General features: G+C 33.8%; 12 protein-coding genes, 1 long non-coding RNA gene, 2 other non-coding genes and 1 pseudogene across 20 annotated transcripts; 9 read left to right on the forward strand and 7 right to left on the reverse strand.

Moving 5' to 3' along the window:
- Positions 1-3022: 3022 nt before the first annotated feature.
- On the forward strand, positions 3023-3856 carry LOC148192012 (uncharacterized). Its single transcript, XM_088099987.1, has one exon. The coding sequence runs from the start codon at positions 3023-3025 to the stop codon at positions 3854-3856; it is 834 nt and encodes a 277-aa protein (XP_087956113.1).
- A 4932-nt stretch (positions 3857-8788) lies between these two features.
- LOC124824409 (succinate dehydrogenase [ubiquinone] flavoprotein subunit, mitochondrial) lies at positions 8789-16725 on the forward strand. Its single transcript, XM_047296836.2, has 16 exons — positions 8789-9060; positions 9257-9424; positions 10074-10161; positions 10371-10517; positions 10609-10749; positions 10985-11070; positions 11158-11250; positions 11344-11407; positions 11532-11675; positions 11947-12134; positions 12722-12896; positions 12979-13149; positions 13257-13326; positions 13403-13523; positions 13604-13641; positions 16389-16725. Exons 1-16 carry the CDS (start codon positions 8962-8964, stop codon positions 16489-16491), a joined length of 1896 nt encoding a protein of 631 aa, XP_047152792.1. The 5' UTR covers positions 8789-8961; the 3' UTR covers positions 16492-16725.
- Positions 16726-18167: 1442 nt separating this feature from the next.
- LOC124824408 (late embryogenesis abundant protein) lies at positions 18168-19086 on the reverse strand. The gene is made up of 3 exons (XM_047296835.2): positions 18826-19086; positions 18489-18616; positions 18168-18389 (listed from the first exon to the last, which is right to left on the reverse strand). Exons 1-3 carry the CDS (start codon positions 18999-19001, stop codon positions 18316-18318), a joined length of 378 nt encoding a protein of 125 aa, XP_047152791.1. The 5' UTR covers positions 19002-19086; the 3' UTR covers positions 18168-18315.
- A 9675-nt stretch (positions 19087-28761) lies between these two features.
- On the forward strand, positions 28762-29786 carry LOC124824407 (uncharacterized). The gene is made up of 2 exons (XR_007027716.2): positions 28762-29139; positions 29227-29786. It is a non-coding gene; the product is annotated as an uncharacterized LOC124824407 (long non-coding RNA).
- A 12780-nt stretch (positions 29787-42566) lies between these two features.
- Positions 42567-46221, reverse strand: LOC124824406 (MIP18 family protein (DUF59)). Its single transcript, XM_088101058.1, has 5 exons — positions 46020-46221; positions 45806-45909; positions 45624-45723; positions 43428-43473; positions 42567-43072 (listed from the first exon to the last, which is right to left on the reverse strand). Exons 1-5 carry the CDS (start codon positions 46122-46124, stop codon positions 42972-42974), a joined length of 456 nt encoding a protein of 151 aa, XP_087957184.1. The 5' UTR covers positions 46125-46221; the 3' UTR covers positions 42567-42971.
- A 1336-nt stretch (positions 46222-47557) lies between these two features.
- On the forward strand, positions 47558-47631 carry TRNAI-UAU (transfer RNA isoleucine (anticodon UAU)). Its single transcript has one exon. It is a non-coding gene; the product is annotated as a tRNA-Ile (tRNA).
- Positions 47632-49571: 1940 nt separating this feature from the next.
- EMB2754 (Vacuolar sorting protein 39) lies at positions 49572-58667 on the forward strand. The gene is made up of 12 exons (XM_047296832.2): positions 49572-50043; positions 50126-50337; positions 50720-50851; positions 50930-51073; positions 51207-51319; positions 52268-52694; positions 55519-55842; positions 56400-56621; positions 56769-57011; positions 57184-57630; positions 57798-57896; positions 58154-58667. Exons 1-12 carry the CDS (start codon positions 49641-49643, stop codon positions 58355-58357), a joined length of 2970 nt encoding a protein of 989 aa, XP_047152788.1. The 5' UTR covers positions 49572-49640; the 3' UTR covers positions 58358-58667.
- A 1479-nt stretch (positions 58668-60146) lies between these two features.
- Positions 60147-60218, forward strand: TRNAQ-CUG (transfer RNA glutamine (anticodon CUG)). Its single transcript has one exon. It is a non-coding gene; the product is annotated as a tRNA-Gln (tRNA).
- Positions 60219-62768: 2550 nt separating this feature from the next.
- LOC124824403 (protein RADIALIS-like 1 pseudogene) lies at positions 62769-63278 on the forward strand (annotated as a pseudogene).
- Positions 63279-64362: 1084 nt separating this feature from the next.
- LOC124824404 (uncharacterized) lies at positions 64363-67744 on the reverse strand. Of its 3 annotated transcripts, none has more exons than XR_015782712.1 (4): positions 67587-67730; positions 65515-65627; positions 64777-64974; positions 64363-64682 (listed from the first exon to the last, which is right to left on the reverse strand). XR_015782712.1 is itself a non-coding variant. In XM_088101027.1 (4 exons), exons 1-4 carry the CDS (start codon positions 67673-67675, stop codon positions 64593-64595), a joined length of 408 nt encoding a protein of 135 aa, XP_087957153.1. In that variant the 5' UTR covers positions 67676-67728; the 3' UTR covers positions 64363-64592. The 3 variants fall into 3 exon arrangements, 1 of the variants encoding a protein (XP_087957153.1); XM_088101027.1 differs by having other exon boundaries at positions 65597-65627; positions 67587-67728; XR_007027714.2 differs by lacking the exon at positions 65515-65627 and having other exon boundaries at positions 67587-67744.
- A 770-nt stretch (positions 67745-68514) lies between these two features.
- Positions 68515-70799, reverse strand: TTN5 (ADP-ribosylation factor family protein). Its single transcript, XM_047296830.2, has 5 exons — positions 70614-70799; positions 70416-70526; positions 70144-70306; positions 69548-69628; positions 68515-69234 (listed from the first exon to the last, which is right to left on the reverse strand). Exons 1-5 carry the CDS (start codon positions 70676-70678, stop codon positions 69097-69099), a joined length of 558 nt encoding a protein of 185 aa, XP_047152786.1. The 5' UTR covers positions 70679-70799; the 3' UTR covers positions 68515-69096.
- A 1619-nt stretch (positions 70800-72418) lies between these two features.
- Positions 72419-82271, reverse strand: LOC124824400 (nucleolar protein). 2 transcript variants are annotated; one of them, XM_088101067.1, is made up of 27 exons: positions 82014-82271; positions 81769-81930; positions 81468-81633; positions 81269-81385; positions 81045-81175; positions 80793-80943; positions 80180-80247; positions 79558-79656; positions 79343-79458; positions 77945-78119; positions 77739-77849; positions 77568-77646; positions 77287-77430; positions 77080-77193; positions 76730-76851; positions 76565-76647; positions 76360-76484; positions 76055-76175; positions 75839-75976; positions 74722-74818; positions 74514-74639; positions 74085-74177; positions 73881-73986; positions 73392-73534; positions 73226-73315; positions 73023-73138; positions 72419-72894 (listed from the first exon to the last, which is right to left on the reverse strand). In XM_088101067.1, the coding sequence occupies exons 1-27, from the start codon at positions 82170-82172 to the stop codon at positions 72837-72839; spliced, it is 3210 nt and encodes a 1069-aa protein (XP_087957193.1). In that variant the 5' UTR covers positions 82173-82271; the 3' UTR covers positions 72419-72836. The 2 variants fall into 2 exon arrangements, with proteins under 2 accessions (XP_087957193.1, XP_047152784.1); XM_047296828.2 differs by having other exon boundaries at positions 72419-73138; positions 82014-82270.
- Positions 82272-93287: 11016 nt separating this feature from the next.
- LOC124824398 (GATA transcription factor 18-like) lies at positions 93288-95259 on the reverse strand. Its single transcript, XM_047296826.2, has 2 exons — positions 94074-95259; positions 93288-93871 (listed from the first exon to the last, which is right to left on the reverse strand). Exons 1-2 carry the CDS (start codon positions 94476-94478, stop codon positions 93578-93580), a joined length of 699 nt encoding a protein of 232 aa, XP_047152782.1. The 5' UTR covers positions 94479-95259; the 3' UTR covers positions 93288-93577.
- Positions 95260-119399: 24140 nt separating this feature from the next.
- Positions 119400-130230, forward strand: LOC124824467 (uncharacterized). The gene is made up of 4 exons (XM_047296900.2): positions 119400-120183; positions 129134-129223; positions 129310-129377; positions 129826-130230. Exons 1-4 carry the CDS (start codon positions 119557-119559, stop codon positions 129962-129964), a joined length of 924 nt encoding a protein of 307 aa, XP_047152856.1. The 5' UTR covers positions 119400-119556; the 3' UTR covers positions 129965-130230.
- Positions 130231-136878: 6648 nt separating this feature from the next.
- On the forward strand, positions 136879-139327 carry LOC124824468 (zinc-finger homeodomain protein 7-like). Its single transcript, XM_047296901.2, has one exon. The coding sequence runs from the start codon at positions 138018-138020 to the stop codon at positions 139056-139058; it is 1041 nt and encodes a 346-aa protein (XP_047152857.2). The 5' UTR covers positions 136879-138017; the 3' UTR covers positions 139059-139327.
- Positions 139328-141017: 1690 nt separating this feature from the next.
- LOC148192013 (Late embryogenesis abundant (LEA) protein) lies at positions 141018-143629 on the reverse strand. 3 transcript variants are annotated; one of them, XM_088100907.1, is made up of 4 exons: positions 143368-143629; positions 142767-142876; positions 142018-142662; positions 141018-141362 (listed from the first exon to the last, which is right to left on the reverse strand). In XM_088100907.1, exons 1-3 carry the CDS (start codon positions 143562-143564, stop codon positions 142025-142027), a joined length of 945 nt encoding a protein of 314 aa, XP_087957033.1. In that variant the 5' UTR covers positions 143565-143629; the 3' UTR covers positions 141018-141362; positions 142018-142024. The 3 variants fall into 3 exon arrangements, with proteins under 3 accessions (XP_087957033.1, XP_087957032.1, XP_087957031.1); XM_088100906.1 differs by lacking the exon at positions 141018-141362 and adding an exon at positions 141392-141849; XM_088100905.1 differs by lacking the exon at positions 141018-141362 and having other exon boundaries at positions 141911-142662.
- Between the last annotated feature and the right edge of the window lie 550 nt (positions 143630-144179).

Below are 144179 nucleotides of genomic sequence, written 5' to 3' on the forward strand. Positions count from 1 at the left end.
CAAAATATAATAAAATACCAAAAAAACATTCCTTGAAGATATTTTTCATATCCATAAGTATTTTTCATAATACTTGTAACGCTAGTTATAATTTTTAACGGATAATTTAACAATACATCTTTAAATTATTCAAAACATAATCTTTACAAAAATTCAACTTTTACTTTTACTTGCAAGTCTTTTATCTTTATTATGTATGATCAACTTGACGTGTAAAATAATTTGTTTTCATATAACATTAGGAATTATACAATCATCACAGTCATATGCACAATCAAACAAGGGTGAGCAACCTAAAATTTATCATAGCATACTGTCATTAAACACACTTACCATATATAATTCAAACATACATCATTCAAATTCATACACACAATTATTCTAATGCCATCAATTTAATTTCATTATTATGTCTTTCATGTTCCCATATCATACAGTCACTTTGATCGTTCCCATAGTCACTTTGGTCGCTCACAGAGTCATCTTGATTGTTTCCATAAGCATCTATGGTATACCGTGCTTAAGTCTAAAGCCTTGTTAACAAACTATTTTTTACCTGCTTCCATAAACCTTACATACCATGCTTAAGCCCAAATGATAGCAATCTCTTAGCTAGGTTGGGCCAAATATAGAAATATGATATGAAGATGGTCCCTTGAAGATATATGGTCTGGAAATGTAGTGGATCATCAAGGATAAGGCTGAAAATGCGAAAGCTATGCTGTTTGTAAGGCTAGAAGCTCACGACCATATAGTGGTTAAATGGTGGTGTTTGAAGGCTCTAAGAGAGGTTAGGCCAACTCAAAGAGGAAGGCGACTAGAGGGACTTCATGGGTTGCTCTAGTCTTGATCTTAAGATCAGTAGTATGGCCACAAAATGGACAACATAAATTTTCTCAAAATCCAAAATGATTGCAAGAGAGCATACACTTCTATATATAGGCAAGAGTGTCTCCTAGAAACCCCAAAAGCATTATTTCCCACATTTGCACTCATTAACAAAAAACGAGTCCTTCTAAGGAGTTGACAAGTGTTCACAAATCCTTTCCAATGAGGGAAGGACATGTGGCCACTCATAAAACACAATCTTATCTATTCCTAGAGTGTCATGCAATCACTAGTAAAGCTAAATCCTCTCCAATGGAAACATAACATATGACACATACTTTTCACATGGTTTGGATGTCTAGCTTAAGGAAAACCCTTATACTAATTAGGCATTAATATTAGCCTTAAACAAGCCTACCTACTTCGTTGAAATACATGGTCTAAAGAAACCTACACTACTTGACCAAAATACATGGCTTACAAAAACTATTTTCTTTAAGAATAAGGAAAATATTTGTAGATTTTACCTAACTCGTAGTCATATCAATAAGCAATGACTGTTTGGTTTTAACCTCCCAACAAAATGGTGATCAATTAAAGTCTATGATAAATCGTGGTTTTGATATTCATACATTACCTTTAGTACTCATCCTTCCCCAATATAAATTGGTATGTCTCTCAATTTAAAAGGATAATTGCATTTTCTTATGCTGGATATACTATGTTGACCATCATTTTTGTATTTCGTGTACTTTCCACAATTTTAACATCATAACAATGCATACGTTTTCTCCCAAATTGACCACCATTGGTTTTCTAAGATCTTATAATGACAACAACAAAACCAAGATAAAAAGCAATCTCCCAAATCTATTGAATTAACTAGTCATATGTGAGAAATTTTTTATTAGTAGTACAATTATTTGTGTAATCTCCATCACATTTCATTTATAAAAAAGAGAAATCTGACATGAAATTGGTATTTACTTGTGATTTCATAAAACTTAAAGGACAATTTTTCATATTATATATAAAGACTTTCACCACCTACAACATAACATTAACATAGAATACCTCATTTGTTCAATCATAATTACTGAAAATCAATAAATTTGTAAAACAAAACAAGTAAAATAAATTTTTAAAAAAACCAGTATCGAATTTCAAATTCTGGTAGTATCCTTAACTGGATTTCAAAAATTTGGTAATATCATTAACCAAATTCCAAATTTCAAAGTCCAGTGAGTTCCTAAACTTAGAATCTAGCGAAATTTTTAATTGGATTTCGAAATCTAATGAGTTCCTAAAACATATTTCTAAATTCGGTGAATTTCTTGATCAAAATTTAAATTCCACCTTACGAATTTTTAAATCTAGTAAATACTTTTATAAGTCAAATTTTGAAATTCAGATGTAAAATATAATAAAAATAAATACCAAATATGACATTCTAAATAAAATATAAGTGAAAAGAATGAAGTGAATAGTGTATCTCTTTCAAAGATGAACAATATTGGGAATAAATATTCACTACTGTCAACAAAAGACAGTAGTCTTGTTATTTACAGTTATTTGTTTGTTACAGTTTGTTTTTAGTTTTGGGTTTACAGAAGCTCTATAAATAGAGCTTCTCTGTTTCCGTTTCCAACACAACACACAGAGAATGTAATATTTTCAGAAACACCAAAATAATACAAGGAAGAGTTTTTCTTACCTCTCTCATTGTCGCCTCCATTTTCGTCTTCATCATCACCTCGAACAGCGGCCTCCTTCGTCGCCTGATCGCTCCTGAACAGCACCCGAGGTGAAGCTTCTCGACGCCTTGCTCTCTCTTCTCCCTCAGATTTCTCGTGGTGTGTTTCTGCCACGCTGGAAGTCACAATGCTTGGAAAATACCAAGCTGCATTGGACTGGGCCACACACACTGGTTTAAGTGTACAGTGTTGGGCCGTTTGTAAAATGGTATCAGAGCAGGTCTAGTACCTGCTCTGCTTCCGTTGGCTCTGATCTTGGCATCCTTACTCTTCTTGGTATCTTCTTGGTATCTTCTTGGACTGGTTCTTCCACCATGGAACAGATGGATCAATTTTCCAATCCATCCAGCCCCTATTATCTACATCCAGGTGAGAATCCTGGCCTCACACTGGTTACTCAGACTTTGAATGACAGCAACTACTCCTCTTGGAGCAGAAGTATGAGGAGAGCCTTGCTCTCTAAAAATAAGATAAAATTCATTGATGGGTCTATAAAGAAACCCCAGAAGAATGACCCTTTGTTTGACGTATGGGAGAGATGCAATGTGATGATTTTGTCTTGGATAACAAAGACTCTATCACCACAGATTGCAGAAAGTGTCATATACATTGAAGAAGCCAAAGAATTGTGGGATGAACTGAAAGAAAGATTTTCCAAGGGTGACTACTTCAAGATTTCTGATTTACTTCAAGAAATACATTCCATTAGGCAAGGAGAGAGAGGAGTTAGCCAGTTCTTTACTGATCTAAAGATTCTATGGGAAGAGTTGGAGTCTTTAAGACCCATACCCACTTGTACATGCAAAGTTCCATGTAGCTGTGATCTGTCACGTGTCTCCTTGAAGTATAGAGAAATGGAGCATGTGATGTGCTTTTTAAAAGGGTTAAATGATTCTTACAATACTATTAAAACACAGATCCTTCTCATGGAACCCCTCCCAAATATTAACCGGGTTTTCTCACTCATTATGCAACAAGAGAGACAGGAAAAACACAACTCTGCAGATACAAAACTCCTGGCAAATGTGACTGACAAAAACAGTCAGTGGAAAGGCCAAGGAAGGGGTTCTGGATTTCGTGGCCAAGGAAGGGGAAGAGGTAGAAATCCTAACTATGGTAAACAGTGCTCATACTGTAACAAAATGAACCACACTATAGATGAGTGCTACTCTAAGCACGGATACCCTCCTTGGTACAAAAAGGGTGACAACAATCAAGATAAAAAGGCTGACTGGAATTCTGTAAATGCATGCATAAACAACACTGAAACATAGGGGACTCCAAGCACACAACAGACTGCTAATGGTACTGCTAATAGCAATATTTTCAACTCTTTTACAGCAGAACAGATGCAGAAACTTCTCCGAATCATGGATAAAATTGATGAGCCTGCCCACAAAGTCAATCAAGTTCAAAGGAATGACACTGAAAATAGAGAAGGTAATCTTTCCTGGATAATAGACACTGGGGCCACAGACCATGTGACCCATGATAGGACAAACTTTGTCACTTTCTTTAAAATTAAACCTATCTCTGTTAAATTACCAAACAATACTGCCCTCACTGCTGAGCATGCAGGAACAGTACAGTTCTCAAAAGATTTTATCATCTTTAATGTTCTTTATATTCCTGAATTCTGTTTCAACTTGATTTCTGTCCAAAGTCTTATTAAAGATTTGGACTGCAGCCTAACCTTTACTTCTAAGACTTGTCAGATAAAGGAGAACCATACTTTGAAGATGATTGGATATGCTAACTCTTGGAAGGGACTCTATTACCTACAAGCTTTTCCTAAACCTGACCAGAGATACATTGCTAATACTGCTTTCTCTTTTAAGAACACTGATGTAAATTTGTGGCATTGTAGGCTAGGCCACCCTGGAGACAGGGTTACAAAACAGATTTGTGAGAATTTTCCTTATGTTAAAATTGACACTAACATTGTTTGTGATACCTGCCACTTTGCTAAACAACGAAAGTTACCCTTTTCTAAGAGTGTTACTGTCACTGTTGAATCCTTTGAAATTGTGCACTGTGATATATGGGGCCCTCTTAGTACCATTTCTGTTCATGGTCATAGGTATTTTCTTACCATAGTAGATGCCTATAGTAGGCACACATGGGTTTTCCTAATGAACAATAAAGGGCAAACTAGAGATTTATTACAAAACTTTGTTGTTAAGATTAAAAATCAGTTTAACAAGACAATCAAAACCATCAGATCTGATAATGGTCCTGAATTTAGTTGTGTAGATTTTTATAACTTGCATGGAATCAATCATCAGAAAAGTTGTGTTGAAACACCTGAACAAAATTCTGTTGTTGAAAGAAAACATCAACACATACTAAATGTCACCCGTGGTCTCATTTTCCAAGCTAATATCCCTAATGCCTACTGGTCCTATGCTATTGGTCATGCTGTTTATCTCATAAATAGGCTGCCTACCATCACTCTTAACAACAAAACTCCCCATGACCTTCTCTACAATCTACCCCCCACATATTTAAACCTCAAAACTTTTGGCTGTTTGTGTTTTGCATCTACTCTTACCAACAATAGAAGCAAACTTGACCCTAGAGCTAGAAAAGGAGTCTTCCCATGGTACAAAAATGGTATTAAAGGCTATATTGTGCTTGACATCAATACAAAGGAACTCCTCATAAGCAGAAATGTCATCTTCCATGAAGATGTTTTTCCATACAGAAATCTGCAGGTAAGCAGGGAAGACTGTCATACTGAAAAGGACAGGGCTAATACTCTCATTGATCTTCTAAAGGATCCCTATACCACTGATGCTGACAGACACACAGGGTCAGATATCACTGATCCAGAAGAGGTCCAACTGCCCTCTGATGATGAAGGCAGCAGCAACAATACAGAAAACAGCCAAGAAAGTCAGAGATGTAGAAGATCTGACAGACCCAGAAAGACCCCTGAGTATTTGAAGGATTATGTTCATCAGGTTAACCATTCCTTGACTGACAAGAATTCCTTTAAAACTCCATATCCAATTTCTGATCTCTTGTGCTGTGACAATTTTTCAGACAAACATTTAAGATACACTATGGCTGTCACTGGAAATAAGGAACCCAAATCCTACAGTGAGGCCAAAGGCATGAATGAATGGGTAGAAGCAATGCAGAGAGAAATCAAAGCCCTGCAAGACAATGACACTTGGGTTTTGACTTCACTACCTCCAGGAAAAACTGCTATAGGCTGTAAATGGGTGTACAAAACAAAATACAAAAGTGATGGAAGCATTGAAAGGTATAAAGCCCGTTTGGTGGCAAAAGGATACACGCAGCAGGAGGGCATAGACTACCTTGACACTTTCTCTCCTGTGGCTAAACTTACCACAGTACGGCTACTTATTGCTCTAGCTGCCTCAAACAACTGGTTCCTACACCAACTAGACGTTGACAATGCTTTTCTACATGGAGATCTTAATGAGGAAGTCTATATGGAGACACCCCCAGGTTTGAATGTCTCAAATAAGGGACAGGTTTGCAAACTAATTAAGTCATTATACGGTTTAAAGCAGGCCAGCAGACAATGGTTTGAAAAACTTTCTACTTTCCTTATAGATGCTAATTACACCCAATCCAAATCTGATCATTCATTATTCATTAGAAAAACACCTACAAGTTTCACTGCTCTACTTGTATATGTTGATGATATTGTGCTAGCAGGAAACTCCATGGTGGAAATCAATCACATAAAGAGGCTTCTACACAACAAGTTTCGAATAAAGAATCTTGGAGAGCTCAAATACTTCCTAGGAATGGAAGTGGCCAGATCTAAAAAGGGGATCCACCTATGTCAAAGAAAATATGCTTTGGACATACTGGAAGAAACAGGAATGTTGGGGTGCAAACCTTCATCTACTCCCTTCCTAAGTGATACAAGTTCACTATACAAGCCCAACAACTACCTGGATGACCCAGGACCTTACAGAAGGCTAATAGGGAAGTTGCTATATCTCACAAATACCAGACCCGATTTATGTTTTCCAATTAATCTGCTTAGTCAATTCGTACATTCACCTACTGATCACCACTATCGTGCTATACAGCACATTCTCAGGTATATAAAGTCCAAACCATCTGAGGGATTGTTTTTTGCTGCTGATTCTCCTATGCAGCTAAAAGCTTTTAGCGATTCAGACTGGGCAACATGCCCTGACACGAGAAGATCCACAACTGGTTTCTGTGTCTTCCTTGGATCTTCCCTCATCTCCTGGAAGTCTAAGAAGCAGAGGACCGTCTCTAGATCCTCCACTGAAGCTGAATATAGAGCCCTTGCAGCCACTGTATGTGAGATACAGTGGCTGAGTTATCTCCTAAAGGACCTTCAGATTGAAGAGACAGGAATCCCAGCCTTGTACTGCGACAACAAGTCTGCAAGGCACATAGCTCATAACCAGAGCTTTCACGAACGGACTAAACATATTGAACTTGACTGCCATGTCGTCCGTGAGAAAATCCAGGAGCGCCTTCTAAATCTTCTTCCCGTGCGATCTGACGAGCAGCTGGCCGATATCTTCACCAAGTTTCCTCACCGCGTCAGATTCAGGACTATTGTTCCCAAGCTTGGACTGATGACAATACATCGTCCAGCTTGAGGGGAGGCTATTGGGAATAAATATTCACTACTGTCAACAAAAGACAGTAGTCTTGTTATTTACAGTTATTTGTTTGTTACAGTTTGTTTTTAGTTTTGGGTTTACAGAAGCTCTATAAATAGAGCTTCTCTGTTTCCGTTTCCAACACAACACACAGAGAATGTAATATTTTCAGAAACACCAAAATAATACAAGGAAGAGTTTTTCTTACCTCTCTCATTGTCGCCTCCATTTTCGTCTTCATCATCACCTCGAACAGCGGCCTCCTTCGTCGCCGGATCGCTCCTGAACAGCACCCGAGGTGAAGCTTCTCGACGCCTTGCTCTCTCTTCTCCCTCAGATTTCTCGTGGTGTGTTTCTGCCACGCTGGAAGTCACAATGCTTGGAAAATACCAAGCTGCATTGGACTGGGCCACACACACTGGTTTAAGTGTACAGTGTTGGGCCGTTTGTAAAAAACAAAAATGAAAAAAAAAATTCTATCAAAAATGAATAAAAATAAAGGAAGAAACACAACGTTTTTCAAGAAGAAGAAGAAAGTTGGAGTTGAAGAAGAGAGAAAACACCGTTCTAGTTGCTTCTGAAAATGAAAGTAACTTAGAAATGCGAGAACCAATAAATATAATACCTTTTACAGTAATATTTTATATATATCGGGAAGGGATATATTTAGCATCACACTAAAATTTGGAGCTACAGAAAGAAAAAATGGGGTGCAGCAAGAAAGCCCCAGGGAAACCCTTACGTTTTTTTGTATCGGGTTTGAGCCTATTTGTTATATTTGGGCCTAAGTTTAGAAGCACCAAGTTCTGTTCACAGATTCTTATCGCTATAAGTTTGGAGTATGAAAAGGTTATTTTAAGCAATCGTAACTATAGTATGATGTTAATTTTAAGACTTACAAAATTAGGTTAAATATTTCTTTAACAAGTGAATTTCTGTGTAGACTATTTAATATGTATTTTTTAAAATAAACATATCGATTAAGAAGAAATCATGCAGTTGTGAATTAGGTTTAAAATTAATAGATGAAAAACATTTAATTCATCTTAAAATTATTTTTAATTATTAAAATTTCATTAAATGCTTTTTTATAGTGTATATATAATAACCACGGTTAATATTCTTTCATATTATTTTTTTTACTAGGAATACAATATAATTGTCATATAATTATCCCCAAAAAGGATATTTCCACACACAAGTGTTTTTTACCCATGCAAACACACAACAAATGTTTGTTTTTTTTCTAACTTAAAATTATTTTAAATTAATTTTAGAATTATGTTTAAGTTTACAATGGACACTTTATACTATGATATGTTTTATAATTATTGATCATTTCAAGCAATTAAAAATAAAATAAAAAATACCTAAAGAAATAAAAGCTTAAGAAAATCTCCCAAAGAGTAATAAGATTGATTATCGTTAAAAAAGCACTTGTTTTTTAAAAACTGAGCTATAAATCCTAGTTATAATACAAAGTTTAGCGTTGGCAGTAAAATCATAGTGTAATGATGTAATTACCATTTAATTACCGCTTAATGAAATCCAATTTAATATCTCCGAGGTAGTGTGTGCACCACGTGTTCGCCATTGAAGCGTCGTTCACTTTCTCTTTGTGACGGCGTGAGAAACGAAAGCAGAGAAAAGAAGTGTAAGGTGGGAGGCACACGCACAAAAAGAGAGTCGGAATCTCCAGTATTCAATCGGAGACAACACCAACTCAGCCGGAAGAAGTAGAGTGCGCGGCGGAAATGTGGCGGTGCATCGCACGGGGGCTTCGTGGGGCTGCTTCTACCACCAGATCCACCTCTGATCACCCTCTCGGATCTCACCTTTCTAGATTCTTCTCCGTATGAGAGACTCTCTCTTTCTTGCCGATCTTACCATTTTTCGTTTATTCTTTAACTCCGTGCATACTCAATCACTTCGCCTGTTCTTTTACTCCAATTTATTTCCTTTCATTTTTACCTTCTGTATCTCTTTGACTGGATCTTTTACACGCGGATGATGTTTCACTGAACCTGAATCCTTTTTCGTGATGTGCAGAGTGGGGTTAACTCCTCGTATACCGTGGTGGATCATACTTATGATGCTGTTGTCGTTGGTGCGGGTGGCGCGGGATTGAGAGCTGCTATTGGACTTTCAGAACATGGATTCAAGACTGCTTGTATCACCAAGCTCTTCCCCACTCGTTCACACACGGTTGCTGCTCAGGTATGAGGGCATTGCTAACACCTTTTTCTCTTGTTTATTAGTTGTACTGGTATTGTTACTATTTGTTCTGCGGTTTTCGTTATTGGGTCTTTTGGCTGACTTCAGTGTAAGTAGTATCCATGTGAAAAGTTCTCCCACTGAAGTGTATTTATGAAAAAAAAAATGAATGGCTGTACGTGGGCTATTGGCTGATGATTTCAACTAGTTGAGAGTGACTGTAGCTTCCTTTGGTTGTGATGTCAATTGTAGGTATGTCTCGTGATGTAACTTGTAGTTGTCCCCTAACTATAGTCTTGGGTCACTTTGATACCGTTACCGCTTCCCTTCTTCATAATTCATTCTCCTTGTGTTTAGTTTTATTTGCTATTCATTGCAATTTAAACTTGGTAATATAATATGTTGTTTTGTTCGTTTCAATGATGGATGATGATTTAACTATTCCTCTGCCGTTGTGTGCTTTTAAAGAAACATTTTGAGGATGTCCCCCTCTCATCTTGTTCTTGTGTGCTTGTATAGTTAGTTACAAATCATGACATAAGAAGTATTGGGTGATGCACCAAAGTATATTTTGTCGAAACTATCGTCATATCAAGCCCCCCCACCCGAATATACTGGCAATACTAATTTGTGAGAATAAAATTCTGTACAGGGTGGTATAAATGCTGCTTTGGGAAACATGACAGAAGATGACTGGAGGTGGCACATGTATGACACTGTCAAGGGAAGTGATTGGCTAGGTATAAACTAACTCGATCTTTGAAATTTTACATCCCGTGTGCCAAAAACATTTATAAATTACATTTGCCTCAAAATCGGTCTAACTCTAATGAATAAGATAAAGTCCCTTGCCTGTTTACCTAAATGTGAAAATAAAATCGACATTTTCCTATTTAATAGTATGATTTTCCCCTTGTTTCTTAATTAATGCAAGCTCTATGGCCAACAGGTGATCAGGATGCCATACAGTATATGTGCAGAGAAGCACCAAAAGCAGTCATCGAGCTAGAGAACTATGGTTTACCATTTTCCCGAACTGAGGATGGAAAAATATATCAGCGTGCATTTGGTGGTCAAAGCTTGAACTATGGAAAAGGTATTTCGAGAATTTATTGTAGACTGTCAGCCTTTTTTTTTTCTTTTGAGAAGAGACTTGATAGTGGTATCCTTCTGTTGCTATGATACAGGAGGTCAAGCATACCGCTGTGCATGTGCTGCTGATCGAACTGGGCATGCTTTATTGCACACTCTCTATGGTCAAGCAATGAGACATAATACCCAGTTTTTTGTGGAATATTTTGCATTGGATCTTTTAATGAATAATGATGGTAAGTTTGTAGAAACAACTTGCTTTCACTTAGTTTGCAACCAATTCATCTAACAAGATCTTAGCATTCATTGGCCTTGATGAGCAAATTTCCCATGTACTTCGCATTACTTGTTTACTGACTGTAATTATGTTATCTATTTCAATTGTAGTTGCTTTATATAACTAGTATTCAATGGTGGGGGAGAATTGTATGTTGATAATAAAGTTAACTAATTTCTATATTGGATCTGTAGGCACTTGCCAGGGAGTAATTGCCTTGAATATGGAGGATGGAACACTACATCGTTTCCAAGCAGCCTCAACAATTTTGGCCACAGGGGTAACATAGCCTTCTTATGTTAGACAGTACTTAATTTTTTTTTAATTCACTTATGAAGGATAGGTGAGATCTTCTATTATGCTTCAGGGTTATGGTAGAGCATACTTTTCTGCAACCTCAGCACACACATGTACTGGAGATGGCAATGCCATGGTTGCACGTGCTGGGATCCCTCTTGAGGTGTGTTTCTCTTTTGGGTTGCTTTTCCATATTAATTTGATGTCTTTTGGCATTATTCTTTTCTCATTCGAATGCTTATCATAAATTCTGCAGGATTTGGAGTTTGTACAATTTCACCCAACTGGTATATATGGAGCAGGTTGCCTTATAACAGAAGGTCTGCAGTTCAAGTTTTATTTGCTACTTGTTCTTGCTTTTGTTTTTACTTTACAAGCACCTTGTCCAATGAAATTGGAATGCAATGTTTTTCATTTTCTGATTTTAATTTTTTGATCTTTTAGGCTCTCGTGGTGAAGGTGGAATTCTCAGGAACAGTGAGGGTGAGCGATTTATGGAACGATATGCCCCTACTGCAAAGGATCTTGCATCAAGAGATGTAGTTTCAAGATCAATGACAATGGAGATTAGGGAAGGTCGTGGTGTAGGTATGCTGGCTTATACTGAAATATCCATGTCTTCATACAAAAGTTTATATTAACATATACAAAGTTTGGTTGCTATTACTTCTTAGGCTTAAGGAAAATGAGTGGTAAAGATGTATAACTTTTATGTCAAATTCTCAAGTTATATTTTATTTTTAATTCCTACAATTGAATGAATCATCTGAATTCGATGAAAATCATGTCCTCTCATTTATAGTTTGATGCTTTTTTCTTTTCAAGTAAAGTTGTATTAACTTTTAGAAATTATTTTCAGGACCCCTGAAAGATCACATCTATCTCCATTTGAATCACTTACCCCCAGATGTGCTCAAGGAGAGACTTCCTGGAATCTCTGAAACTGCTGCTATTTTTGCTGGTGTGGATGTTACAAAGGAACCCATCCCTGTTTTACCAACTGTACATTATAACATGGGCGGTATTCCCACAAACCATTATGGAGAGGTATAGTCATGCACTCAGTTTGAAATGGGACTTCCAATTGAAAGATTAAAAAATATACAACGTAATGAAAATGAGAAGAAAAATCTAGGATAATTATTCATGCTATAATTGTTGAATTTAAAGGGAGGGGAAGACAGATATTCTGTCATAACTAAGCACTGTACAATCAGTCAATTTCACTTGAGCAATCCCGCTGTGTCTTAATCTCTTAGACTCTGAGTAGACTACGGGAACTATTTCCAGGCATTGAGCAAATGGGTGCTACTTCGGAAGAACTAATTCCAGTGAAAATGCATTTAACTTGTGACGAATGAATCCTTTTAAAATTCAAAACATAAACTGCAGCTTTTTAACATTGTTTACTTCTATCGATTGTTTGATAAATTAGTGTTCTATGCTTACTTTTCTCCAGTCCCATTCTTTTGTCCTTCATTCAGCTCTTCTCGTACACAAAATTTGACTAAAAACTTGTGCATCACAAGTAATAATTGTTTGCATTTCATTTTTGACAACGAAAATATTAACAGTGTCATTTCATTTTGAGCTAAATCCAAGTAATTATCTAATTAATGCTATTTGTTATGCAGGTGGTTACCATTAAAGGTGACAATCCAGATTCGGTGATTCCTGGATTGATGGCCGCTGGGGAAACAGCCTGTGCATCAGTCCATGGTGCCAATAGGCTTGGTGCAAATTCTCTTCTGGATATTGTTGTTTTTGGTAGAGCTTGTGCAAATAGAGTTGCAGAAATCCATAGACCAGGCAAGATTCTTTTTGCTGTTTGGAAATAGATTGTGTACACTGAAATTAGTATTATAATATCATCTGTCATCCATTTTTGCAGGAGAGAAACAAAAGCCTTTAGAGAAAGATGCTGGTCAGAGAACAATTGCATGGCTGGACAAATTGAGAAATTCAAATGGTTCATTGCCAACTTCAAAAATTCGGTTGAATATGCAACGAGTCATGCAAAGCAATGCTGCTGTGTTCCGTACGCAGGAAACATTAGAAGAAGGTAATCCATTTCTTGTCATGCATATTTTATCCTCATGTCAAATCGTTTTTAATTCTTGTTGATTCCTTAACTATCTCCATGTTCTGAACTTATCTGCTGCACTACAGGTTGTCAATTAATTGATAAAACGTGGGAGAGCTTCCGTGATGTTAAGGTCGAGGACCGCAGTTTAATATGGTAATTCCATTTTAGCACTTATCCTAATATTTCATGGATGTTCATTTTTTTACGCCTATTGGCTACATGTTTACAGGAACTCCGACTTGATTGAGACTATTGAGTTGGAAAATCTTTTGATAAATGCTTGCATCACAATGTACTCTGCTGAAGCTAGGAAAGAGAGTAGAGGAGCTCATGCCCGTGAAGACTTCAAGGTCAGTTTTCTATCACTCGTGCAAATTTCATACCATCAACGTGAATGGTGCACTTAACTATATTATGTTGGATTCTGCAGGTTAGAGATGATGAGAACTGGATGAAACACACTGTGGGGTAAGTCATGTTTCATACAGTTATTTGGTTTTCTATTTACAAATGCAGGCACTTGAGTAGTGATTTTTTTCTTTCCATTGGTAGCTTGATGTTATTAGGTAATTTGAATTGATGGAAAGGAATGGGAGTGAGTATGAAATAGAACTGGGATATTTGTTCCTATGCTTCGTTTGTAGAGATAGGAATAAAATGATGACACTCCTCCATCTTTATGTTTGTTTTTCGTTGGAGTGATTTAACCAGTTTTGACCCAACCAAATTTCTGGGTTTTGCTGGGTCTGAGTAGGTGCTAATTGTCTAAAAAAGCACAAATTTGAGACTGATAAAGTGTATCAAATGGGTTGTTGATAGGTATCCAGACTGTTACTACACACGCACAGAACTCCGAGACAGGTTCTTGGATGTTCACTAAGAAACCAGACAGTCCTGTTCTACCAATGTGGTAAGAACAGGAACCAACAATGAACAATTTTTAAGGTCTTTCGAGAGGACCTGTCTCTCCTAACTTTTCCCTTTACAAAATATTCCAAAAACTGTCTGCTCACCTCCTAGTAAGACTATTTATAATGTTACAGTTATGTAATTACAACTGTACTAACTAACTTCTTTTTCCCTTCTTTTGTAAACTATATCAAACCTATCAATACCCCTCCATGAAGATTCACCTTTTCTTCAAGGTGAAATTCTGGAAATTCTTTATGAATGCAGGAAGCAGATTCCCAACTATTCTCATTATCTGAAAGATGTTTCTATTTGAGAAGAACTTCTAAAGTCACCTTGAGGGGTCTTTCTAGTATATAGCAGTTGTTCTGGATATACTTCTAGAATATAGTCTTCAGTAAGTGGAGGAGGCATGGGCTGGGTAGATGTGGCTGGCTGCCCTCCCTGCTGACAAGTGATGCTACTTGTTAAGTCTGGTATCTCCCCTTTTGCTGTAACTCTGATTTTTTCCTCTACCATCTGAACCTTCATCATCAACTCAGGAAGATTTCTCGGTTCATACAACTTAACCTCAGCCTTGATATCCTCTTTTAACCCATTCAAGAAAATGCCTACCAAATAATCCTGTTGAATTTCAAGAACCCAGCATACTGTTCAAACTGCGCAATATAATCTTCCACTAAAACCATTTGTTGCAAGCCAATCAGAATTCCAAAAGGGGTTTTGCAGCATTGTTGGTTGAAACCTGCGAACAACAGCCACCTTGAATACCTCCCACGTAGGATTTGGATTGCAGGTTTTCTATCACTGAAACCAATTCAAGGCTTTCCCCTCCAAAGCAACCATGACAGCCTGCATTCTTTTCTCTTCACTGACTTCTTTCAAACGAAAATACCTCTCCAATTTGTTTGTCCAGCCATAGGCTTCCTCTCCTACAAAGGCAGGGATGTCCAACTTCCTCCATTTTGAGGAAGATAGGACGGACCCTCTTGTCATTCTCTCTACTGCCCTCACTTCCTCCATGTGTGACAAAGCATTATCCTCTGATTGTTTCGCAGTGGAAGACAGCTTCTCCACAACCACTATAAGCCCCCTAATCATATCTTCCAGCCGTTGGAACCTCCTATGATACTCATTATCCTGTTCTTGCACAATCTTTTCAAGTGCATCCAATCTTGATTCCATTCTTGTATTCACCATGCCCCAAACAGCTACCACAGCACCAGGAAAGAGACTCTGAATACCAATTGATAGGTACCCAGACTGTTATTTCACACACAGAACTCCAAGACAGGTTCTTGGATGTTCACTAAGAAACCAGACAGTCCTGTTCTACCAATGCGGTAAGAACAGGAACCAACAATGAACAATTTTCAAGGTCTTTCGAGAGGACCTGTCTCTCCTAACTTTTCCCTTTACAAAATACTCCAAAAACTGTCTGCTCACCTCCTAGTAAGACTATTTATAATAGTCTGTTACAATTATGTAATTACAACTGTACTAACTACCTTCTTTTTTTCTTCTTTTGTAAACTGTATCAAACTTATCAGTTGTGATATATTTTGTTGGTGAAATTGAATCCTCATTCCGTCATTTTTATGTAATAACTATTTTTAAAGCCGTAAATGCTTGGTGCTTGGTGCTAGTTGCAGCTGCAATCGTGGAGTTAAACATGTTAATGGGGTAGATCCATTGTTAATCTTCTTTCGGTCTTTGAGCCTTTTGTTTCTTAAGAGCTGGAGTTCTCTCAGCTCTCGTCCATCGTTGGATCATCCCAGTCGCCCACTAAGTTGATGCACTTGTGACTGGGATGATATTGTCATTAATTGAGCATGCTCCCTTTTTAGGTGGAAAATTAGCTGCTATTGTCTCTAATAGTGATCTTTTACTCAATGACAGTTAATTTAAAGATGTAAGAATCTGGTATTTTGCAACGCATTAGAGAAGTTGGTGTGAGGGAGATATTTTGGTTGTATTACTTAATCCTAACTCTGACCGGAAGCGTGATATTGTCTAGAAAACAACAATTTTAATTTAAGAATGTAGATCCGAGATGATCAAACAACCTATCATGTTCTTTCGAGTAAGAATTATGTCAGCTTGAAATACAAATGAAAGGGATCAATGTTTTCACCATGATCACTAAGGGATGATTAATCGATTCAATATTAATTAACCAGCTATTCTGAAAGATTAATGGGTGGAGTCGGCTAAAATGGAGCTGCTTGTACTATTTACAATTATTCAACTGAGGAAAAAACTGTGTCAATAAATTTCGTGTTAACTAAGTGTGCATTCATTTGCAGATACTGGGAGAACGAGAAGGTCCGGTTAGACTACAGGCCAGTGCATTTGAATACATTGGATGATGAGGTTGAATCATTCCCTCCCAAAGCTCGTGTCTATTGATTTCCTTGCTGATGGATGGTTAGACTTATTGTCAATGCTAAATGACAGGAACAAAAATGCAATAAATTTTATTTTTGGTGATTATTGTTGCATTCGTCATCAACGTTGATTCATATTCCTGTCATTCTCAAATAAAACTGTATTTGCAGCAAAGAATCATAGCAATACAATTCTATCTAACTGCTTGTATTTTGACAAGCTTTTTTCAAATTTACTATTTACCACGTTCGCGTCTCCAAGCTTATAATTTTCTAAGTTTCGTGCTTTCATAATTTTCTAATTTTAGTGTTTATGAATATTATTCTAAGTTTCGTGTTTATATTCGAAGATTGTTTATCTACTGTATTTTGGAAAAAGTGGCATGGCAGTCTCCTCTTTGTTACAGCTGTTATGCACAACTGTTCGGGCCCCCTAAAATGGTACTTCAGCTTCTCGTCAAGTTGTTTGAACCAATATGGAACCATATCCCTGAACCAAAAATCTGAGGCGTATATAATCACTTGTCAGCTGCGGAATGCCCAAATCTCCTAAAATATTGCTGGCTTTTCTAGATTATCATTTACGGACTACGCAATTCGAATAAACCGCGTTAGGTTTAATTCGAATATTTGCAATGTCAAATATGTAAATGGGAAAAGATGCAAAACAACGTTGAATGTATCAATTCTTGTGTCATTTAATCAAACTCCGTTTCAGAAAGAACGACGAAACGAATAGAGTAGACTTGTGACCCATTTATTAGATACCGGAGGCAAATTCGATTGAGTCTCATTCATCTTGCTTTATGTACACATTAGGTACATTACCTCCATTTTTAAAATCCACAAATTTGCACTGTTTTTTATTTATTTATCTCTCAAATATATTTTTGACCCTTTCTCTACCTTCCTGCTCTTCTAGAAACTCGTCTCTTTAATTTCTCATTTTATTTTGAGTAACATTAAATTTCTTCATCCTCTTTAAAAAAAAGTCACTCTCAATCTTTCAACTGCCCCTCTAATTCAGTCAATTAATGGAACGAAGAAAACATTTTTCACCATTTGAATTATTCCCCTCTATTTCAGTCACTCAACCATGAAAAAAACAATTTTACAAGAATAAAATATATTTTAAAATATTAAAATTAGAATCCAATCTTATTATAAAAACAAAGTGTCTAAATTTTAAGACGACTATATATATACATATCTATATATATATATATATATATATATATATATATATATATATATATATATATTAAAGCGTCATATCTTGCTATATTAATAATCTCAGCATAATCTTTCGATTGATCAAAATTTAAATTTATAAGACGCTGAATTATCAGAATTAAATTCGATGCCATGAACCATCATATATTAGTCGAGTCATTCAAACTGTAATTCTTGATCATATCTGACAGAATTTGTTAAAAATCTATAACCATTTGATTGTTCTTTCTGCTTCGAAAAGGATTAATCTAAAATATTAACAAAAAAAGAGCACTGAAAAATATCTTGGTGTGCAAGAAGCAAAAAGATTCTGATGCAACAGACGTGAAGGCTCCAAGTAGAACTGAAAATGACGCTGATATATACAGGTCAAATGAGCTTTGTTTTAACGTTTTTCCAAAAGGATGATACTTGTGAAGGAGGGGGGAAAATGGTTTGACAAAATCAATGCGTGCACCACAAAGATAACAACAACACGTAATGCAATACATAACATAATACAAAAGTCTATCTGTTTCCAGGGTAAAATCCAAAAAGAGCAGAAAAGTAAAAATCAACAACAACAATATCATAGCATGTTACATGGATACACCCCTCCTCATAGATAGCGTAATTAAGCGTTGGCACTGGGTTGATGCCTCGCTTTTTCCTTCTCCTTCACCTCGCTTCCCTGCGTCTTGTCATAAGCTTCATGTATATATACACACCAAACAAAAGAAGCCAATAATTAAGACAAACAAAACACAAGAGACAAATATATATACATGTCTGATAAGAAAACTAAACCTGGGTGATTTTCATGTATGCACTCATCCGTCTTGGGCATGGATTGTTTTCCACCATAAATTCCACCAAACCCTTCTTCATCACACCTCGTAGCGTACCCTTCCCCAAACGAATGAGACATCACATCTCTTCATAACATTCATCATAATTAACTCATTTCAGTATGTACAGAATCAAGAATAATCCACTGATTGTCTTTCACTTTTACAATATCTAATCTAATTAATAACATGGTTACTCTTAAGATCATCAATTGTTATCAAATGCGACTCATGATGTGTTATAGAATCTAGTAACATGGTAATGAATGAAATCGAGATATATTGTTTGAGCTCACCCATGTTTAGTTTCCTCGCTAGGTTTCTGACTCTTGTCCATGTTATGATCTCTACTGTTACTATCAGATTTGGTGCAGAATCTAACTGCGGAAGCTTCCCGACCGAGGTTGGAAGAGAGAGAGCGTGGGAGTGAAACGTGTTGATAGGTTAAAACCGTTTTGATGGAGTGAAGCATTGCTTTTTCTATGTCGAGAAGGATGGATCTTGTGGCAGAGGCAGTGTGGTAGTCCTATAATTTCGAACAATGCAAATCCTATTAATCCTCTCGTGCACTTAATCTGGTTCACATGCTTCAGAAAAAACATGAAGCACTTTCATGACATGACATGTGGTGTGTTTTGGACGTTTGTCCTTCACGCAGACCCTCACGTGGAGGGTTGTTGAGCCTTTTGCATGCAAAGAATATTTCAATTCCTTTGATTTGAAGACTGTCATTGTGTAACAACTGAATAAACGCCACGTCCACCAGTGTGAAGAATATGTATTCTATTCTAGATTATTCTTCCTTTCTTGGTATGGAAAGAGTTCAAATTCATCCCTTTCTGTATTTGTTTGCTAATTGCTATTGTAAAATAAGATATCCATGGTTCACCGTGACTGGACCCAGACATGTTGCAGAAGATCTTATTCTGGGCGACCTTCGTATTCTCAAAAATATTAAACAGTAATTAGTTTTAAGAGTTGGGGTCAAATATTAAATGAAAATAAAACAATATGAAAATAAACTTTTGGAAATGTAACTCAACTTCACACGATCGACTTTAACTTGTAAAACAAAGTTTCTAACTCCTTATATATTATAATATTTTTTATCTTAGAGTTTCCAGCAACATATTTTTTTAATAATATTTAAAGAATAAAGAAGTTTTAATAAACCGAAATCAGTTTATTTTACTAAAATATAATTAAGATTTACAAATTTTTAAATAAATACACTCTTGTATAAATGCTTTGAGAACTAATAGATGTGCGGCCAAAGTTTATTTTAATGAAAACAAAAATATATACTCATTGTTTCTTATATTTTTATTAAAAAAATTAAACAAAATGCAATAATATACTACTAATAAAAACAAATGAACCACTAAACTCTGTAAGATTTAAGGAAATTACATTTGAATAATATTTACCCAATTGTTTCTCATGCTTTATATGACTCGTTTTTTGTTTTGATATTTAGACCATAAAATATTTAAAATGATTTTTCTTTTACTTTTGATATGATGATTCCTCTTGATTTTGATTTTAATTTAGATGGTCTATCTTAATTGTCGGTCCAATCAATTTATTACAACCTTTTATTTTTGATTTAGAATTGTCGATCGCGCTTTTTGACTCGTCTTAATCTTTGATTCTAAACAATTTGTCTCGACTTTTAATTCAACAATCCGTTTTGATCTATAATGATAATTTATTTCAAATTTTATCCTAAAATAACTTGTCTCAATTATCAACTTGAATAATTTATCTTAATTTTTATCTAAAATAACTTTACTTTTGACTTTGATTGAAGATACTAATTTTAAAAATTGATTAAAATTTTATAACATAACCAAGCTCACTTTATCGATGTCTTAACCCACTTTTAAATAGAGTCGTAAAGATATATTTTTGTGTTCAGAAATCATCCTAAAAGTGATTTATTAATTAGGATTCACTCAAAAACCTTAGATAAAATTAACATCGATGTTCAAACCTTGACGAACATAAGTTGCCTAAAATTGTTGAGTCCAGCCGAGCAAGATTGAAAATTAAACCGTTGAGATAAAGCAAAATGTTGCAAAGCAACGAAATGGAGAAATTAGCACAAAGAGTGCCACTTAGATGTGAAGACCCTACACGCTACACGGTTGGACACTGAAGTCATAGGTTGTCGGATACCCATGCAATCAATAAGCTTACATTACTCTTTGAGGCCAAAAATAATTTCGCAATCTTATGAGGAGTGGAGATTGAAATTGTCGATTGATGATCATGGTTATGAAATTCTAGATTCTACATATTTTTTGTTCGTATATAGAATTATATATATAGTATATATAAACAAAAGAAGACAAAATAATTACGGAAATCGAAACTTTTCGTTTCCCTTTAACTTTCTCTTTGACATAGAAGAGATTCGAAAACAAGGTGTAATAATTTTATTTTTAAATAAAGCTAATTTTTAATACCAATAATAAAAAATAATAATAATATAATATAAATAATAATAATAGTGATGAATATAAATAATAACAATTTTCATTTTTATTAATTAAAATGTTTTTTTAATTTATCAAACTTATTATATCATTTGTTAACTTTTTTAAACTTTAATTTCAAATTCTCTCATTTCTCATTATTTTTCTCTTAATTGAAATAACTTCACCATCATCTATTTTCCTTTTTAAATTATGGATAAAAAAATTAACGTACATTTTTAGCATTATGACAAATATTTTTCTTTTTTTTTTTATATACTTCACTTCCATTTAGGTGATGTAGACCGGTTATTGTAAATAATGATTTTTTAACATTAATATAATTATATGCCTGAATCAAAAGTATTAATTGTTAAATTGGAACAACTTCTGGTTAAATGATTCACGAATTATAGTTATGGTTTTTACTTTCGTATTATATCAAATTAATCTATAGTCTATTAGTTAATTTCAACCACTCTTAAATAAGTTTTATTTTTCTTTGGTTTAACAAATGGTTGGATTGGAAAGATCCTAATCACTAAAATCCATACTTATATTTTAGAATCCGAGTTAAAATAGGTTTGATTTACTATAACATTTTAATAAAATTTTAAATATTTTTTCACAATAACATGTCTTCAAAGCTAATATCAAAATATTTTTTATTAATTATAAATTGATTCTAAATTTTTATTATTTTAAATTTAATAAAAAGTTTATGATTCAACTCAATTTATTTGGCAAGGTCAACTTAATCTAATTTAAATTTGTCATGAATAAACATTGTTTAATTCAAGTTTGACATTGGTCAACTTTGTCTCGTGTGAATTTACATGATATGTTTGAACTTGGTTTGACATCGATATAACATAAATCTAACTTAACTTGATTTGATGTGTGTTCAACTCAACTTAGTTAAAGTTCTACTCGACTTAACCAAAGGTTAGTTTGACACAACTCGGCCTAAGTTGGGCGAATCAACTTGGTTTGATGTAGGCCTAACTAGATTATGCTAGAGGTAGATTGGAGTTAACTTAGCCAAGATGGGCTAGTCTTAACTCATCAAAGATGAGAAAGACTCAACTTGACTAAAGGTGGACCTAACCCAACTCAACCAGAGGTGGCTCAACCGATTCAGACAATGGTAGGTTTGACTATACTTAACCTGAGGTGGGATTGATTTAACTAGGTCTACGATGGATATCTGTTTAATGTGGGTCTAAATCTACTCAACCAAATGTGGGCTTAACATAACTCAGTCAAAGATAGGTCTAACTTAACTCAACTCAACCTGATGTGGGCTCAACTTGCTTTAGCTTGAGGTGGGTCTAACTCACTTGAGTTAATTGTGGGTTTAACTCAATTAAGCTTGAGGTAGACCCTGAATCAACTTGACTAAAAGTAGACTTGACTCAGACCAACTCATGGTGGACTCGACATAACTTGGTCTGACATTATCCTAACGTAGGTCTAACTTTACTTGATTCAATGTGAGTTTGACTCTACTTGGTTCGATATAAGTTTAACTTGACTCTATCTAACATGAACTCAATTTAACTTGCCATAATATGAACCTTAATAATCTTTGCTTAACCTAAATCTAACCTAACTTGACCTCAATTCGAAGGACCTATATGACTTGGTTTAATCCAACCCTTTCTATTTTGGCATGAAACTAATTCACACAAACATGTTATCCCCTCAACTAAACTTTACCTAAGCATTACTTTACTTGGTCAACATGAGTCCAATTGAACTTGGTCTAACATGAACTGTATCAACTTGATCTATTTATCTAAAAGTGGATTCGAGCTTTATTTGGACTCAAATATAGCCTAACTTATCCTAACTCATGTTAGAACCTATGTTTTATAACTAAAAAACTTACTCATGTCACATATTTTAATTGCCAACAAATAAAAAAGTTAAAAATAACGTCACATCTTCAAGTTATATATATGACATATAAAACAAAAATAAAGAATGAAAAACTAGTCAAAATGACATATAATCTAAACAAAAGGTATAAAACTTGTCAATATTAATAGCTAAACCTAAACAAAAAGGTGAATATGACTTAATAAAATATAAGGAATAACGTATTAATGAAATTAAATTCTATACTCTTGAGTGTGATTAAAACATCTTACAAAATCAAGAAGACAACATTCAAAGATTTTAAAGATGATAATAAATAAAGTAAATAAATTTTTAATTCTTGCTAATTATTATTCATAGAATTTTGATTTATATTTATAAAAATTTAAATAAAAAAGTTCTTATCCTACGTGTTTTTTATCCTAATTTCATAATTAAGAAAAATATTTAAAAATAGTAAAACAAAAGAAATGATTTTTCTCTATTGTCATTTATATAATTGATCCTCCAAAATAATAAAGAATAATCACTAATAGAAAAAAAGTCAGAATATTTTATCTCATTGAATCTTTAAATTATTGTAAGCAATCTCTAACGGAGAAATATACACGTATTCTCTATCTAATATATATATATATATATATATATATATATATATATATATATATATATATATATATATATTATATATATATATATATATAAACTTATAATTTTAAAATTTATTTCAACTTTTTATATTATGTATATGAAAAATCATTAACTTTTCTCTTTATATTTACATGAAATCATGGATACATGGGGTGAAAAGGGAAGTAAAAGCAATGGAAGCATATGACATGAAGAAACCTATTATTCCAAAGATAAAAAGGTTCAAGTTGTTATAATACATGAGATGCTAAGTGATTTTGGAGTGTTTGTCCAAAGAAGGTCAATGGGGTAGAAATAGGATCGTTGGTACAGAAGATGAAACCTAATAAGCTTTGTTAACCTTTTATTGACTTAATGAAAGAAAAAAAAAGGAAAAATAAAAATATTTGAATTTTATTTAATATATTTTATCATAATTTATCAAGTAAATTAATTTAGATTTTTTTATATTCTTTACATTATGTAAAAATAATTATTTGTTTTAAATTTCTAATATTTATATTTTAGAAATACTAAATATTATGTTTTAAGAGAAATTATAATAGAAAAGAATTAGTCATTGTTTTTTTTTTATTCTTACACAAATTAAATTAGGGTTAAATATGTTTTTAGTCCCTAAACTATCAAGCGAATTTGGTTTTAGTCCCTCTTTCAAAGTAAGGTACACACGTTAATTTTTGATCCTCGTGGGAGGACAAAAAATTAAGGTTTTTTTGGAAGGAGGAGGACTAAAATGTACCTTACCTTGAAAGATGAACTAAAAATAAATTCGCTTGATAGTTTAGGGACTAAAAACATATTTAACCCATTAAATTAATATAAAATAATTATAATTAATTTAATGATAAAATATAAAATATTATTGAAAAATTAACTTTTTTAACAGCATAATTTAATTAAATAAATATTTTTTTTATATTTATCTCTACTGTATTTAAATAATTTTCTTTTATCATTTTATAATTATTTTTATTTTGAGTATTTAATATATTATAAAATTTTAGTTTAAAATTTCTTTAAAAGAGATTTATTTATTATTACTATTTGAATTCAAATAATTACTCATTATAAACCTTTTTACACATTTATCATTTTAATAAATACTTTTCAAATTTAAATAATTACTCATAAAATAAAATATTTACAGAATATTCCTAATAGTAATTTTTATTTTAATAACTAAAATTCATTTTATATATAATTATATGACTATATTTTCTATATATATAATGATAATATTTCTTTTGGGGCACTTTACTTTTTTCTATTTTATTTAATATAATTGTGACATTTCATTTTAATAATATAAAACTACTAAAATTTAAAATGTTACATATACAATAATAGAACTATTAGATGAAAATAAACCTACTAAAAATCAGAGAAATCTATACATGTAGAACCATCTAACAACCTATCTGTTTTACACTCACTTTTTGTTGGAAACACTGAAAAAACGTCTTTCTAAGCTTACACCATTTAAATAATCATTACGAAAGAGAAAACAACACAAAAACAAGGATGAACTATAATACAAACAATTAATGTTATATATATAAACATTTAGACATTCTACACATGATACACATATCACAGCAACAAACTAAATACTTTATGCATGACCATACTTTGACTAGACTGTCCGAACTTAGAATGAATGTCGAGCTATGACGAGTTATGCACTTGGGTGACTTCAACTGCTTTGCAAAGTCATTGCCAATGGTTTCATCATACCACACTCACAAGGTTAGTCTATTCCACGCCTTAGGTCATACTAGAAGCTCCCAAGACTAAGACCTTCTGCTACTCTTACCACATGTGTCAAACCTCTCTATGTGAGAATGTATGATCATTAGAATGTTAGGAAACCCCCCAAGACTGAGCTACCTGCATTCATTCTAACACACTTGAATCCACACCAAGAAGTTCCACCTTGAAACTAACCTTCATAACTCTGAAACCATTGATATCACTTCACCTTTGCATATTATGTTAATACATGAGACTTGATCATACATTAAAGAAATATAAACACTCTTACAAGTCATCAGAAAACACATAATAACACAATTTCTTCATAACAACTTGATACTCACACCAGGCAAGGAAACAACTTTGAAACCCTCACCAATAGTTTTGAAAGAGTTCAAAACCTCCAAAACGACCTAAAGAATGTCCAAAACTAACACCCAAAACTCCGAATTTGATATTTCCAAAACCTGAAAAAAAAAAACCAAAACTGGTACAGTGGCGCTTAGTGCCCTGACTTTTGTTTTCTGGCGTTCGGCACCCTGTCCCCTTAAATAGGGAGCTCAATGCCCTGTTTGGACACTCAGAAGCTATCAACAAAAATTTAGTCTTTTTGGATTGTTTCTCCCACTTACCCCACAACTTCTAAAGACCCTTAGGACCCTTTAGACCTTGAAAAAACTCTGAAAACATTATTGTAAGTCAAATTAACCCTTTAAAACTCAAATTCAATCCTACAAGCTACCCAAACTCAATTTTACACTTATATCAGTTTATTAGCTGCATAACCAAATCTAATTACACTAAATAACACACTCTAGTACCTCTAATTGTTGTTCACAACCCTTATGTTTCAAGTTTTCACCCTTCAAAACCTCTAATTGTACTAAAAACACCTAATAATTTACTCTAAAATATCCCTAATAGTTCTACACTAGATTTTTCCCTTTTTAAAGCTTAGACAAGTCATAATATAGTTAATAACAAGCCCCCAATGTCTCAAACCAGTTTACAAACCTTGCCTCATGATTTCACTACTTAAAACCCTACTTTTACACCAAAAACACTACTAAAACTCACAAATAAACTACCACTTGTTTCGTAACAAATTTTACTCAAATAACACCTCTAACAAGACTTAAATTACCTCATGACAACACCTATACAACTACTTTCTTACTTTAGTCTCGCTTTCTCAAACTCGTTCAGCCAAACTCCGCCTATTTAGACTTAAAACTCAAGAATTTGACCAACCTTCACTCCAACCACTTGTATTCAATTTTAAACCATCATACCACTTCACTATACACAATTATAACATCAAAAACATTACAATTTCAGACTATCAAGAATTAAACAGGTCATACAATACTTGATCATCATCCATACAACAAAATATTAGTGCAAATATATACAATTTCATTTAATTCATGTTATCATACATAGTAAAATTAACTTTTAAAACACCAATAGAATTTTAAGACTAAGTCTAACTTTCCTTACCTCGCAAGAAATTATCTGACTCTAGAAACGTCCCGCCGATTATTTGAAACACAAGAAATTTCTAGACAAACCTACGAAACGCCAAATTAGAAACGGACATGGTCCTTAAAACTTTAGATTAACCAAGAATAAGTAGGAGAAGTATGATCACATATGCAATAACCCTTATTTCTTCTAAAAACATTAGGAATGAGAGGGAAAAAAAGTCGAAACTTAATTGCTCTATAATAGAAATTGATCGGCTAAAAATGTAGATCTTGTCGTTGTGATCGATTAGACACCTTCTGTCGTCAAAGAGATGACTTGTGAATTAGAACTCTTAGAAAAAAAAGTAAAGAAGTTTTAGTGGTTTATAGAAAAATGATACATTTTAAAATAATGAAACTCATTTATAACCAAACTATTTATAATAAAATTATTTAATATTAAAATAATTGAGTCTCACTATTTTTATAGACTACTCTCATTTATAAAATACCTCTCATTTATAAAATACCATTTTGTAAGGTTTCACGATAATAATAATTATTAACTTATTTATGTGAAGGGTAATTTTATAAAACTGTTACTAATTTTAATTTTACTTATTTTTATCCATTAATTCAATTGATTATTTTTTAAATTTGGATTAAAACTTTACTAAATATTATTATATTTTATTTGGTAATATTTTGTTTTTATTTTTATATATAGTTATAGATACTAATAAAAGCAATTGTGTGGTATTTTTTTATGATAATAAAAATAATCAAATTATTATTGTTTTAAAAATGAATAAATAAATTTTATAATTTTATTTTAATTGATTTTTTATTTAATGTTGTAGTGATTTTTTACTTGAAAAAATATTAAATTTAAAAAATAAACAAATTAAGAAAAATATTAAATTTAAATAAACCGACACTTAAAGTGTAACATTGATCAAATAATTATTTTAATTTAAAAAATATTTTAAAATAAATGTGAACATAAAAAAATCCATAATATTTATTTGTTTAGTATTTTTTATTATAATAGGAAATTATTTATCTTTCTTATATAATAAGGTCAATACATATTATTAGACAATATTCTAAATTGTTTAGGCTGAACCGACATCGGAAGATACATCCGAAAGATACAACTAACATATATTCAAACAAAATTATTGAGTTTATTAAGTATTGCTTATTAAAAATATCTATTAAACGCTGAAAATAAAATTAAAGTGTATTTCCCTTCATCTCTTTCAAATATGCTTTAAGATTATTTAAATTTAATAATATTTTGTGGCTTTAATAAAATATTTATAATTTTTTATTTATAATTTGATATCACAAAATATATATATTTGAAAAAAATATATTTAATTTTAAAAAAATATACGGATATTTTAATAATTTTTATTTTTAATTTAAAATAAAAAATAAATATTATTTAAATATTTTTAAGTTTAAAACTTAAAATCTATATATATAAGAGTTTTTTTTAACTAAAATTTGCACAGATTTACGTAGTTAATAAATTCATATATATATATATATATATATATAAATTAAAAATTCATTAATAATACAAATATATAATAAAATGATAATTAATGTTTTTCTAAAATAAAAGTTTAAGAAGTATTTTTAAAAATATATATTTAAAATAAAAAAAATTAAAAACTTATAAATTTATCTAAATTTAATTCTTAGACAAATAAAAAAATTGTTGACCTGGTCAGTCAACAAAATAGTATTTATTATTTATATATTTAGCAACGTAGGGATAACGCAATCTGATGCTACATCGTGCGTAAGGACCACGCGACCTTGAAAAGTTGGAAGCCAGCGCGTCATTGCCGCCCTTGTAGGGTTAAACACCAAACCGCCATTGTATTAGTCTTCTTTTACAAAACTACCCCTCTATTATTGTAAAGAGACAGATAACAAACAGCTTTGCCCCACCGATAAATGAGCCGCACCTAACATTACACGTCACCAAATCCTCACCGTCAACCCAACAAATCTCAACCGTTCGATCCCAAAATCCCATTATAAAACAGAGCTTAGGTTCTCTACCTTCTTTCATTCAGCGCCTCTTCTTCTCAGCCTTATCTTCAACATTCTCCCAAACCTCCTTTCTGCAAATTCAGATCTATTATCTCTCGTACCTCTGAGGCTTCTTTCGTCACCGGATCGGGATGGATCTGATCAAGATCTACATGTCCATGTGGTTTCGGCTTGGTTCGATCAACTTTCCGTTGGGGTTTTACTCCGGTTAGGTTCGGTCTTACGTTATTAGCGTCTTGATTTTGTTATCTTCAATTTATATTATCCGCGTTTCATAGATCCGGTGCATGGAGACGTAGATCTATGCATAGAGGTTTGCGCTTCATGTCCGTCTTGCTTATTTCGTGGGAGAGTCCTTCGGTCTTTGTATATGCCAAGCCTCTTGAGGTGTTTTTTGCAGGTACGTGAGATAATCCATGGGAAGAAAGCTGATCCAACTATAGAACGATGGGTCCATCTACTGACGCTCTTTGGATCGTTATGGATGGATGCGTGTATGGATGATTTGGATTATTCAAGAAGCAGTGTTACCTCCTAGGCTGCATATGTTGCTGGTCTCAGATGTAAAATTATTGTATGATGTGAAGCTTTGAGGTGGAAAATATGTGGATGTAGGAGATTTCGGGATGAACGACCTCAAAACGATGAGTCGTTTGGGGTTGGGAGTCCTGAGTGATCTTGTCATCCGACCTTTGCCATGTCAGGTGCGCTTGCTTGGCAGGTCAAATAATTGTTAATAAAAAAAGTTTTGTTGGTTTCGGGAGAGATCGCACGGGAGTTGCCCGGGATCTCTCCCTCGTGTGGTGTGTGCTCTGCTCTCTTTCGTTTGCCTTTTATTATTACCTTTCTCTGTCGCTCCACTCCGTTATACATCTCTGCACCAGAGGGATTCAACAGAGGATTCGCTCCAACCATAAGGTATTATTTATCAATTTACAATCAAAAGGTTAGATGTTTCAATTCGCATAATTAAAGATAAATCAACAACCGTATACTTGTTTTTAAAATATAACAAACATCGTTGAAGCTTCAATAGTCAGCAGATCGAAGAATTTGTCATCTTCCGTTAATTTCATGTAATATTTTATTTAAAAGGTCGGTAATGTGAATAATGTCAATCTGAACTTTTTGGTAATCTTATAGGCAGAAGATGCTAGGTGGAGTTCATCAGTAGTTTCATTCTTAAAGGTAAAACGGGGTCTGTGTTTATAAAGGTATTTTAATTATGAATTACTTATTTGAAGCCGTTATCAGGCCAGTTTTCATGAAACAACGATACTATTAACGTCAATCCATGCCTATCTAATAATTACTTTCTTCGTTATTACTGTCTTGTCGAACAAGTTTATGTTCATTATTACTATTAGCGCAAAAGTTCTGTTGTCATTTTGTTTATGTTCATTATTGTTTCATTTCCCTTGTTTAATCCGGTGACGTCTTCTCATAAAGATTGATCATATGTAGTATTGTCGGTTTAGAACCATATACTTGTAAATTTGGTGACATGTAATAAGTTCAGCTTCGGCAGTCAACGTTTGTAATGCAGAAATAGCTAAATTTCAAAGCGTATAATTTTGAGGATTGTAGCATTGTTATGATTTGCCAATGGGATCTTCTGGCCAACATTGAAGTATAAATCTTCAATTATTTGAAGACGCTATATGGCTTCTGCTGGGGGAATTCACTGGGATAGGAGCTTTGTAGTGGATAATCTCGTGGATTGCGGAAGGTTCTGATTTAGGCTTCTATTTTTAAGGTGAAGATAATTTCGGCTCTCTACTACATACACAGAAAGTACATTTTTCTTTCAAGTTAATTTAAGTTTGGATTCATTTTTGGATGTGAGTTACGATGTTATTAAATCCCCTCGTCGTTTACCTTATTTACACTGTCAATATTCAGATGTTCATTTTTGGTTATTGTTGAAAACTTGGTTACACAAAAATTGATAATTCATGTTGTCAGTATTCAGAGCTATACAGAAATTCAATTATTAAGTTGTTTTAGTACCACAGCTATTCATGTTTACATGAAACATAGGTAGTATATATTATTTTACAGTGTTATTCGTTAGGATAAAGTTATTCAGATACTTCTTACTGCACTTAATTTGTTATAATCTTCAAATATCATATTAGCAGTGTTTGCCAGAACTGTTTTGTCCGCCTTACACATGTACTATCTAATTAATTTTTATTTGGTATATTTATAATGTTGAACTTTTGTTTGTCAAAGTGCTTGTGTGTTTTGTTTTGAATCTTCGTAGCGTGGTTTATGTTTTTTCTAGGTTGTTGAAGAATTGGAAATTTGTTTTATAAATCTTGCAGGAATTATGCAAGAATTTTTTACGATTTTATCATGGAAGCTTCTTTGTATACTGAATTTTTTATATTCAATATTTTTCTTGTGTAATCAAAAACATTAAAATGTTATCGACCGACATTATTGATAAAAGATTAACCTATTTAAAATTAGTTATATTTATTTATTTATTTTTATATTAAGTTAGTGGTATTTATAATTTTGGAGCCAGGAGAGTTATGTGCAATAATTAATAATAATATTGCCGAGAATTGGTTTCGGAGATGTTCAAAATAGCTTTTTACTTTTAATAATAATCTTCAAAATGAGAAGTGGAATTTATGAAGTAATTAAGTCGGTGGCTAAATTTTTTAATTTTTTAGCATATTTTAAAGTAATTATTGGAAACCATATCTTAATTTTTTATATATTAAGTAAACTCGTTTTTAAACCCGAGAGTTTATTGATATTCTAGTCACTAATTTATTGATAGATCTGTAAGCTCAAAACGGTAGAGCGATCAGAGCATTTTGTCATATGGCAACCTTATGCTCTGATAGGATGGTGGTTCGAATCCACCCTGATCTGTATGTTGTATATTATAATGCTTGGTTGCAAATTTATAATGCTAGATTTAGACGTATAACTATTTTTGTGCTTCAAAGTAAGTTTGTGTTTGTAAGTGGATTGCAAATTTATCGCTTTCACATAAACTATGAATATAAAGGATTAAGAGTCTTATTAGCTATTTAAATTTTAAAATTGTTCTTTTAAGCTCTTTTATTTAGAAAAGTAAAATAGTACTTTAAATTTATAAAATAGTTGGAAAATGTTTTATCTATTTTTTAGTATGATGGTTTTATTGAAAGTATTAATACCTTCCTTTTACATTTATAATATAAAGTAGAAGGGGTAATAATTTCGCTCTTTAATACATGAGTGTATTATTTTTCTGGTTATATTATTTTTTAATGATTTCAGTTATATGTTAAACTAATAATGTTGATTAATAAAATAGTATAATTTAGTTATATATTTGAAGAATTGAAAAAACATTTTTTTTAAGAAACAATATTATTTCTTAATCTAAAAACGTGTAATTATTTTTATTAATTTCTATATAAATTATTAGCAAATTATTTCCGTTTTAAAGAAAGTTATTTATTTTTAACAACTTTTCTTTAAATTATTAACAAATTATTTTAATTAGAATTTAGTATTATGTTAAGTCTTTTTTCATTTAATAAAAAATTAATTTTACTAACCATCTCTTACACATTCTTTGCAGAAAATAATGTATTTAAATGTGTTTACAATAATATTTTTGTGGAAAATTAATTTGTGAAAATTGTTACAGAATTTCATTTTCTCCTGAAAAGGTCAGAATTTCGAAACTCTACTCTGTCCCGTTCATTGGTACCTCCTCTGTTTGTATCTTGTCTACATGCATTTAATCTCTTATCAGATTTAGGTTTGATTACATCAATTTATCTTTCTATTTTGATTTCATTGATTTTCCTTTAATTTGATTTGTTCATGAAAGACTTTGATACCGATTTGTTTCACTATCCGAGTGTTGAGTCAAATGTAAAAGTAATTCATTCCCAGGGCGAAAGAAAGTCTGAATGATAACAATGTTGTATAATTAGTTATATATCCTGATGTAAATCTTCTCAGTTCAATTGATATCTTGTGCATACTTTCTTTTAGGAATGTGTGAATGTTCATAAATAATATGGACAGAGGATAGGAAATGCTTTCTTTACTTTAATATAACAATCATCTTTCATTTCTTGAGTAAATCATGGCACTTTTATTTGTATACAATCACTCACTGTTTAAACCGTACGTGCTTAAATGCCATTTTTTCAAATACATTACATCGCTTGGGAAGGGGTTGAATCCACCAAAAATCCTATATCTGATTTTCTGAATGGTTTATTGGAAAATAAAAGTTCATTTACTGGTTTTAACACTTTTCTTTCATTTTTGCTCAGTCTCTTTGAACTTGACTTGTGCTGCTGTGACCTTTTCTGAAGTAAGCCCGGCGGGCAAGTTCACGACCGATGATTTGGATGCAAACTCTAATATTCAAAGCTGCAGGTTCAATGTGTGGGAAACAGATGATCTGGTTAATCAAAAACTGATCTATTAGATTTTAATTCGTTGGAAAAAGTAAATTAGATGAAATAGACCCAAAACAAAAATCTTGGCCTTCTTAATGCAGGAACAAATTTGACACCAGAAAATTGTCACGAAACTGTTTCGGCTCCAACTTTGGTGACATAGTTTGTGTGAAAGACCTTCTACGCTTTTGTGTATGCTTGAGAACTAGTGCTCATTAGCCATTTGTTATAATGATTAGCTCATTTTTCGTTTATGCAGAGACACAACACATTATACTATTGTCCAACAATAGGATTCAAAGAGCCTTTGTTTTACGGAGTTTCTGGGCTGTTATACGCAGTTTTTGGGTTTTTCTATAAATGAACTGCTTTTTTTTTTTTTTATATGTATAATTGCACTGTTTCTATTGATTTTGCTATAAATTAGCAAAGGTGGTAATTGTTAATTGAATATGTTAATGTAAGTGATACCATTTGTGGGAAGAGGGTATAGAGCTCAAGCGTATATGCAGCCTGATTTGTTCACGTGGATTTGTGAGAAATGATTTAGAAGAAAGTGGTTGAATGAATTTAAGGGTAAATTTTTTATTGTTTGTTTGAGTGGATACGGAGGTAATTGAGAGTGGATTTGGAAGTAAAGTTTGTGATAATTAGTATAGATTTGATTGATGTGACAGATTTAAAAAAATTGTTTAAATAGTAAAAATTGAAGATGACCAAAATGTCCATAGTTATTAAAATAATATAAAATATTATTTGTTAATGTTATATTTAATTGTAAAAATGTTTATTTGTTAATGTTATATTTGATTGTAAAAATGTTTATGAAGAATAAAAAAATTAATTTTAGCCTTCTTATTAAACTAGTTAAACGTAAACGGAAAATTTAAAACAAAAAGCTTAATATACAAACGTTGATTTAGCCATTGAATTTGCTAATTGAAGGAATAAAGTAATAAAACTAATTAATAAAAATTTGAAGTCAAATAGTATAAAATAATAAAATTGGTAAATTAATTAATAAGGGAAGAAGGGAGAAAGAAGTTACTTGTGTGATGTGTGAGTGTAGGAAACGTTTGGAGTTAGGACAAAAAAAACATAAAGACATGTGTGGCAGAACAACTAGTGTCAAATGAACAACACCAATATAAACGCCCTTAGCGTAGAGTCTGTTGACTCAGTCTCACACAACACACACCATCCCCAAAAAAACCATTGATTATTTATCGACTGACTTGGTGGCAGACTCGACGAGGCGGAGATGGCGTTGTTGGAGGAGAAGCAAGTGGAGGAAGAGTTATCGTACCCGATTATGGTGGCGGAGCGAGTTCGCTAGGTGGTGGACGAGGCTGACTCATTCAAAGCTGAGTGCTCGGAGGTGTGGAAGCAGGTCGATCACCTCCTCCAAATGCTCCGAACTCTCGTCCGCTTTGCCACGACCACCAACACCTCTGCCGCTCTACGAGCGTCCCATCCGCCGCGTCGCTGCCGAGACGACGAAGAATCTCGACCGCACTCTCGCCCTCGTGCGCAAGTGCAAGCGTCAGAGCATCCTCCACCGTGTTCTTAGCTAGTATTATCATATGTATTAAGGGTAAAAAGACCATTTTCCTTCAATTCATTGCAAATCTTCTCAGCACAGCTAGTGATAGCAAAAGGAGGTATCCCACAAATCTCCTCAATTCCGTCGTCACAAATCCGCGAAAGTGAACAACATTGTGGTTTGGATTCATCGCTCACAAACCCACATGAACAGTAAAATCTATTCATGCGAACACGGCGTTAGTGCGCATGCTAATTTTATCTGCATAAAAGGATGTGTTTCTGTCCAATTGAATAGGTATATTAAAAAACGTTAAGCCTCTTCATAATAAAATAGTCTAAACTTCCTTCTATTTGAGCTATATTAACATATTATAACTACATTTTTGGTAGTTTGGTTTGTTAGTTATTATTTATTACATGATTATTATATGTCTAACGTAAGTATTATCTCTATAAGAACATATTCACTATTCATATTGTTCCTATAAATATAATTAGTATTTTCTAAGAAATACCAACTTGATAAACACTGATACACATAATATTTAAAAAGATTTTAACTTTCTTATTGACTTGACCATTATGAAGTATTTTGAAGATGAATTTTCCCCCTCTCAACAACAAGAGGTCTTTTCCAGACAACGGGAACAATCGAAACCACCGTTAGGATTAAGCTACTTGTCCACAAGTCCACACTTAAGATTCTAAGTAAGAACATTGACACTCATCGTGGAACCTCGGTAAAATTCTTCCCCGACCTCACATTCCCATTGTCACCAAGCACAATTATGGCGACCATGTGACATCAATATAAATGTAAACCCAACAAAACAATAGCATGAAAACCAACAAAAATAGAATACCGAGCTTGAGGTCCTGCATGCCCAACAACAACCCCTTATCCCAATAAATAGTGTAAAGTGTTGCAAATAGAACCAAACCTGGGAACAACGTGAACAATCCAACCAACGCTGCTAAGTTCAAAATGGAGCCTACAAGATTATAAGAGCTTAGAGAGAAGCTCATTTCCAAAACACAAAACATCATGCAATTATCATAGTTACCAATATCTTTTATAGTTTAAAGATGTACGCGCCTTAATTCCTAATCCTCCTATTTGAACTCACCTTCATTTCTTTTAAGACATGAACGTGACACTCAAATATTTGAGTTACTAGATTGTAACATAAGATCACAAATGTGACACTTAAAACGATGATCCAAGTTACTAGATTGTAACAATAACAAAAATCACAATCAATGTTCCTTTAGAAAAATTCCAAGGCAAAGCATCAACATAATAAAGGAGATATTGAGCTAAAACCGACAACTCAAAACACTAGACCAAATACGAAAAAGTTCGGCCTTCCTATGCCCAAACGCAAAAATTGACTCGTCATGCAATCGAGTATAGAAGGAGGACATAATACAATCACCACCCTAAGACACGAGGGCAAAAGAAGCCTAACCACGAAGTCTGACCATGAAGCTCGACCACTAAAGGACGAAGCTCAATTAAGGAGCTTGGTTCTTCAAGATTTTGAAACTATACATTACATAGGTATCCCTCTTAACCAAGTTGTCCTCTCAGATATCCAAATCTTCATTCTTCACCATTATAAGTGTCATATCATTCTGACACAATAACAATATCCAAAATAATTAAAATATATAAATTTTTGCATTTTTCATCAAACAAAACAACAATATAATTGATTTACCTTCTCAATTAAAAGAATCAACTTCATATGACGATTTACATCTCAATTATGAACAAACCATAAGTATCTTATTCTATCAGTTAATTTCAATGTTTCTCTCTTTTCATCGATATTTTTAATCGTATCAAATTTCTTAACGTCTACACGAATCAAAATGTAACATTTTAGTAATGTGATTTGGTATTAGGGTTTATAACTTAAAAAAATACCTCCATATATCTTAACAAATAAGTTAACTTAAGCTATAAATCATACGGGGATAAGGTTTTGAATAGAATTAAATGCAAATACCATATCTTAGGAATGATAACGCAGAACCCCACCCTACGATTCAAACAGCGGAAACCCATAACTTTTCAAAATGTCTGGAGAATTTAGCAAAGAAACCCACAATAATTCAAACAACACCTGAAGACTCCCCATTTATGCGTAAACCATCATCAAATAATGTTTCTAAGGATACAGTGTTCCCTCCATTCCAAAAGTGGAAAACACTAAATTACCCTCACCCAACCAATAAATAAACATTAGAAAAAAATATAAACAAAAGTGTCAAATGATGGACCAATTTGAGCCGAGATGGAATTAAGTTGAGAAAATCGACCATTTAAAAAAAAACCTTATAAGTTAACAAGTGTCAATAATCCCCAGTTGAAGTATTTGGGTAAATTCAAAAATAAATTGTTATTATAAATGTTATATAGTGTCGTTTAACATCAATCAACTTTCGTAAGTAACTTTATCATAGATAAACTAAAAATAAAGACAAAGGAAAGGAATATAAAGACTAAAATGAGAGACGTCGTAGTTTTTTTTTTTTTTTTAAGAAAAGAATGTCACTTTGGTTTTTAAATCGATACGAGATTCTTACATGAATTTCTAAAATGAGGAAGAAAAAGTCTTTTTTAAAATATCATGTCAATTCAAAATTAAAAAAAAATGTGACGAGAATATATTTAAAGAATAAATTGATAATAAAAATTAAGTTCAGGAATTTATTTATATTTTAGAATCTTAATTGACATTTTAATACCAAATATTACACAATAAACCGCTTTAAAAGACTCTAGTGGTTAATTACTATTTTTTTAATCTTTTAACTTAAAATAAAATAAATAAATAACTCGTGTAAAGTTATTTTAAGCGTTCTCAATTTTTTACATTTTTTTTCAAAAGTAAATCATATCATTAATAAGTTTTTACCATGCATGTTTAAATTCAGAACATACTATTTATAGAGCAGAGGGACTTTCTCGCAAAAAACAGAAAGAAAAAGATTTATACATTTTCTTTTAGTTTTTGAGATTTGTAATAAGTTTATTTTTGGTCTTCATATTTAAAACCAACTTTTTCAGTATTTGCAATTTCAGAAATACTTATTTTATATTTCAAATATAATTAAAAAAAATTGTCTACGTAACTAATAATTATGAATTACTTAGACGATAGCCTGTCTTGATTTTAAATTCAGATCTATAAAAATTTATTTCAATATATTTAAATATAAAATATTTGGACAGAAAGATTCAATATTTATTTTAAATTATATGAAATAAGTCCAACTAAGAAATTAAATGTTTAAGTTAAATATATACTAAATATTTTAAATGCAGTAAGAGTTAAGATTACCCACTTCAGAATTTTCTGATTGGTATAATTGTCACGCCTCATTTATTAAGGTGCTGAGTCACCACTGTGATTTCATTAATACACCCACATCCCACGTGCGGTGTCATTAATGTGCACTCACATTCTCTGAATCCCTCTGACATGTGTCAATTCGGAAGGTTCTGAGTGCAGTAGTGGAAGCCAGGTGTCAGCGCAAGAGAAAACGTCCGTTTGACTTGGGAAGAGAATTGAGTTTTCTGAACACTCTTCCCCTTCTCTGCGCACACCTTCATCTTCCTCAGAAATTCAAACCTCCATTTTCTCCTCCTCCTCTCTAGAACCTTTCTTCTTCTCTCTTCTGCAACTCACCATCCTCTTCTCCGATCACATTTCAGAAAACGCAGAAACCTTCCCTGCACCGTGAGCTTCATTTTGAACCGAACGGTTTTGGGTTCTGAAACGGGTAAGTTGCACGTCCTCAACTACTCTTCATTTTCAACATGCAAGTCTCATTGTGAATTTGCATGCACCTTCTCTGAACCAATATTGGTTTTCTGTAATTTTTAGTTTAAGGAGTTTTGGGTTGAACGTTAAGGGTAGAAGAGTGTACTGGAATCTGGTTTTCCTTCTGAAGAACGAATGCACATTCCGGGTAAGGGAAGCTTATTAGATTTAATTCTTGTGTTGTGCGTTGTTGCATGATTGTTCTGTGATGTTGCACTGTGTTGGATGAATGTTATATGAATTTTGGTTAAGTATGATTTTTGATATCAAATGTTAGTATATGATTTTGATGATGAGATGATGTATGAAAATGTATGAATTGTACTATGATATGAATGATTTAATGCATGAAAGTTTATACTGGAAAATATGATTACTGTATGTGGAATGTAAATATGAAAATCCTATGAAAATGAACGTTCGTATCGATACGGTCATTGACCGTTCGGTAGTCTTGGTAAATTCTTTGAAATAGTCGAACCCTTTCATTTGGAAAGGATTTCCCTTTGAGGACGAACGCCCTCTTATATATATAGCTTTACGTTTGAGCGTTCGGCCAAACGTAGACTTCAGGAGTGTTGTGTGAGAATTTGAGAAGCCTGAAAGTATATCTTTGAACTCTTAGTTAAATTATTAAGACATAAACTTTAAGTATCTGATCTATATTAAATCCCAAATTTCTATGATTTTGAACCAGTGAATAGTCTCAACCCAAAATGTACGTTCTAAGTGGCGCTCGGTCTTATACCGAACGTTCGTCCCAATACGTTCGTTATAAAGTAACGCTTGATCCTATGCCGAACGTTTGTTCCTTCAGTAATCGCCAACGAATCGAAATAGCGTTCGTTCTAAATTCTCCTAACATTCGTCCTACAACTTAAATAGCGTTCGTCCTAACTTTCAGTAAATTTGTGTACCGCGTTTGGTCATTTACTGGCAGGCGGTTATTCCAATCAAATTGTTCTTAGTACATTTAGTACTCGTATTTTATCCTCATTCAGTTGAATTGAATCTGAAATCTTGTCAAGTGAATTATTCTAAGTTTAATTGTTCTAGAATCAGTTCATTTAATTGATTCAAATTTTAATAATGTTCGTCATGAAAGATGAGTGAGCTTGATTCCTTTGTAAATGAAGTCCCTTTGGTCTCGTTCTTGACGTTCGTCCTCGTTATGAAGAGGATTGAACGTTCGTCTTTTTATACAAGTGGAACAAAGAATGAAAGTGTTAATAAGAGGTTGAATTAAGATGTGTGAACACTATGAAAACTGAAATTGTGATTGTGGAATTTGAACGAGCGTTTCAGGGAGGAACGACTCTTGGTTGGAAATTGAGATTTGTAAGTATGAACGTGGTAAGCTTAGATGGTGGTTCATCCTGATATTCCGTGAGTGCTCATTCTCAAGTAGAGAGGAGTATGTCATGCGTGGGAATGGCAGGAGGTCTAGTCCATAACTGTAACTTGGACAGAAAAGACTAACCTCAGGTGGCTACTGATGAGCATTCCAGTTACCCCACCTGGGTGCACGGACGCCTTAGCTACACAGGATTCATACAGTCCGGACGGTCGGTCTAGTATCAGGATTTTGGATGAAATTTATGTATGAATTGAATGTATATGTGTGAATGTACTTGCTGAATTTGATAAGTATGAAATATCTGTTTGACTTGAATTAAATTCAATAAGCTTACCCTTGCATTTCCATTGTGTTGTCTGGTTATGTACATCCGTCTTGTCAAATGCGATGATCATCCGTGTGGATGTGAGCAGAGGGAGATGTGTCTCTGGAGCAAACACTGGAAGATGAGATCCCTGCTGAAGAAAATTTAGTTGAGGTTGAAGTGAAGGCCGAACAGTAGCGCGTTCGGTTTTTAGTTAGAATATTTAGGATATTGGGCCGCTGTGAGCGAGCGCCCTTTTACTGATTGTAAATATTAGGACGTTCGGTAATTGTTTTGTAAACCGTTCGTCTTCATTCTTTTGTAAACGCTCGCGAATTTCATCTGTGTTTATATATATTAGGCCGTTCGGCCACTTTATGAATTTCTGCTCTCTTTAATTTTAAAACTGTTTTGCCATATTAATATATGTGATTATTCTATTATATAGTTGCTGACTGTATAATTTTGGGATGTTACAATAATCTTGTTCGTCAGATGAGAGTAATTTAACAAGTTCATCAAAACAACTCGAATCTTAGATGACTAAAGTAATTTCCCAGAAAACATAGCAGATATTCCTTCAGTAATTTCTCTGTTATAATCACTGAATTATGAATATGGAAACTGTTAACATGTACAAGACGAACAGACACACAAAATCAAAGATGAATCCCCAAAGTAAATATGAAACAACACAGAAAAGTTGATTACAAATCCATGAAACACAAACCAGAAAGAAACAAAAGACATCACCACCCCTGAATTGGCCACCGTTTATCTGGATGGGGAAGCCAGGAAGAGCGTTTCTTCTCCTTCTTTACCACCCTCTCCGCCATCATATTAGGCTCTTCGTGGGGAGATGAAATTCTCGCAAAGGAGAAAACTTTACCAAGAAGCCCCGCACCCCTTTTATTTTTCTTGTACTTTTCACTGAAATCGTATTCACCACTTAGCCTCATCGACTGAGAGAGTCTCTCGTACCCACATTCCGATGTTAGATTTTCTGATGAAAACGGTATGCGGTGTGACTTTGACAACCTGAAACTTCTGCTGAACTCCATCAACCTCAAATTCTGGTCTTTTTTATTTTTTGGTTCCAGAATTGGTTGAGTTCCTGGAATTATGATACCTGGGAAATGATGGGATGATTAGTTGGGTTGGGAGATGTCTTCATTTATTTGGTTGGAGATTCTTTCGTCTGAAAAGGAAAGGGGGTCAGTTTTGGAAGAATACTATTCAATTGATGCGTCCCAATCCCCACCATGGCGTGATGGGGTTGATTCATTGATTGATGTGACTTTAGTGTTTGCAAAACATTAAATATAGTAATACATTAATTCATTTGGAGGTATATCCTTTTGATCATGCACTGTTTTGCTTAAATTGTTGGCTTTGACTTTTCCCGGGCAGTGGAATTCAATCCTCAAAATCAAACATTGAGTTGCCGAGTTGGCGAAAGGAAAAGTCAAACTAAAAGGAGAATGAAATGCTAGACTGGATCATGGACGTTAAGACCTTGGTCTTGCCTTCAGACCTTGGTCTGAAGAATTGAGAAAAATTACGTCTTTTATCTTAAAAGTGCAATTATAATCTAAAAATTACTAGCTTATTCTGATTGAACAATTATTCAGTAAATATTACAAATATGATGCGTTTAAGATTTTATTTACACGTTTTGTTTGGTAACTTGCCACCACTGATATTCCAACTCAAATTTCACAATGTTCCAATTACCAAAGTAACCTCAAAGTGATAGAGTACATTACATTCTGTGATATGTTTTTATTGTCGATAAGATTGGTAGCAAGAGCTAAGCTGTAAAAGACTAAGAGGAGTACGAAGAAAAAAAATAAATTCTTTCACACATTTAAATTTATTCATTTAACATTATCCTTAATTACTTTTTATTTTCTTCTTTTTAAAAAAATACAAAAAAATTATATTTTTATAATCATTTTATTCATGATACCATTACTTTCACGCCTCCACAATCGTGACATGATATCCTCAAAAGCTACGAAATTTATCATGTTTACCGGATATTAATGTGTTTCTAAACGTGCCCTTATCGTAAATCATGGATGTGCCTTATCTGTCATGGAGCAACCTCACTTTACGAAAAATAAAATCCATTTTTCCGTAGCAGACCAAACCGCATTGACCAGATATGCCAATCGTATGTGACATAGGAAATCATCGGTTGTGGTACCAGAATGTTTACAAGACAAACAGCACTTCGAGAAGCATTGGCATTAAATAGCAAGAGACAGCATAAAAAGGCGGCCAACTCAATTAAAAATAATTAAACATGATGCGACGTATATCAGTAAATATAATTATCATTTGTCAGACAAAAGATATAATGCTTACTTTCCACCAAAACAAATTAAACGTCATGGCATGAACTATGAGTGCTAAGGACCGGGCCAACCCATAAAAAGACCATTTCAGCATATTCTGTAGTGGAAGGTACAAAGGTATGACATGATGATGCCTAACTTGATTTACAAACATTATCGCATGCTACATCCAATGTGAAGAAGTTGGGAGTCGAAGAGATAAAGCTTCGCGAAAGGTAAACACCGTCCAACTAATTTCCATACATATGGACTACTTGTTATATCATCATAAGCGGTAAATGCCCTGTACAATAGTTATTGATGTATTATGTCTCGTTGCTCACAGTTCATTGGAGTAGAGGCACTCATCCACAAGCTGGCGGAGGTTGGGATTCTCCAAGGCAGCAGCAACTCTTTCTTTATCATTTAACTGCTTGTTGACTGCAAGAAGAAGATTTCAAGAATTATGTTGTAGAAAGAAAGGAATCCGAAGGAAACTGTTGTTTCTCAGTGAGGTACAGGGGTAAAGTAAAAGGGTCATGAAGTTGACGGGCAAAGTAGTTTCGGAGAAAGAGGAAAAGACTTAATGTTAGGAATGGATAATCTCGGTTACAGGACTAGTCATGTTCAAATTCTCTCTTAATAGACATTAAATAGATCCTCCTATCTAATAAATTCCTCACCCCGTATTTAATGTCTATCAAATCTACAAGATATGAACATGACTAAATCATGTCAAATTCAGCCACATGAAAAGTCTAAATTGTTGTTATTTTGGCAAATGTTTAAACCTCACCTGATTCTTCGTCAGCATGAGATCCAGGAGAAACCTTGATGTCCACCTGCAAAAAGAAAAATTAGAATAATGGATGGGATTAATTATCAGACAGGAGACAATCTAATCAGAATGGAAATGAATTTTCAGCATTAGAACTACAATCAACATTCAAAGAAAGAGCCTGAAGGAGCAAGGGGAACTAACAAACCACCAACCATAAATGCCAATCCCAAACACTTGCACCATAGTGGGATGATTAATGTTCTTAACAATAAGAACAAAAAAATCTAGGGTAAAACAAAACTTAGAAGTTAGCACACGACAGGGATATGATAGACCTGTTTTAGAGGGAATAACAAATAACAAGGGACAGAACAAATCAAGGCAGTAAAGGTCACACTTCACTGCAAACAGGTTTGGCAAAAAATGGCGCAGAGGTCTCAGGAAGTATTATGAAATGGTGGCATGTGGCAGCCAACCTCAAAAGTGCTATAGAGGATAGCAAGATAGTAGCTATTATGAAATTTTCTGTCTGGTTTATATAATACATACTATATATATAAATTCTCCAAAATCATAAAATTACTCAAAATTCAAGCCTTAATAAGAGAGACTGGATGTATAAATTTCTCTATAAACATTTTCAGGAGGGAGAAAAAGATAAGATCTGTATGCAAACTAAAAATTAACTTTGCACAAACTAACTTATAAAAAACTTTCTCATATTAGCTTTTTCTAAAAGTATATGTAGTGAAATTTATCCAAATAGACTCATAATTAACAATAAAAGTCATAAGTGCTTAAGCAAAGCCCACAAGTAAATAACACCAAAGTCAAATACAAGTTTTCAAGTTAGGAAGCATCAATCATCATCTTCTAAATCAAGCCCTTCTTTATAATTTGTACAGCTATTACAGCTGTAAATTTCAATTTTTTGAAATTTAAATCCCAAACTTAGCCCCACCACTCCAAAAAAGTCTTAACTTCTTTGTTCACAAAGCTATTTTCGGAATTAACACATTCTGTAGTGCACTATTTAAAACCCTGGTTTCAGGGATAAACAGAAACTATGGAGAGCAGAGATTGGGGATAACAAATTGTCACAGCTGACCATGCTAGGAGATGCCGGAAAAGTGTGAGTATTTCTCATAAAGAACAGTACGTGCTAATATATAACAGAGCGCACACAAGTGACTGAGAAAGTAAAGTCCCAGTTCTGACTAAAAGGAGGGTAAAAGTCCAAATCCACTCCTCTAGACAATGCTATTTCATGGTTAAAATAGATTTTCTGCAGGTGATTCTTATAGAACCTGCCTGTTCCAGCCATGATTTTCTGCATTTCTGTCCGCTACTGCAGCCGCTACTTCAAACTCAAATGCTTTTCAGTATATGCAACCCCATTTAATAAGCTAGAATCCACTACACTCAATGATTATCCTCATTATTCTATCCCCAAGATTCATAACCACTCTGGTTCTTCTGGAATCAAATTCTTCCCGATATGCAGAATGGAAATGGACCCTGGCCCCATAATTTATATACAAAGGAAAAGACAAATAAAAATACCTTCTTTATATTTTGATGGACCGAATATCTTAACATACTCAATTGAAAGGAAAAAGAAATACAACACTTTTTCAAGGAAATCTGCATAGGAATAATGCACACTTCACCTTTATCTATCAAACCAAACCGATCACAATTCACAAATCTGCATAGGTAAAATATTGAACCCGATTCAGATGCGAAGCATTCACGGAGTTAAATCTCGGATGTATATTTTAAGGATTAAATATAAATCCTCCGATCTTCATCGAGTGGTTCGCTTGACTGAATGCATTTCAAAATAGACAAACTGCCTGCATGGTTCAAATCCTTGGGCACATAATTAAAAGTTTGATTTAGAAACTACGACTTAACCATCTTCATCCAACTGTTTTAATTGATCGCGTGAATGCATTAGCATTAAATCCCAGATGAGATGAAGCTTAAGCCAACAAAAACCTATTCGCTCCATTTATTTTCCAGTTTCTTCTCTCGTTTTATTCACACTTCACACGTTATCAATTCCCAGCAAGCTCTTAAGCTTAAAAAATAAACAAAAAGAGAGAGCAGGATATGCAACCCACAAACAAGACACCTCATAACAGTATAGATCAATAATTGAGAAAAGCAAAAACATGCAGGAGCGAAAATGAGTAGCAAGGAACAAACTTTGTAATGAGGAGGAAAGTAGTGCTTCAGTTTCACTCTCAGGCAGAGACCAATAACCGTGGCCATGCTACAGTGCTGAACGGTCGGCGTAAAAGTTATCCTAAGCAAAGATAATTGAAAAGTGAACAAAACCAATATATTAATAAATCCTAGAAAGAGAAGAGGAGGAATTTGAAACTCACAGAATTCGGCCTAATTTGTCATCGACGGTGATTGATTCCTCGGAGAGAACACTGAGCTGTTCCAAGGAATAAGGATGTTCGGGATCCCGAATATCCCTCACGAAATTTGTCAAAGCGAAGTCAAGGATCTCAAGAGTATAGCATCAAGTTGAAGCCATCACAAAAAATAGTGAAGCTAAATTTGGAAATGAAAGCGTAGAAAACAAAAAAGGATATCATAAATATCGAGAGGATCAACGGCGTGAGGATCTTCGGAACGAGCGATTCGCTCCTTCTTGGCGTGAACCACGGGGTTTGCATTGATCAGACCCAGCGTCATCCTTTTCTTTCCACTCTCACTCTCACTCCCACGCGCAAAACTCACCAACCATTTCTTCCTCTGTTTTCTTTCTTTTTCTTCTTAAACCACGCACCTGCTATAGTTCCTCTTTTTTATATATTAAATATCTCAGAAATCTAAAATATACTAATATTTTTATTTATTAAATAAATATTTAAGTTCTTTTTCTTTATATATTTATCCATACAGGTCACTACTTTTCTCTTTCTTTTTTTCTTCATTGCTATTTTGTTTCACATTTCTTGCATATTCTCAAAGTTATTGATTGCTAAAATGTTTAAACTTTCTATTTGACTACATCAAATTTATGTATTTTCAATACTCATTTTTGTTTATTTCTCTTTATCTCATTGTTTTTTGTTTTCTTATTCATCCTTTGAATCCTTTTCGTATTCCACAACAGACAAAAAAAACCTTCTGTTTTATTTGCGTTAGTTGAATAAACTCTCAGATAGAATAATGTCCTAACTAATCTATTTTTAACTAAGAAACATGTTATATATATATATATATATATATATATATATATATATATATATATATATAGGGTTAAATATGTTTTTGATCTCTTAACTTTCACTGAAAATTGAAATTAGTCCCTCTTCAAAACTTTGGACTAATTTAGTCCCCAAACTTTAGAAATGTATGAATTTAATCCTTTTAACCAAAATTTGTTAACTTTATTTGATGTTTCAAACGCATTTCTCAGTTAACATTGAAGCAAAAATGTATCAAACGGTATAAACAACTCAAATGCTATCATGAAACGCACTTGAAACATCAAATAAAGTTAACAAAATTTGGTTAAAATGACTAAATTCACACATTTATAAAGTTTGGAGACTAAATTAGGCCAAAGTTTTAAAGAGGGACTAATTTCAATTTTCACTAAAAGTTAAGTATATATATTAATCCTTATTATTTTAGATGATAAAACCTAAAGTGCACTAAAAATAAAGAATTAAAATAATATGTGTAAATTTAAAATTAACATTTTTTAAATATAAAATGTTTATAACTGTATAAACTAGATAAATAATTAAATCTAAAATAACTGCGACATTCTTTTGTTAGAGGAAAATAAAAGCGAAGAAAAGAAATAAAAGAGAATAAGAAAAAAAATCATTTTTTATTCCTTCTTTGATATTAAAAACAAAGAAGATTAATATTTCTTTGAACCCACAAATTAGGGAAATAATATTTAAAAAACTTGTTATGGATTTAAATAACAATTTAATATAAGTTAATGAAAAAAATAATATTTTTATGTTAGCGAGCATTTTATAAGATATCCTGTGTGCATGTGGTCATTTTAGAAGGTTGTAAAATTGAGAAGGTAAGTTAATGAAAAAAACTTGTTTAGATTTAGACTTTTATGTTATATATTTTAATTGTTCCAAAGTTTTTATCTAGGTCCCGTAGCTCAGTTGGTTAGAGCGTTGGTCTTATGAGCCGAAGGTCGCGGGTTCGAGCCCCGCCGGGACCATACTATTCAACTTAATTTTCAATCTTTTGTAATCTTTAATTTATTTTATATTTAATGTTTACCTTATATCAATAAAATAATATTTACTGCTAATTAAATAATTTTAATTTTGAAATAATTAATATACAAATTAAGTACACTTTGTACATAAAATAACAGTGCATGACTAGATTTATACATTTCAAGTAAGGAAAAACAAGAGAAATGAAAGTAATTATTAAAATACAAATCATAAGAAAGTTAATTTTAATCAAACATGTTTTTATTCAGTGGAAAATTTTCATTATTTACATCTTTGTTATTTTCCGTGTTAACTCACCACCAAAAACCATATAATTATTTAATTTAATATTGTTTATTAAATGAAATGTTTAAACATAACCTAAAACACGAAGGAGGAGTTACACAAACGTTATAACAGCAAAAAATATGGTTTTATAAATTAAACAAAAATATATATTAATGTTAGTTTAAACTAGTTAACAAAAAAAAGTTAAAATTCATTTGTACACATCCAAATTTATCTTATTGTGACGTATGACTTATTTATAAACGAATAAATATCGTGTATTAAATTGACAAGTATCCGGTCCAAAGATGTTTTACCAAGTTATATTATGCCAACTAAATTATAGTTAAATCAAGAAGTAAACATTCATTCAAGATTAACAGGTATTGGATCACGTGACCCAAACTTATATAAATAAAAGACCCATAAACAATAATATAAATAATATATTCTAAAAGATACATTAATTATGTAATTATTACTTATTCACACAATTAATTAACTTAAATGTTAAAATATTTTTTTTAATCTTAACCTTAGTTAAAAAATGACTTGTTAAAATTTTGAAACGTTTAGAGTGATTCTTATAGTCATTACGAAATATGTTTAACATGTAAAAACACATTTTAAACTAAAACTAAGTTTTCATATATCCTTTACTTAAATTTGTTAATTGAAACTAGTTTTATGATATTTTTTCTCTTTTGATAATTTTTAATAAACTAGTATCTTATAATAGAATAATCTTAATTTTATTTTATGATTGAAAAGTTAGTTTGTTCTAATATGTTGGTGACCGAGTGAAATAAATTGAATTGGTATATTTCATTCACTACTTACAAAACTAAATAAATATCATGAAAAACAAATAAAATAGATTAGAAAAAATGTAAAATAGAGACTTAAATAAGGAAATATGATGAATTTTAGTATAATATATTGGACTTAAGAAAAATATGCCAGAAATTAAAAAATAATAGTGTTATTCGTTAATTCATATAAAAGAATATAAAAAAAACTATATTAGAAATTAAGGGTTTAATAATTTTTTTAACTATTGTGATAATATTTTTCAATTTTATTTTATTGGCATCCTATTTTAAAAAATAGTCAATATATATATATTTTTTAAATTAGTAATAATGATATTATTTTAACGTAAAATCATGTGGAAGTGAATTTGAGCGGCAAAAAGCAAAAATTAAACATTTTACTTTTGTACAAAAAGTTTATATATAAACGAAATAAAACGATTATAACTCATGTATTTATCTAGTTTTGCCACTCATGTGTGTATTTTTCTCTTATACACTGAACAATGGATTATTTAACGAAACATCATACTACAAATTGATTGTGAAGAAAAGGTATTTGGAAAATAGCACTTAATTTAAACCCATTGCTTTGAAATCACACTGACTCTAATATTTCGATCTCTTATTTCAAACCACTAAACCAATTATTTGTCTTTTTGACGTGGAACTGGTTTAGTTTTTTAGTTATTTCTTCATAATTTCATCTGATCCAAATGATAGCATTATTTTTTTAAAATTCGTATTTTCACTATTTCATCACAATTTATGGGGTGAACGAATTGTGTAAAAAATGAAAGGCAAAATAAAACAAGGGATTAGTTGTAATTAATGTATGCAATTGTTCTCCTTTGTAAAGTTGTAAAAAGAAAAGGGTGTGATTGAGTTAATGAAGAGGGAGTGAGGAAATGGTGCACAGCGCGTACGATTGCGTGGAGCTGGTGCGTGAGTGCCCTGCCAAGATCGAATCCGTCGAAGCCTACGGTTCGAAGCTCCTACTAGGTTGCTCCGATGGATCGCTCCGAATATTCGCGCCGGAAACGGAATTCTCCTCCGATGGGTCCAAGTCCTACGCGTTGGAAAGGAACCTTGTCGGGTTCGCGAAGAAGCCCGTGCTATCAATGGCGGTGGTGGAGTCGCGAGAGCTCCTCATATCACTCTCCGAATCTATCGCTTTCCACAAACTACCTTCCTTCGAGACCATCGCGGTGATCACCAAGGCCAAGGGCGCCAACATCTTCTGCTGGGACCACCGCCGAGGCTTCCTCTGCTTCGCCAGGCAGAAGCGCGTTTGCATCTTCAGACACGATGGTAACGCCGATTCATTTTCCTTCCCTTGCGTTTCTCGATTGTTGTTGCGGTTAATTGAAATTAAGAGTATGAGCGCGCGCAGGTGGCAGGGGATTTGTGGAGGTGAAAGAGTATGGCGTGGGGGATACGGTGAAGTCCATGTGTTGGTGCGGCGAGAATATATGTTTGGGGATTAGAAGAGAGTACGTGATTCTGAATGCTTCGACTGGAACTTTGTCCGAGGTTTTCACTTCGGGGAGACTAGCGCCTCCTCTGGTCGTTTCTCTTCCCACTGGAGAACTCCTTCTTGGAAAGGTATTGTTCTTTTCTAACGTGCATTGCCCAATATATTGGTGTATGTTTGGCTTTATGTTGAATTATCCAAAATTACATTGAACTATCCATTACTTGTTTAGTAAATTTTCTTATGTTCGGTTTCATGATGAGGAATTGACTTTGGTTGGGTCCATAATTGATTCTGACTATGTTGGATCCATCATTTATGGTGAAATTTACCACTAACTTGCTTTTATAACAAAATCATCCAAACATAAATAACTATTATTTCAAAAGTCAATATTGTCATCGCTTATCCAAAAACACACATAAGATTCGTTTCAATTTTTGTGTTTCGTACTGGGTGTTTTCTTAGGTTAGATGAAGAATTTGACATTTGTTTTGTTGATGTATTTTTTAGGAGAACATTGGGGTTTTTGTGGACCAAAATGGGAAGCTTCTTCCCGAAGGTAGGATTTGCTGGTCTGAGGCTCCTTTGGAAGTTGTGATTCAGAAGCCGTACGCTATAGCTTTGCTGCCCAGATTTGTGGAGGTAATTGACTGTCTGAAACAATTTTCGTTGTTCTTTTTTTGTCAAGTGGTTGTGGATTGATGTGGTTTCGTTTTACAGATTCGATCTCTCCGAGCTCCTTATTCTCTGATACAGACAGTTGTTCTTCGAAATGTCCGCCACCTTTGCCAGAGCAATGATTCCATGGTACTTGCTTTGGATAATTCAGTTCATGGACTCTTCCCTGTTCCCCTTGGAGCCCAGGTATTGCTAATATTGTTAAATGATTGACGCCTTTTTTATTTGTCACCTGTTTCTGGATTCCAATGCAAATGGCAGGCAGTGAATTTTCGTTTTGCTCTACACTATAAAATCTGTACTTAATTTTGTATTGCAGATAGTCCAATTAACAGCTTCTGGCAACTTTGAGGAGGCCTTGTCACTGTGCAAACTTCTTCCACCTGAAGATTTAAGTCTCCGTGCTGCAAAAGAGGGTTCAATTCATATAAGGTTAAATGCCATTTCGAGATTCTTCCTTCTGAAAAAAATATCCAGACATATTGCCTCTATTTTGTTTAATACCTTTGATTTTAAGTCCATCCAAACTCTGAGCATCAAGCACCGATTAGCTGGCTGTTTAAGTTTGTATTGATGCCAAATTCTTACATATTAGTTTCCAGATGCCTTGAAACTTGTAGGATTCAGTAGTTATGATTGAAATAAATCTCACATAGGAGGTATGGTCTAGCTTGTTTACCAGGATTCTGTACCAATGTGATCAAGATATCAAATGTAAACAAAAATAGAAATGTCTATAACTTGTTGTATTTGTTACTAAGTGTTCCTTGTATAAGAGCTTATTAAGCTTATTAGTAGATGTGGCTAATTGAAGTGTTACTAAGTGACTCCTGTTATCATGTTAATAAACCTAATAGAATCTGAGTTTAATTTGTTTCACCCAGTAGAAGTGAAATATATCCTCTTCTTTCACCAATGGGTAAAGCACATTAAATTTTTTTTAAAATCTCGGATTGTGTATCATACAATTAGATTGTGGTCTGTACATTCTAGTGGGAATTCCTGTATTTTATAACCATTTTGATATTGTACATAGTTGTATTATTAGGTTCGTAAAAATAATTTTTACAATATTTGTGTTATAATCAAAATCTTTACACTGCTAATTAAAAAGCAAGAAGAATAGGTGTGTAAAATAATTTCAGTGATATTTTCGCCCCAGAAAATTTGTATACATGTTGACAGTTACTGAACTCCTATGAGTTGTATAATGAAACCTGCATTAATTATAAGGTTAATTTTTTCTTGGAGGAGGATGTTGCCTTTCATGCATTTATATATATTAGTAGTTTTCCCAAATTACATCACCTCAACATATTAATCATTACTTTATACTTATCCAAAAGGGCTGTTAAATGTGTTTCTATTATGTTGCTACAGATATGCTCACTATCTTTTTGAGAATGGGAGCTATGAAGAGGCTATGGAACATTTTCTGGCATCTCAAGTAGATATAACCCATGTGCTTTCACTGTATCCATCCATTATTCTTCCAACCACAACTATTGTTCACGAGCTAGAAAAGTTGGACATTTATGGGGATGCTTCATATCTCTCAAGAGCTTCTTCAGGTGTGTCAGATGATATGGAACCCTCATCAACATCTCATATGTTAGAATCTGATGAGAATGCAGCACTTGAATCAAAGAAAATGAACCATAATATGCTTATGGCTCTCATAAAATACTTACAGAAGAAGAGATATAGTTTTATTGAGAAGGCCACTGCTGAAGGAACTGAAGAAGTCGTTTTAGATGCTGTTGGGGATAACTTTGCATCTTACAACAGGCTTAAGAAATCAAACAAGGTAACAAAAAATAAACTAGTTTTATTATATCTTCTGATTTTTTCGCATTGAATACATTTGCAATGTGATAACAATGATTTTTGGGGTAAAATTTATAAGCCATACCTTTCAATGGGAAGTCGACTTGATGAGTGTTATGCCATGCCTATATAAAGGTTTATTTTGTGTCGTGCATCCATGTGAATGTGTATTTAAATATAGTGTATCATGTGTGAGAACACACTAGATTACTTATTTGTTCGTTGTTACTTGATACACCCCCTTCCCTTGATGCACACATTCAAGATTTATGGTTGTTAAGAAGTGAATTTTAAACTTAACCCCACAAAACCGGCTTGTGAGATGAGGTTTGCACCTACTTATATACTCTAAATTGGTCTTATCTCTAGTCGATGTTGGACTTCTAACACCTCCTCACGTCAAGGTATATACATCTCGTGCGTGGGACTAGACATTAATTGGTGATGGTCTGATAGTGGCTCAATAGCGGATGGAACAATATGCCTAACAAACAATAAATCTCTCTAAGATAAGCTCTAACAATGACTCTGATACCATGTTAAGAAGTGGACTTTAAGTCTAACTCAATTCTTTTGAAAGATATGATGACATCAATTAATCCATTAATTACTCAACAAAGCAACACTTGACTTAAGATGTGATGGTTATAGAAATGGATAACTCTAAGCATTAAGGCATAGCTGGATACATTTTAAGAGCCCTCGCCCCTAAAGCCTCTCTCAAGTGGGTTAGGGTCATGGTGGTTTTACCCTCACTACAAAGAAAAAATGAGGTCACTCTCCTTTATTTTAGATATGTGTTAAAGCTGTTGTGTATAATATATATACCTTCCAAAGCATTTGTCAATGGAAAAATTCAAATATAAGTGAGTAGCTTCAGTTTTGAAGCCATCAAAAAGAATGAAGGGTGATTGGTTCCAATTGAGGTTTCTCAAACACGATTCGCCCCACTCGAACAACCTTCTCATATCTTCTTGGGATTCCACTCTTCACCTCTACGACGTCAAGCATCGTTCATTTGCAGGCTCCTCTTCTTGATTGCTGCTTCCAAGACGATGTCATTGCTTTCGTCGCCTCCTCTGATGGATGAATCCGAAGTTATATTTCGAGAATGGAAATTACCTTATCCAATCGGTTAAAAAGCCTGTCCAGTTTATACAAGTCAGTTTTCAATTATTGTCAATCTTCCTTCATCACCACTATTTGACTCTACCATAACTCGAGATGCTTCTCCAAGACCTTTTGAGGTATATTAACATAGTTCACATTCTATTGAGATTCCAATATAGGACCCATGTTTGATGGATAATGATTTAGTGGAGGTTATGCCTAATCCTTCTCTCGTACTTGGTTTGGTCTCTTCTAAAAAGGACCGGCCTATTACTATTCAAAAAGATACATGTTCATTATGCATGTTTCTTTCCTTATGTTATGCATGTTTCTCCAATTCTTACCTCAATTTCTTTTTCTTTGGAGTTTGGAAAAGTTTTCTAGTTATCAGTGAATACTTGGATGATTGAGAAGCAATTTTTACTATTAAGAATATGATGCATTTTCTTGGTGTTTGTTATCTTGAGAATTCCCTGTTCTCATATTCTGCCCCTCAAGTTTGAAGATGATGGGAACTTTTTTCTAGTTGGTTGATGGATACAAGATCTTTAGAAGTGAAACACTTAGCAACTTGAAAGTACTTGGATGCGTGGTGTGTTTTCACTTGTCTTGTTTTGTTGGGTAATTGATGGATTGATTGATGCCATCATATCTTCTAAAAGGATTGAGTTAGGCTTAAAGTCTATTACTTAACATGGTATCAGAGCCATTGTTAGAGTCTATTCTAGCGAAATTTGTTGTTTGTTAGGTATATTGTTCCAGCTGCTATCGGACCACCCGTTAATATCTAGTTCTACACACGAGATGTATATACTTCAGCATGAAAAGGGTGTGTTAAAAGTTCCACGTCAACTAGAGATAAGACTATAACAATGACTCTAATACCATGTTAAGAAGTGAACTTTAAGCCTAACTCAACTCTACAAAATTGGCTTGTAGGATGAGATTTGCACCTTTATATACTCTAAATTGACCTTATCTTTAGTCGATGTGAGACTTTCAACAATGGTAATGAGACAACCCAACTAACACAGGTTGAGCTAAACACAAGTTAATTCAACTTGACTCACTTTTTGGTGAGCAAAAAATTTTGTAACCCAACTCAACCAACCACGTGTTATTGGGTTAGGTGGGTTCATTCACTCAAGTATGTTTTGTTCCCTCAACTTATTTCATCTATTTTTTTCAGTCCAATAAAAAATGGATTGACTAGTGGACTTACCTATTTATAACAGTACAATCAAGGTGTTTACCTATTTCATCAAGTACCTCCCTCTAATCATAAGGACTCCAACCACTATATAATCTTCCTTTTAGAAAGACTAACCCCTCCTAACCAACTAACTATTTTTTTACATACTTTCTTCTCACATATACTTTCCACTTCCTATCATGTTTGGTTGGTGCCAGGTTAACTCACTTCCAACATAGTTTGGACCCATTTAACTTGTGGGTTTGGTTTACTTTAACTGACATGTAAAAAAATTGTATCCAATGCAACCATGTTTGAACCCATGGTAAGTTGGGTTGACTCTAAGGTTTGAACACATGTTGACACCCCTAATTGAAGGTGAAGTGGTGGGATGCATGATGTCCTTTATTTGTTTTGAAATATTAGAACAGTTATATAATACTACTAATTTTAACTCTGTTGTTACCGAGCTTATCACTTTATAATTATTGTTATGTTTCAGGGGCGTGGTAGTATGTCTGTTAGTTCTGGAGCTCGGGAGATGGCTTCAATATTGGATACTGCTTTACTCCAAGCATTGCTTCTAACTGGACAACCTTCAGTGGCTTTAGAGTTACTGAGAGGTGTTAACTACTGTGATTTGAAAATATGTGAAGAAATACTTCGAAAAGACAACCACAATGTTGCTTTATTAGAACTTTACAAGCACAACTCATTGCATCGGGAGGCTCTTGAACTTCTTCACAAATTGGTGGATGAGTCAAAATCTAGCCAGTCTAAAATTACACAAAGATTCAAGCCTGAGGATATTGTCGAGTATCTCAAGGTAATTTTCTATTCGGTTAAAATTTTATTAATTTTGTCCTTTAAATTTTCAAAATGTTGGGATGTCTAAATCTTTCCCTGCCTCAAACTATCTGGTATAGTTGGTACTTTGGATTTAGAAAACAATAGTGTCATAAATACGAGATTCTATGAGATAATGACTCCTCAATCCACTGGAGTTGATATATTTATTGAGGGTTCTATTACCGTTAGGTTCTAGCATTAATGGTGATTATATGAAGGTACTATTATTTTGCATTATTTAGTAATAGTGTATATCAGATCACATTGTGTTATTAAACATATGAACTTTTTGGGTCTGTGGCACTGATATGTAACAGCACATGTTTGAGAGATTTCATATATTGGTTAATTGACTTAATTTAGTTATTTTCCTCTGCATGGAGTTATGCTGGAAAATGCTGACTCTGTAATCACAACTTAATTAGAAATGTATTTGATCTCCATTACTTAGGGATTTTAAGTTTGCCAAAGAACTCCGTAACAAAAAAAATGCTTCTGGTTCTTATTTTTTAATTTGGTGGGTTTCTGATGCAGCCACTCTGTGGGACAGACCCTATTCTTGTACTAGAGTTCTCAATGCTTGTTCTTGAAAGCTGCCCATCTCAAACTATAGAGCTCTTTCTGTCTGGAAACATTCCAGCAGATATGGTGAGCTCATATTTGAAGAAGCATTCTCCAACCATGCAAGCTAGGTACTTGGAGCTCATGCTTGCAATGAATGAGAATGCGGTATCTGGCAATTTGCAGAATGAAATGGTGAGAATGACTTACATGTTTTTATTCCTACTTTTTCTTTGGGTTGGGAAGAAGGGTGGTGGACAAGGATTTCATGGAAGTAGCATGATTTGCTGATGATTAATAATGAGAAAATTTTGCATTTATTTACAGTTTTTTGTAATGTAGGTACACATATATCTTTCTGAAGTACTCGATTGGCATGCTGGTTTATGTGCTCAACAAAAATGGGATGAGAAAGATTATTCCCCAACAAGAAAAAAGTTATTGTCTGCCTTGGAGACCATTGCAGGATACAATCCAGAGGCTTTGCTAAAACGCCTTCCACCTGATGCTTTATATGAAGAGCGTGCGATATTGTTGGGAAAAATGAACCAACATGAATTGGCATTATCTTTGTATGTTCACAAGGTATAATATCAATTAAAAATCATCTATTCACTGTGAAGGGAAGGTGCATAGATAATTTCATTTTTTGATATCCCTAAGGCACTTCATTTCATTGTTTCATATTGAATGTGTGATATAAATCATTGTTTTAAACTAATGAATATTACGGTAAATGATTGTTTTTCGTTTGTAGCTCAACGCTCCAGAACTAGCGTTGTCATATTGTGATCGGGTCTATGAGTCTATGCGCCAGCCATCTGCAAAATATTCCAGTAACATATACCTTGTGCTTTTGCAAATTTATTTGAATCCTCGAAGGACCACAGCAGGTTTTGAAAAGAGAATTACAAATCTATTATCCCCACAGAATAAAACCATTCCAAAGCTTACTTCTACGCCATCCATGAGAAGTAGAGCTCGAGGTTCTAAGAAAATTGCTGCAATAGAGGGTGCAGAGGACACAAAAGTTAGTTTAAGTAGCACTGACAGTGGCAGGAGTGATGGTGATGCAGATGAATATAGTGAGGGTAGTTCTACTACTATCATGCTTGATGAGGTCCTTGATTTGTTGAGCCGCAGGTGGGATAGAATAAATGGAGCTCAGGCCCTTAAACTTCTACCGAAAGAGACAAAATTACAGGTATCCATTTCTTGTTGGTGCACCATAGTCGAGAAACACACATCAAAAGTGTTTTACTGATCTATATTTTGCTGTTACTTGTTTTGTTCTTTTGGGAGGTTTATTTTGCCAAACATTCATTAGTTTCTTCAATCTGGTTGGTATAAGAAATATATTATAATCTGCAGGACCTGCTCTCATTTCTTGGACCCCTTTTGAAAAAATCAAGTGAAATGTACCGAAACTGTTCGGTGATCAAGAGCTTGAGACAAAGTGAGAACCTTCAGGTAAGCATATACCAGGAATAAAATTTCATCTATTAATATTTTAGGGGGACTTGTAGGATAGGAGGCTGTGGTGGGGACTTACTAATTTTTTGCTTTTGGATGGATATGTTATGCAACATCATTATCTCGTACCCTCTAGTAATTGTACTGTAGTCTATTCAGATATAGACCAGAGCAAATGAGCAACACTCTGTTGCATATTCAGATACTTCTGCTTTGTTAATAGCAAGTGGCATGATTTACTTTGTTTCATACAGGTGAAAGATGAACTGTACAGTCAGAGGAAAACGGTAGTCAAGATAACCGGAGATAGCATGTGCTCTCTGTGCCATAAGAAAATAGGGACTAGTGTTTTTGCTGTCTACCCAAATGGTAGCACTCTCGTGCACTTTGTCTGTTTCAGAGATTCTCAAAATATGAAAGTGATTGGCAAAGGGTCTCAATTGAAGAAGCGATTATGAAACTGCTGGCTATATCAATTGGTGCTCCGGTTGTGTTGTTTGAGTGTGCTTTTACACATGGAACCTGCTGATTGGTGGATTATGATGATCACTGTAATTTGCCCTTCAAAGGACCCTTTTTTTGGCGTCAATTTGTGTGGAAAGTGAGATTTGATATTTTGAAGATCCTCCTATCCTAAAGTGAGATCTAGAAATTGTGAAATTGCGTAGGTGAATGCTTATCTTTTTTTCTTCAGTTGTAATGTAAATATTGAGTTAGAGGATTTATTTTGAGCATTGAAAGGGAGTAGATTTCCTCCCTCACGTGTTATATTGTCCTCACCAAAATGTGAAAGTCAAATTTGAGTATTTATTACTATTAACAATGCGGTGATAGCTCGTATATACGTTGAAAATAACTGCTATCACCAAGGATTGATGGAGAGTAATCTTAGTCATATAAAAAGTCGAGAACTATCGCAAAACCCGCCTCAAGTAAAATTGTACTTCAAGAAATTACGTGATTAGCTCAAATTCTTTCGGCTTATATTATAATAGATTTTTCTTGAGTATTTGACAATATGTTTTTTTTATTCAAATTTGATACCTAATAAATTATAAAATTTTGGTTTAAGTTTTTTTCAGAAAAGTAATTTATATTTTATTTTTTAAATATTTTACATTTTTCTTTTGGTTCTTTAATCTATTTTCTAGTATGATAATCTATATATTTTTCAATATACAAAATATTCTTATTACATGTAGAAAAAAGTTAGTGTTTTATCATTCTATATTACTTATTATGATATATTTAAATATTATGTATAAAATTGTTTGATGTAGTTTCTTATATATTGTTTATATGATATAATTTTTATATGATATAAAGGGGGAGATTAATTCGAAGATGACATAATAGAGTGGTCCACTTTCTTTCTATTCTTACTTGATCTCAATTCTATTGTAATTATTATAATATTATCACTTTTTTTTATTGTATTTGCTATTACTCTCTTCACTTTTACTATTATTGTTATCATTGTTGTCAGTATAATTTTTATCATAATAATCATTCATTTTATTTTATGTTGTCATAATAGTCACCAACAATGTTAGCACAACAACATTAGTATATCATTAATATTGTTACCAAAATTTTTTGTTATCACTTTCACATGATGACAACATTGTTATTATCATTATTTTTTTTATTAATATTAACGTGCTGTCTTCATTGCAGCAACAATTTATTATTTTTATTTTAGTTGTCATACAGTGTTTTTATCATTAGATATTACTATCTTGTTATTATGTGGTTATCATTGTTACTATTTTATCAATTTTCTTTTCGCTTCACTTGTTTACCAGTATAGTAATGCATTTCTCCTTAATCAATCTTATAAATAATATTTCTTCTAATTCACCTTTTAATAAAAATACTAATTATTATGAGTAAGATAAGAAAGAGAACTAATACAAAATTTTCATAATTTTTATTCCCAAGGTGATATTTATAGCGTATAATGGATAAGTAATTATAACTAAAATTATGTCAAAAAGAGAAATTTTCAAAAACAGTTATAGTAGCAAAATATAAAGCAGTCATAATCTTATATTTTGTATTTTCTTTTTCGATGATTAAGGTTAACCAACTAAAAATGGTCTTCTGGAAAAACTATGAATCAAACGGAAAATAATAATATATTAAGACAAAATTTAAAAAGTTCTTATCTAATTACGAATCCTTTAAAAAGTAAAGGCTAAATGGTATGAGGATAGATAATTTAAGAGCTTTATAATGATATCAGCAGGTCCCATAGTCTAGTGGTTAGGACATTGGACTCTGAATCCAGTAGCCCGAGTTCAAATCTCGGTGGGACCTAAATTTTTTTTTTTCCCAAACAGTTGACTTTTATCTATGTTATTAATAACTTCCAATTTCTTATTGTTATTATTTATTAATAAAATACATACTCAAGATATTTGATAAACACAAATAAAAAATTAATATTATATCAAATTTATAAAATAAATTATTTCTTCTACTTCTCATTATAAGTTATATTCTAAAAGAAATTGATTATCATTTTATAAAATATTTTATAATTATTCTAAAGCATTACTTTTTTTTCTTTATCTACTCTTACTAATCTTGTGGGTATTTTTAACTAATAAATAATAAGAAGATAATTTTAAAAATGGTTAATAATAAAGATAAATTTGGTGGTACACTGCCAATATTATTTTGGAAGTTCAGCAAAATGAAACAAATTAATTATTGCCTATGAAAATATCATACATAAGTTTCACTTATGATAAACATTAACCTCATTAAATGAGTGAGTACTACTGAGTAATGGCTTTATAATTTTTTTATAAGTGATAGAAAAATTATTAAAAAAATATACAAATTGCACTAAAGATAATATATATATATATATATATATATATATATATATATATATATATATAGACTTAAAATTTAATCATATTAAAATACATATTGACTTACATAAAACAAAAAATTTAACTAATAACAATTTTAGCACCCTATATATGACTTATGAAATTTTATCAATTTCAAATCAAACCAATACTTTTAACTCGCATAAGAAAGAATAATTTTTCTACAAAGCTAAACTATTCACAAACATGAATGTTATTGTTAAAATAAAGTGTAAGAGAAATGTATACATTCACCTACATGCTAATATACTTTATAGATGCATATTTTATTATTAGTTAAACTTTATTACAAATTATAAAAAAACTTATTAAACAAGAAGAAAACTCATAAAATATATAGTTTATATAGACAAATTTTTACTAATAATAAAAATACCTTAAAAATATATCATCAACATTTTTTAAATTAGAAAAGAACTCGTTTAGGGTTTTGCCCTTTTTTTGAAGTAGAAAGGGTTATTTGAAACAAACAAATTTATAAATCAATAGCAAACTTTCACATTTTAAAAGTGTATCTTTAATTTTAGTTTAATTTAAAACAACTTAGTTTAATTTAAAACAACTTATGAAGTCAATCCAGTGTTTATAATTTATTTTTCAAGCTAAAATCACTTTAAATATTTTCTATATTCAAAATACAGACACCAAACTTAAAATAAATATACAAGAATTGGTAAGAGATTTACGTGGAATATAAAATATTATTTCAATTTTATTGTGGAATATAAAATATTTTTTCAATTTTATTGTGGAATATAAAAGATTTTTTAAATTTTATTATCGCTATTCTTAGAAGAAGCATAAAGAGACGCGTGTCCTCCCACAGGAAGATGTAGCATGTGGAATTTATAATATTAAATTGTGATGAAGGAACGTTGTGGTACCTAATACATTATTAAGAACATTTATAAAATATAAATGCAATGTACTATGTGGAGTACTGTTACGTAATCCATGTGTTGCTGCTTTTGGGTCCTATCTTTTCTCTTCATTCCCAAACAAATTGCTGGAAAGACTAACGTCTATTTATCACTAACATCTAAATTTCGTTCTTTAGTTAATTCTTTTTATAAAAATATATATTTCTAGGAGTGCATTGCGATGATATAAAGTTCTTAGAAGTAAAATAAAAAACCTTAATTACCGTTATCGAAGAGGAGGTTCATCGAAAAGATACAAACATTAATGACACCACTTTCCATCCAAAGCCTTAAGACAAAGAATTAACGAGTTTTTCATCTTTATATAATGTTTTACTTTCTCATTTTCATTTAACATGAGACTTTGACTCACACTTGAATTTTTAAATGACGTTGTAATATATGACAATGATATAATAATCAAAACGTGAGTTACCAGTGTGATCGGTAGAAAAATAAACATTGAAATTTACTTGAAGAGTGATATCATTTGAGAAAAAGATATTTGAGTAATGAAGCTAAAAAATACAATGAGACAATAGGTTTTCTTTTGATAAAGATAACACTATCATAATAGGGTTTGCATAACAACTAAAATAGCTTCTATCATCTGCCATTACTTGAACTAAAATTCGAACAATGCATATAAGTTCACTATGTTCATCTATTTAAATTATTGTCTAGTATTTGAAATATCACATGTACTAAACCAGTAGAACAAACATGGAATACTGGGTCCAAAATCCTTATTTAACTTTCAGCCGTTCAGGACAAACACTAGAATACTTGAAAAGGAAGCAACTGATTAATCTTCAGGACTTAAATCCTTTCATTAATCTTCCCGCTGCAAAATGATCATATTATATAAACACAGTATTAATAGCTCGTACTTTTGTTTGACCTCTCAAAACTTTCCATATATAGTTTAAAAGACGCACCAATTACTAGTTTTGCAGTGTCATTTCTTGAATCGAGTGTCCTCTTATAATATTCACTTCAACAACTTCCTACTTCATTGTGTTTCCCACCAGTCTTCTACAGTTCCATCCATTGTTTTCTCACTCATTTACGCCCCCTTTTGCAGTCAAAGATTCTTCCTAATTTAGTGACTAGTTGTCCAAAGGATTTTCACTTTCTTCACCTCTGATTTTTGTAGCCATGACATCAAAAACACTTTCTTCTCCAAACACCAGTCTAAGATGGACACCCCAGAAGAACAAACTGTTTGAAAATGCCTTGGCAATATATGATAAGGACACCCCTGACCGTTGGAACAACATAGCTATGTTTGTTGGAGAAACAGAAGCTGAAGTCAAGAGGCAATATGAGATGCTCCTTGAGGACATAAAAAGCATTGAGTCAGGCAAAGTTCCCCTCCCTGCTTACAGGAGAAATGCTGGATGTACCAAAGTAAGCATCAGCAATGCAGAGCAAAGGTAACATATGTTGTTCCCTCGTTAGCATTATTGTGGAAACAAATTTATGATTCCACCAAAAGTAGAGTTGTTCCTCTCTCTCGATGTATGAAACTATCAGTTTCCAATAAGTATGACTTCACTGATTTATGTTATACCACAGTTTTCAAATCACGATTCCCCTAAAGGAAAGTGATCAATGGCTATTATCCACTACCTGACTAGTATGGCCTGATGTTGATCCTCGTATCCCATGAGAATAATATTTTTTACAATAATTATTGACTACAAAATGCAGGACAATTAGGAAAAGTTGTTTGCCTACCCCCACCACAAAAACTGTGCGAACGAGTGATGCATTTAGTTTGAATGCGAATAATACCAGTCAATTCACTCTCTTAGTCTCATGCATATCGTTAGAGATATAGATCAATTTCAAGATAACTCTTTTGGTAAATATTTGTAGAAGAATAAAAGACAATTAGTTTATATACAAATTAAAATCAATTTTGAAGAAACTAAATAAGATACTTTTATGAATTAAGTCTTTAACTTCCAAAAAAATTAGTTTATTTGACCTCTTTAGTTTCTTTTTCATATAAATGTCTAATTTGGTATTGAAATTTTTGTAAAACGAAGATAATAATATTCGTAGGTACCAGTTTATAAATTCATAATGAAACTCTAGAAAGATAGTGCGACAGAGTCTTCACCCCTTATCATATATACTTTTAACTGGATTAAGTACCTGACCTTAAGAGGGACGGGGAAGTGGAGGATCACAAGATAATAAATCCACTGCAGTACGCTAATTGAACTTTTTTGACAAAAATTATGTACAGGATGAGGGATTTAAAACTATGAAGAATGGACACCATTTTTCGGGAAGTCATTTTAGCATTGCTCTTCATTACCTCTGTTTTCTCCTTAGAACTGGGTGCTGTAAATTTCTTCCATGCTTAGCATTCACCATGATACCTCTTTTTATATAAGAACAGATGAAAGGCCTTGCTGCAACTTCTTATTTTGGAAATTGAGCATTAATAGTTAACTAATCCTATGAGGACTAAAGCAGGTGCGGAATATCAAATAAACAAGAGAATTTAATGTTGACTTCAATATGCTCAGAGTTATAAATTCTACAATCACATGCAACAATAAAGCAAGCTCCTACACAACTATATTGGCTATGATTAGAAAATAAAATATTTTTTTTTCAATAAACTAAATTTAAATCATATCTTAGATAAATTAATATAAGAAAGCTTCTACAATTTATCTATTGTATGTGGGTTTAAGTAGTTAAAAAATTACCAAACGACTTGGCAGTGAAACATAGAGCATCACATCACATATATATTATTCGTGTATCAAGCAAAAGAATGCATTGTATAAGGCCACGGATGTCTTATAAACTCTCTTATCACTCTACTGATGATGAGTCAAGAAAGCCTTCTAGTTTTTTGTAGATGACTGGAGGGTTACAGAGTCTCCTTCACTTGTGCTGCGGCCATTTTTCCCAAAAAAGTTTGATGCATCTAATATCTGTTTCAAACAAATTATAATTTATCACTTACCACAAAGCAGACATCACAAAAAAAGACCTTATAAGATGCATAAATCTTCAGTAGAAATTAACCTTTTGAATTGTATTTCTCAAGCACGTTTTGTGTTCGTCTGCGGAAGCATGCATAAACTCATGAAAGTGATTTCTTAAATTGGACACGAAGCTTCCATTGCGAGACTTCTTTCTTTGGCAAAATGAGAATCTTGGTGCTGATTTGACTGGTTGTTGCTCATCAGTCTGCTTGTTGTTGGAATCCATTCTAGCCAGCACCTACCATCATTATGTATCTTGCTTTAAAACTGATATTCAAAGGAACTCACTTCCTTTAAATTTCCTTTAAATTTTATATAACTCAACAGCTAACACATGCTTGTTCTGAAGATTAATTATAAAGCTTGACCATTATGAGAAAATTATAACAAAAATTACTGAAAGAGGTAAAGTTCATTACAATAAAATGATTTGATAGATAAATGTTGAAGTTTGGAGCTAAATTTGTTTGTGTGTACATATTCATGCACCCCATACACTCCTTCCTAAAATTAAAATTTACATCTGAATTTGATGGGATACAATTTAAATTACATTGACAAAGATTAAAGTTAGGTAATGCAGGAGCAGATAGAGACAGCTGTAAAAAAAGTTTACATCGACGTAATTTGTGCTCACGGAGATATTGCACTAAGCCCATCAAACATCTACCAAACATTCATAAGAAGAAAAAAAGTAACTATTGGAATCGCTGGTTGGTTGCAAGGAGCATCTAATTAAAACAAGAGATGGACATAAGTTTATATACACATAAGATACCTCCATTGATAAAAAACCTTTTGGAATGATACCAAAAGTAAATCCAGGAGAGTTTGGCCCAGAACAGACAATATCTTCTTACCAATGTGAAGATTTGTGTGTGTTGTCCCTCCCTACAATTGGTATCAGAACCGATGGTTCAGGTTTGAAGACCAAAGATAAAGTGAAGCCCTAACAGGTGACCAGATATATCATGGGAGGTAGCAAGAGATAAAAATAAAATTCACCTCTAGGCCTCTAGAGGAGGTGAAGAACAAATAAAGTCTCACATAGGATAAAACATGAGTTTATATACACATAAGATACTCCATTGGTAAGGTCTTTTGGAGTGGTACCAAAAACAAATCCGTGAGGACTTGGCCGAAGGATTGTTAACTATTGTTTTGCTTGCTTTGGTTTGGGTTCTTGATACCGGGTGAGAGCTCTCGATTTTTTGGTATAACTTCTTAGCTGACATTTGGGTGAACTCAAACTTACCAATTGGTTCATCCCTCGAGTGTGGGTCACATGCAAGCTTGATCTCTGACCTGCTTGTTATTAGCCTGATTGATCCTTGGGGATTTCCTTTTAACTTGTACACAAACTTTTCAACCAGATTATGCTTCACCAGAAGTCTAGGGATAGGTTGAAGTGCTACTTTTCCTATCTTCAGATAATGGCCCAGCACTGAATAGAGCACACACAATCCTTATTAACCTTCTCTAGGGCAACTACAGATTGTCAAAGCCAACCATCACAGTCTTTAAATCTGCTAGAGTATAGGCATCCCGGCTAATTATGAGTTGAGCCAGCTTCTCTAACAATGGAATCCATCCATCCGATAATTGAAAACTCATCATACTGCTCAAAGAACTTATCAAGGTCTATCATGTTTCTATTCCTAGCCTTCGCCTTAACCAATGAACCACAGAAGACAAACTAACGAGTTTTCTGCTATGGATAAAGGGTTTGAGACTGACGGAACAGAAATGCTAGACTACAAGCAAGTTTCAGGTGAGGTGATGCAATCAGTAATTAACAGGGTTATCCCTGAGGACCTTCTTCCTGGTAATGTAGGACCAATTCTAGGAGCTGAGATCGCAGTACATGCACCACCAGTGGTTGCTCCGCCATCGGTTGGTTCCGCATCAAGGACAGAAGGCACAGTGAGTCGAATAAAGCCTCTACATGAGGACGAGCAAGATGCAACCAGTAAGATGAAGGGAAAGAAGAGAATGCTAACGGAGGATGAGGTCTCTGAAACCTCAGCTGGAGAGACGTTAGGACCAATCAATGTTCGGCAGACGCTGTAGTAGATGAGAGTGAGGCCATGTTATCATCATGGAGAGTCTGTTACCAGACTGGGCCGTGGGCTGCATCACGTGTCCTGACCAGCTGCGTCCAACCCCCAAAGCCATCTTCCAGGATCCTCTAGAGTATAATCGATTTTATCAGCTGAGAGTTCATCATTGGTTTCCCCTAATGTCTTGCATTGATTTGAGACGGCTCAACCCTAAAGAAGATGACTTCACAGTGTCAACTCAGTATGGCACAATCTCTCTGGGCCCTTATGACCAGATAATTCTGAGGGTGTTGGGCTATTACTATTCCACTATGCCTTTCATTGGGTTCTCTCTGGCTGCATTCCAGTTTCTGCACGGTATCATTTTGTTGAAGCAAGGGAATAGGAAGTTCTTTGGATAGACAAGCTGGCTCCGCTCCTAATTAGCCGGGATGCCTATATTGTAACAGATGTATAATGTTGGCTCTGAGGGGAAAAAGTCAATGGTTGCCCTATTCAGGTGTGCTCTATTCAGGTGGGCCATTATTTGAAGATAGGAAAAGTAGCACTTGGCCTATTCCTACACTGGTGATGCATAATCTGTTGAAAAATTTCTATACAAACTAACAAGAAATCCTCAAGAATCAGCCGAACTGATAACAAGCAAATCAGAGATTATGCTTGCATATGACTCACGAGATGAACTGATTGCTAGGTTTGAGTTCACCCTAATATTATAGCTTAAAAAAATAGACCAAAAAACAGAGAGTTCTGACCCAGTTAACAGCAAAAAATACCAAAGACAACTTACTTTGCTTTTGCGCGAAGGAAAACGAAGAGCAATGAACGATGGGTGAAACAATAGAAATGGTCTCGTTTCGGGAAAAACACCAACCGCATCACATTCGAGATTTCCGGTGAGTTCAAGACTGTACGGCGCCTTCTTAATTAACAGTCAAAAGCCCACTATTTCTATTTGTTTATATTTTTCAAATTCTAGTAAAATATTTTTTTTTCAAATATCGATAATTATATCTAAAGGAATCAATTTTTTACGTATACATTTTTTATAATTTTATTCTTTAATTTTTTATTTTAAATTAAAATAATTACATTTCTATTTCTATCTTTTAAATAACTGTTAATTTAAATTTAATTATTATTTAAATTAAAATAATTATTGTACTATTTTATCTTGTAAATTATAAATTATTTAAATCCAGTTAATTTTTTAAAATTAAATTAATTATCTACACTAAAAAAGAAACATGCATTTCCCCTAGTGATATATAAAATCAATATACTCAGTTGATATTAGAAATAAGCATTAAATATATATGTATTTTTTTTTAAAGCTAGTCCATTTTCTTTAATAAACAATTTAGTTCTCAAACTTTTAAGAGTATACGTATTTAATCTTCTCATCTTTGTATTGACGATTTTAACTATGAAAAATGCCATTAAATGTTCAATTTAAGTATTGAAAAGAATAATTATATATATGTAAATTTAATTTTTTTCAATAAACTCTGGATATTAAAATAGTTACTAAATATTAAATTTCAGTATTTAAAAAATTAAAAGACACATTTTTCCAAAGTTGTAGATGAGTTCATCAAGTATATATAAAGATAAAAAAACAAGTTTAAAAAAAGTTGTGAAAACTATACTTCCCTAAAATTAATCGATGCAGTTTAAAACTTCCCCGAAGTGTAAAAATACACTGTCCCTTGTGACCATTACAATCAGAAAATATATTTTTAATATAAAGTTGCATCTCTGATTTAGCCCTTCAAAAAAGAAATGCTAGCTCTTTCCTTGCATACCTAATAAACCCAGTACTGCTGTTGAGGGAGAGTGTGAAGCTCATCAGCAAATCAAGCAAGTTTAACATTAAAACAACTTTTTTTAAAACCTAGCTCCTCAACTTGAATAGTTGTCACAACAAAGAAACATAGAACGAACTAACTAGTTCAATCCGCCACCTACATGCTTAAAATATCCACAGGTGCTCCTTTTGCACGTGTGGTTCTGTTAAATGAATTTAATTTGATTAAAAATACGTCCCTCATAAACTTCTCCAAGTGTTCAAAATCAAGTCTTCCCAGTTCTCACATGTGCATGCAGGTATGTTACCTCCAAGTAATCCAGTATCTTGCTGCTTCAAAATCCAATATCAATTTTACAGACACCAACCCATCCCCTCCTAAGAAAAACATCAGTGAGGCAGTGAATCCATAATCTCTTCCAAAGAAAAAATATTGGGTTTGAGAATTCTCTTGTAAGTTGGACAAATTTCAAGGACGATGGCATAACAAGCATCAATCAAGCATATAGATTCTAGAGGCAATATCCTGGACCAGCCAATCAAATCCCTCGAGCAGACCCTCACCAGTGTATGCGCTACAGCCAACTATCTGCCAATGCCGAGATTTATCCATGGCGTCCAAGTTCAGCACCTACATGATTAGTTCATATTAGAAACATTCGTAACTTAAGTTACTTGTCGGCGGTTTCGGGGTCTTACGATATGAAAAGTTCAAAAATTTATCTCTAACATTTAGTTCCTGTTTTTCCTGAAAATATATAAAATTCAACTTTTGCTAATAATTACAGATACACCAAATAAACCTATTCCTTGATCACTTCAAGTAAACCAGAATCGTCAATTCCTAAAATCAGTTTGTTGAATCTGCTAGGCTGCTTTATATACAGAAATTCAGGAAATTGTACCCAGTTTAAGGAAGAAACACCATATAAAATTAAGCTCACCTTAGCTATTTCTTCAGGTGTAAGGGCACCTTTTATGTCCTGTTTATTTGCTAATATCAGTAAAGATGCTCCAGACAGCCTCTGTTGGATGAACAATAAAAGCATTGTCAACACCGATACTCAATAAACACCCACATGAGTAAAAAAGATAAAAGATTAATCGTGTAATCTTTCCAAATTGGTAAACACCAAGCTACAACAACAGTTTACTTTCTTGATAGAACTAACAACAACAAATCCTTATCCAACCAGATGAGGTCGACAACAAGAATCACATAACTCCGGTCGGTTCAATTAAAGACCATGTGAAGGCAAGAGCTTATGGTGATGGGTTTGGCACTACTACTACAAATAATCCATTGGGGTGGTAAAAGCATTGAACCAAGACCAAAAATCTCAAACATTTACTCAATGCAAAGTATTAACTTCAGACAATATTAGCTCAAAACACCAATAGAAGTATAGAACTTTATGTCAACCAAATAAATAAAGAGTCCAAAAGCATGAATGCATAATATATCTTTAATCATCAATACCAGCAATATATGTATAAAACTTGTTTGTCAATAAGTAAGAAATTTTTGGATTGAACAAACCTCTTCCTTGAGAAGGTTATCCAACTCCAACTTGCAATCATCCAACCTTCTCAGATCTGAACTGTCAACCACCCAAACCAACCCATCTGTTTGCTCAAAGTAATTTCTCCAGTAAGATCTTATTGTTTTCTGCCCCCCAACATCCCATATATTTAGGGTGTACCTACCAATTTCAATTGGAATCATAAGGTAAAATGAAAGCAAAAAATTTGAAGCTACACAGATAAAGAACCTATTATAATGCGATTGAGCGGTGAAAAGGTGAACAGTACTTTTGGTAAGCAATGGTTTTGATGTTGAAGCCAAGCGTGGGACTGATGACGCTAGTGTCCTCTCCGTTTATCTTCAAAACTATTGTAGTTTTCCCCGAATTGTCCAATCCGCTGTATAAAAAGTGAATCCAGATTTTGATCGAAACGTGTTATTGACAAGGAAAATAAAAAGAAATTGGAATTGAAGGAATAACTTACACCATCAAAATTCGCATTTCCTTCTCTTTCCGCTTGATTTTTCTAATGATGCTCAGAAGACCCATTTGGCTCCCAAACACTTCCACTCAACTTCGAACCAAAAATCCGTTTCTTGATCTCTATTTAATTTGACAAGCTAATAAATGTTCCACGTCAGAGTGCTTCTTGTATTCTGTTTCTTTTTCATTGTCAAAATGATAATGCTTTAGGCCAAATTTGAAAAATGATTTATAGCAAGATGCTCTAAAAAAATCACATTTTTTACTTATCATACACACATCTCCCACTATAAAGCAATATATAGTATAGATAAGATACAAAACACAGCCACGAGCTCAAATAAATATATTGGCGTAAAAGTAAATGATAAATACCTTTCTATTTTATTGAGAAAATACCTTGTAAATTGTTAATCAATTAATTTAAAAATATTAATTATTAGTGCTCATTATTTTTGGTTGGAAGAGGAAATTAGTGATCGTTATTTATTCATATGATAAATCACGGCTTTTAATCAAAACAATAAGTATAGTAATAAAATTTAATTGATAATTTGAAGTATGTTTTTTTTTCTTTGTAAAATTGTACTTCTAAATATAACTTACCCAAATACACAGAGTATTTTTCAAAGTAAATTACATGATTAGGGTGCTTTCACAAAAACTGACTTTGTCACGACTGTTGATTTTTTTATTTTTTTAATGAATTGACAAGAGTGTATATGATATGGCTTTGGTGATTCCTTTTAAATTTATTTTTATGAAATCTTTTTTATAAGTATGACTTTTAATTTTGATTATTATTTAAAATTTTCAAAATTGAACATGAATTTTAAAAAAATAATAATTAGGTATAAGTAATTATACATTAAAAATAATTGGAATATTAGACAGTCAATAATATATAAAACAACAAATTTAATTTAATTTATTCAGATAATTAAAATCTGCCCAATCTTGCTACTACATATTAAACAATAAAAGTAGAGGATATATTTGGAAGCACGACTGCATTTTTTTTCTATGAAATTATAATGTGATTAAAATAGGTATTTTCTTAAAAAGGGATCCGTATTTGTTTTTTAAAAAATTACAAAATGACGGTTTTGCCATTTCTTCTTAACAACAAAATATAGAACTAGAGTCTAGTCTTTGAAACAATAATATCATTTGGACATAGATAACAATTTAGCAACTTTAAATAATAATAAAATATTAAACTAAGTTACTTTGAAGGATTATTATACTTTGACACTTACTGTATTTCATATTTCTATTCAATAATCATAAATATTATTTCTATTCCCACTAAAAATTTGACCCAATCTTCGTCCAAAATCCGCTAACTTAAAGTGCCACGCCTAGACTTTATTTTCCAAAAAAAAAGCACGTTATTGAGTTGTGTTGGACTCAAATTTAAGTTTAACAAAACTAAAACAAGAATTCAGGATTTAAACATTAAAATTTGAAGTAAAATAAAACTTATTGAAAACAAAGTTGCTAATACTTTAAATCTAAAACAAAATTCAAATTTTCAGAAGAAAAACGGCTAGCAAACTTGTTCAACAAGCAACATGCAAAGACAGAACCAGAGTAATTTTTTAGACTGTTAATAAATTAACCTCTGAATTTTCCACCCTCGCATCGTCCCATAATATGTCATCCCAAGCATTTTACAGACTACAGGAAAACCAAAATGCAGATAAAAGAAAACAAATTTACAAAATTAATCTTAGTGTCTATAATTCATTTTTAATGTTTAGTGTATATAGCTAATATTATTAGGGATATAAAATGAAAAATCAATTAGCATTACATTTAAAAACTAAATTAACACTTATTTTCAAACTTACGACAACTTCAAAAATGAGGTACGGCAACATGCCACTACATCCCAGAAATATATGAAAATAATCGGTTCAAAAAATTAATGTACACAAGAATTCCCTAGAGACGCTTGTCTGAAATTTCCAGCTCAAAACACCATTGCTGCATTGCAATAATTAATCCGGCTATGCATGGATAAATTTATCTTCACGTCTTGTATGTATGTCGGGAATTAAGACATTCGATTGAAATATATCCTCTATGTATTATGCCATATTGTCCGCTTGCTTCTTTAGCAAGAAGAATTAGGAAATCTTACCTCACTACTGTTCGGCTTGCCCAAGTTGTGGAGGTGGAAGGGAATAATGTACAATGAAGATTAAACATAGATATCAATCTACAGCAACTCCTTTTCCCTCAATAAAGTGGTACTCTTTTGCTCTACAACATTGATCCTGCAATTGACTGATTCCTCCATTCTAACTAATGCAAATTTTCTATCGATATAATTAGCTAGTTACCGAGCAAAATTCTTTCAATATACATATTGATAAGATGACCAAATTAATACTAATCCCTGAGCCTTGGAGGCTTGAGAAAGTATACACTCCTCACAAATCCTTTCCCAATTTCCCCCACTGCTTTTAACACCTTCAAAGGATTATATTCTTCATCAACCACTTCCACGTGCTTTCGCTTCTTTAGAGAAAGAAAAAAATGGTGATCAGAAGATCGATTTGTTGAGATTTGTGAAGAATTCATAACATATAAATGCAAATTTTATACCTTGGAAGAATATGATTCCCCCCATGTTAGGCCAATAATATCACCTCCCAGATAATCATGCCATACTTGGAATGAGGCTGAGAACTCATGCTGCAAGTGATAAATGATATGTATCTAATTAGCGAAGAGGACATATTCAACATAAAATCACTTTCACTGTACTTGCCTTTAAATCTCTGATAAAGCACTTTGATGGATCAAAATCCACCAGCAACTTATTTTTAAGTTCATCTGGCCTGCCCTTCAAATCTTTAGGCAACAAAAAGGGTTGAAAACACTTGCTGGCTTGTCCTTCTGCAACATGTATTCCTGCCAACGTAGCAAGTGAGAATACCATTTGATTAAGCATAACTTGTGAAAGGGAAACGAATAATGTATAAATGTTAAAAGATCAAGCTATCAATAATTACTATTCTTTAACATACTAATTTCTTAGTCTAATGAGTTTGAACCCATGCCATCCTGCATTATAAATGTATCTTTCATGCATAGTACAACATTTTATGTGATTTCATCACACTTGACCAGGCAGAAAAAATGTTGTAACAATCTTGCTACAATTATAACTACCAAACAATTACATAACCCGTAACCCTTCACCATCAAATCATTTAAGAATTGTTTAAACAAGTAAACTACCAGCCACTGATTGTACCATGATTAACTTCTGAAGGGAAGAGAAGTCTTTGGGGATACGGGAGATTGTCCTTGTGGAGAAGAATTACTGCATCATAATTGTTTAAAGGAGTCCTGAAAAGGCACTGCAGCAAAAATGAAAAAACTCAATAACTCCGAAAATATACTCTTCTACAACAAAAAGTTGAAATGAGAAAATAACTTAAAAATTTGCTCCACTCACCTCCCATCGGTATGGACCAAACTCTTCTTGAAATGTGAGTTTTGTCAGCAAATTGGCACTGCTTCGGGCATATGCAACTAACCTTCTCAGTTCCTGGTAAAATCACAAATATTGATGCATAGTCACAAGGCAATCACCGCGGAATAAGCTAACAAACGCTTGAAACAGACGCAACAGAATCCTTAGAGTAAAGTGTTAAAATGCAGTCATGAAGTTTAAAACATCAACAGATCAGAATACTTATGTGTGGAAAACTGAACAATATAGTAAACTGTGACAATTTCCTATACATTCTAAACCCACGCTATAGTTTATTTTGTAAAGCATTATTCCATGAATTATGTGACAACAAAATGGAGGAGTGAGGAATGAAATCAAGAAACTTCAGCGCCTCAAGCTCAATTAATTCCAATTTGAAGAGCAACTAACCATTCCACTAGGTGATAATCCAGTCCAAGCCTCAGATTCTTTATCGTAAACTGTAGCTAAGAACATTGCTTGTCCTACACTTTGTCCACTCTCACCCTGACTTTTTCTTCTTACCAAAAAGTTGTCCTGAAAATCCATGATGAAAAATATTTTCAGAGACTAACATTATCAAGATTTACCTAATCCTGTACTCAGACACACAACTTACATTTATTTCTTTCTCGTCACTTTGGCTCAAGTCATTATTTATGTCAACAACCAATGGAGAGAAAGCCCAATCATAGTTTGAGAGTAATCGCAGGAACCTGTCAAAAAAATCAATAAGCATAAGATCGTATTATAATATATTTTAGTAATTTTCTCGTATGTGAATGCCTAGTCCCGAGAATTTGCTAGAAACCCAAAAATAACTAACGTCTGTGTCAGAAGGAATAGAAAGGTGCCCAATTTAGAGGATCATGACTAAGGGAGAGAAAAAGTAACAAATGAAGTGGTAGAAATGTGGGAGAATAATGTGTACGATCTGTTTGTGGATGGAAACGGCATATGACCTCTGCAAGAGTGTTGAAGTTGTACTTTAGTCGCTGCAGTTCTTTTTTATGCTAAAATACGTTAGGTTTTCAATTTTTAAAGTTGTTTGACTGTTTCAATAAATTTAGGAGTAGGTCCAGATTTTTAGGAAGTTGTTAAACATGGAATCATGTCCCGTGTGTAGTTCCTATTTCTTGTTTTTCATTTAAGTTTGAGTTATATTTAAAGTCTTCACCAATTCAATAAAAGATAGACTTCATGCAGCAATTTATTTGGTTTACTTCCTACGTAACTCATTCCTTCATTTCTTTTAAAACTCCAACAAAGAGACTAGGCTGGAGATTCCAGAGAAAGGTATAATGAATTTCAACCTTCTGTGCAGTCATCTCTTTGGTACCCATTATTTGGACATCCTAACATCATATACCCAGTTCACAAATCCCTTAACAAGCAAATTGATACATTGTCTGCAGTAATGTATTCTACAGAGAATATAGGTTTAAAGGAGATTCTGACTACGGCTTAGTAGACACTCAATGTCTCTGGACAAAATTGGAAGGTTTTGATCTATCATCTTAGACACGAAGGTAGTCCTTTTAAAAGGAAAAAGATTATTAAAGGAGAAAATCATTCAAGAGAAGATTAATATGGTCCTTAACAGTTTAATCAAAGAGATCAGTGCGAGACTGAGTAAGTAATGCAATGTTGAAGCAATCACTGATTAAGTAGTATTCATTTCATCCTGTCAAAATTAATTGGTTGATAAGATGACTAACAATGACTAGGAAACTCACCTCAAAAACCCAGTGATCCGTGAACAGGGAACATCAAATGGCAAAGGATTAAGAAAAAGATATGCAACCAATAGTTCGACAGCCTCTTCTACCATGCAAGCTGAAAATAGATGTGAAGCAGCCCATCGTTTTGCAAGTCTAGACAAATGAAAGGTATACATCAGCTTCAGATTATAAATGTAACATAGCTTGACAAAGAAATTTGCAAATTTTCACCTAGCTACTGGTCCAAATATTGGATAACGACTTTGTAATCCATTGATCATATTAGCATGTTGACTACGGATAAAAAGGTTCTTGTCAATGGAAGAAACTTGCTTAGCCTGAACATCCCCAACTGCATATTAAAATGTTTTGATAAGTTAAATTGAGAAGTGGCCTTTCCAATTAAATCATAATCATATACAAAGGGGAAGTACATACCCAATTAAATCATAATCATATACAATGGTATGATAAGTTAAATTGACAAGTGGCTTTTCCAATTAAATCGTAATCATATACAAAGTGGAAGTACATACCTTCCTTTTTTAGCAAGCTAAGGCCTCTCTCATGCAAAATTTTTAGACGGAAAGCATATCCTGACATTAGTACGTCCACATTATCCTCAGTGGCAGTGCATGTCATCCCCCACTTCTTTTGAAGACTGCCATAAAAATATTATCACATCTTAATAAATATCAAAAAGAATAAGATCCTGAAATGAATAAAGGATCTACACCCTACCTCAATCCAATTTGAAAAAGGAAGCTAGATTTTGTTTTTTCAATTGCAATTTCATCCATTGGCCAGTTCCCAGAGCCTTCCAGCTGTAAAGGACAAAAGAATTTTTTTTTCAATTGTTTGTAAAAACACCAGGACACTGAGCACAACTGGTGCGTTAAGCCATACCTGAATCAGAACTTCCAGTGCTTGAATGCATGATGGAACAAACTTATTCAATCTCAGAGATTCAATTTTTTCATTAGCCAGAAGATGAGGTTCCGGAGGGAACACTGATGTATACCTAAATGCTGAAAATGACAATAAGCAAAGAACATCAGTTGAGCTCAAGCTTAAATGAGATTCAACATTGACTTGAACATCCTTATAATTGCAGTTTTTTCCAGGTTTTAATTAACAATGAAAACATACACCAAAAAGTATTGACACAGATGACTTCAAAAAATTGTACAAGAAAATATGTAGGGATCCTATACTTGAATGAATAAATAAAATATCTGTCTAGGATGGTAAAATACCAGAGTCTAAAGGCAGTACACTGGACACCTTCAATGGAAGGTCTTCAATAAGACGCAAGCGCTTTGATAAAACATCAAATGCCCCAAGCAAACTACCAGCGTGTGATATAGGATCTGTAGGTGAATCATTTCAAAAGCATCACAGCAGTTAACAAGCCAAGCATATGATATGAGACCAGAAAAGAAAGAATTCACAAAGATCATTACCTCCAGCACTGTGAATCAAAGAGAAATCAAGTTGATCCACAACAACTACAATATCTTCCATGGATAGAGAAAGATGTCGACTAAGTACATGCTCCGCTATTCTTTTCAAAATAAGATATCTAGCCCATTGCTCACTTTCCCATACTGTGAAATGTTATAGGGCAAAAGCCACCACCATGTCAGTAGTTGTCAAGATATTTATCTAAGCTAACAATATGAGAAAGTTGTGATGCTCAGAAAATTAAAAAAAAAAAAACGAATCGTAGGAATAAATGACTCACCTGTGCTTTCTGCAATTCTACCATCTTTAAATCTTCGAAGCTCTGCTTTCTCTCCCCAAAACTTTTGAAATTCAAGAGCCTGCTTCAAATAATGGGTGAGCACTGTAATACATGCAGCAACCCAATGTGAAAGCAAAAAGATAAAAAGGATATAAGGAGATGAATATATACCTCTTCTTTACTTTCAGCATTTGGGCCGATATCAACCATCCTATATGCTTTCTCCAAAGTACTCACTGAAATTCCAATGAATAAGGGCTCTTTATCAAATACCGACAAGCCCTGACGTAGTGAATTCAGTTAGAAATAGAACACAAGAGAAAAAGCACGAAAACACATTTTAAATGGGATACTGAAATTCATGCTTGGAATCATACATCGTCCACACTCCACTGGCATTGTGTATTTCTCCATGTAACTTGAATGGCTCTTGCTCTATCATTTAACCCTTTAGATAAAATACCATGTATTTTATCCTCGTATGCTCTCCAGCACTCATCGTCCAAACAAAATCCCAGTGCAAATACCTCCTTCTTTCCCTTAAAATTTATTCTACAAGATCAAAAAGAAGTAATATAAACTTATAGTTCTTCTAACATGAAGCAAGCCATAATGAAATTTACTCAAAGAACAGAGTATCCATTCATAAAATAAAGTGTTTGAATAGACAAGCATCTATAACCCAAAGAAAAGCAAAGGCAGAGGAGAAAAAGGTTAACGAGTCTCCAACGTGTTATAAGGTAGTAAGGATAAGCACAAGCATCAAAATAAGTGCTAAAAGGCTGTTTATTTACATCATTGTGATTAATATATTTTCACGTTCCATATCCATGTTCATATGGACAACATTCGCTGAAAATTGACATTTTCAAATATAAAACCTTATAAACAGATTACACTTACATTTGGTTTAAAGTACCAGATACCACATTTAAAATTCTGCAAAGCAACTATTGCTCCAATTTAAACCCATTTATAACTCTCAATTCAAATACCAAGCATATCCACCTATATCTTGTTGATCTGTGAAGCCTTAATATTTAGTACAACACATACATGACAATTTTTTAAAATTAAGGATTCAATACATTTTAGCTACGGTGATAAAATAAATATAAAAAATGTACATATCCAAAATATTAAAAAATCCAATAATTAAAAACAATCTTTTATCACAATATAACATTTATTATAAATCAAAAATATAACCCTATAAAACCAACTTGTAAATTGAAAGGTGAGGTGTGGTATGTGTATATCATGGTGAGTGACCTTTTAATAAATCAAGGATACACTTTGATACAATCTTACAAAGTGCAGACTTAACTTATAAATATATTTTACACATTTAGTTATTTATGTATTGTAAATCTTGCTAAATAAACAATACATTAACTTTTTAATCAACATTTAGACACCCTTTGGAAAGACAATTATAGTTTTTTAATCAGCAGTTATACTTAAAAACATAAAAGATAAAAATAATCCTATTAAATAAAGGAGTATAAAAATAAAGCACAATCATAAAAGCCCATTTGGATAGAATATAAAACTATTCTTATAATAAAATTATTGGACAAATATTTTTCATTGTATATTTATTATGTAGTCCGGTAGTATTAGGATCATTGGGTTTAAAATTCATGAACCCGTTGACCCAATCCAACCCACAAATTTGGGTTAGGTTGGGCAAGTTCACCACTCAACCCTCTACCTACCAAAGAGGCAAAGCTGCCAATCACTGTTAAGACAAACTAGTATTGAATAAACGTTACCTCATACAATAGTCATACTTAACAGCATAGTCAATCTTGGTCATAAAAACTTCCTCAAATCCACCATCTCTACACTTTTCTAAGCACCTAAGTGTCATAGCAGCCTCTTCTTGAAGCTGAATACAGAAGAAGATCCAAAAACAAATACATAGTCAAATTGAGAACTACAATGTTTATAATATTGAAAAAACAAGTAGGTGTACTTTTCAAAGTACCCGAGTAAAACCAATCCTGGACATTCGGAAAGCTAGATTGAATCCTCCAGATGGATGACATATGAGAATTGGAAATGACTCTCTAAGTTGAATCTTTTGCTGCAAATAGGAGTAGTGAACAAAACATATTACATGAGAAAAGAAACCTCCAGTAAACAATGTAATTCATATAACATGTTGTGCGAGAACCGTTGCAATGTGTTACCAAGACAACAATGAAGGACTGACAATGAATGGAAACGTATCCCAAAATGAAAAGAAAAAGACAGAAGTTACTAATAAAGTTCTTAATAAATGGAGCGAATAAATTTGCCATTCATTCAGGATTAAAACTAAAGTCTAAGCAATTGAAAACATAACAAAGCTGCTTTGGGTCAAAAGCATTACGCTAAATTACCACACTACGATTAGTTTAAAAATTGAAAAAGTAAATAGTAGCTTTTTGTTCAGTTTTTTCAAAGTGCTTTAAAAATAATAATTCGGCCAAATTAGGTTTAACAAACAACCATTAAAACAAAACAAAAAGAATAAAGAATAAATAAAACATGAAATCAAATGATACATAAAATAGAATTACAATAAGTAAAAATAGTTAAAGAAAAAACCAAGCAAAGATCCAGACCTCCTTCGCAATATGGATCTGGCCTTCCTTTGGAAAGTATAACCCTCGGTTCCACGACTCTGAGGTTGCTGCAAAACCACTAGCATTAATAAATACCTATCTGTTGTGCCAATACATATTGAAGCCCCATTCCCAGTCGATGCCTATTTTAAAGTTAGTAGCCAATTGCCTACATGTTCACTAAGAAACTGAAAAGTACATTTTTTATGGGTAATTCCTTTGGATGGAAAATAAAAGGAATAGAATTTGATGATAGAACTCAGAAGCCAAAATATACAGGAGAAAAATAATGATGATAATGCATTGAGAAAACATAAAAGAAAACTCAAACAAGTAACAGTTTTGTTTTCATAACACTAAAAAAAGTAAACGATTTTAGACTCTTAGAAGAGAACTAAACAATGTTTTCCATAGCATTTCATCAAAACACGGATCTGTATCACAAACACGGTATATTACACGGGACTTAATTAATGTAAGTATATACGCATTGACAGCCATAACCACCAACATGAGTAGCTTAACTCTCATAACATACCAATCTTAGCACACTAACATGACAAAGAGAGCTGAACAAAATGAACTGAGATGCAAGGAGAGACTGCACGCATACCAATGAAGTTCAAGGTGACGCGGATTATTTCAGTAGCCTTCATTGAATTGCTAATATGCTGCTTAGAAGCAAGGTATGCCAGTATGACAGAAATCAAAAACCCATTCAGGCAATCATGAACATATACTGAACTTCTTTGCCGGGCCCAAACCTATAAATCAATGAGGACAAGCAATCAATTCAGCGTTCCACTGTGCAATTTTATTCATTGAATCCCAGACATAAACACCCAAAAACAATCAAATATCAAACCTTAAGCAGGATTAAAGCCTCCCTTAGTTCCTTCCATCCAACAAAATACTTGTTCACGAATTCAGCATCCTCTATAAACATGTCTTCCAGAATACTAGAATTGTACTTCGGTGTAGCCTGAAGATCAATCCCTTCAAGACATCAACAATCAATCATCAAAAACTCTGTCAAAAGAAGACACCACAATCTTGGAGAAATAGAATAAAGGTATAGTAAAAACAGACCATTACTCAGGTTATGAATGTTGTTGCGCTTCAGGTTCAACTTCGCTACGCTAAATATAGCCTTCGCGGACGGAATAATTCTTACAAAAAAACCAGGAACTTCAACAAGCTTCGCAGCTGCAATTATTTTCATGGTTAGAATAACCAACATCATTTCAGAGGCTTTAGATTAAATTCTGGGCGGACACGTAATGCAAACCTGGATATACAATGAGCAAGGGTTTTCTGGCTTCATTGTGCATAGTGGACCATTCAACCCTATCAATAGATGAAGACCTCTCCAAATACTTCTTTATCAAACATAAATACAAACACCTCTTGGCATAGTATCTGTAATTTAAATAATCCTTCTCATGGAAGCATTCCTAACAAAAAAATGAAAACAATTGAAAACAGTTATCAAAGTCGAAACACACATCTCGCATTGGCAAATTAAATAAAACATTAATTAATTAATATATAAATTTGGTTATCGCTGTTCTTTTTTCAGATTATTGTACCTTTGGTAACCTGATAATAAGATCAGCATTAACTTCAGGCCTCGCAATACTCTGTGTGGAGTAACTCCCACCAGTCTTGATAAACTCTGGCTTCTTAAACTTAAACTCGACCTTATCGGCGCCAATGTCCGCAACAAACCGCGATGCTAAATCTGCAGTTACCTGCCAATTCACGCGCATTCAGAAGTTTCAGTGCTGAATGCATCGAAAATCATAGCAGAGAGAAAGACGAATAGAATAATAACCTTGAAATCGTTGGGGATTTTGTCTATGGAGGCTTTGATGGCGGAAACGGTATTGTCAACGAGCTTACTGAACTGAGGAGAGTAATCTACGTTGACCTCTTTCAATAGCTCAGACACCTTTAACTCCGTTGATTCCATGGCCATAGTGTCGGCCTCCATGGTCGTGAGTGTTTGTGGAAACGCGGCAGAATGACTAACGGCTTGTTTGGGTTTAGGGTTTATGGAAGAGAGGAGGGACTTAACGTGTTAAGGGGCAAAACTTTCAAAATATTGCTAGTGGGTGGATTAATGTACTCAATTTATTTTTATGAGTAAAACAATCATAATTAATTTTTGGGGTTACTGTGTTAGATAAATAATCCGAAATAATTTAGATTGTATTTTCTGTTTTTATCTTTTAGAAAAAATAATTGTTTGAATATTTTCTATTTGAGAGGACGAATTGTTGATTTTAAATACTTCAATTAATTTTAATCTCACTAACTTCGTAACCCTACAATTTGAATCTTATAGAAAATTTAGTCCAGATTTTATTTTTCAAAATTAAAAAATTTTGATTTAATATCAATATATAATTTAGTTAATTGATACAAATTTGTAAATATTATTTATATTAATTATTTGTCTAAGTAAAAAACTAATAATAATATGTTTTAAAATTAGTTTTGGTGCATATTATTTTAAGAAATACATTAATACTTTTTAATAATATATTAATTATGGATTAAAGGATTTAATATTAAATATCAGAAGATCAAATTTTCAATTAAGATTGTATAAAAAATTGTATATTCAATAAATTATATCACTATAGGGATTTAAGCCTTCTAAAAATAATCTATTCCAGGTCGGGTTTTTTACTAAAAGATTGGATTTTCTCCTTTTGCCTTTCTAGTTTTTACTAAAAAAATGTTTAAATTTAAATCAGTGAATAAAAGTCAACAAAATAATTATGAATAAAATATTTATAATAATCAAGTTACATTAATATGAATATATTATGTTATTTACATGCCATAAATCTTGTCTGTTTAGATTTGATAAGAGATTTGAGAGAGTAAATAGATAAATTTAAAGAGATAGCGAAAGAATTATGGTGTTATTTGAAATAAAAGAAATATAATATAATTTGAGATTAAAATTTATGTATAATATAATATATATATATATATATATGACAAATTTAAATATACATTTTAATGAATAAAATTAGATGATTATCATTTTATCTTTAGAATTGATGTGATATAAATTTAAATATAAATAATAAAAATCATGTTCAAATTGAATTAAAATTTTTATTTTAAATTAAAAAAATATTATTATTGTTATTATTTTATTATAATTATTGTTTATTCTGTTATTTATTTTATTAATATATTATTATTATTATTATTATTTACTCAAATCCCTTTTGCTAAAAAAAGAAAGAAAACAGATCATTGGTTCCGTTTGTAGCTAAAACCCATTGGTTGGTTTCTGTTAAACAATTCACTGGGAATAAAATACAATCCTTTCATTCATATTTTTTCTTCTCAGATGTACATATTTTATAAGCAATATTAAATGCTTATATTTAAAATAGGAAATAATATAAAAACAGAAAACAACTTAAAACAGAAAACAACTTTAAATATTTAAAACTTATTCCTAATTAAGTGCAACAATAATTTAAATCTAAATTATATCTTCAACACTCCCCCTCAAGTTGGTGCATGAATATCAATCATGCCTAACTTGTTAATGACTTCTTCAAACACCTTTCCTGAAACAGCCTTTGTTAATATATCAGCAAGTTGATCTTCAGACCGAACATGTGGAGTTTGAATTACTTGATTATCTAGCTTTTCCTTAATAAAATGTCTATCCACTTCAACATGTTTGGTTCTATCATGTTGAACCGGGTTATGTGCAATCTCTACCGCAGCCTTGTTGTCACAGAAAAGATTCATCGGTGTTTCATACTTGATTCCCAAATCAGCTAGTACGCTTCTAATCCATAGTAATTCACAAATGCCATATGCCATACCTCTAAATTCAGCTTCAGCACTAGACCTTGCAACTACCTTTTGCTTCTTGCTTCTCCATGTGACTAAGTTGCCTTCTACAAAGGTAAAATACCCTGAAGTTGATTGCCTTGTAGTTTTATCTCCAGCCCAATCTGAATCTGTGTATCCTTCTATGCAGGCTCTATCATTTTTTGAAAATAATAAACCTTTCCCTGGTGAACCTTTGAGGTATCTAAGGATACGATATACTGCTGTCATATGTTCTTCACTAGGAGAATGCATGAACCTACTTACAATGCTCACAGAATACGCAATGTCAGGTCTAGTGTGAGACAAATAAATTAACTTTCCTACTAACCTCTGGTATCTATGCTTATCCGTCTCAATCTGGTCTGAATATACAGCAAGAGAATGATTCACTTCAATTGGAGTATCGGCTGGCTTGCAAGCCAACATTCCAGTCTCAGATAGAAGGTCTAGAATATATTTTCTTTGAGATAGAAAAATACCTTTTTCGGATCTTGCAATTTCTATGCCAAGAAAGTATTTTAGTTGTCCAAGATCCTTCATTTCAAATTCAGCAGCCAATTTCTTCTCAAGTAATTTCATTTCTTCCACATCATCTCCTGTTAACACCATATCATCTACATAGACAATAAGTATGGCCACTTTTCCTTTGTTATGCTTTATAAACAAGGTATGGTCTGAATTACTTTGTTTATACCCAAACTTCTTCATTGCTAACGTGAGTCTTCCAAACCATGCCCTGGGTGATTGTTTAAGGCCATATAAAGCCTTTTTTAATTTGCAAACTACACTTTCTTTTGAAGGGGGTAGTTGTACTCCCGGTGGAACCTCCATGTAGACCTCCTCTTCTAAATCACCATTCAAGAAGGCATTCTTTACATCAAATTGTTTCAGGGGCCAATCTCTATTAGCTGCTATGGAAATTAGAATTCGGATTGTGTTGAGTTTAGCCACTGGAGCAAACGTATCTTGATAGTCTACCCCATATTTTTGTGTGTATCCCTTTGCCACGAGTCTTGCCTTGTATTTATCAATACTTCCATCTGCTTTTAACTTCACAGTGTATACCCATTTGCACCCAATTGTCTTTTTTCCACTTGGTAAAGAAGTTAGTTTCCAAGTTTCATTTTTCTGAAGTGCTTCCATCTCGATGTTCATTGCTTGCTTCCATCTAGGATCTTCTAATGCTTCCTGCACACTGTTAGGAATAGATACAGTGGATAATTGATCAACCGTTAGAGCATATGATTCAGATAATCTATGAGATGATACATAATTGCTAATAGGGTATTTTACTTTCACTCTCGGATCTGGTTCATAAACTGATTTTGGTATACCTTTATTTTGTCGTTCTGATCTTCTAGTTTGTGTATTGTGAGTGTTAGAAGAAGTTGGGATGAAAGAGTTTTCAATAGGGACAGAAGTTACCTCAATAGTAGGTTCGGGATGTGTTTCAGAACTGTCCACATCAGGTGATTCTGGTATGTAAGGTAGACTTGGTGCCTCATTTTGTGAAGAATGACTTGCATTGAGAAGATCTGTACCTGGAAGACCGGTGGAGACTTCAGGAGAAGGATTTTGATTTGGTGGACTCTCCATAATAAGAGAAGATGTTGGAGTAGGAGTCACAGGTAAAGGTAAGCATAATTCTTCTTCTCCAATATGACGAATCTCCCCCTGAGAAGAAGAAGAGGTGACTCCCCCTGAATAGAAAGGTTCAGACTCCCTAAAGGATACTTCAAGTGTTACATGCATTTTGTGAGTTTGAGGGTCAAAGCAACGATATCCTTTTTGGACGTCAGAATAGCCGACAAAGATACATTTTTTAGCACAAGGATCAAGTTTACCACGTAATTTTTTTGGAACATGAACATAGGCAGTGCAACCAAAAACTCGAGGTTCAAGATTCATGACATGTGGAATAGAAAAGAAAGTTTCAAGCTTCTTTTGAGGGGTGAGAAAACCTAAAACACTAGAAGGAGTTCGATTTATAAGATAGGCCGCAGAGAGGACAGCCTCACCCCAATAATGGGAAGGGACATTCATGCCAAATAATGAAGCCCGTACAACCTCCAACAATTGTCTGTTTTTTCTCTCAGCAAGTCCATTTTGTTGAGGTGTATATGTACAAGAAGTTTGATGTTTGATTCCATTAGAGGTGAAGAATTCAGAAAAGGATCCATTCTTATATTCGAGGCCATTATCAGATTGAAAAATTTGTATGGAAGTATTAAATTGTGTTTGAACCATACGGTGAAATTTTTGAAAAACATGGAAGACGTCATTTTTATGTTTAAGCAAAAAAACCCACATCATTCTAGTACACTCATCAATAAAGGAGACATAATAATAAGAATGAGAAAACGAAGGGACTTTAGCAGGGCCCCAAATGTCAGAATGAATGACTTGAAAGGGAATACAACTTTTATTCATACTGGGGTAAAAGGGAATGCGATGGCTTTTAGCCATTTCACAAGTAGAACATTGAAATTTAGAGGAATGACAATTTGAAAATAAATGGGGAAACAATTTTTGAAGATAACCAAAGGAAAGGTGTCCGAGTCTTTTATGCCAAAGCCAAGTAGCAGAATGAGAAGAATCTGGAGTGTTAGTAGCAGATGCTCTGCAATGCAAGTCAGTACCACCCTCAGAGACATCTAAGAAGTAAAGATTACCACGTCTAACACCATAGCCAAGAATCACCTTGGTCTGGACGTCCTGAAAAACACAAAATGTGGGCCAAAAAATCACACTGCAGTTAAGTTGTGATGTAAGTTGACTAACAGATAAAAGATTGAAATCAAGAGAAGGAACGACAAGAACTGAATGAAGAGTGAGAGTTTTTGATAGAGTAATGGTACCCTGACCAGTAATGGAGGCAGAACCACCATTAGCAGTGGTTATGGTGGACTTACTGCATGGGAAACAATGTTGTAACATAGAAGCATCATGAATCATATGATCTGATGCGCCAGTATCAATTATCCAAGTAGAATTCCTAGAGTGAGTAGAGAAAGCAAGAGTTTTACCTAGAATACCTTCATACACAACATTAGCTTGAGGAGAGGGAGATGAGTCACCATCAGAAGAAGAATTAAGGGCTTTGGAGGAGATTTTTCTGCGAGGACGTTTGGTGAAGTCCCACCACGTTGGATAGCCGATGATTTCGTAGCAACGATTCTTGGAGTGACCAGAATCACCACAATGAGAACATAACAAGGGTTTCGCAGAGGAACTATCCTTGCGGTGTTTAGGAGGATAATTGGCAGCAGAAGAATGAGGAACTTGAGATAGTAGAGCTGAGGAATCCGAGGTAGGAGCAGGACGACCCATAGTGATACGTTGTTGATGTTCTCGACGGACATAGGCATATGTGCTCTCAAGATCCAATTTTGGGTCTTTACGAAGAATCTCTCCACGAACTTGGTCAAAATCAGAATCCAAGCCGCTAAGAAAGATGTGGACACGTAGACGAGCCATGGAAGAATGCATCTGGACTACGCCATTCACGGTGGTTTCAGAAGAAGACATACGATGATCAATTTCTTGAAATATGGAGAGTAGTTCGTTATAATAAGTAGAGAGGGGACGACCATGTTGTTTGGTGGAGAAAGATCGTTGGTTCAGTTCGAAGAGGCAAGTTTCATCGGATCCATCGTAGAATGTGCGGAGAGCTGCATCCCAAATTTGATGGGCAGATTCAAGGCGGATAAACCGCTGCATCAACGGGGGACTCATGGAATCAATAAGCCAACTTTTCACCCGTTTATTCTCAGTAATCCAGTTATCATAGGTTGGGTCATCAATGGAGGGTTTCGCAGTTGCCCCAGTGAGATACCCCGATTTGTTTCGAGCACCAATACGCATGTCCATTAACTGGGACCAAAGGGGGTAGTTTGAGTCATCAAGAATAACAGTGATGGGAAAAGAAGAATTATCTTGCTGAATGATAATATTGGAAGATGGGTTGGCCATGGTGAAATGAGAAATTTAGGGATTGGAAACAGTGCGGAGATGAAGATAAATATTCCCGGAATTAGAAAACATCTGATACCATGTTAAACAATTCACTGGGAATAAAATACAATCCTTTCATTCATATTTTTTCTTCTCAGATGTACATATTTTATAAGCAATATTAAATGCTTATATTTAAAATAGGAAATAATATAAAAACAGAAAACAACTTAAAACAGAAAACAACTTTAAATATTTAAAACTTATTCCTAATTAAGTGCAACAATAATTTAAATCTAAATTATATCTTCAACAGTTTCTAAAAAAACATGTATACAAATTGGTATTAAACATGGAATCGATTTCACTGTCACAATTGGAATAGATTACATCCTCTTCCACACCACAGACACATAAAACCAATTCTACAAATAAAATAATCGATTCCACCTTTATGCATAATGTTATTTTCAATTAAAATAAATGGTGTTTTAGTAATTCACTTGCGAAGAGTGTATCCCAGATCTCATGCTTCATGCATGAATGGCTTTAATATACTTGCTCGCAAATCATCTTTCTCAAATCCTAGTATATAGATCGAAATTGATTGTCATTAAACAGTATTAATAGGTCAGATTGCCTTACTCTCCAAATATAAAATATATTGCACTAATGGTTAATAAATGGACGTGGCTATCACAAGCCTTATAACTAGACAACTGATGTCCAGATAGAATCACCTTTTTCTATCATAATAAAATATAGACATCTTTATGAAATATATCTGACTTGAGCGTCAGTGTCTTATACAGGTCAACAACCCATTGGAGTGGATCGCGTTCTCAGAGAGGATTGAAGATCAAAAGAGAGCATAGCAAGGAAGGACGATCGACCCTCGGACCAATTCAACCGAAACATTTTGGCGTCCACCGTGGGGCCGAGCGACATCCCCATGAAGCCACGAAGAACCAGACGGCGCTCGGTCTCGACATCGCTACTTCGGATCAACACCAGGTTTTGCAACAAGAGTAAAAAAATCCGTAATAATTCCTAAAGACACGTCTTTTGTTTTAAGAATTTTCAGTAACGTTCAGCCTTACATCCAACCTTGACAGGTTCCAGTTTTCATTATAATTTACAAATTATAATATAGTTGTTCAGGTTCTACCAACTCTTAAATTATAAAATATTATCCACAGCGTTCAATCTTATCAGGTTCTACCAACTCTTAATTTTAAATTATAAAATATCTTGCACAAGAAGGTACATAGTTGCGTTCAACCTTGTCAGAAAAATGGCTTCAGAAATCCCCGCTCAACGCAGGAAGTCAGGAAAATGACTCCTGCCTCAAGCTGCTGGGGTCAGAAAAATGACTTCAGAAATCCCCGCTCAAAGCAGAAAGTCAGAAAAATGACTCATGCCTTAAGCCAATCGGGGGGAAGTAAGAAAAATGGCTTTAGAAAAATGGCTTCAGAAATCCCCGCTCAACGCAGGAAGTCAGAAAAATGGCTTCAAACGCAGGAAGTCAGAAAAATGACTCTTGTCTCAGGACCGCTCGAGGGAAGTCAAAAAAATGGCTTCAGAAATCCTCGCTCAATGTAGGAAGTCAGAGAAATGACTCACGCCTCAAGCCGCTCGGGGGAAGTCAGAAAAATGGCTTCAAACGCAGGAAGTCAGAAAAATGACTCTTGTCTCAGGACCGCTCGAGGGAAGTCAAAAAAATGGCTTCAGAAATCCTCGCTCAATGTAGGAAGTCAGAGAAATGACTCACGCCTCAAGCCGCTCGGGGGAAGTCAGAAAAATGGCTTCAGAAATTCCCACTCAACGTAGGAAGTCAAAATGATGACTCCTACCTCAAGCGGCTTGAGGGGAAGTCAGAAAAATGGCTTCAGAAATCTCCGCTCAACGTGGAAAGTTCGAAAAAAAACTCTTATCAGTCAACTACTCAACTGGTTCATTATAAAAATAAATATTAATGCGTTTACTTTATTTAAAAGCATATTTTTTGGAGTGAAGATCTCTTGCACAGGAAAAAGTTTCAAAGAGAACACTTAGTATTTTCTATTGAGTCTAAGGAACAGATCCAAAGAGAATTCCTAGAGTTCGTCGCTTAGTACATAGAGCAGACGTAAAGCATCGAAGATAGACTTTCTAAATAGAACGTGAGCGATCTCTTTTAAAGCTCATAATAATCCCTACCCACCTCTTTTAATAAAGAGCTTGCTCAGACTTCATGCTTCATTCATGCATGAATGGCTTTAATATACTTGCTCGCAAATCATCTTCCTCAAGTCCTTTTGTACTATATGAGTATACCGATCGAAATTGATTATCATTAAGCAGGTATTAATAGGTCATATTGCCTTACGCTCTCCAAATATACTGCATTAATGATTAGTTATTGGGTTTGATTACGTAAAATATATTGTTCTAATGGTTAATCAATGGATGTGGCTATCACAAGCCTTATAACTAGACAACTGATGTCCAGGTACAATCACATTTTTCTATCATAATAAAATATAAAGGAAGGACGACCGGCTCTCAAATCAATTCAACCGAAACACCTTTAAAAATCATTAAATCAAAATCATAACCACCTACAAATCCAAACAAAGGTTAAGTATTTTCTTTTAATAACATAACAAATGAAATCGTCTCTCATATTGTTTAAAGACATTGATTTTGATTAACAATATGTATTAAGTGGATATTAGTATAAATAATACACAATTTTTAAAAATATCTGTAATACTATATATATATATATATATATATATATATATATATATATATATATATATATATATATATATATAACCAAATGTCGTTCTTTAATTTATACACATATTTATTCACGTCATTAAAATAATTTTAATTTATTAGGTAATTTAACAAATTTATATAATTTTTATTTCATCTTTAGTTTTATAATTTATTTTTAAATTATTTGTACTCTAATAAACGTTTAAGTTGTTTTTACGGTATAATATAACAAGCCTGATAATTTGTACTGTGTTTTATATTTATTTGATATTTTATTTAAATGTTATTATATTTCCATTAATATTTATATAATCATAATATTTTTTTACTCATAAATAGGTTGAGACAGTCAATCTTGTCTCTCAACCATTAGTCTCCCAACCATTAGGGATGAAAAATACGAACACTGACTTATGATTTTGATAAAAAAAGTCCTTACATTATAAACATATATATACATATCTATCACGTTTCCATCTATTATCGTCTATGTAAATTACTAAATCACTTTAATTTAATAAAAGAAACACTTATATTAACTCTTGTTTGTTGCTTATTTTCTTAACTTATTTGTAAAACCAGGATGAGTCATCACCAGACTGCCGCACCCTCCATCGCGAACCACACTTGTATCAAAACACAAATCAATCAAGCACAACCTCTGAATCGCAGCTATCTGAATCTTCAACACCTAAACGCAAATTAAAACCCTAAACGCTGCAGTATAGTTCAATCCCCGTGAACTCGATCCTGACATGAAAGCTCTATGACCTATCAACAAGGTTTCGTAAGCCAAGATGAGAACTCCATAAATAAATAAAATGACAGAAAACACGGTTTGAGAAAACAGAATTAGGAATTGTAGAAAAATAAATAATAATTAAATACTTAGCGCTTTACTTAATAAACCGTCGAAATATTTTTTTTAAAAGAAATACTCCAAACTTAATTGCGGTTTTAATAAAATCACTATTTTCAGAGATTTTTGAAACCACTACAAATAAACCCCTTTTATATATTATATTTTTTGTGTAATGATAATTAAATGGTTTTCATTTAATTGTACAATGCTCATACAACCCAAATCCACAACAATAAAAATAATCATGGTTATACGTTCTGTATACATGTACACCTCTTTAAAATTTGAAGTCTATTATTTCTCTGCAAAATTTCAGACCAAACTCAACCAATTTTTTTGGTATATGAAAAATCATTCCATCTCCATCCACTCTTTAATAATTGTCTGACAAGCTGACAAAGTAAATTTTGTATATCTGCAAGCCTCATCGGTCACATATAAGGGTACATCAACAAGAAATGATAGGAAGGTATACAAGTTCTAATCAAATTAACACACGCATAATTTCACGAAAATAAATAACGTCACTTGGTATATATATATACACACACACATGCAAGACAAATATAAGGTTTAAGGTTTGATTTGTCATATTCTGTTAACATTGGTGATTTTAATTCTTATATGATGCTCAAGTAAAGAGATGTAGCAGCAATGATGTTGGGTTCTGTGATGGAAAGCTATCAGTTCCAGCTACCGCAACATAACTTCATTGGATGATAAAGATTATCATTGGATGATAAAGCAATGCGCTATTCCAAGAAGATAAAGATTATCTCACTGTATACACTGAGTACTGCACCGCAATAGAAATACTACTTTATTAAGTAAGCGAAAACAAAAAGGTAGTAAGAGTTAACAAGTCCATTACTGGTTTTCTTTTACCAAATTATTTGCGTTCATTTACCAATAAGTGCTATACTGGTTTAAGGAATATATTTGCATAAAAAAATTACACGAAAGAGCATTAATATTTCAAATTAGTATTTTAAAAATCGATTAATCATTAAAAAATATTTACATAGTCTAGCTGTGATTTGTAGAAGCTTTTGTCTGACATCATTAAATACATGGCGTAACAATTAAACGAGGCTCTGCCAGGTCTTAAGAAATTAATGATTTTTTATTTATTTAAAAACATGTTAATTAGAATATGAAAAAACTGGTGACATGAGATGAGAGTGTAGTAATAATGATTTTTAATTAAGAAATCATAGATTTATTCTTAAAAGACAGTCAGTTTGGCTGTTGTGAACCTGAGTGTCCGGTCAGAGAGAACCGTGATCCAACGTTGACACATTGGACCGTCGGAGTTGGTTCAAAGGAATTAAATGCACCCATGTCCCACTCGCTTTCGCAAATTACTGTATCTATCTATGTTCGGGTATGAATGTTCGTGTGGAAATCAGAAAATCGAAAACAACGACTATAAAATTTCAGATTCTGTTTAAGCATAAAGAAACAGTTTGTTCAAAGGAGGTAATAGTCACGAGTCATGACATGCACCTGCGAAAGTTCGAGTTATAACACAACGTGTTTCCAATTAATTGATTCAGAAACGGTCCATATTTGTGATGGTCAAACGAAAAAGTAGGTTTATACGTAATAACTGAAAGAGAAAGTTAAAGAAATAAATCCAAAGAAAAAGCAAGCTAATAAGAATATAGAATTATCTCATTCTCACACCAAGGGCGAGAAAAGGAAGCAAACAAAACGGAAAAGGTAAAAAGAAACATAAAATCCACGATTCGAGACCATCATAACCATCGCAATCAAAAACATCATCGTAAAACGTTGACGTATAACTGCCTGTGTGTTTGATTGGTCTTGACCGTATCCAGGTAACCACGCTAGCTAGCTACCTCCTTTTGTAATATCTTGTGTTACTATTATTATATTATTATCATCATTATAATATGCTATTAATTTTTTGTTTTCAACGTTCATCTTGTGAAGTCGTGGACGAGGCTCGTTCTGTCTGCGACGTTGAGTCTCCACGAGAGAAACGGAATGCCGTTATCGGCGTCTCGATCGCCGTCATCCGCGAAACGGAACTCGCTCCCCATCCCCGGCGAGAAACACTGCATCTTCTGACTCTGCGGGTGTGCGTACCACGAGTTGTTGTACACCTGCGCCGATTCCATCATGCCGCCAGAAGCCCGCTGCGGCGGTGCGGCCGCGGCACTCGCCCTTCTTTCCTCCTTCTTGAATCTAATCCCACACGCATTGCACAGCGACTGCAATGCAATTCACACAAAGTCACAAACCACTCTTCAATGTCGGAGAAAAAGAATGAAAATATTGATTAAACTACATTGTACAGGAGAAGAGATAAGCAAAAAAATATGTTTTCTTTTGGTGATTAATGAATTGAATGTTGTTTTGGAAAAAAAAAATATAGAGTTTAAGTTCGGAGAAGTGATAAGTATGGTGATTTACCTTGGGGCCTCGGGGGCCATTTCTCCAAAGGGGAGTCGAGGTGGTATCACAATTGGCGCAGCGGCGAGCGATGAGAGGGTCGGGGTTTGAGGTGGTATTGGAGGTTCTGGAGGACTTGGTTTGGGATTGAGGGTTGTGTTTGGATTGTAGTAAGTCCCAACAGAAGTTAGAAACGGATCTACGTTCGTGGCGAGTAGGTTTTTGGTCGTCTTGGGAGAAACGGGTGGATGGGGTACCGAGGGAAAGGGTGCAGTCAACGGAAGAGGAAGAAGAAGAAGAGGAGGAGGTGAAGGAATAATCGTAAATGTCGGAATCTTGGTAGGGTGGTTTGTGGTTTGGCCCGGAGAAGGGCATTGAGAAGGAGGTGGTTTGGCCGTGGGAGATGCCACACGTACAGGGTCCCATGACGTGCCCCTGGGAGACACTGCAACAGCGATATTGATGAAGGGCCTCTGGAATTGGGAAAGGAAAGGACTTAAGGGAATTGATAGGGAGAGAAAGAAAGAAGAGGGAAAATAATATAAGAAGAGGTTAACGGTGAGAAATGAGAAGCGGGTGTAGCTGGTAGGCTTGTGAGCTTATAAGAAATGTAAATACCAGTCAGCAGGTGCAGTCCACGTTGTCCTTAATATAGGAATATGAATTTGAGTTTGATGAGAGAGAAGTTAAAGGATATAATAATTTAAATTATAAAGATGTTAGCAGAGAGAGAGAGAGAGAGAGAGGGAGAAGGAGGAAGGAAGTGTGGCAATGTTGGTGAGGTGATGCAATAATTGGGGTGAAGGAGTTTGGATTTATAGCATAGCACAGCATAGGACGTAGAATAGCAGTGTAGGAAAGGGTGAGGTGGAAGGGAAAGAGAAAGAGAGACGGTGGGGGTGTTGCTTAGTTTTGGTCATTGGTTAATGGGTAGTCAAAAGAGCCCACGTGACGAGAGGGAACAGTCTTCCATGGATCTGCCTTTTCCGATCACGAGGTTTTAGTGTCCCTGCAAGGAAAATATAATACTTTCCAATCCAACCCCCTTATTCTCACGCTCCTTTTCCTCTCCTCCGCAACCACGCTCTAACTCATCCTACACAATCTACAAACCCTTCTTACCACGCTGCTTAATGCCTAAGTTATCTCCTTACATGTTTTTTTATCAAATTTATGACATTCAGTATGAGCAAAATCAGTGACCGGTACACTTATTGAATATGTTACTGTAAAAAAGTTTGTTATATAAGTGGTGTAACTAATATTGAATTTTGATGAAGAGGTTTGTTTTGAACAGAACAATGACCGAGCAATGATCTCCTCCAAAGACCCAGATTCCGTTACTTGTTATAGGGCGTCGAATCCATCAAATCTACACCAACAAGCAGTTTTGGCTGCCGTACCATGCGAATCACGTGAATCCAAAACAAAAGCCAAGCTCGTCATGATAGTAACCTCATGCCCCGAATCCGAAACTGATCACCACTTTGCTTTTTGTATGCGCCTACAGTGGAAGCTCTAGTGGTCGAAGAGAAGATCCCTGGGGTTTTCATTCATTTTTTTTTATCACATTGCGAAAGCAAGAGAGAGATACAGAGAAAAGTGTTCAAATGGAATACAATAGATGCTCTGCAATCATCAATCATCAATCATCAATCATCAATCATCAATCCAAACTTTGCCAGTTAATCGCACTGTGTTTTTGTTTGTTTGGGTCAAAGCTCGTTAGATAATAGAAGAAGGCATTGCAAAAAAGAAAGAAAAAGAAGACAAAAGAAAAGGAGCAGAGAAAAAATATAAGAAAATCCAAAAACTGGAGTTGTTTTAAAAAAGAAAAATAGAGAGGTGCCCCACATCATCATACCCAGGCAAAGCAAAGCCAAGCCCAAACAAACAAACTCCTCTGAAACACATCGATCCCATTCGATGAAAAAGATTCAAAAACATTCACTGAGAGTGAGAATCAGATCGTCTAGAGATTGATGAAGCACGGTTCCACAAACGGGACGACCACCGCTCTCCAAAAGATGCTCTCCGTTTGCTTTGTAATCTGCGACCGAAAACCAGGATTAGATAAATTTTTACAATTCAGATCTGTCAATAGAATATATTCCCCAGGGGAGTATCAACTCTCCAATCCAAGTTTCAAATCATGTGAAACCCTAAATAAAATACAAAAACACACAGAAATAATAATATTATTATTATTATTATCGTCCAAATTTGAAATTATTGGAATAAGGTGCTCCAAGACCAAACGCAGCAACAATACAAGACTCATTGAATATAGTCTTTAATCTCGTGATCATCTGCAAAAGTGGTTCAAACCATGATTCCATGTTTGCGCACAACTGAAAACTCCAACGGGAAACTCCGATAAAAAAAAAGGGGGCGTAACGAAAAAAGGTCATAAAACATCTATAGGATCCAACGCTACGTTGCCATCGCTAGCCCACTTCAACCTTTGACACATAACAGTCACCGTCGGTGAGTGACTGTTGCAAATAATTCAGTTTACCAAATTTTTGGAATCTTCTTTTTCTTTTTTGCCTAGTTATCTTAAAAAAAGACTGTTACTTAAACTCCGAAATTATTTGCCACTAATTTCTGACATTGTTGCTGTTCTTGTGGATGATGCTCCCAACAAAAAAATTGACCGAAAAGAAAGACTAAATTCGTTTTTAATTGTATGTAGGATCCTAATTAAAAGTTTGTTGTTCTCTATGAAATTATAAGTTTGTTAAAGGAAAACATATTGGGGTGAATTGATTTTATAAGATGAGTGGGAATTTACGTAGAAAGTGAGGCTTTGAGGAAAATAATGAAAGCATACTATTAAATCCATTTAAGAAATATAAAAATGAAATGAAAAATGTGAATATGTTTTACGGTAGAAATGATTTCATCATGCAAAATTAAACGCTATCATTATCAGGACAAAATATTGTATCAGATAGAAACGCAAATACTGAATAGCACAGTTTCAAAAATGAAAAGTTGAACAGCACGCAAGGGATCAATTGATCAAGAAATACCCACTTGACATAAAGTAGTTAACGACCGATTAAAAAACAAAAAACTTGTGAATTGATGAGCTTTATAGATGATTACTTCCAAGCATGAACGACAAGGGAGAATATAATAGTAAATTTAAAAAAAGAAAGATAAAGAAATGTTCTTTTAAGGAGCATACAAAATACACAATGGTTTAAGACCGGGTTTGACCAGTTGACCAGAAGGTTAGACCTCCGTAGGGAGACAATTAGATGTTAGAGAGTGTGGTCTCAGATGTTATATGATACTGACAACAAGTTAACTTTCTTAGGTAGCTGGATTTCTCCTACAATACGGTTCCCTTTTTCTACATGTTCCTCCTTTGCCTCCCACTTTACATTTTGTTCCTTCTTTTCCTCCTGCTCTTATTCCTATTCCACCTTCTTCCTACTTTCAAACCTCACCAATCTCTGCCAAAGAAGATCCCGTCAACAACAAAATCACTGGACCAATCCGATCCCAATCCACCTTGCCAAAAGCTCTCCAAACAACAGATTTAAACTCAAAACAAGAAAAAAAAAAATCCCAAACCCCCAGGTGAGAGAAAGACAGACATTCCAGTTGTATCTTGTTGCTTTTGAGGAGGAGTGGAATTTTATTCGTTCCCAAAGTTTATTTTAGTAATAATTGTGCCATTTGTTTTATGCATTGTATCTATTTACTAATGTTCTAGTAAATTCCACCACCCAAGTGTTGAACACACTTACACTTGCATTGCATGCAATTTAAACAACTTGTTTCGCAACTCCCACGTGGCATATTAGTGGATGATATTATTATTATTAATAATAATGGATTGGTTTTAGGAAATTTGTCGGATTAGGCGTTAGATACGATTTATTTGATTTGATGAGCTGTGGGTGTGATGGTGGTGGAGTGTGTTTTTTCTTAGAATTGGGGATGACATAAGTGTTCTATAAGTACTAGGGTTTGGGAAATTGAAAAGTGGAATAGGTGAGTCCCACCAAATCCAAGGGGGCACGTAATGTGATGATTAACGATAGCATTACGTGTAAGACCGTGCAAAACTGCGGGTGTGAGGCGGTGACCTGTAATCACACACGCACGCTCTTCTTTATCTTCTCTTTCAAATCAAAATCAATCATACTTCGCGGCTCATTCTTTCTTTAATTAATCACGGTTTATTTTAATCATCCACTTCTAACAATGGAAAATTTTGAATCACCGATACAAGCAGAATTGACCAAAAAAAAACTTATACTCTTTCTTTCGATTTGTATTTACTTCCATCGAACACTTGTTAATAAAAAATAATCTTTCTTTGTCGATTCTGCTTTTTCAATGTTTTTTTTATTAACATATAAGTAATGTCTTGGTATAAATCCACGTTATATATTAGACAAGTATTTTTTTTTTATGATCTAAACTATTATAACAGTGGAGTGGATGAGTGTCTTCTGGAAAAGTGTTGGGAAATTTGTTTTCTGAGAGTGATTGAATGCATTTCAGAAAATAAAATTCGGAATGATGTGGTGCAGGAAAAATTTTGTTGACAGTCTTTTGTTTTTTCTCTTCCACAAGTCATAATGGAAAGATGCTCCCTCCACCACCACTGCCTTCTTCCAGCACCTCCTCAATTTACTTTTTTTCCAAAATTATCCTTAAGTTAATTTTTCTTTTTACTTTTAAATTAACTTTTTATATTTTTAATTAAAAATCCTAATTCTATACCCTCGTTCCAGCACACACCACCTCCCCCTCTCTTCTCTTTCTTTTTTCCATTTCCGTCACCCACCACCCCCCTCCCCTCTTCTCCTTCTCTTTTCCATTTTCATCACCCACCCTCACACCCATGCCCCCCTCCCTCTTCTCCTTTTCTTTTCCATTTTCCTCACTCACCTTCACACCCACCACCTCCCATTTCTTCTCTTTCTCATTTCCGTCACCCACCTTCACACCCACCACCCTCCCCCTTCTTCTTCTCTTTCCCTTATATATACATACAATGTGTGTGCTGGTATGTGAAAAAAATGAAAAATTCATTAACTACTAAAACCTTATTAAGAAAAAGTTGTGTGTTTTACTCCATGAAAAACAAAAAAAACTGGCTATGGAGGTCTAAACGGATATTCATATCCGTTTGGTTGTGCCTACGGATGTTGATCTTTCATTTCTGTTTTTTTTAACGTTTTAATTACGGTAATTTAATTTTTAGGGTAATTGTGGAATGGGTAGTGCAGGAAGAGATTCGTGTTGGTGTAGGTGGTGCAGGAAGAGATTCGTGTTGGTGTAGGAGGAACACCCGTCATAATGTGTTATTGAGCCCATCACATACCAACTTTTTTTTTTTAATTTGGGTAGGCTGGGAGCCCAAAATTCGAACAACTCCAACAGGTCATAAGTGAGGCAGTTGCTCCCTACACCACCACTGGCTGCTTCCAGCACCTCTCTGTCCCTATTTTACCCTCTAGTAATTTAATTTTTAGGGTTAATACTTTTTAACTTTTAAACCACTTCGTTAATGACCTAGTAATGGTCCCCTGTGCATGCAACGGATCTTGGTGGTGGTGGTGATGCAGGCTTCCCAACATCCATTAAAGGTGATTCGTGTGAAAAACGGTGCATTTCGAGCGGTTTCGTAGGAAGCGAACGATGGCTGCGTGTCGGTGGAGGACGAGGACTCTAGCGTCTGCGGTTTCGTGCCAAAAGCGGTGGACGCAACGGCACTGGACAGTAGCTGCAGCGTTTTCAACTCCTCCTCGACGGAGAACGAGTCCTCGATGTAGTTTGAGAGTCATTCTAGTTCCGCCATATCATCATACTGTCACAAAATCACGAGAAGAGAAAATTCAATTTCAAAAACAAAAAACGAATTTAATTTAAACTAACTTGAATCATCACAATTATCTGTTTATTCCATCATCCAGTGGTCAACCTCGGAGAATTACTTACCGGAACGCAGAGTTTTCCAGACAATGACACCCTTCATCCTGGTAACTTAACCAACTTTTTCTCTGTTTTATTTTACTTGACAAATATCAAAATTTAACTAAATATATTTTTAAGATACTCAATACAAATCAAATTTATTTTGATTATAATGTCTACTGTGAGAGTAAATTGTTCTCATCAAATTTCTAAATTTATTTGTGTTTGATGACATCGAAACAAATAAAGAGAAAACAAATATTTTCTTCGATACACAGATTGTAAATAATAATAATAGCTTGGGTCATAACTTTTGGATTCACATCTTCTTGGGTTCTGCTATACCAAGTAAGGGAGGTTCCGTGATGTCCAACTATTGGTGCATTAGAAGCAGGTAACAACTACATTTATATAAAATAATGCAGAACAATTAAGTCAGATTTGCAAACCACATTTTCTTTTCTGTTCCCCCTTTTTACTTTCTCCCAATGAATTAATATTCTCAAACAAACAGACCTCCAGATGAGTGTTCCCTCGCTTCCTTCTCCATTTCAAATTGGACCAACTACAGACGCAGAAAGGAAGCACCACCAACGAATGACCACCGTACACACCGTCGCAGCGCACTGCCGAATGACCACCGCACACACCACCGCACTGTCGTATCGCCGCACCACGAACATCCATACTATCCCACCACGAACCAAAACCAAAATGGAGAAAAAGTGGAAACAAATATGTAGGAGAGAAAGTGAGGATGGGAGAAACGGATCTGGAAATGAGAGTTGGGGGGTGTGGGACTGTGTAAGAGAGTTAAAATGAGGTAGTGATTTAGGATTTTAGGAAAAAGTAAATAAATATGGTTAAAGTAAAAAATGGTACTTTTGTAATTAATTTCTTTTAGGAGGTATGGAGAGGTACACAGAGCATTTGGTGGTGGTGGAGGGAATAACTATCCATAAGTGATTGCAACCCATATTGCTGAGGTACCCTATCCTGGATTTCCTTTACTAGTTACATTTTTTTCTCTTCAATTCACACTCATCCCGGAATCACCCTTTCGTTGGCTTTGTGGACTATCCTTTTTGGAAAAGAGACATACCTCTCCGGTGAAGGAATCCATCTTGTACAACCAGAACTTTGTCGCTACCCTTTTCTCCGGTAGACAAATTCGGATGCATGTCGATTGCTGGTCTCTTCTCCATGCAGAAAACGCAGCTCATACCGTTGAAGGCTTGGAAGAAGATGCAACCAAAGCTGCAGATGAAGATGCAACAGTGAAAGATTAAGGTTAAAATAACATTAAAAAAAGGTTAGTTTTGGTATTTTATGGGTGCAGGAAGAAAAATGATAACGTGGAAAAAGCGATTGCCACTGTAGTATGATTATTTTGTTAAATTTTTATCTAATATTTCTTTATGTGAGTTTTTAAATATTAGTACAATATATATAATATTAAAAGAGATTTAAAGATTAAGTAAATAAATAATAAATATTTTAAGTTTATAATTAAGTTTTGAATAGAATTATTGTGAAAAAGTAATTTATAGGTTTTAAAATTTAATATGTTTGTATAAATGTAAAGAACACACTTTATATTGTAACATCTAATTTTAATAATATAAAATTATTAAAATAAAAATGCAATATAATATTATTAAAATAAATGCAAAGATTATATTCTTGAAGAACAAAATCTAACTATTTTGTTGTTCTTCTTTCAACTAAACGTTAAATCAATCGCAAAGATATCATCTTCCTAAGCTCACACGAGTTAAGGTGATTATTGCAAAAAAAAAAAAAACAACACACAAACAAACACAAAAACAATGATAAACTAGTGGTGAAACCGTTCGTCTTAATAAAATAAAATTTCATCATACATTATATTAGTCGCATAATATAAACATTCATTCTAAACATGCCATAGACTTAGACTTGATCATTTGAATATAGTATGCATGTCGAGTTAGGGTGGTTCATGCACTTGTAATGGTAATACTTTTGGCTCACCCTAAGCTACCATACAAAGGTTAGTCCATAAAATGTCTTTAGCAATGGTTAAACCCTTAGACCGGACCTCCTATTACTCTCCACGACATAATCATTCATCTCTACATTAGATTGAGATTATTGAGAGAGTCAAGATAAACATCTAACTTAACTCTGACCATTCATACAAACAACAATATAGGGCAGTACCATGTAACCTCTCCACGAGGATCATGGAATTACGTCCATCAATATCATTCATATATTCATCATCGTCATATATCTCTCATAATCATATATACATATACTTCACACAAACGTTACATACTATCACATGAAACCTCAAAGCATTCATCATAGAACCATAAACAATGCATCAAGAAATCATAATACAGCCTAAAAATCAATTAACCAATACTTGAGAATTGGCGCTCAGCGCCCTAGGTTATGTTCCCTAGTGCTCAACGCCCCAAGGCTGGCGCTCAGCGCCTTGGCCTCTGGAAACTAGCACTCAGGTGCCATGACAACAGGCAACACTTATGTTTTCTAGTTTGGCACTTGAGACTTATTTCTACAGATCAAATTGGATCTTTAAACATTAGGGTTGATATGAAAACACGTTTATAATTCAAACCAAGTACCACTTTAATCAATATACATGAGACTATGTACATTAACCACTATGACAACTCCAAAAAGAGCCTAAACTCATATCAACCCTTTTTCTCTCAATTTTTTGTAAACTAAAGGTTGTAGCAACTCAAAAACATTCTCCAACACCTTAAATTCAATGTAACTTCTATATTTTAGATTTTCACTATCTAGAACCTCCAAGTTGAACTTAAAACATGACATAATAACAATATACATACTCCATATCATATTTCACTTAATTTAACATCTACACAAGTCCTAAATAACCTAGGAAATGACCCTAAACTTATGATTTTCTCATCTAACCCTTATCTAAAAATCTCAGTAGTTGAAACCCCCAAAATGAACAAGAATCCACACAAAACACCTCTTATTAACTCTTAATCAATACTAGAACATATTTCCTTCAAAACATGTCTCAAACAAGTTCTAAATATCTCTATAAAATGTCCCATATTATTGTTTATCCCTTTAGACTCATACTTCTAAAAATCACTTATCAACACCCTTCTTTTTGACCAACTAATTCCTATTTAAATTCATACTTTTTCTTTTCAACACACACACACCAAATTCATTATTAACCATTTCACCAGCAAACAACATATTCCACACAATGATCACATTCAATCATAATTATTCAACTAAATTCAATTTAATCAAACATATGTAATTCAATCATGTTCATTTCAAGCAATCGATTCAACATTCATTGTACTCACATGATACCTACTATCATTTCATATTTTATAACTTGAAATTAAATACAACACTAGCTTCCCTTACTTTTTAGAAACTCCAACTAATTATAGAGAGCCCTACTATGCTCCCTCACCTTAAAGAGACTAAACAATCCCTACAGATCACAAAAATATGATCAAGGTATACCATTAGAACCACTGATTAATAGAGAACTTAAGAGAAGTCTCATACCAAACATGCAACAGAGAGAAACATCACATGCATTAAAGAACGTGAAACTAGAGAAAGAGGTAAAAAATTGACTTACTCTATTTGAAAAACTAATCGAGCAGACTTGAAGATCTCACCGCAAGAATCACACACGTAATCTCTCACCCTTAGAGAAGACAAAACACTCTAAAAAATAATTTTTATAAAGATGATGTGTGAAATAATAAAACTCGTTTATAATAATTTCTTTTATATTAAAACCTTTTAATATTAAAATAATATAATTTCATTATTTTTAAGTTACTACCACTCCTAAATTACCATTTTCTAAATATACCAATCATTTTAAAATTTTATTCAAACAAACTCATTTTTATTTTAATTTTATATTGCTCATACATTTAATTAATATATGGGAAACCAAATTTTCAACCGTAAATATTACTACCAAGTTATTCTTATTTTTATTTTAACATTTTTTTTAGAAATTATACTATAATTTAGTTGTTAGATAATCGAATTAGAGAATAAATATTGTGTAATGTCAATAATTCAACTCTTGAATTCTCAACTTAAATAATAAATAAATAAAATTTGGAAATTAAAATGAAAATGAATTTATTTATTTAAATTATTTTTAAATAAATTTATGTTTAGAAAATTAATAAAAATTATTAATATAAATAAATTTATACATAAATAAGTATTATAAAATATTGTTTAACATCTCATAATAAAACCATTATATAGAATTATCTAATACGCGTTACAACATTTTAACGTATTATTAAAAAAACACACAGCATATATCATATATATATATATATATATATATATATATATATATATATATATATATATATATATATATATATTTCTCAATTCATTTATTTTTTAATTTATTAATGTACATCTAATACTTTTATTTATTTATTTTATTTATTTTATTAATTCATTTATTTATTTATTTTATTTATTATTTATTTTATTTTATTTTATTAATTCATTTATTTAATTTAGAAAAATGTATTTTTTTGGAGAAATGTATTTTACTAGATTTGAACCTATATCCCAAGTGTTACAAGATGTTTACCATCTGAGCTACTATAAATTTTGTTTAACTTATCACGTTTTATTTATATAAACTTATTAATTATATTTTTCATTCACTAAGAAATTTATTACTACTAGTAATAAAATTGCTACTATTAAGTAAATATTTTTCATGATTACAATCTTTATTAACATTAACACCAAAAGGTAAAACAGAAATAAAAGCATCACAAATAATATTACTACTATAAGATAAGTTTGAAATAAAAAAAAAATATTTTTAAGGGAAAAATATTAAAAAAAAACATTTTTATATTACATAATTATATTTTTAAAAATTGCAATCAATTCCAAATTAATAATTAAAATTTCATAATGAAAAGAGTAACCAATAAAAATACAATCAACTCTTTTAATTCTTATTATTTCTTTTATTATTGAGAGATACATTAACCTTTCAAACTCTACACGATAAACATAATTCTTTTTGTTTTTTCATAACTTTTAAAGAGCCTTATCAAATATTTTATAAGAAATTTTATATTAATTATGATAAAAAGAATATAAAACTCACCTACCTCACGTAATTTTGAGTTTACTTGAGAGTGACTTAAATATTAAAGATATATGATATGATATTATCTTTAACTTGCTCAATAAAAATAATAACAAAGAATAAAATATTTTATCAATGAGAATGTTAAGAAAATATTAAAAAAATAAAAACCAATCAAATTAAACTACTTTTATAATAAACAACGAATAAATATTATTAATGAAAAATATATTAAAAAAAATTGGATTAAAACACAGAACGTTATGTTTATACAACAAAAGAATTTTTTAATATTATGAAGACTAATATTTTTAAAATATAATATATAAGAGACTACAAACACAGAAATTATTGTTGTGTTTTATTTTACATTTACAAATAAAAAAGAATAAAAAGCATTTAATAAAAATGATTAAAATAAAATAAATATAATAACTTTAAAAAATATTCATCTTATAAAATTAAAGTTTATAAATTTTTTAATAATAAAAAAATTAAAAATTATTTACCTTTAAATCATATTAGTATTTCTAACAATTTCTTTAACTTATGTTGAAATTTAGAAAGATCAAACCGATTAATTATTCAACAAATTATAAAAGATCATCCTTTTCTAAACTGGATTGGAAATTCTAATTCAGTATAAAATCAGATCCAAACTAACTATTTTTCGTCAAATTAAGGGCGAATCAGCTCCTCAGCCTAACCTATGTTTTCATTATTCAAAGATGAGGAGACCAAAGCCTAACCTATGTTTTCATTATTCAAAGACGAGGAGACCAAAGCCTAACCTATATTTTCATAACAATTAATTCAATTTTTATTTTAATATTTTTTATTTTATTTATTTAACTTGTTAATATAAAGACTTATACTAATAAATGTTAAGTTAATATAATATATTATTTTATTTTATTTATTATTTAATTATTTGACTTTATTAAAAATTTATCAATTATATTTATAATTTATCTAATTATTTAAACTCAAAATAATAAAACAATTAAAATCATAATTTATTATTTTTTAATATAATTAATTGTGTTATAAAAAATATTATTATTTATTTTGAATTATGTTAAAACATCTTTTACTATTCTTGAAATCAAGACAATGAGAACATGCAAGATAGGCAGATACTAATGTGATGCTGATAGTATCAAGTGTCATATGGAGTTAAGTTGGGAAAGGGAATTTTTTTTTATTCAAACATCTTATTTTCCTTTTGATTTGTCAATTTTCATTTCTTATTTTGAATATCAATACTAATTACATATATTTTTTGTTTATTTTTTATTTTATTTTTTACTTTTGTGCGTATAGTGTAAGGGATAAATCTAAGAACCCGCAAATTCAATAATTTTTTTATCTTATTATTAATCAATAACTTATATATATATATATATAAAATGAATCTTACAAATTGTAAATATTAATTTGTTAAGAATTAATCAAAATGAGGCTATAGTATTACTGGAATTGAAATATCAACAAATTCTGAGGATCTATTTATATTAATTAAACAAATGGTTTGAATTTTCAAAGTTATTCATTCTCAAAAAACATTATTTTTTTCTTGTTCCTCGACGATTATTACAATATAGGTAAGTCATTCATATATTTAATGTTGTCAAGATACGTTTTCACCTAACTGTCTCTTCAATAGAGTGACATCTTTGTTAAGAAAATTATGGAATCTTCCCGTTCTTTGTTACATTCTGTCGTCCCTGTCCCTGAATTTTTTGAAATCGAGTTTTTATAATATATCAATTTGTTAACATATTCCCTGAGCACAAGTAGCAGCTAAAATTTTATAATTTTTTTAATATAAAAAAATTTTAAAATTCAAACACGTTAACACCGTTAATAGTTTTTTTTTAAAATAACACTTAAGTGAGAATTTTTTATAAACTTAAACCACAATTGAAACTGTTTTAAAAATGAAAATTAATTTGACACACTTTTATTAAAGTGAAAACCATCTTGATAATTAAACCTTAAAGTTATGTTTATAACAGTGATTTAGAGGATCATATATTTCAAATTTAAAACTTGAATTTTGTTTAAACATTGAATTTTAAAATTTGGGTGAAAATTATATATACTAAAATCATTTTAAGCATATTAGATAATGACTTAAATGTTTACTTCATCCAGGTGAATTTCTGATTAATACGACGACGCATTTAAGCCTAGATAATTTTAACATACAAGGAAATGTCTCTTATTGTATTGGAGCGCACCTGTTATTATAATTTTCATCCATTTCTTGAAGTATCACTTATATCTAATTAGTGAATATCTTTAATTTGACCATGAAAAATATGTGCACACATATTTTTAATACTATCTATTTTTTATTTCTTATTTTTTTTAATTTTATTACACTTACTTTACATATTCACTTAATTTGATAATTCGATAATATATAATTGAGTGAATTTGTGATTTATTTTCTATTGAAATATTAATTTATTCATGAATATTAGTAATTATGATCCCAAGTTGGAGATAATATTATTAATGCTAATAATTGTATGTGAGATATTATTTGTTTTAGAATATAAAATTTCGTTATGGTTTTATTTTAAAAAATATTGACAATACTTTATATATGATGAACCTTAATCATATTATCTTGTTCTACTTGATATCAAAATATTGACGCAATTTAGAAAAACAAAAACTCTCATCACTTTTAAGTGTGGTACATTTAATAATCATACATGGATAACAAAATTAATTTAAATATATTTTTTTCTTTTAATTTTTTGATATATCTTTTTAAGGATAATTTGATAATTCGTAAGAATGTTATTATTTCAAGGGTTAAATATGTTTTTTGTCTCTTAAGTATCACACGATTTTGGGTTTAGTCCCTACTTGAAACTTTGATGGTTTTTAGTCCTCGCAGTTTTAAAACTCTTAGTAAATGTGGGAAACGACCAGGCCACGTCTTATGTCAGCTTGCCTCTTCATTCTCTGTCACGTTGCTTATGCTTGAGAACTTCGTTTGTCTTCTCCGGCAGAGCCTAGCCTCCATCGGACCAGCCGCCGTGCCGGACCTTCTGCTCAGTCCAAGGCGTCGCCGGCGACACCAATCACCACCGGGACCATTGCCGGCCACGATGTCGATTTCTCCCTCCTTACCTTTTCTTCGCGCGAGAGAGAAGCTCTCTCGTTCCTGCGCCAATCGTCGCCTGAGAGAGCCTAGCCTCCGCGAGCCACAAACCAGGATGGTCACCGCCGACGTCGTCCTCGACAACTAGTCAGAGTATCAAGTCACTGTGATGAGCATTTCTATTGAGTTTTTTCGCCCCTTTTTCACCTTTAAATAATTTTTCTTTTTCAGAACATATTAAATGCTCTAAGAATTCCCCATACACTCGTTCTTGAAAGAAGCTTTGACAGACCAAATTTGAAGTATGAAGTAATTGGCAAGACAAAAGAACCACTAAAGAAGCTCAGACAACTACTAATTGATCGCTTCATGAATCAGTGTGGAATTGTTTAGTGCCTTTCAAAAAGTGAATGTGTTGAGGTCTCTAAATTTTTAAATGAGAAACGCAAGATCAAAACAGTGTATTACCATGCTGGCTTGGCTGCCCAACAGAGAATAGCACCATGAACAGCATAAAAGGTGAGTTATATATTATATCAAAATACAAAGAATAAACTGGCTTGTGGTAAATTGGCCTTAGGCCAAGCTGTTTTTAGTTTTAGGTGAGTCACTGCATTGGTTATTATTTTTCTGTCAAAAACTGAATGTGCAGAGGGCCTATTTTTATTCCTGTGTAAATCAACATATTTATAGAACATGACCAAAACAGAAAAACTATCAGTTAGCAAACTGATAAAAGATAATGTCTAAAAAATAGGATAAAACAGATTTATCCTATCAATTTACATAACTTATTTAAAATAAAATAATACAAAGTCTAATGCATTTTGTTTGTTAATTTGCTCAAACAGTTATACATTCAACAGGATCAAATGCTCGTGGATATAATTGTAGACTCTATGCACTTCTTAGTTGCATTTATTGCATTAAGAATAGAGACATGATTATTGTAGTACTTGTTGAAATGAGAAGTGTTATGCATATTCGATTATGTTTGCTTCCTTGTTTACAGCTGAAACAATTGATTCACTTTAATTTTCTTGAAAAAATTAAGCACGAAAACATGATTCTTGTACCTCTAGTGTTTGTCAATTGGAAAACTGTTATATGACATACATATTTAATTATGTTTGCTTCCTTGTGTTCAGTTACAGAGCCTGGGGTGCATATGGGCAGTCAAAGCTTGCCAACCTTTTACATGCGAATGAACTTTCAAGGCGTCTTAGGGTGAGCTGGCTTCTCCTCTATAGTAGTGTAATTTACATATTATTTCGGAAGCTATAAAGTTATTTAGGATCTAATATAGAATTACTTAATTTTAAGAGTATTTTTCTTTTTCACAATACATCTTTCCTAATACCTGCTGGTTATGCAAATGCAATCATGGATCATTGTGTTACTTTCTTATTCCGCTTTTCAGTGGCTTTCTTTTACTTTGTAGGGTTAGTAAAAACGTCACTTTGTTTTTGCCACATTTGATGTTTTTTTTTGTATGAAATTTTGGCTGTTTCATCTTGAACAGGAAGATGGGGTGGAGATTTCTGCAAATTCTCTTCATCCTGGAGCAATTACCACCAATCTTTTCCGTCATACTCCAATAAACGGTAACTATGGCATTATACTATTCATGTCCTATCTAAGAATTGTATAGGTCCTGAGATTTGCTCTACTAAATCATTTATTCTGCATTTTCTTGTTTATTTACTTTTAATTTCCTTTTAAAATGCAGTAAGCTCGTATATGTGTGCATTGTGTTTATGTCATAAATTTGGTACACAAATATCTATGAAAAACCAATACCAAGAATGATAATTGGTAGTAAACATTTTTATTCGAATGAAAGAAACAATGCTCTTATTGTTCTAGAATCAGCTCCTCAGTAAACTGACTTGGGGTTTATAAGGTCTTGAGCTAGTTTATGGTGTGATCCTACATATGTTCTTTTCATTCTACCACTCTTCTTCCCCCAATAACCTCTCTGCTAGGTCTAATTAACTAGCAAACTTAGCAGCATAACTTCTCTCCCCATATTGTTTTGTTATGATTACAAATATAGGATGTATTTAGATTTTCATTTTCCATTAACATTGTATCAACATGTTTGATATCTTTTTTTCTTCAGATTAGTTATAAGTCTACAACTCCTCCATGTCTTGTTCAACGTTGATGCTTACATCAGGACCATGATCAAGTGTTTTACAAGTTAGCCCTGTTGAATTTTGAATACGGGCATACTGAAGAAAAGTTTGAGCATTCATGTGAAGCTGTTAGGGCCTGGCGTGTGTATGAGAGGAAGAGATACAGGAGGGTGATGAGGGGCGAGGACGGACGCCCCAACATGGACGAACGCTCAGAGCAAGGGGCGAGAACGAACGAGGACGAACAGAATGGGGACGAACGTCCTAACATGGACGAACGTTCAGGGCAAGGGGCGAGGACGAGCGAGGACGAGCAGAATGGGGACGAACGTCCTAACATGGACGAGGGGACGAGCGTCCCTGCGAGGGGCGAGGACGAGCGTCCATAATGAATAGCTGGACAGCGGATGGATAGGCAGAGTATTACTGTAATTAAGACAGTAATAAATAGAGTTAATTAGGACAGATTTATTCTTTCCAGATAATTACATTAAATAGGCAATTAAGTTTAATTATAATAAATTGACAATTATGATTATTCCTTACCTTTTATGGAAGGCGTAATTAGTATTAATTAGGAGAGGCACCTAGGGTTAGGATATCTTTTGATTATTGAGTTTATTGTAAGAGAGGTTATGCTCTCGTGTGGCTGAAGGAGAACCTGCTCCCAGTCATTTGGTTTTTGTTCGATCTTTCCAGAATTCCATTAATAAAGAGGTTTTATTCACTTGTTTACTGTTACGTTCATTGTGTAAAGCAAGGTTACGTGGTCAGGCACGTAACAAATTGGTCCGACCTGCCGGATCAAATTAAAGGAGGGAGAGCGTGATGGAAGGGAAAATGACGGCCATGGACGGGAGGATAGAGACCCTAGAAATCTCCATGGGCGGGCTGGAATCAGCGGTCCAGGAACTAGTAAGGATACTGGGCGAGCGAGGTCGACGGGAGGAGGGACACCTGGATAGCAGCCAGGGGTCAGTACAGGGAAGAAGGAATGACGAGGATGAGAGAGCTGGAGGAGGACTAGGAGGGGGACACCGGGAAGACCAACCTTATTGGAGGAAGAAGGTTGAATTGCCCATATTCGAAGGCAGCGACCCTATGAACTGGATTTACAGGGCGGACAAATTCTTCGAACTCCAAGGGGTGCCCGAGGACGAGAAGTTGCGGCTGGCGTACATCAGCATGGAAGGAATAGCAGGACACTGGTTCAGGTTTTGGAGGGAGAAGGCCAGCAACCGGACATGGGCCGGGTTAAAGGAAGCATTAGTGGTGCGGTTTGGAGGCCGGAATCAAGGAACGGTTTTTGAGAGACTGGCAGCATGTAGACAGACGGGTCCCGTGGGGGACTACATCCAAGAATTCGAGGTGTTGGTGAGTCAGGCAGAACACATACCCGAGGCACAGCTATTGGGGTATTTCATGGCCGGCCTACAAGAGGGGATTCGTAACCAACTCAGGTTGCTAGATCCGAAGGATTTTATGGATGTCATGAGGCTAGCCAGGGACGTAGAGGCGTTCCAAACAGGTACGCGGGGAAGTGGAGGAATCAGCAACAAAGGCCAGTCGTGGGGAAAAACGAGCGGGCACGTGGCAAGGGTGGACCCTAACCGCAATAACCAGAACCGAACGAACGCTGAAGGAGGCCCCAGGAGGGGGAATGAGCGTACGTTCTCTAACGCTCAAGGCAGGAACGTACGTGATTTACCGTACGCAGAGTACGTCAAGCGCAGGGAGGAGGGGAAGTGCTTCCGATGCGATGGACCGTTCGGTCCAGGCCACCGATGCCCAGAAAGAGGGCTTAGGACGCTGATCTTGGCCGAAGAAGAGGAACCAGGAGGAGAAGAGGAGGAAGAGGTAGAATGTGAACAACTGGAGCTGTCTGCTTTCTCAGCCGGAGGGCTCACCCAGCCCCAAACGATGAAGCTGCACGGCCAGATAGGGACGCAACCGGTTCTGATCCTAATTGACAGTGGCGCCAGCCACAACTTCATAAGCAGGGAGCTGGTAGAAGACCTAGCCTTACCCGTGATGGATACACCATCCTACCGGGTAAGTTTGGGGGATGGACGTAGGAAGGAGACGCGAGGATGTTGTGAGTCCGTAACGGTCCAGGTAGGGGATGTGGTGATTAACGAACGTTTTCACTTGTTCGACTTGGGCGGAGTGGATGTGATACTGGGGGTCGAATGGTTGGCTAAGCTGGGCGAGGTAGTCATTAACTGGAGGCAGCTAACCATGGCGTACGTACAAGCAGGGAGCAAGGTGACTATCAAGGGAGATCCAACGCTAACTAGGAGGGTGGTAGAACCGTCAGCCTTGCTCAAATTGACGGAAGTTGAGATATGGTCATTGGTGTGGGAGCTAGGGGAGACCGAGAAGGAGAAGGGACCCAAACCGTACGTTCCGGAAAAAGAAACGTTCGGTCCAGAACTGACTCCGACACAGACGCTCGACATGCAGCGAGTCCTGGAGCGGTACGCAGAAGTGTTTCACGAGCCGGAGGGACTACCCCCTGATAGAGGAATGGTTCATCAAATTCCATTGAAGGAAGGCACGGACCCCGTAAACGTAAGGCCATACAGATATCCCCATGTAATGAAGGGGGAGATTGAGAAGCAGGTGGCGGAAATGCTGGCGGCAGGCGTCATAAGATCAAGCACCAGCCCGTATTCAAGCCCTGTAATTTTGGTGAAAAAGAAGGATGGCAGCTGGAGGTTTTGCGTGGACTACAGGGCCCTCAACCGAGCCACCGTGCCTGACAAATTCCCTATTCCATTGATAGAGGAGTTGTTGGACGAGCTGAGGGGAGCCAAGTACTTTTCGAAGGTGGATTTGAAGTCAGGCTATCATCAAATACGAATGGGAACCGGTGACATAGAGAAGACTGCTTTCCGGACGCACCAGGGCCACTACGAATTCATGGTAATGCCGTTCGGCCTCACCAACGCGCCAGCCACTTTTCAGAGTGCCATGAACCAACTATTACAGCCTTACCTGAGGAAGTTCGTACTAGTATTTTTTGATGACATACTGGTGTATAGCCGCACTTGGGACGAGCATTTGGAACAGGTGGCGACGGTGCTAAGGGAATTGACGACACATAGCTGGGTTGCCAACCGGAAGAAGTGCGAATTCGGGAGGACTCAAATAGGGTATCTCGGCCATCGGATATCAGAGAAGGGAGTGGAGATGGACGAGGACAAGGTGCGGGCAGTGCTGGAGTGGGAGAAACCGAAGACAGTAAAGGCCTTGAGGGGTTTCCTAGGGCTGACCGGCTACTACAGGAGGTTCGTTAAGGACTATGGGAAGATTGCCCGGCCTTTGACCGACCTCCTCAAGAAAGGGCAGTTCGCATGGACGGAACAAGCCGAGGTCGCCATGCTTAAGTTGAAGAAGGCCATAACGACAGCACCCGTATTGATTCTTCCGGATTTTAATCAACCGTTCCACATTGAGTGTGACGCATCCGGGAGGGGGATAGGAGCGGTCCTCATGCAAGGGAAGCAGCCCATAGCTTTCTTTAGCAAAGCGCTGTCGGAGGGAACGTTAGGGAAGTCGATCTATGAGAAGGAACTCATGGCGCTGGTTTTGGCCATACAACATTGGAGGCCGTACCTACTAGGGCAACGGTTTGTGGTTCACACGGATCAAAGGAGTTTGAAGTACCTTTTGGAGCAACGCATTACCACACAAAATCAGCAGAATTGGCTAGCCAAGCTCCTGGGATACGACTTTGAGATCGTGTACAAATCCGGGGTGACCAACAAGGTGGCTGACGCCCTCTCACGCAAGGATGAAGATGAGCTACGGGATGAGAAGGAGTTAAGGGTGGTGGTTCGGCCATATTGGCAAGATTTCAGGGAGATTTTGGAAGAAGTTGAGGCGGATGAGGAGCTACGGAAGGTCATAGAGGACTTAAAGAAGGATCCCAACTCGCACCCCTCGTACACGCTGGAGAACGAGCGTTTGCACTATAAAGGGAGGCTCGTGCTGTCCGCTCGTTCGGCCTGGGTGCCCAAGCTGATAGCGGAATTTCATTCCACTCATACAGGAGGCCATTCAGGGGTTTACCGAACGTACCGCAAGGTGGCACAATCACTTTACTGGGTGGGAATGAAGAAAGCAGTGACCGACTTCGTGGCCCACTGCCTAGTCTGTCAGCAGCATAAATATCTAACCTCATCTCCGCAAGGACTGCTGCAGCCGTTACCCATTCCCAACGCTATCTGGGAGGAGATAAGTATGGATTTTATTGTCAAACTACCCAAGTCAAGAGGATATGATGCTGTCCTAGTGGTGGTGGATCGGCTCAGCAAGTACGGACACTTCATACCCCTAAAACACCCATATTCCGCTCGCACTATAGCCGAAATCTTCGTGAAAGAGGTTGTCCGCTTACATGGGGTACCACTCTCGATCGTAAGTGACAGGGATCCACTGTTCTTAAGTAACTTTTGGAAGGAGCTGTTCAAGTTACAAGGCACTCGACTGAAGATGAGCACAGCTTATCATCCGGAGACGGATGGACAGACGGAGGTTCTCAACAGGGTCCTGGAAGGGTATCTGAGATGTTTCTGTTCAGAGCAGCCCAAGGGCTGGAGTACGGTGATACCGTGGGCGGAATATTGGTACAATACCAGCTATCAAGAATCAGCCAAATGTACGCCATTCGAAACGGTCTACGGGAGACCGCCACCCTCCCTGCATAGGTTCGTCCCAGGAGAGACCTTAGTGGAGTCCGTCAGTCAGGAATTACAGACGAGAGATGAAGCCCTCCGCCAGCTAAAGTTCCATCTCGCCAGGGCGCAGGAATTGATGGTAAGGCAGGCAGATAAGGCAAGAAGACCGTCCCAAATAAGAGTGGGAGATTGGGTCTATTTGAAGATTAGACCTCACCGTCAAACGACGATGTCGTCCATGGTGCAATCTAAATTGGCCGCACGTTACTTTGGTCCCTTCTTGGTCATTCAGCAGGTAGGGGCAGTCGCATATAAGCTGCAATTACCAGAGACCGCCCGAATTCACCCCGTGTTCCATGTGTCCCAATTAAAGAAGGCAGTAGGGGACCACCCGGTCGAGCCCGAGTTACCCAAAGATTTGGAGGTGGAAGAACCGTCTCCACGACCGGCCCGAGTGTTGGATAACAGGCAAGCACACCAGGGGGAGGACGCACGTCAGGAAGTGTTGGTCGAATGGGAAGGGGGAGGTCCTGACGAGGCTACATGGGAAGATGCCCTCACCATCCACGATCAATATCCTGATTTCAACCTTGGGGACAAGGTTGATCTTCAGGGGGTGGGTAATGTTAGGGCCTGGCGTGTGTATGAGAGGAAGAGATACAGGAGGGTGATGAGGGGCGAGGACGGACGCCCCAACATGGACGAACGCTCAGAGCAAGGGGCGAGAACGAACGAGGACGAACAGAATGGGGACGAACGTCCTAACATGGACGAACGTTCAGGGCAAGGGGCGAGGACGAGCGAGGACGAGCAGAATGGGGACGAACGTCCTAACATGGACGAGGGGACGAGCGTCCCTGCGAGGGGCGAGGACGAGCGTCCATAATGAATAGCTGGACAGCGGATGGATAGGCAGAGTATTACTGTAATTAAGACAGTAATAAATAGAGTTAATTAGGACAGATTTATTCTTTCCAGATAATTACATTAAATAGGCAATTAAGTTTAATTATAATAAATTGACAATTATGATTATTCCTTACCTTTTATGGAAGGCGTAATTAGTATTAATTAGGAGAGGCACCTAGGGTTAGGATATCTTTTGATTATTGAGTTTATTGTAAGAGAGGTTATGCTCTCGTGTGGCTGAAGGAGAACCTGCTCCCAGTCATTTGGTTTTTGTTCGATCTTTCCAGAATTCCATTAATAAAGAGGTTTTATTCACTTGTTTACTGTTACGTTCATTGTGTAAAGCAAGGTTACGTGGTCAGGCACGTAACAGAAGCACTTCTCATGGTCACTTGGAAATGGTCTTTTTAGTTTTAAATATCAATTCATCTCTAAGAATTTTGTTCATTTTTTCATTTGAGATAACGACTAGCTGAGTTTCACGTGCATATTTCTGTTTGATTTGTGCAGGTATAATTAATGTTATTGGTAGACTCGTTTTTAAAAACCTCCCCCAGGTAACATCATTATAAATGTTGGACATTGACATGCTGTGATTTAGGGCATTATTCTAGACCCCATCTTTTTTTCATGATCACAAATACTCATTTGAGATGCCAAACATTTATTTGTTCTTAATTATATCCAATACAATTTAAAACGTTTATCATGAAATTAACCTGAAGATAACTGACAATTCACCTAGATATAGTGTCCATAAGGATACAGTGTCCTCTAGTCTGAGAATCTTCTAACTTGCTTGCTGACCTTGTAATGCAGGGAGCAGCAATAACATGCTATGTAGCATTACACCCACAAGTGAAGGGAGTTAGCGACAAGTATTTTTCAGACAGTAATGTTGCCCAACCAACCTCACTTGGGACTGATGCTGATTTGGCCAAGAAACTTTGGGATTTCAGCTTGAAATTGACCAAGTAAAAACCCCAAGTATTATTTGTCAATGGAACCCGGGGGCTGGGCTCTCTCAGGCGGTGATTGGCGGAGGAACGAGAGAGCTTCTCTCTCGTGCGCGGAGAAAAGGCAAGGAGGGAGAAATCGACGTCGCGACCGACAATGGTCCCGGTGGCGATTAGTGTCGCCGGCGACGCCTTGGACTGAGCGGAAGGTCCGGCACGACGGCTGGTCCAATGGAGGCTAGGCTCTGCCGGAGAAGACGAACGAAGTTCTCAAGCACAAGCAACGTGGCAGAGAGTGAAGAGGCAAGTTGGCATAAGACGTGGTCTCGCCGTTTGCCACATCTACTAAAAGTTAACGCCGTCCAATTTTAAGAACTAATTGTAAGAATTTTAAAACTACGAAGACTAAAAACCATCAAAGTTTCGAGTAGGAACTAAACCCAAAATCGTGTGATACTTAAGGGACGAAAATTATATTTAACACTTATTTCAATCAGTGCATCAATCAACTTACATAAATTTGTGTTTATAGTGATTTTAAATTTGAATTTTTGAAAATATAAATACAATATTATATATTTGAAGAGGTATTTATAATAGTTGTACTGCCAAAAGATAATGGAGAGGTTCTCCTTGCACCTCACCAACATCATCCTGCACCTCCTTTTTTTTTTTTTTTATTTACAACTCTACCCTTCTCAGAAAGAATATTTTACTTTAAAAAAGCTGACTCATTTAATGATTAAATTGAAGCAACAATCCTACACCCCTTCCTAACTTACATTTAAGATTATTTTGTAAACCCTACACCCCTTCCTCCTCCTTGCCTCTCCTTGTCGCATTTCATTTCAAGCTCACATTTTTTTTCCTCCCGCACTCCTCTACTCCTCCCTCATCATCAACTTCATTTGTTTTCAAGTTCTTCTGGTGGAAGAGTGTAGATTTTCTTCTTCTAAGAGAATTAACTTCAAGGGCAGGTCATTGTATGATGCATTGAGTGTGATAAAATTTGTGCTTGTTTCGTTTTTATTTCTTAACCACACTTGGAATTATGGATTAGGCGCCGCCGCACATGAAAGTGTGATTGGGAGGGATGAGAACGACACTTGAAACTGCGGTTGACGAGTCGCCGCTTGGAACTGCGGATAAGGCTAGCCGCACTTCAACCTGCGGTTTACGGTGGCCGCACTTGGAGCTGCGTCGCTTGCTTTTTTAGGGTTTCACTTGGATATGGGCTGCTTGCTTTTTTTAGGGTTTCTTTTATTACTTTATTTTCTTTTATTATATTTAATTAAATTTGTTTAAAATTTATAAATTGTATTTCTTTATATTTTTTATTATTTAGTATTTTTGATATTTATTTATAGTATTAAATTTTTTAAAAAAATATATGTATGAAATGTTATGTTAGTATATTTAATTTATTTTGGTTAATATTTTATATAGTTTTGTGTTAATATTTTATATTTATATATTTTATAAATTTTATTTTTATGTTATATTTTATGATAAAATAATATTGAATATGTTTTTGGAATATCTTTTATTTTTTGATTTGTCTATCATTTTATTTTAAAGTCAAAAATAATAAGAAGAGGAAAGGGTACATGTAGAACAATAAAATGAGAATTAGGGTTGTTGATAGTTAGGAAATTATTAACTCATCATTAATTTTTATTTGATTTTAATAAATAATTTAATAAATAAAAGACAAATGTATAAAATAAGAGGTGCAGAAATAAATGAGTGAGATGGAGGGAGGATTGCTCAAGATAATGTAATCTAAAAATATTTAACATGAAATTTTATCCTAACACTTGCCACAAGATCGTACATGGACCCCATATTTTCTAAATTAACTGCACAATGATCACATGCAACGCGGTGGACACTTTTACCTCTTTTGGTTACAACATTATTTGATAAATATAGATGTTTTAATTTTTCAATTTAAACATAATAATTAACCATTAATTTTCAAATCCAGCAAATGTTACATTAAAACCGGTTAAGGACGAAACATAATTCGAAATAAGTTTGACTCTTAATCGATTTTGATCGATTAAGAATTTATAAATTTTAAAAAATCAATTAAGAATTAAATGTATTTCTAATTATATTTAATTTTTAACCGATTTTAGAAAGTCGATCCACTTACGTTTAATGTCGGTCTAAAAAATAATTATTAGAGACCACCACGACAACAGTTAGTACCACTAGGACTACCACGGAGACTACGAAAATGGACAATGGAAACAAAAGAAAAATAAGGAAGTAAGTAAAAACAGAAGTGAAAAAGATGCATACACAACTTCATTTAATTGGTTGGTAAAAAGTAAATACCATTGATACTCGATCATAACTCATACGGGTCCAATCTTCTTTTAAATCAAAAGACAAAAACGTACTTCTTTCAAATCAAAAGACAAAAATGTAATTCTCTTAAATCAAAAGACAACAATGTAAATAAGGTGGTGCAGGATCATAGCTATGGAGGTGTAAGAGAACGATTCAATATAAGTATCATAATATTTCACTTCTATTGAAATGTATTCTACTGAGTGGGTGAAGAGATTGAGGGACTGAAAATGGTTAACGTTGTAACAGCATATGGTTGGTTGTTGCATTGGCTACTGAGGGCGGTGGGGTTGACACCTTATATGGTGGAGATAGAGCCAGGGACGGTTCTAAAATTCTGGGGGCCATGCGACGCCGTCTCGAGCGCCAAATGCCTTTCTTCCAAACCAGTGGTGGTTCTCCTGCACGGCTTCTGCGGCGACGGAATCATCAACTGGCAGTGTCAGGTAGCAGCTTTGACGAGAGACTACGCGGTCTATGTTCCGGACCTTCTCTTCTTCGGTGGATCCGTCACCGATAAGGCGGAACGGTCGCCGGAGTTTCAAGCGGAGTGTTTGGCGGCAGGGTTGGGGAAGCTCGGGGTGGAGAAGTGCGTTTTGGTTGGGTTCAGTTATGGAGGGTTTGTGGCGTTGAAAATGGCTGAGATGTACGCTGAGATGGTGGAGGGTGCAGTGGTGTCTGGCGCCGTTGTGGCTATTACGGATTCTGTAGTTTCGAGAGCAGTGGAAGGGATTGGGTATTCGTCGTGTTCGGAGATGTTGTTGCCGGTGTCCGTTGGGGAACTGAAGACCCTTCTTTCCGTTGCTTGTTACAGAAACCTCTCCTTACCCAACCGTTTCTACGCAGACTTCTTACAGGTTTCTTTCTCTTCTACGCATGTAAATCACATCACGTTCTTTGCATTTCCTTGCATATTTCTTCTTTAAGAATAAACTGGTTTGAAAACAGTGGATACTTTTAGGTGTGGAGGATGATATCATGAAATTCAAAATAATAATATTTTAATTATATTTATATTATTTTTAATTTAGAATTCTAATATATTATTATTATTATTATTATTATTATTATTATTATTATTGAAGAAGAGTCAAATGAATGTATTTTTATTATTTTACTATTTCTCTTTATTTGTGTTAATAGTTTATTAAATTAAAAAAATTTATATTTATTATGTTACTAATAAAGTATTTTTATAATTTAGTTGATGTATTATTATTGATATTACTTTAATGTTATTAATAATATTTTAATTGATGATGTGTATAGTATAAGAAATAATTTTAATAACTACAAAAAATTTAGAAAAATAATTCAACGCATAATAAAAAGATTAATTTTGAATACTATTTTTGTAAATAGTTTTAATATTTTAATATTTATTTTAATATATTGACATTTTGAAATGGATAAAAATATTAGTATTTTATGAGGGCATTGAAATAATGATTATGTTATATATTTTTGTTGTAATTTGTAATTTTATTTTTAAATTCATGTTTTGATTAAAATTATGTAAAATTTTGAATGTGATTTTTTAAGTATGTTATTTTATATATTATATTTAACTTTTTATGTGTGATTTATGAATATTAAATTAATTTATAAATATATGTTATTGTTTATAAACTTAATTAAAGTATTATTTTAAATAAATAAATGTATATATTTAAAATAGTTATTAAGAACAATATTTAATATATTAAGTTAATAAATTTATTACTTCTTCTAATATTATATGTGAAATGTCAAGAATATTTAATATATTAAGTTTTAATTTTTTTATATTTTAAATTTTTTGTTTTTAAGTGATAAATTCATTATTTTTTCTAATTTTAAAATTTTTAAAGTGAAGAGTCCAATGTTAAGTTAACATTTATATTAAGAAATTATGACTCTTCTTAAAATTATGACATAGTGTAATAAAATATGGTATAATATAAGATCTTATATTTAACATTTAGTTAAAATATACATTAATTTAATTTCGAAATTTTTTATGTAAGTTTAATTAATTATAATTAAATTAAATATAAATTCACTTTAAGTATAAAGAATGATTTTAAATTATAAATTTTTATTATTTAAAATAATTAATTTCAATTTTATAGATCTAAATTTAAATAATCAAATTATATTATTTTTTTAAAATCTATGTTTTTCTAAAACAAAGTTCAAATGTTTATAATTTAATTAATTTAAATTTAAAATTAGACATTTTTTTCAAATTCAATTTTCATAAATAATGCTATGAATAAGCAAATGGGTTTATTTGTAAATTCAGAAATGAAACGCAGTTCTTGTCTTTGATAAGATTTATCAAAAGTTAAAAAATAAAAATTAATACGTGTCTATAAATAAACTTTTACAAATCTAAAACTCGAAACTCTTACCTTTTGCTTTTAATACTCTAACATTTTGTTTTAATATTTCGTACATAAATAAAAAAGTTAGTAATCAATAAAAAAAACTTGAAATAAAAATGAAACATTCATATAAGAAAAATAAAACACTCACCTCTGTTCTTTAGAAAAAAAAAAATAAAATAGTAATAAATAAACAAATAAACATAACACTACCTATGAATATTTATGATGTGTTCGTATGAGAGGAGTTAAATGTTGAAGAAGATTACGAATGATGGATTTGAGAGATAATATGTGTTTGTTTGGACAAATCAACAAAGATACATTTGCGAAAATTTGTAGGATTCACAGTTTTTTCTTATCTCGCTCATTTGTTAAAGATTTGAGCAGATTCCATATAAAATGTTACTCATACTCTCAAACTTTTGTAAAAGAAAAATGATATGTCGACAACAAATTTTTGCCAACAATTTGACAACGCCAGGTGGCGTCTTTGCATTGGTCAAATTTAATAAAAAAAAATAGAGAGAGGTTATCTGACTAAGGGCAAAATTGGAAGAAAAGTTTACAAGTTTAACATTTTTGGTTTCGCGGTTTTCGTTTTTTTGCTCTCACCTCTACACTTCTTTCATCCCTTTTATCTTCTCTCTCGATCTAACCTCTATCTTCTCTGTCGTTCTAACCCTATTCTTGTATTTTTTTCTGATTCGAAGTTTGGTGGCGGTTTGGGTGTCATGAATTTAATTCTTTTTACGTTATGTGTGTTATAATGAACAAAGGTGTTATATTGAAAAAAGACCGCAAAATATTAATAAGTATTTAAAATGTAGGTAATGGTTTCAGAAATGAATATAAGTTGTGGAATTTGTTGACCAAAAAACCATACAAGTGAATTTAAGAGTCATTACTGGTTGGGAGGTTATGTTTGGTGACCCTAAGAAGTGGGGAAGAAGTCATTCTTAATGAGGGGACCAAGTTGGACAAGTGCAGAGCTAATCTGCAGAAAAAACATTGTCGTAATCGTTTACAGTGGCCTCGTAAACGATTACACGAGAGAAATCACTGTTTTGTACAGAAAGTTGAACTGAAGTAGTCAGTTGTGGTGTCCTGGGCGATCATTGGCAAAAACTGTTAATTTAAAGCACAAGTCCACTTGTATTTACTTGGTGCTGGTGTTTGACTGGTGGTAGAGGGTGGTAGGTGATGGGAGGTGACCCCAAAAAGTAGGGAAGAAGCCATTCTTACTGAAGGGACCAAGTTGGAGAAGTGCATGGCTAATCTACAAAAAAAACACTGTTGTAATCGTTTACAGTGGCCTGTTAAACGATTACACGAGAGAAGTCACTGTTTTGTACAGAAAGTTGAACTGAAGTACTCAGCTGTGGTGTCATGGGTGATCATTGGTAAAAATTGTTACTTTCAGGCACAAGTCCACTTGTATTTACTTGGTGTTGGTGTTTCAGTCGAGGTAGAGAGTGGAAATTGATGGGAGGTGACCCCAAGAAGTGGAGAAGAAGCCATTCTTACTTAGGGGACCAAGTTGGACAAGTGCAGAGCCAATCTGTAGAAAAAACACTATGGTAATCGTATACAGTGTCCTTGTAATCGATTACAGTGTCAAAAAAGGTGTAAACTTGATTTCTAAGGCATAATTTGAAAGGTCTTTGAGTATAGATTCCAACAAAACAAGAATCAACTCATTTGAAGTTCGGTGGAGAAAGTTATGAGCAAAAGAACAAGCAAAGGTCAGAGTTGGCAAAAATATATGAAACGCTAACTTGAAAGAATAAACTGTACCAACTCAGATGTCCAAAAATTACAAATTAGTAGTCATTGGAAAGATTTTTGAGTCTAGTTTCTAATAAAAAAAGAATCATATCATTTGGAGGTCGGTGGGAAAAGTTATCAGTAAAATAGCCAGCAAAGGTCAAAGTTGACAGCATGTTATCTCACCCAAGTTGCTCATCTCATAAACATTGTTTTTTCCTCCATCATGGGGTGCCAAAACATCACTTCCCACCACTGAAACACCAGGACCAGCCTAAGAAAAGTGCAAAAGTGCTTAAAACTCACTTTTTTTGACAATGGTCACCCATGTTAACCTGACTGACTACCTCTGTTGGACTTTCTGTACAAAATCCAATTTTCTCTCGGGTAATCGTTTACAGTGTCCTTGTAATCGATTACATGTCAAAAAAGGTGTAAACTTGATTTCTAAGGCATAATTTGAAAGGTCTTTGAGTATAGATTCCAACAAAACAAGAATCAACTCATTTGGAGTTCGGTGGAGAAAGTTATGAGCAAAAGAACAAGCAAAGGTCAGAGTTGGCAAAAATATATGAAACGCTAACTTGAAAGAATAAACTGTACCAACTCAGATGTCCAAAAATTACAAATTAGTAGTCATTGGAAAGATTTTTGAGTCTAGTTTCTAATAAAAAAAGAATCACATCATTTGGAGGTCGGTGGGAAAAGTTATCAGTAAAATAGCCAGCAAAGGTCAAAGTTGACAGCATGTTATCTCACCCAAGTTGCTCATCTCATAAACATTGTTTTTTTCCTCCATCATGGGGTGCCAAAACATCACTTCCCACCACTGAAACACCAGGACCAGCCTAAGAAAAGTGCAAAAGTGCTTAAAACTCACTTTTTTTTGACAATGGTCACCCATGTTAACCTGACTGACTACCTATGTTGGACTTTCTGTACAAAATCTAATTTTCTCTCGGTAATCGTTTACAGTGTCCTTGTAATCGATTACAGTGTCAAAAAAGGTGTAAACTTGATTTCTAAGGCATAATTTGAAAGGTCTTTGAGTATAGATTCAAACAAAACAAGAATCAACTCATTTGGAGTTCGGTGGAGAAAGTTATGAGCAAAAGAACAAGCAAATGTCAGAGTTGGCAAAAATATATGAAACGCTAACTTTAAAGAATAAAATGTACCAACTCAGATGTCCACAAATTACAAATTAGTAGTCATTGGAAAGATTTTTGAGTCTAGTTTCTAATAAAAAAAGAATCACATCATTTGGAGGTCAGTGGGAAAAGTTATCAGTAAAATAGCTAGTAAAGGTCAAAGTTGACAGCATGTTATCTCACCCAAGTTGTTCATCTCATAAACATTGTTTTTTCCCTCCATCATGGGGTGCCAAAACATCACTTCCCACTACTAAAACACCAGGACCAGCCTAAGACAAGTGCAAAAGTGCTTAAAACTCACTTTTTTTGACAATGGTCACCCATGTTAACTTGACTGACTACCTCTGTTGGACTTTCTGTACAAAATTCAATTTTCTCTCGGGTAATCGTTTACTAGGAGGTTGTAAACGATTACCACAGCCTTTTTTCAACACTCTCAGTCATCCCTTGCACAGCTTGCTCCTCCAACTGATGAGGGGTCACTCCACACTCCTTGGGACATCATCACATCTATAACCACTCTCTCCCACCACTGAAACACCAGGACCAGCCTAAGACAAGTGCAAAAGTGCCTAAAACTCACTTTTTTTTCCAATGGTCACCCCTGTTAACCTGACTGACTACCTCTGTTGGACTTTCTGTACAAAATCCAATTTTCTCTCGGGTAATCGTTTACGAGGAGGTTGTAAACGATTACTACAGCCTTTTTTCAACACTCTCAGTCATCCCTTGCACAGCTGGTTCCTCGAACTGATGAGGTGTTACTCCACCCTCCTTGGGACATCATCACATCACTAACCACCCTCTCCCACCCTTGAAACACCAGGAACAGCCTCAGACAAGTGCAAAAGTGCCTCAAACCCAATTTTTTTGACAATGGTCACCCCTGTTAACCTGACTGACTACCTCAGTTGGACTTTCTGTACAAAATCTCATTTTCTCTCGGGTAATCGTTTACCAGGAAGTTGTAAACGATTACCAGAGCATTTATTCAACACCCTCAGTCATCCCTTGCACAGCTTGGTCCTCCAAGTGATGAGGGGTCACTCCACACTCCTTGGCCTCACATCACATCACCCCCACTCAAATTGTCATTCAAATGAACTGGTTTTGACATTGGTCACCCATGTTACCCAGAATGACCACTCAAACACCAACATCTTACAAACAAGTCTGCAACTTAGGAGACACTAAACTTGACCACATTCTGAAATCCACAAACCCACAACTCATAATAACAATGGTATTGAAAAAATAAAATATGAGACCAATTCAAACAAAAACTCAAATTTTATATCATTGAACTAAATCCGATACATTACACTTTGTTTTCTTAATCTATTTACAATTATTACAATTATCATTTACTTTCCATTAATCAACTAAATACACATATCACTCATTTTTTATTCTAAGCACTACGGTTCTGGTGTATGGAGTCCTAAGTGCTCTTTCCTTGTAACGAACCCTAACATACGTCTTCAAAGGTTGTTCATTTCCGTCAATGTCAGTAGGGGATACAAAACCAGTGTTCACGGATGGTTCTCTACGCGGCACACTTTGTCCAACGTCATCTTTGTTTTGCCTTCTTGCCTTCTCTTCAGCCAATTGTGCCTCCAAACTTGCAACCCTCCTTTTAAGTTCTTCAATTAGAAATTCTTGGTCCTCTAAGGCACGCATAAAAGTTTCTCTGCGAAACGTGACCTTGGACCTTCACGAGAAGGGACCTTTGTCTCCAATGAAATAGAGAAAGGGGTATTTTCGGATTTTCAGTTAAAAGAAGGGTTACGGACTTCCATTTTGAAGGTTTTTATAAAATATTATTTTTAAAACAAACCAATGAAAGCACGACACTTGACGTTGTAAAAAATGTGTTAAGAAAATGTTGTTGGAATATCGCGGTCCTTTGTAAAATACCACAACCTTTTTTCTTAACGTTTGGAGGAGGTTGAGGAAGGACTTTATTCACGCGTGGATTCGATTCCAGGGTTGGGAGTATTCAGTTCCACCATGTTGCATAATACAACTAATGGGTGTATTCGGTTATGCCGGCGTTGATTCAGTTCCAATGTATAGAAGAGATACAACTTCATCTTATATTCGGTTCTCTCTTCATGGATTCGGTTCCAATGTATAGAAGAGATACAGCTTCATGTTGTATTCGATCCCCTCTTCATGAATTCGGTTTCAGTGCATAGATGAGATACACTTCACGTTGTGTTCGGTTATCTTCTCATGGATTCGGTTCCCCTGTGTTTTTTAAAATATACTATATTTAAAAAAATTACTTCAATTTATTAAATTACATTTTCTTTTACATTTTAAAAATTATTTTTTTTATAAATATTTTTACAATTAAATATAATGTTAACAAATATTATTTTATATTACTTTTATAATTACGAATGTTTTGATAATCTTCAATTTTTATCAATTAAATAATATTTTTTTATCTGTTACATCGGTGAAATTCTACACTAAATTTTATAAATTTTACTTTTAAATTCTCTCTCACTTCTAAATTTCCTACGAGAATAACAATAAACTCATTCTCAAATCCCTCAAATTTATCCATTTATTTTTTCCAAATCAATTCTTTAAAACAAACATCTTAACGATTAAGGAAAGCTAATTATAGAGAATAAAAATTTATTTGCAGTGAAAATGTTAATAATAAAAAGAATCTTCAAGTCAATAAAAAACAAAAAACGCTTTTCTAACTTAAAAAGAGAAAAGTAAAACACTTACCCCTTAAAAATCAAATAAACAAAATCAAACTATAAGAAAAACAACACACCACCTAATCTTTTATTTTTATCGTCACATAGTGAAGATTTGGATAAAAACGAAACCTACCACAAAGTGTCTGCAGAGAAGTGCCAACACATCTTAATCAGACGATAGTTTCACAAACACAGATTTTTTTTATATTTATTTAACATTATTTTATTTTTTATTTTTAAATGTATAAAAAATATTTTTTTATTATCAGTTGTAATGTATATTAAATAAAAATAAAAATGTATCATCTATAATTATTCTGACAAAATATAAGTAATATGATATAATGGCAAGAGAAAATAACAACAAAAATTAGCTTTGGGCAATCAGCAAAATAAAGATAATATAATAAATTCTCTAACATGTATATATATTTTTAAGTTTATTATAGATTAGTAGAGAAAATTAACAAAAATAATTTTGAAATAATATTAAATTTCTGTTTTATAATATTAAAAAATGCTGCAAATTTGAATGTAATTAGAAATCCGAGCATATAACTGTCAACAAATATCTAGTTTTAAAATGATGTTGTATTATAAATACAAATTATTTGTAGGAGTTGAAAAGGTGTTACATAGAACATTAATTTACTAAAGGAAGTATAAGTAAGCCTTTATGTTTTTTAGTGTTACCTTCCTTTACGATAAAAAAATACTTATTATCAGAAATTTAATTTTATAACAATTATTAAAATGAAAAACATAATTACTAAATTGTATATTAAAATTATAAAAGATGTGTGTGTATAACAAATAGTTCTAAACATATTCTCTAATCAATTTTCATAATATGGTAATTACATTTTATATAATATTTCATTACGGAGACTAAATACTCATTTGGTTATTTTGTTCTATGTTATGGATTAATAAAATTGGTTATGTTTACGAGAATAAGAATATTATAAAGCAATTAATGTAAAAAATGCAAAATAGAGTTTATTTGTGATTTCTTAAAGCACACTTAATGGCTTTACTAACGAAAAATAAACAAAGGCATATATAAATCCGTGATCTATCAATATAATTATTTATCATTTTTTATTATACTTATTTTTAAAGCTTTTAGTAATGTTTGAATAATTTAAATATGTAATTAATTTCTTTTTCTAGTCTTTATTTTACTTATTATATTTATAATAATGATTAATGAAATATGTATCAAATGAATAACATATAAAATAAGAATAATGGTAAAATAAGATTACCTATGCGTATTTAATATTCTTTTAAGTGGGAGAGTAAAAATAATATATAAAATGAAAATGAATGTAAAATCGTATTGAAATATTTTCTTTTCATAAAATAAATTAAGAAAGTAAAGTCAACTCATCAGCATGTTGTAGAATGAATAAGATTATAAGATTATAAAAACAATGAACTAAACTGAGATAGCCCATTTTTAACTTACCATATAAGACGAAGAGGATTGGTTTCACTTTGAGATTTCTATCCTTAATTTTATTATACTCTCTACTCCTTTTGTTTAAGGAGTTTTTTTATTTATTTTTTAAAAGGTAACTTTAAATTAGTTATTTAATATATATACCTTTATTTTTTAATATTTATGAGTTATTATATTTTTTTATTCATTATTATAACTTTTTCATATTTATTAAATAAAGATATTTGAAGAAAATGTTATGCTGAAATTTATAAAAGGATATTTGAAAACAAAGAGTTTTTGTTTGAATTTGAAAGCTTACTTCCTTAGTGTGTAAGCACAATCAATTGCAGGCAATGTACTCAAATAGGAAGGAGCGAGCTGAGCTGTTGGAGGCCTTAGTCATTAGCTACAAAGAGATCAAAATCCCAAAATTTCACCAGGTATAATCTTCATCTTCATTCAAATTCTTTCTTAGTCTTCATCTTTTCCTCATGTTAACTTCAGTATTTCACTTCTTCCTTTGCAGCGAATACATCTTCTATGGGGTGAGGATGACAAAATTTTTAAACTAGAGTTTGCGCAGAAAATGAAAGAGTAAGAAATTCAAACCGCAGAAATAGCATCTCTTCACAATGATTTTTCTCACAATCTGGTATTCTGTATTCACAAACATTGACAAAGTTTTAATTGCAAATAAAAAAATAAGATCATTTTTTTTATATGATAAAGTCATTTAAAAATTTAAATCAGAAGATGTGTCCTATTAACGTTTGCAAATTTCATTCGGTGGTTGCCCACCAAGTGTATGAAAAAATTAGAAACTCACTTCATCTCATACTATGTGAGCGTGTTTCCTTTTTTCTTTTTATAGACCTTGCATGATTCAACTTGTAAGTCAAATCAACGTGCCAGTCTAATAAAGCATATACTATTCATTAAATGATTATACAATACAGCCGAGAAGGGTTGAACACAATGATAATCAACCTATTGCCTCTAATTAATGCTATCTGATTTCTTTTTGCTGTGTAACATGTGACAGGAAGGTGGGAAATAATGCGACATATGAAGGCATAAAGAGTGCGGGTCACCTGGTTCACCTGGAGCGACCCTGGCTCTATAATAAGAGCCTCAAGCAATTTCTTTCCTCTGTTTTTCCATTGCCAGGTACCAAAAACTGACCAAAGTACGTGCCAGATGATGAGTTTACATAGCAAAATCTGATTTCAAAAACAATCTATAAGTTTGGGAAATTTATCTATTCAAAGTTGTGATTTCGTTGCAAGACATTATGTGGAGTGTTTATTTGTTTTTATTTTAAGAAAAATAAAAACGAGTATGAACAATTTTGACTCGACTTTATACAACCTACTTCTAGCTTTGTTTTCATTTAGTACCTCGCATTTGTGACTTATTTTAAGTAAATTATAAAATAAGTTAATTTATACTTTTTGTCTTTGCTGATTTATTTGAAATTCCATTTTATCTCAAATAATTAAGTATAAAATATTTGTCTGCAAAATAGCTCATTAAATAACTCTATTCAGCAATTTTTTAATTCGTTCTATTAGTTTTACAATTTTTAGCTAGTTTATCAAGTAGTCAAGAAGTAATACTCATGAATGGTATAGTTTACAAGTTCATTTTACGGGTATTTCTTCATGTACCTCCATACATTCTTTTTTCTCCTCCATAAACAAAATAAAAGACAAATTTACCTTATCTTTTTCCCTCTTCCACCACCACCGCAATTCCATATTTCCCTCCATCTCTACCCTCATGTTCTTCATCCACCTCCACCATCTTCAACTTTGGTCATTCCTCCATGTTTAGCACATACCCTTGCACCTCCCTCCATCTTTCAATATTGATCATTTTTGTGTGGTTCGCATATACTTATGCATAAGGATAAAACTCGCGACGAATAGTTAATACCCGCAAATATTTACTACATGCGGACTGCGGATAGCGGATATTTTAATATCCGCTTATAAACAAGTTAGGTGCGAATATTATACTACTCGTACTTGGGAATATCCACTACCCCGCAAAAAATAAAAATAAAAATTTAACTTATATTTTATTAAGTTAAATTTAATTAAAATTAACATTAATTTATATTTTATAAGATTAAATTTAATTAAAATTAAATTTTAATTTATAATTAATTTAATTTATATTATATTTATATATTTTTTGTAATTTTATTTTAATAATTTATAAAAATATACTTTTTAAAATATTTGCAAGTATCTGCGGGTTTTAAAATATCCACAAATAGTTTTTAAGCAGGTATCCGTGCGGATGGTGTTTTTTTTTGTCGTGTCAGGTTGCGGTTAGACATTATCCATCCCCGATCCGACCCGTTGTCATCTACTCTTGCATGTGAAATGAAATAATATGGGTATAAAACACAATACACATGTAATGTAAGTAAAATACAATCCATAGTGGAAGAAGATGAGTATAAAACACAATTAATGGAAGAAGTTGGGTATAAAACACATGGAAGAAGTTGGGTATAAAACACAAATGGTGGCATTAAGTATCACTTTACCGTTTGTAATGTAAATTTGCATTACTGATAATATAATTTATATTTAAGATTGTTTTCTAAATTTAAATTAAAGATTGTACAATTTAAAATATAAATTTTTGTTATGGATTAATCTAGAATTTATTTTACTTTTCTATGTAAAATGTTATACAATCTGAAATATTAATTTGTATTACAAATTATATAATTTAGAATGTATAAATATAATGTTTTTAAGTTTTTAGATTATAAAATCAAGAATATCTACATATTGTATAATCCAAAACTATAATTACAGCACAGGTATAATTTTGAAATTTTATTACAAGGAAAAAAAATTGTAGTGGTGAAAGAAATTCTCTTATTTTACATATAGTTTTATCATACAAGCCTCGTACAAGTCAATTATACATATTTCGTGGCCTTGTGAGACGGTCCATCACTGAGTCTTTTGGGCTTTGCTTAGTGGGTTTTGTCGTTTCTGCAGGGCCCATATGAAAACCATTTCGGCTTTTTTGTAGTAATTATTAGTGATTAAAGTAAAAATAGTGTATTATGGGAATGTTATTTTTGTGCATAAAAAAGAAAAAAAAAAACTGGATCCTATCCTGTACCATATTCTAAAAGGAAAAAAAAGAGAGAAGAATCTCTCCTCTGAACCCGAAAAAGAGAGAGAGAAAGGGTGATGAGGTCCTTGGTATTACGTAGATATGTAAGAGATAGATAGATACACACAACAGTTCGCAATCAGACAAAAACTAGACGACAAAAAACGATGCGTCGTACTTGAAAAGTTTTTCTTTTTTTCTTTCCAACATTCATTTGGTTAAAAACATCAAGGGTGATGTTAATTAATAATGCTTTCTTTCTAAGTAAATTATGTATTTTACATTCTCCGATACTCTTTTTTAGTTTATATTAAAAAAAAAATTAAAAATAGACAAATAAAACGGTGATTTTTAGGTGCAAAATTTCATAATTGTTCGATATGATCTGTTGTCGGTTTTTTGGTCGTCATTTTACAATTTAAACTTTGGTTGCTGCATTGAATCATTATATTAAATTATTTTGGCTTCTATATCTTTTTATTACTTAAAGTTTATTACATTACCAAATTTCATTTTTCATATAAAGGTAGTTTAGTAAATTTTAATTACTAGAAAATGTGGGTTGTTGCTTATAACTTAAAGGCTATATGCTTTCTTTAGGGTCATAGATGAAATACATAAATAAATAAATAAAAATTATATAATTTTTTTTTCTCATTTAACCTCAGAAAAAGTGAAACAAAAAACTAATACAATAACACATATAACTTAAAGACTATTACAAAAATATATTTCTTCATCTTCCATCAAAATTAGATAGACACGTGAAATTGAAGTCCACCTCTATTATTCCCTCCCTTCCCAGTTGCACAAAATAAAAGAAAAATAAAGAAATTACGTTTTTCTTTTCCTTGTCCCTTCATGATTTGTCTCAAATTTAAGCCATAAATGTCCTTTAGAGGATTTGAACTTGTGATCATCTTCTAACTCCACTCAATAATAAATATTCCTGAATTTAACTTCTCCAATTTCAAGTATTATTTTTAATCTGTATCTATTTAAAGTTAAAATATTGTTAAACTTAATTGTTATTTAATTTATTAAACTAATTTATTTTCTTCTTACATTCCTTCTTCCATTTGATTACTCTCTCCAATATTGATAAGTTTTCTTTTATTTTTATAAAATTAAATAAAAGCAACAAGCTTTTTTATGTAATAGCTTTTGTTAAGTTGATCTTCCTTAAAAAATGTAAAAAAAAATGTTTTTTAATTACTTTGCACAAGTAGTTAGATACTCTTTTTGAGAAATGACAATTATTTAAGTTCCGTAATTCCTTTTATTTAAACAAGTACGATAAGATATGATTCCTACGTGTTTGAGGTGATGTTACGTGATATTATATTCATTTTATGCTTATGCATGGAAAATGTTAGAGATGCATTCCTCGCATTAAAATAACAACAATAATAACTTTACTTCTCTACCATAGATTTCTATATATGATTACTTTTCAAATCAATGATAAAAAAAAAACGTACTGTTTTTTCTCTCAACAAAGTTTGGCATGGCATGCAATGTCATCATGTTATTCCAAAAAGATTTTTTCAATCTCTCTCGAAATCTATACATCTCAGGGAGAAAGGGATACAAGAGAAAGAAAAGACAAAAAATAATTAATAATAAATTAGCAAATGGGCTGATGAAAAAAATAAATAAAGAATTATGATAGACACAAAAACTGAAGTAATATAAAATAAATTAGGATTGTATGTTTGAAGTAATGAGAAGGACTTGTCGAAGTGTGATATTGACCGATTTTATGTTTTCTTTTTCCATTTCATTAAAAAGATATCTAAACATAATCATCACAAATTGAAGTTCCAATCTGGATTAATTTTTCTTATTTATAAACTAAGTTAGTTTAAACATATTAATATATAATAGATTGATTAGCGTCAGATTAGTTCTGTTGTTTTGAGATCATTTTATCTGAAAAACTGAGCCTTATAGTTATTTTATTGGAAGAATTATATATATATATATATATATATATATGTATGTATGTATGTATGTATTATAAAAATTAACTTGTTCGAATAAACTTATTTTAGGTTTTGAAGGACTTTAATTTATAAAATGTTGTGAAAAGCCTTAAACTTTTCTTTTACCTAAAATGTAAAGAAAATCAAATAGCATCTCCAAAGATCTATTAGTTGACAACTTTTTTCTTATTCCAGTTCACTCAGAAGATTTCATCGCATATTTTCCCCTTATGTTACGAATCATTGACAACGATATTTCCTGGGTCTAATTAGAATTTAAAAGAGGTTTATTCTTAAGGAAATTAAAAAGAAAATAACTCCATATTAAACTCATGAATGTAAGAATAAATAACAGTGTTAATTTTTAAGGAAATATATATAAAATTATTTTAAACTAACTTAGACCATATTACTTGTACTGTGATTCCGCTTCTGCTTTTATTTACTTTTGGTATATATATTGCATATTTTACAAACTTTAACTTAAGAATTTGCTTAAGCCAAATCATCCTGTTGAAAAGAATATGTATTACACACTACCGAATATCGTAACTGATAAACATTTTTTTTGGTTAAAGTGTGGGGGAAAAACACAGCACAAGTCATCATAAACAATACAATATAGATATATTATATGAACACGTCCCTTTATATCAATATATCATGAAAATACTTTTCTTTAGAGCGAGGAACGCACTTGAAAATGAAAAAGAAAAACTAATAAATCACAATCAAAACACTCATTTTACATTTTTCTTCAAGTCTCTCAACATTGTCCTAGGTTTTTGTTGCAAAGTTTTTCTAAATCCTTAATATCTCATGCTTAAGTTAATTATATAACTATTCGGTTATAGTAAAATCTTAAATTTACAAAGAATACATCACCTATCTCTTTGCTTCACCTTTAGGTTTCGAAAGTAATTTTAGTCGGATTTTAAATTTAGGTTTAATACCTCTTTTGGTCCCTCGAAAGGGAGCAAATGTTCAATTGGGTCCTACCTTTTTCTAGAAGTTTAATGTGGTCCCAAATTTTGTAAAAAGTGTGCAATCAAGTCTTTTTTGGAAACGGCGTTGATTTTTTAACGGAGCAGCTGACAGGGTGGACTAAAGTTAGCTACGTGGCTGTGAGAGGGTAATACGTGGTTTTCCTAATTCGAAAAATCCTAAATTTGAAAATTAGGAACCTAATTAAAATTAGAATTAAAAGGGAAAACTCCCAATCTGAAAGGATTATGAACCCTAAATTGGAAATCCCAATTTCTTTCTACCCTCTTCTTCTTATGTCTGCTTCGTCACGCTCATGTGAGGGAAAGATATAGTTTTCCCTTCTCTTCTTCTCCTTCGGCGCTGCTCTGCATACATATGGCAGCTTCCTTTCTCTCACGTTGGGACAACTCGCGACAGCTTTGGGGTGGTCCGCGGCGACGGAGCTTGTGAGCGACACAACGGCAAAGGCGCGACCCTTGGGGTTTCGATGGTGGTTCGCGCGGTGGGTCTCGAGCGACAGGTTTGCGGAGATCAAAGAAACTTCGCCAAGGTTGGCCGCTGGATCTCTGGGTTTTGGTTTTTGTTTTTGGTTCTGGTTTTCTGTAGGTGAAAGGCTGGCCTCGCGGTATGGTTCGACTTCTTCGACCTGGTTCGTCGGCGGCGAAGGACGGAGCTTCTGGTTTATTCCTTCAGCGGCGGTCCTTGGTCTTGGAATGAGGGGAACTCAAGCAAAAAAAAATTCAAGTATACTATGTTTGCTAACAATAGATTCATCTCTGTATGTTTGCGTATGGAATTCGGCTAGCAGATTCTATTCCTTCTAAATAACATGATTCCTGAATGCCGTGATCATTTTGGGTGACAAGAACAAGATGAATGCCACGTATCACCCTCACACAGCCACGTATCACCCTCACACAGCCACGTATTACCCTCTCACAGCCACGTAGCTAACTTCAGTCCACCCTGTCAGCTGCTCTGTTAAAAAATCAACGCCGTTTCCAAAAAGGACTTGATTGCACACTTTTTACAAAATTTGGGACCACATTAAACTTCTAAAAAAAGGTAGGACCCAATTGAACATTTAATTTGCCCTCTTTCGAGGGACCAAAGGAGGTACTAAACCTTAAATTTACAATGAATGCATCACCTATCTCTTTGCTTCACTAGTAATTTTAGTTGGATTTGACCTAATCACAATACAAAAACTGATAAATGTGTTTTACATGTAAATGTATTCATTTTGTAACGTAGATGTCTAATAGATATTTGATCAAATGCGGACTTGCTCTTTAAAATAACCATTCAGTTTGTAGAAGTAATTGAGGTGGAAACGACCCTCACCACTCAGTGAATGGGTCGGTCATAGGATATTAATAATGAAATTTACAATTAAAATTTTGTTTGATTTTCCAATTAACAATTAATCAAACTGTCCATTTTTACTTGTAACATAAAAAAAATGCTCATATATATAATGTATTAAACCGAAAGATATTTGTTAGTATAATCATTGGATGTATTTAAGAAGTGAAAGCCGGGGGTATGAAATCATGGTTTGAAATTTAAAGTAAAAAAGAAGTGTAAGTATGAAAGAAAGATGGAAAAGTGAAAAATATATAGATTTGGGCGTGTCTTTTTGATGGTAGTAGTGGGCAAGGAGAGAGTGTACTAGAAAGTAAACGAGCACAAATTGATGCCTGAAAGAGAAATGTGAAAGAAGATGCTAACAAAGGTAGCAAATAAGGCATCAATTGCATCGTGAAAGAAGGTAGATGGTAAGTAAAGTGAGGCATTGGTCCAACAAAATAGTGGGCTGCAGATAATGCAGCAGCAGGCGCACAAACTCACCAACACAACACAACAACAATACAAAGAGAGAGATAGATAGATAGAGAGAGAGAGAGAATCTGACACACCATAACAAGACAAGGCTGTGTGTGTAGTAGTGGCCCAGCAACCATTCACTCCCTTTAATTTCCTCTTGGATTCTATTCATCTTTATCTTCAATAAATTATCTTATTCTAATTTGGGTTATCACTATCATTTGTATGTCTCATTACTCCATAAACTTGTGCATATAAGGTTAATTGTAGGATAATGCTCTCCTCTCCCTTTAATTTGTACTGAATTATGCTGGTTTGGGACACACATTCATTTGAAGGGTATTGGAGAGATTGTGTGAGAAAGGCAATCATTAAAAACTGGACCAGGGTGCAGGCTGTGGGAGAGGACCAACATGAACTTGTCGGTTGTTCTGCAAGACAAATTCTTGCAGTACTACTGTACTAGCCATCACTCCTTCTGAGTTCAAAACAACCTCTTCCCCTGTTCCTTTCCTACTTGGTTTTTATGGGCCTGGATGGCTGGTAGGAAACAACACTCTTCTTCCCCCTCTTCCCACCCTAACACCAACTTTTCCACACCACTTCCTCTAATCCAACATTAACTCATAACATCCCTTTCTTATTTCCTAATCAACCTTAACTCTTTCACAATTTACTCTTTGTGTTTCCCAACCTCTTGTGTTGTTTTCTCTTGCTGGTGCAATTCAGCTTTCTACTTCTACTCCTCAAGTCTTCACAGTCTAACATTCTAGCCACAGAGGTGAGTATTTTTTTTTATAGATTATCTGGGTCTCTAGGGACCCCGTTGTAGTCTCATTCCATAAGGTTTTTCTATTCTACCAAAATATATTATCCTTTTCTCTTTGTTTTTTCCCCAATAAATAAAATAATAATAAAGCTATTCCCTCCCTGGCTGTAGTGGTGCTATATATACAGTTAAATCACTGATTCACTTCTGAGAATAGGATTGATTAGTGAAAATTGGTTGGTGGGATTAGCACCCAGAACGTCAAAATCAGAATAAGGAAAGAATAATTGTGGGCGTGCTAGTAATTATGCCTTTGGTTGAGTCTGGTGTTGTATTAGATGGGATAATATGAATTAGGGTTGAGGAGGGTACAGGAAGATCTACAACCATAATTAAAGCAAAAATCAGGAAGATGATGATGGTTTAGGAAAGATTAGAGCTTGTCATAATTAGAGAGAGCATAGAGGGTTGAGATCAAACGTAGCTTGGTAGATCTTGGAAACCCACAGAAAGCAAAGTCTGATGGAAATGGGAGGCCAAGATAAGGAAATAGAGATACCAACAAGTTTAGGTTACAACCTTCCCAACAGAGATTCTTCTTCTTCCTCTTCCAAGCTCTCTTCTCCAACACTTGGTGAAAGAAGTACCACTCATCATGATCGTGATCAACCTCATCATCAACCACCTCATCAAACTCACACATTAATCTTCAACGACCCACCTCACCATAATCTCTACCCACCACCACCTCCTCCTCCTCTTGCACCTCGTCAACCTCATACACTCACACCAGATCCAGATCTAACCACCCCAATTGCTCCCACATCGAATCCTCTAAGAACACCACACCCCCACATAACAACAATACCACAACCACCAGCAGCAGCAACAACCTCAACCTCAACCTCAACCCCGTCGATCAGGTACCGAGAATGTCTTCGGAACCACGCGGCAAGCATGGGGAGCCACGTGGTGGATGGCTGTGGAGAGTTCATGGCAAGTGGCGAAGAAGGTACGCTGGAATCACTAAGATGCGCCGCGTGTGAGTGTCACCGCAACTTCCACAGGAAAGAGGTTGACGGAGAGTTACAGCCACAACAACCACCGCCACTGTCACTGGTACAGCAACAACAACAACATGTTCCCAATTATCACAGCTACTACCCCAACAAGCACAATGGGCACCTTCACTACCCTACACCCTCTCCTTCTTCCCTCCATCATCACAGATTAGTTGGTAGCAGTGGTACACCGAGTCTGGTTCCCCCAGTGATGATGGCCTTTGGAGGCCCAGCTGAGTCCTCAAGCGAAGATCTGAACATGTTTCAGTCCAACACCGGAGGAGCACAGTTATCAGTGCAGGCGCCACTTTCTTCCAAGAAGAGGTTTAGGACTAAATTCTCTCAGCACCAGAAGGATAGGATGATGGAGTTTGCTGAAAAGATTGGTTGGAAGATTCAGAAACATAATGAGCAGGAGGTACAGCAATTTTGTTCTCAAGCGGGCGTAAAGAGACAAGTTTTCAAGGTTTGGATGCACAATAACAAGAAGCACCCAATGTAAGCCTAGCCTACACTCTTCTTCTTTTCTACATCCCTTGTCTTCCATCTTGTTTGGAAAGAAATAATAACAAAAAGAGACACCAGATTAATTTTTAAGTCAATAATATTGTAGATTTAGATGTGCATATATATATATATATATATATATTATTCAAGCAGAGGAAGCTAGAGCTAGCTAGCTATAGCACATAGACACATTAAATTGACAGCAGCTGTGTAACTTCCCATTATAATTACTCATTTTCGCTGTGTATGCTCTTTATTAATCAACACGCGCTTTCGTATGGACTAGGCAGCATAGAAAATTTGCACTGATTTTCTTGGTGCAGAAAAACACGTACGGATTAATTCTCAGTTTCTAACCTCTTTCTTCTTTTGGCGTGACCACTGACTAACCATTTTCACCACTATAGAGAAAGAAATGAAAAAGGGAAAAGACGAGTTTTTGGTCGTTGTTGTGATGAAGTAGGATATGATATTGGTATACGTTGTTGTTTGTGATGGGGTACTTGGTCTAACTAGCTGTAACAATATTTCATGCATAATAATTTGACGAACTTTTGTATTTTAATCATGGAAGTGTTGGTTCGTGAACCTGTTCACTTCCTTGCTCATCAATGTAGAAGGCTTTGGAGAGAAAATAGATCCCACACTCACGAGTCATGACCCAACCACAATTTTGTCCTCTCCTACTCATTCCATACATAGACACCGGCCGACACATGAATTAGCAGACAATATCCGTTTTTTTCTCAAATTGCCCTTTTCATAATAATATGCATAATGTCTGTATTATACTGTCTCTACGCGAACGAACCAGGAAGATGTAGTCAAATGATGACAAATAAATAACGAAAAGAAGGATCTGAGTATACAAATTTCCCCCTTCAGTTGTTCTATCTTTTTCCCTTTACCCTCGTACTTGTCAACGGTGAAAGTAGAGTTATTTTGTACGAAAAAGCCACAAGAAATGCGATGAGATTCGAGTCACAATTATTGAGTCAAACTCAGGAGTAGTAATTAATCTGAATCGGTTTCTTATACTTACGAATAATGTGGTAAGTAATAATGTAAATAGCAAGTACGAGTTTGTGCCAAACATTTCTATTGTACAAGCTTTGGTTTGGATTTAAAAATCCAAAATATGAAGAGTGAAAAGGCTTTTCTTTTCCCCTTTATTTACGATTTCAAGAGCCGAGATGTTCCAAAGTAAGTTGATGAAAATGGGCAACATATTCACATTAATTTCCAATGTTCAATTCTTGGATGGATATAATATAATGCGTATGTCGAATGAATTGATGCCCTATAGAGACTGCATTTTTTTATTGTACATAGAATTATTTTCTAATTTGGGATTCTAGTCCTAGAGTGTAAAAAATATATTGTATTTCTTGCATAAAATGGCATTTAATTCAAACTGACTCTACCTTTCCTAAATTTACTGGTGGCACAGAGACAACTCTATAGATATTTTTTTTTCTTCTGAAGCTGAAGCTATTTTCACGGAGTAGATATCTGGTTTCAATTATAATACAATAAAAATGAAATTTTTATTCAATTATAGATTTTTATTCAATTATAAAAATCATATTTAAATTAATTGCTGATTTGAAACTACAATATTTTAAAGTCATATTTAACTTAATTGTTAATTTTAACGTTGATAATATATCAATCAAAGTTAAACTCTAAAGGTTAAAATAAGCAATATATTTGGTTCTTCACTTCTTGTTACTCGTACTTGCCTTCACGTCTGCACAAAAACTAATTTCAATGTTGCAGTTTGGTTTATGCATCTATATTCCATTTCTATCATTCCAAGCATGGTACGTAACATACATTTTCATTGATCAAACTAAAATTTCTACAGGCTACACTGAATAATTAAAAAATGAAAAATTCACTGACAAAAAGAATTACTAGCTAGCATTAAAAACCGTTCTGAAATGTAATGCTGTCAAATATTATGACTCTGGAGAAACAACTAGGATAACAAGAATTATAAACCATGAAGAATAAAAAATCAGTGATAAGTTCAATCGTTTGATCAAGATTAAGGGTTAAAAATATAAGCATTTTGGTTTCATAAGAAACGCCATAGATTGAAAAAGTAAAATCAATCCTGAAAGATTTTGTCATGCACCTCATTGGGGTATCTAATCTTTGATAAGATTCAGTCTATAGTTATCCTCGTTATTTTCAGAAGTGCTCAAATTTTGGTGTACCTCCAGAGCTTCGTAAATATAAGCAACGCTACACGTAGACTAAATATGGTGTGTGCTAGAGGCTATTCCCATGATTCCTGCAAGTAGACGTGCAAGTTGATGTTCCCATTAAGTAAGATAATTTGAAACTGGTAGCAATGTATGTTGGGGGGGGGCAAAAGTTGCTATCTTAAATTATAAGTATGCTTGAGTTTATTTAGTAGCGCGAGTAAATGAGTAATGAACTGGCATTTGGAGTTATGGACCACCATAAAGAAAACCACTAACAAAATGCACAAGAAATACTTAAAAAGAGAGGATTAATTACCTTTATTAAACCATGCACCTTTTACATGTTCACGATCTCTTCTTGTAACAAAAATAAGAAACTACGCAATTTAGTAAAGGGCCCCAACAATTTATATCATTCATCTGAGGATCCACTTACATAACCTACTAAAAGCTACAAATTTAGTCCCTACAAAACATCATGGGACAACACAACTTGGTACGGTATGAATCTACCTGGCATCGTGATAGATCAGAGAAGAACCTAACTGTGGGGCCTTTCAGGGTTTTCTTCTCCTAACATTAGGGAGAGTAGAGTTTTCATAATGTCTAACAAGTAACTAACAACTGACGAGTGTTTAAGGAAAAAACATACAAAAACATGTACCCTGGACGCATATGTACGATGATAACTTTGTGGAATCTAAGAGAGTTTTTCATAGTTAAGAGTAAGTGGTAACTAACCATAGGTTCATTGGTTTGGGGTGTTTCTCATCTTAGCTCCGACATCTCCTGCAGCATCTGAAGCCTTCTCCTTTGCAGCCTCGTACTTAGCCTTTGCCTCTTCAGTCATTGTATTCTTTGCTGATGCGTATGCTTCCTCCACTTCACGTTTAGCCTGGTCAAAAGTTTCGGCTACTTTGTCCCTTCCATATTCATTTCGCACGCCTATGTTTTCTTTAGAATCATTGGCCTCATCAAATCCATCCACATCCATATTTCCACAATCCATTGTTCCTTTCACTTTATCCCTAGCTTCATCATAAACCTCACTTGCTTTAGTATCGGAGAATTTCTCTGATGCCAGGTTCATTTTCTGCTTACCTTCGTCATAGGCATTGCCTGCTCTATCTTTTACATATTCTATGGACTCATCCATGTTATCTTTGGCATTGTAAACCACACTTGAAGCCTTATCTGAAGCCGTCTGAATTTTTTCCTTCGCATCGTTGTAGGTATCTCCGATTTTTTCTCTGGTATCTGTTGGCATTTTGATGACCTTGACATCTTCATTATAAGCGTCGTTCATTTTCTCCTTTCCTTGTGCCATGGCCCCTGAAACTGCTTCCACGGCATCCGTAGCCTTCTCGGAAGCGTAATCCGAAGCTCCTACAAACAAATCAAAGATACTACGTTGTTTGAATTTGATACCAATATTTAATCGAGAGGCATACATGAAAGAGATGGTGTGGCGATGAATGAACAAATGTTACCTGATGCTGCAGACTTCATTGTCCCCGCGGCACTTGTGGCAACATCTTCTACATTATTCATCATGTTTTCAGTCGGTTGTTTTTCTTTATCCTCTTCAGCCCCGAAGCTTCTGCCACAACAATTGAAAAAAATGAGCAAAACAACAATATTTAAGATTCATTTGTGTTGGATCTATCAACAAGGAGGACACAAACACCAATAACATGTACCACTGTTGGGTTTATCACATCAATCACATTGACATCTACCTCTTGACGTGCTTATAAATTCCCATGATTATCCTATGTTCGGTTTTTTTTTTCAATAGACATCCTTCTAAGATAATCACATTCAAAACCTCTCATACATGATCAATCTTATTCAAAACTTCCCCAGACATGAAAACCTCTCATAGCTTAATATTAGGATAAGATAATGGTCGGGTGGCATCTTTTCTTCTTGAAACTGGTACCTTTCTAAGTTATAAAACGGAACATGCATGCTGGATATATATATATATATATAACTAAAATAAAAACAACTAATATTAAAATATATATATCAGTAGATGGTGGAAAAGGAAACTGCATTATATTGCACAACGGTGAGAGAGAAGATTACTCAGAGAATTTGTCTTGAGCCCAATCAGAGAAAGACGGGTGTTTTTCCTCGGCATCATGCAGCTCGCCGGAGGCAAACTTCTTTGCGTCCTCTGCTTTGGCTTTGGTATCCTTACCCAGATCGTCATAAGGCCTGCATGTCACCATACACACTGCAAGAAACACCATCAACAATAACACAACCTTTCTGCTTCCCATTTTTCCTCTATCTTTTTCTTGTCAACGAAAACTGTTTTCTTTTTCCTTGTCCCTGTATCGCGTGATATGAGAATATAAGGGAGGATAAGGTAATATAATATGTGTATATATATATATGATGTGTGTGAGAGCGTGGAGCATGAAGTCCACGTGGTGGTTGGGAGAAACGTGGCGAAAGTTTGAGGGTAGAAGTGGCAGATTTTGGACACGTGTTGAGGAAACGTGTAGTGTTAGGGTGCAGCGGAATGGGCCGTGTTTTGCTGCAATCTGATGGCATAAACGGGTTTTGCTCCTCCACCTATTGGAGAACCGTGCTTTGATTGATATATAGAATTTCTTAGATGTTAGAATTTAGGGTGCATAACGTGAAATATGAACACCGCTTTTTTAATCACTCATTGATGTAATCAGTGAATTCACGGTACTAATATTTTCCATTTATCTTTATGTCACATAAGCTGTCTTATCTCCCTCAGAGTATATCTCTTTTCTTCAACCGATGGAATCTCTTTTTAACGTGTTGATAGTGTAACATGGACGATAAGGATGAATTTCTATGTTTTAATTTAATCAGTTTATTTCAATTAAAATCTAAATATTCAATTTGATAAATAT

This window comes from Vigna umbellata, chromosome 10 (assembly GCF_029865625.1).
Source record: "Vigna umbellata cultivar VRB3 chromosome 10, Vumbellata_1.0, whole genome shotgun sequence".
In the NCBI taxonomy this organism is placed as follows: domain Eukaryota; kingdom Viridiplantae; phylum Streptophyta; class Magnoliopsida; order Fabales; family Fabaceae; genus Vigna; species Vigna umbellata.

What these genes read in the sequence shown, in the direction of transcription:
- LOC148192012 (XM_088099987.1), top strand. Translation starts at nt 3,023, where the DNA reads ATGAGGAGAGCCTTGCTCTCTAAAAATAAGATAAAATTCATTGATGGG.
- LOC124824409 (XM_047296836.2), top strand. Translation starts at nt 8,962, where the DNA reads ATGTGGCGGTGCATCGCACGGGGGCTTCGTGGGGCTGCTTCTACCACC. An exon ending in TGCAGAAATCCATAGACCAG is followed by an intron (nt 12,897 to 12,978) that starts GCAAGATTCTTT and finishes CCATTTTTGCAG; the next exon opens with GAGAGAAACAAAAGCCTTTA. An exon ending in GCAGGAAACATTAGAAGAAG is followed by an intron (nt 13,150 to 13,256) that starts GTAATCCATTTC and finishes GCTGCACTACAG; the next exon opens with GTTGTCAATTAATTGATAAA.
- LOC124824408 (XM_047296835.2), bottom strand. Translation starts at nt 19,001, where the DNA reads ATGCTTCACTCCATCAAAACGGTTTTAACCTATCAACACGTTTCACTC. An exon ending in AGCGAGGAAACTAAACATGG is followed by an intron (nt 18,617 to 18,825) that starts GTGAGCTCAAAC and finishes AATGTTATGAAG; the next exon opens with AGATGTGATGTCTCATTCGT. An exon ending in CATACATGAAAATCACCCAG is followed by an intron (nt 18,390 to 18,488) that starts GTTTAGTTTTCT and finishes ATATACATGAAG; the next exon opens with CTTATGACAAGACGCAGGGA.
- LOC124824406 (XM_088101058.1), bottom strand. Translation starts at nt 46,124, where the DNA reads ATGACGCTGGGTCTGATCAATGCAAACCCCGTGGTTCACGCCAAGAAG. An exon ending in ATCCTCTCGATATTTATGAT is followed by an intron (nt 45,910 to 46,019) that starts ATCCTTTTTTGT and finishes GCTTTGACAAAT; the next exon opens with TTCGTGAGGGATATTCGGGA. An exon ending in ACTTTCCTCCTCATTACAAA is followed by an intron (nt 43,474 to 45,623) that starts GTTTGTTCCTTG and finishes TTCTTTTTGCAG; the next exon opens with GTGGACATCAAGGTTTCTCC.
- EMB2754 (XM_047296832.2), top strand. Translation starts at nt 49,641, where the DNA reads ATGGTGCACAGCGCGTACGATTGCGTGGAGCTGGTGCGTGAGTGCCCT. An exon ending in GAGGGTTCAATTCATATAAG is followed by an intron (nt 51,320 to 52,267) that starts GTTAAATGCCAT and finishes ATGTTGCTACAG; the next exon opens with ATATGCTCACTATCTTTTTG. An exon ending in GCAATTTGCAGAATGAAATG is followed by an intron (nt 56,622 to 56,768) that starts GTGAGAATGACT and finishes TTTGTAATGTAG; the next exon opens with GTACACATATATCTTTCTGA.
- LOC124824404 (XM_088101027.1), bottom strand. Translation starts at nt 67,675, where the DNA reads ATGCGGTTGGTGTTTTTCCCGAAACGAGACCATTTCTATTGTTTCACC. An exon ending in TTCCTTCGCGCAAAAGCAAA is followed by an intron (nt 65,628 to 67,586) that starts GTAAGTTGTCTT and finishes TACCAATTGTAG; the next exon opens with GGAGGGACAACACACACAAA. An exon ending in TGAGAAATACAATTCAAAAG is followed by an intron (nt 64,683 to 64,776) that starts GTTAATTTCTAC and finishes TGTTTGAAACAG; the next exon opens with ATATTAGATGCATCAAACTT.
- TTN5 (XM_047296830.2), bottom strand. Translation starts at nt 70,678, where the DNA reads ATGGGTCTTCTGAGCATCATTAGAAAAATCAAGCGGAAAGAGAAGGAA. An exon ending in AAAACCATTGCTTACCAAAA is followed by an intron (nt 70,307 to 70,415) that starts GTACTGTTCACC and finishes TGAAATTGGTAG; the next exon opens with GTACACCCTAAATATATGGG. An exon ending in ATAACCTTCTCAAGGAAGAG is followed by an intron (nt 69,629 to 70,143) that starts GTTTGTTCAATC and finishes TTCATCCAACAG; the next exon opens with AGGCTGTCTGGAGCATCTTT.
- LOC124824400 (XM_088101067.1), bottom strand. Translation starts at nt 82,172, where the DNA reads ATGGAGGCCGACACTATGGCCATGGAATCAACGGAGTTAAAGGTGTCT. An exon ending in CCAGGATTGGTTTTACTCGG is followed by an intron (nt 79,459 to 79,557) that starts GTACTTTGAAAA and finishes TTCTGTATTCAG; the next exon opens with CTTCAAGAAGAGGCTGCTAT. An exon ending in GATTATCACCTAGTGGAATG is followed by an intron (nt 74,178 to 74,513) that starts GTTAGTTGCTCT and finishes TGATTTTACCAG; the next exon opens with GAACTGAGAAGGTTAGTTGC.
- LOC124824398 (XM_047296826.2), bottom strand. Translation starts at nt 94,478, where the DNA reads ATGGGACCCTGTACGTGTGGCATCTCCCACGGCCAAACCACCTCCTTC. An exon ending in ATGGCCCCCGAGGCCCCAAG is followed by an intron (nt 93,872 to 94,073) that starts GTAAATCACCAT and finishes ATTGCATTGCAG; the next exon opens with TCGCTGTGCAATGCGTGTGG.
- LOC124824467 (XM_047296900.2), top strand. Translation starts at nt 119,557, where the DNA reads ATGGTTAACGTTGTAACAGCATATGGTTGGTTGTTGCATTGGCTACTG. An exon ending in AAATCCCAAAATTTCACCAG is followed by an intron (nt 129,224 to 129,309) that starts GTATAATCTTCA and finishes CTTCCTTTGCAG; the next exon opens with CGAATACATCTTCTATGGGG. An exon ending in TTTGCGCAGAAAATGAAAGA is followed by an intron (nt 129,378 to 129,825) that starts GTAAGAAATTCA and finishes AACATGTGACAG; the next exon opens with GAAGGTGGGAAATAATGCGA.
- LOC124824468 (XM_047296901.2), top strand. Translation starts at nt 138,018, where the DNA reads ATGGAAATGGGAGGCCAAGATAAGGAAATAGAGATACCAACAAGTTTA.
- LOC148192013 (XM_088100907.1), bottom strand. Translation starts at nt 143,564, where the DNA reads ATGGGAAGCAGAAAGGTTGTGTTATTGTTGATGGTGTTTCTTGCAGTG. An exon ending in GCTCAAGACAAATTCTCTGA is followed by an intron (nt 142,877 to 143,367) that starts GTAATCTTCTCT and finishes TTGTTGTGGCAG; the next exon opens with AAGCTTCGGGGCTGAAGAGG. An exon ending in AATGAAGTCTGCAGCATCAG is followed by an intron (nt 142,663 to 142,766) that starts GTAACATTTGTT and finishes ATTTGTTTGTAG; the next exon opens with GAGCTTCGGATTACGCTTCC.